The 144179-nt window shown below is 42.7% G+C and overlaps 3 protein-coding genes and 1 pseudogene across 4 annotated transcripts in view; 3 read left to right on the top strand and 1 right to left on the bottom strand.

Annotated features, from left to right (window-relative positions):
• The window catches only part of LOC311149056 (semaphorin-6B-like), a gene marked incomplete at its 5' end in the record, with an annotated part of 73869 nt that extends 67315 nt beyond the window's left edge, over positions 1-6554 (top strand). The window contains one exon of the mRNA XM_084186158.1: positions 5209-6554. Within this exon, the coding sequence (XP_084042284.1) occupies positions 5209-6089 (881 nt within the window). The 3' untranslated portion in view covers positions 6090-6554. The remainder of the gene's footprint in view (positions 1-5208) is intronic.
• Positions 6555-12706: 6152 nt separating this feature from the next.
• Positions 12707-14223, bottom strand: LOC311149110 (G-protein coupled receptor 55-like; annotated as a pseudogene). The gene is made up of 2 exons: positions 14155-14223; positions 12707-13738 (listed from the first exon to the last, which is right to left on the bottom strand). The product of its transcript is annotated as a G-protein coupled receptor 55-like (transcript).
• Positions 14224-80492: 66269 nt separating this feature from the next.
• On the top strand, positions 80493-110872 carry LOC311149073 (nuclear receptor ROR-beta-like). The gene is made up of 10 exons (XM_084186178.1): positions 80493-80820; positions 99836-99921; positions 101983-102124; positions 102444-102866; positions 102982-103103; positions 103241-103373; positions 106501-106608; positions 106822-106932; positions 107059-107171; positions 107309-110872. The coding sequence occupies exons 1-10, from the start codon at positions 80814-80816 to the stop codon at positions 107468-107470; spliced, it is 1407 nt and encodes a 468-aa protein (XP_084042304.1). The 5' UTR covers positions 80493-80813; the 3' UTR covers positions 107471-110872.
• A 3526-nt stretch (positions 110873-114398) lies between these two features.
• LOC311149001 (endophilin-A2-like) lies at positions 114399-143839 on the top strand. Its single transcript, XM_084186060.1, has 9 exons — positions 114399-114619; positions 123938-124006; positions 126710-126782; positions 126992-127135; positions 127251-127384; positions 127546-127704; positions 132071-132174; positions 132634-132770; positions 141371-143839. Exons 1-9 carry the CDS (start codon positions 114575-114577, stop codon positions 141562-141564), a joined length of 1059 nt encoding a protein of 352 aa, XP_084042186.1. The 5' UTR covers positions 114399-114574; the 3' UTR covers positions 141565-143839.
• Positions 143840-144179: the final 340 nt, after the last annotated feature.

The following is a 144179-nucleotide window of genomic DNA, read 5'->3' as shown; positions in this document are numbered from 1 at the left end:
TTCCAGAGTTATGTAAAAGATACTGCCAGTGAATCCAAGTTGAATATTGGCCCGAAAAGGGAAAATAAATAGTGCATGAATCAGGGATATGTTTAGGCTGGCCGAGTGGCGATGCCAACAATGTGTTTATCTCTGCCTAAGGAGAGAGAGAGAGAGAGAGAGAGAGAGAGAGAGAGAGAGAGAGAGAGAGAGAGAGAGAGAGAGAGAGAGAGAGAGAGAGAGAGAGAGAGAGAGAGAGAGAGAGAGAGAGAGAGAGAGAGAGAGAGAGAGAGAGAGAGAGAGAGAGAGAGAGAGAGAGAGAGAGAGAGAGAGAGAGAGAGAGCCAATGAGCAAATGCCAGATTCAATATAAATATCACAGAATATGGGTGTTTAGCCGAATACACAAGCACAATGGGAGGGACTGTGTTTAACCAGCAGAACGATGAGCTCCCTATGTGGCAGATAGAGGGAAGGAAAGAGGGAAGAAAAAGGAGGGGAAATCAGTCACGCTAATATGAAACCAAAAACCCATACATGCACAATTACTATTTAGTATTTAGAATTTATTAGGATCCCCAGTAGCTGTTGCCAAGGCAGCAGCTACTCTTCCTGGGGTCCAAACAGGAATAAAACAATTACATCACAACAAAACAATAGCCTACATCATAAATAAAACAATACATCATACAAGACATTGTTACATTATTACTCTATTATTACAAATGTACAATATACAATTTACAATACTACAATAATACAATCTATATTGTGGATTTTAGTTTTTTAGTTTAGTTTATTAATTAGACCATTTAAAAAAACAAGCACACATAAAACTTACATGCACATGAGTAAAATCATCGAGGATATCACACAATAAAGTCTGGGACGTATTTCCATTGTGGTCCTCTTGAAACAAGATGGCTAGGCAAGATCCAACACGGTTGAACACAGTATGACAGCGAGATAATAACACATAAAAACAAAGAAGAAGAACATCTATCTCATCATTGCAGTTACATCGTAGGGTACATTCATATGGGCACAGAATACATCAAACAGTTTTTTACTTTCTTTTTAAAGCTGCCTAGAGAGGACGTCTTTTTCTATGGGCAGAGGCAACTGATTCCACTCTGAGGCTCCAGTATACAAGACAGTACCTTTCCCAGCATTACTCCTGAACCTGTATAAGCACATATTAGCAACACCTGATCTGGTGCTGTGATTGTGTGCATAATATGGGGAAAGTAATCAGTTAGATATCTGGGCGCAGAACCATAAATACTCCTGTAAAGCAAACCCAGTCTAATCTGGGACACCCTAGCCTCAACAGGCAGCCAGTTGAGTTCCTGAAAGCAGCTCCTGCCTATGTGATTACGTGGATTCACCTTCAATATTACCCTGATCAGCTTATTCTGGGCTATCTGGAGCTTCCCCTTCATAAGCTTAGATAAGCCCCCAAACCAGGAAGTACTAGCGTAGTCAAGAATTTGGCATTGAATGAGGGCAGTGGCTAACACTCTCATGGAGTCCTTATCAAGCAGCTTGGACGTTCTAGCCAAAAACTTAGTCCTGGCATTAACCTTCCCTGGCACTTTAGTGGCCATGCTCACACCTCCCAAGCTTCCATCAAGGATGCATCCCAGGTAGCTAACAGAGGTTTTAGTAGTTACCACCTCACCCCCTAACTCCACTCTGATTTCAGAGGACCTACACAATTTACAGTGCCTTGCAAAATTATTTTTCCTATTTTGTTGCATTATAACCTGTAATTTAAATAGTTTTTTATTTGGATTTCATGTAATGGACATACACAAAATAGTCCAAATTGGTGAAGTCAAATGAAAAAAATAACTTGTTTCAAAAAATGCAAAAAAAATAAATAATGGAAAAGTGGTGCGTGCATACAGTTGAAGTCGGAAGTTTACATACACTTAGGTTGGAGTCATTAAAACTCGTTTTTCAACCAGTCCGCAAATTTGTTGTTAACCAACTATAGTTTTGGCAAGTCGGTTAGGACATCTACTTTGTGCATGACACAAGTAATTTTTCCAACAATTATTTACAGACAGATAATTTCACTTATAATTCACTGTATCCCAATTCCAGTGGGTCAGAAGTTTACATACACTAAGTTGACTGTGCCTTTAAACAGCTTGACAATTCCAGAAAATGATGTAATGGCTTTAGAAGCTTCTGATAGGCTAATTGACATAATTTGAGTCAATTGGAGGTGTACCTGTAGATGTATTTCAAGGCCTACCATCAAACTCCGTGCCTCTTTGCTTGACATCATGGGAAAATCAAAAGAAATCAGCCAAGAACTCAGAAAGAAATTGTAGACCTCCACAAGTCTGGTTCATCCTTGGGAGCAATTTCCAAACGCCTGAAGGTACCACGTTCATCTGTACAAACAATAGTACGCAAGTATAAACACCATGGGACCACGCAACCATCATACCGCTCAGGAAGGAGACGCGTTCTGTCTCCTAGAGATGAACGTACTTTGGTGCGAAAGTGCAAATCAATCCCAGAACAACAGCAAAGCACCTTGTGAAGATGCTGGAGGAAGCAGGTACAAAAGTATCTATATCCACAGTAAAACGAGTCCTATATCGACATAACCTGAAAGGCCGCTCAGCAAGGAAGAAGGCACTGCTCTAAAACCGCCATAAAAAGGCCAGACTACGGTTTGCAACTGCACATGGGGACAAAGATTGTACTTTTTGGAGAAATGTCCTCTGGTCTGATGAAACAAAAATAGAACTGTTTGGCCGTAATGACCATTGTTATGTTTGGAGGAAAAACGGGGTAGCTTTCAAGCCGAAGAACACCATCCCAACTGTGAAGCACGAGGGTGGCAGCATCATGCTGTGAGGGTGCTTTTCTGCAGGAGGGACTGGTGCATTTCACAAAATAGATGGTATCATGAGGAAGGAAAATTATGTGGATATATTGAAGCAACATCTCAAGACATCAGTCAGGAAGTTAAAGCTTGGTCACAAATGGTCTTCCAAATGGACAATGACCCCAAGCATACTTCCAAAGTAGTGGCAAATGGCTTAAGGTCAACAAAGTCAAGGTATTGGAGTGGCCATCACAAAGCCCTGACCTCAATCCTATAGAAAATCTGTGGGCAGAACTGAAAAAGCGTGTGCGAGCAAGGAGGCCTACAAACCTGACTCAGTTACACCAGCTCTGTCAGGAGGAAGGGGCCAAAATTCACCCAACTTATTGTGGGAAGCTTGTGGAAGGCTATCCAAAACGTTTGACCCAAGTTAAACAATTTAAAGCCAATGCTACCAAATACTAATTGAGTGTATGTAAACTTCTGACCCACTGGGAATGTGATGAAATAAATAAAAGCTGAAATAAATCATTCTCTCTACTATTATTGTGACATTTCACATTCTTAAAATAAAGTGGTGATCCTAACTGACCTAATGTTAGTAAGCTCTGTGCTAAGTATGCTCTCCAACATAGTTTTACTTTTGTGAGACACCAGAAGTGTATAGTCATCTGCATAAAGACAGCAAGAACAAGCATCTTTCATATCGTTTATATACAGAAAAAACAGTAGAGGCCCAAGCACACTCCCCTGTGTGTCCAATCTATGTCCAATCTATAGTTGAAGATGCCAGAGACACACAGCACATCATTCACTCACTGTAACTATGCTACCCAGCCATCCTCCATGTAACACCAGGCTCTATTGGATAAGTGATAAAACACAAATTAGAGTAGAAAAGGACATTGATTGACCAAGATGGCAACTTGATTAGCACTAAATCCTTTTCACTGTGGCCTGTCGAGGTTCCCCTTCTATTACTGTGGTGTTTAATTCCCCGGCCTCGTGTCAATGCATGAATAATACTCTGTCTTGCCAAGCCCCAAAACCCACTCATTAACTACTAGCTAGTTTATTCTACCTGCTCCTAATTCTTGCCATTTGTCTCCATTAAAATAACAGTATGTTAGTTTAAAGCAGACCGCTGCTCCTTGCATTTTGGAATGTTCTTTCTCTCTTTTCTTTGCGGGGTGAATAAGTGGCTACCAACATCCATTAATGACATCCATCTATTTCCTGTGGGGCCCGCTTTTATTTCTCTGGTCCTCTCTCCTCTCCCAGACACACGCATCACCATCCCTTTGCTTTTGGAGTAATTTAAGAAACAAACATTTACTATGTTTGTCTGGGGCCTCAGTAGTCTGCTGTAGGCCTCTTTCCCTTCCTCTCTCTCTCTCTCTCTCTCTCTCTCTCTCTCTCTCTCTCTCTCTCTCTCTCTCTCTCTCTCTCTCTCTCTCTCTCTCTCTCTCTCTCTCTCTCTCTCTCTCTCTCTCTCTCTCTCTCTCTCTCTCTCTCTCTCTCTCTCTCTCTCTCTCTCTCTCTCCATCTTTCACTCTTTCTCTATTTTTTCCCCATTCTTCCTCTGGCTGGGAGGAAGCTCTTTGTTTTCTATTGGTATTGTGCCTGGTACTGCGAAGAACAAGTTTTCTCCTGACATTTTCTTAATTGATCCATGGCAGCAGCTTTGTGCTCTCCTGTTTTTCACTGCTTTAATAATTCATATATTCCATTCTCCAGAGGAGCTTCTATCATGTTCTTTGGGGGAAAATAAACATATTGTCTTATGCCTCTTTTCAGATGTGCTGTCAGTTATTGTAAACATTGTGAATAATTTCTCATACCATTAGAAGAAAATAACTTTGTGAAGTTCATGTGTAAATACAGTAAGGAACTTAAAGCAATTATTCACTATTAAGTCCAGAGTGTACAGACATTATTCCGCTGCAAAGTTAATGTTCCGCAACGCTTCGGGGTTGGGAGATATTCTCAATCAGGAAGACAGTTATTACAGCCATTAAAATAACCATCCACTTTAGGTAATGAACACAATTAGCCGTTACACCAATAGCATACCTTCACAGGAGAGCATTCCTCCCCACCCACTGAGGCACAGAGAAATAGGCCACTTTGTCAAGCTGTAAACTCCCACATGTTTACTAAGGCCAGGGCTGAGATGCTTTGTCTACTGACTTTAGAACACTAATGAAGGCTAAAAACAGAAATGTATTGTTTTATAATGTATGTATGTATTTTTCTCTTCAACATCCATTGTCCTCCAAGAGTATCTGAACAGTCTTTCACATATCCACTGTATCCACTGACTTACTGACATCCTTTTCTGTGTCTCTGTTTGTCTGTCTGTCTTTCTCTGTGTGTCTGTAGGTCTTCTTCAGGAGTCTTTCATTGACGAACCAGACGGTCTGGTATCCGTGAACCTGCTGGTCGTGTCTGCAGTCTCAGCCTTCACCACGGGGGCGGTGCTGTCGGGCCTGGCTGTCTGCTGGATCATGAGTCATCGCCACCGCCACCGCACGCGAGGGGCAGGAGCCAATAGGAGTCGTAAAGGGGACAAGGAGCAGAACATGCTGGGTCAGGGGCGGAGCGGCTCGGTGATGAGTGTGACCCGTACCAGTGGCAGCGAGAGGCCCCGGTCACATTCCCAGGCAGACAACCCGTTCGTAATGCCCAATGGCTGGCCTAAAGGTGAGATGGACCCAGGCCTACCTACTCCAGAACAGACCCCCCTGCAGCAGAAACGGCCTCCACCCAGCATGAGGCTCCCAGACGGAGACTGGGACCAGAGCCAGACCTTCCTCACCTCAGTGGGCATGCCCTGCCCAGCCAACTCAGTCATCTACCTGAGCTCCAAGTTCCTGCAGGAGAGAGGGGGCAGGCACGAGGACCCAGGGAACGTGGGGCCCCCCAACATGGAGCGAACACGTTACCTGGTCCTGGCCAGCCACCGGGAGCCCCACGGGGGACAACCCAGGACCACCCTGAGGAACTCTGCAGGCGAGTACAACTACCCAGCCACGCCGCAGGACTCCCCAGACCGCAGGAGAGTGGTCTCAGCCCCCAGCACCCAGATGGACTTTGGGGAGCCCCCCCGCTGGACCCATGAGGGGCTCAACTATAACAGCAACAACGGAGCGCCCTACCCCTCCCAGCACCCGGGCCTGATCCGGGCCAACCACCACGGCCTGTCCGACTTCAGTCACCTGATGGGAAAGAGCGTGGGCGAGCGTACCCCTAGTGGCCAGTGAGGAGAAGAGTGCCATGAACCCCCCTCTCTGAAACCCATTTCCCCTCAGCAACTGGAATACCCCTCAGACTCTCCCATCCCAAATCCAGCCCTGTCTGTCCTCTCTCACTGTCATTCAATGTTCTGACAACCCCTGGCGCGGAGCCTGACTAACTGACTGACTGACTGAAGAGACTGGGACACCAGAAGCCAGCAGTTTAGAGAGAGAAAGAAAGAGAGAGAGTTAAAGAGAGGAGGTTATTCTACACATGGCTACAGCTCTGCTCTCGCCCTGAGAGGTGCACCCCACTGCTCCGTAAGTGGTTTAACCCGTGGAGCTGGGACTGGACACAATGAGACCAACCTCAAGGACTGGTAAGGGGTGCAAGGGAAGGGACATTTTGTGAAAAAGGAATTTAAAAAACTGAGAACCACTTCACTGATAATTTAGCATTCAGCTCCAGTTGTAAAAGGTCTCCTTCTACTATCTTGTGCTCTGCAAGTCATTCTTTGTGTGTGACATTTTTATTTCTGCTTTGCTTTTGTGCCAGCATCCAGCAGACAACCATGTGCTTGTCCTTGGTTTTCAGGCCAACTCTATCACTCAGCTCTATCACTCAGCTTGTGTTTGGCAGGTATTAGCAATGCCAGAGAACACTGAATCATGCATTAAAGGAGAGGCTTCCTGTCTTAATGTCAGTATACAACACACTGGATCTTCTTATAGGAATAAGCTTGGTAATGATGTCAACGATTCTTCCCATTGTGTTAACAATCATGGAAAAAACACATTTTTAGTGTTTCTAAAGCTCTATTAAGTGTTTATAAATCAGACCATGCAATGATTACATCCCCACCCGAGTCTTGAGCCCAGAACTAGCAACGACCACTGGACTTGAACATGTCAAGGTGGAGGGGGCAAAAACCAGGAGGGAGGAGATAAGAAGATGGTACCTTTCCATTTAAAAAAAAATGCTGTGTTTCCTTGGAGAAGTGGAGGGACCAAGGAAAGAGGGCAGAACTCCCCCTCCCTCCCTCCTTATCTGTCTCCCTCTCCCTGGGTCTGTGTGACCTGACCTGATGCCTGGGCTGCCCAACCTAGCAGAGAGGAGAGCACACAGCCCATGTAGGGGAATGTGAGCATGGCTGTGGGAGCTAGCAGGTCCTCTACCCTGCCACTGGGGAGCTCCATTCAGGCTCCTCTCCCTGACACTGAGCCTCTTTGTGCCCTGGAGCAGGAGGAGACGGCTACAACAAATAGCCGTTAAGAGTCAGTGCAGGCGGGACAAACCCAGCGACCTAGCCCAGTGGAATATCAATGAGGAAAGCAGCGCCCCCCTTCCCGTCCCTCCGGCCCCCTCACAGACACTGGCACCGTTTGGGACTGGGGTAGGGTGGTGGGCCAAGGATGGGTCGATAGGGCTGGGACCAGGCAGGGTGGTGGGCCCACGGATGGGTCCGTAGGGCTGGGGCAGGGACCAGGTAGGGTGGTGGGCCCACGGATGGGTCCATAGGGCTGGGGCTGGGACCAGGTACGGTGGTGGGCCCACGGATGGGTCCATAGGGCTGGGGCTGGGACCAGGTAGGGTGGTGGGCCCACGGATGGGTCCATAGGGCTGGGGCTGGCATCATTCAGACTGCTATCACTATATCCCTGCCTTTCAGCGTCTCCACACAAGGGACACTGGCTAAACAATGTAAAGTGGGACTGTTTGGGCGTGAATTGTCTCTCTCCACTCTCTCTCTCTCTGTTTGATGTTCTCCTTTTGTCCGCGCCTCTTCTCTCTCCCTTGCCTGTCGATCCGGTGGCTGGTGTTTGTTAATCTGGGTCATGACTTGTGTGTGTGGATAATTCTCTCTTTCAGGGTCAGGATGGAGACTGCAGTGGAAGTCGTGTTAGTCTCTGGTTATCCCACTAGATATCTGGTCCAGCAGCCATTATCTGAGTGATTTCTGCCGCAATCCCCAAACATTTATAAATCGGTGTTAACTGCATCCTCGCACTGGGCGCCAGGCGGCAACACGCATGGGAGCGCATAGACTGACTTTATTAGTGGGTCTGTGGGCTGGGAGGAGCAGAGGAGTAGAGCTGGAGAGAGATGTACTGAGGCTAGAGGGGCATAGGAGGAGCAGAGGCTGGGCTGAGCTTTGTATGACTGGCAGAGAGTGGGGACAGAGGAACACAACAGCACCAGTGCACACATGTAGATATGTGCAGGGCTTAAATACCGAGCTATGCTGACCTGCAGGGCTGCTCTAAAACAGGGGGAGCAGATGGAGAGGAAACCTGGCCTGTATAGAGCCAGCTGTGTGGTGGGCTGAGGAGAGGAGCCAGGCTGGGCGGTGGGTTTGTTTGTCTTAATGTGAAGGGCTAACCCATTGAGGTAGAATACTAAAAGAGATGAATGGAGTGTAAGCACATTATCTAGCTGGGTAGAAGTGCCAACACATGGCTGGGTCCATGGAAACAACTCAACATCTGAACGAGTGTGTGTGTGTGTGTGTGTGCATGTGTGTTTGAGTGTGTGCGTGCGCGTGCGCGTGCGCGTGTGTGTGCGTGCGTGTGTGTCTGTGTGTCGGTGCGTGTGTGCTTGAGTGCGTGGGTGTTTGTGTATTTGTATTACAGTAGTAATGAGTGTTGCCATGAATGAGTAATGTAGTGGGCTGGGGAGATGGGGGGGGGGGATATTTCATTAGCACAGTGCAGACATTCTTTACATATTCCATACTATAGTAAACAACCCCCCCCCCCCCCCCCCGCCGATCTCCATTGTAGCCCTGAGAGGAGTCTTGGTTGAGAATATGGGGCCTTGAAGCAGTTTTGACCCCCTGGTGCCCCCTCTCCTCTCTGTCACCCAGCCAGTGGCATCTCCTAAGTGCAGTGTGTGATTGAGGCCTGCTCTGCCTGCCCAGCCAGCCATGCTCCAACTCCCTCTCTTACACTGTTTCACTAAACATGCTTGATTAGGCAAAGTACATCCCATCCCCTAATGGCGTGATGAGCCTCTGAGACGATTACTACAGACACATCGAGAGGGAGACAAGCACCCACTCTCCTCGACAGAAACCACCCCTGCATACACACACACACACACACTCACATTCTCACTAGCACACACACACACACACACACAGTTACACATGCACTCATACACACACTGCACCCTAACCAAATTCAGGATGTAATTGAATTACGATCCACTGACATCCCCAGGCCAGGGAGGAGGGAGGCCAGACTTGTGACTCAGACCCAGAGATGTGCTCTTTGGAAGAGCCACACATGATAATATAATTATCTTAGTCCCCCATGACTAGTGATCCCCTTTATACAACGCTTCAGGCTTGCACACAGACAGACACACACATATACACACGTGTTTCACACACACAATCAGCCTCTTCTTCTCTACCCCATGATGTAGAACCATGCTGTGTCCCTCTGCTGTTTAGCTGCTACAATCAAACAGAGGCAGTTTTAAATGTGTCAACACCAGAATGAGAAATCTGGGTAATTTACTGTGAAGCGCTCAAAAATCTTTGCTCTCTGAAAATCAGACTTCAAATGTTTTAACCGTTTTTTCATACATTAGCAATCCTCTGATGCAGTAAATTGTTTTCTTTGGCAGCCATTACTTTCTGCTGGGAGATTTTTGTTTGGGTCTGTTTGATATGTAGCTCACACAGTGTCACTCTCCTCTCCCCCTCACACACAGTCCCCCCACCCACCCCACATGACCCGATCTGTGTGTATAAATATCATGGACTGTGTGTGTGTGCCTGAGGCCATGCCATTGTCTGTTGTTGGCTTGTTTTCCTCTGTAACCTAGTGATTTAGCTAATGGCCCCCGGCCAGAAACTGCCATGTCGGGATGGGACGCCCTAGAAAGACCCAAACCAAATAAGGAGACCTGTAACCCAGTCTGCTGAGGAATAAACACAGGCAGCAGACATTTTACTCATCCAGCGAAACACATCGAAGGATAAGCACAAAAAACGTTTGCATTTTTGTAAAGTTCTAGAGAACATTCTATTTAGTCCGCACTGATCATTCTTGTCATGTTTTCATTCTTTTTAGATTTTTTTGTTTCTATGGTAATATTGGTTTGTGTTTTTGGGGATTTGTTGTATTGGATTTTGATTTGCTCTTTGGTGTGTGAGTTTGATGATGATGGTGATGATGATGAGGAGGAGGAGGAGGAGGAGGAGGAGGAGGAGGAGGAGGAGGAAGAAGAAGATGAGGAGGAGGATGATGATGATGAGGATAATGAGGATTCTGTACTGTGAACAGCATCTCAGTATTTGCTCCCACTCTGATGCCTGAGTCGTGTCTGAGAGGAGGAGAAGAGGAGAAGAGGAGAGGAGATAGCGATACAGACTGGCGATCATGACAAAGATAACTTTCCCACTTTTCCTCCAGATTCGAGTCTCCTGCTACTGTGATGGACTCCTGCAGTCCTGTGGCTCTCACCAGAGGCTGTCTGTCTCTGTCTGTGACCAGGGACACTGTCATGAAAAAACACCACGTGTCCCTGTGTGTACATCATCTCCATGCTTAAATGTAATTTAAGTGCAGTAGCTGCATGACACAGCCTCTGTGTGTACAGATGTAGAGACGTGTAAATTTGTACAGTACATGCAAGTGTGTGTGCTTGTGTCCACAAATGTCCATCAGACAAACACATGCATGCACCCTCAAGCAACTGCACAAGACACACACACACACACCCTGTCACTTAGCATGGAGACTTTGCTCTCTGTCAACTTTCTTATTCTAATAAACCACTCAGACATTGACCATCTACCTGTGACAGTTTTTGCTCTGGTTAATTAGTTTTTCTTCACCTCCTAAGGGGATAACAGTATTTATATAGACAGTATATAATTAATTACTAGTCTATGCTTCAACTTTATTTGTAAGATACACATTTAATACTTTGCTATCAATTGAGTGTCAAATGCGTTAGTATACTCCCGAGTGGCGCAGTGGTCTAAGGCACTGCATCGCAGTGCCAGCTGTGCCACTAGATATCCTTGTTCGAATCCAGGCTCTGTCGTAGCCGGCCGCGACCGGGAGACCCATGGGGCGGCGCACAATTGGCCCAGCGTCGTCCAGGGTAGGGGAGGGAATGGCCGGCAGGGATGTAGCTCAGTTGGTAGAGCATGGTGTTTGCAACGCCAGATTTGTGGGTTCGATTCCCACGGGGGGGCCAGTATGAAAAATAATGTATGCAACTGTAAGTTGCTCTGGATAAGAGCGTCTGCTAAATGACTAAAATGTACACTTCTGTTTAGCCATGGCGTAGTTAGAAAATACCACCACTGTCCAACAGAGAGTGCTGTTTCTCCATCAACGGCCTGTGACAACGGCCTGTGACATAAAATAAGGCCTGAACCATGGCTCTCCCTCTGCCATGGCAGTCCAGTGCAGTCCTCCACTTTGCCATAATGAGTAATACCGCATTTGACTATTGTGAGCATTAACCATCCAAAAGAATGAATAATAGAAATGAACTCAAATAGTCTTGTCTCTCTCGCTCTCTCTCTCGTTCTCTCTCTGGGGAGTGTATGAGGCAGCAACACAACTGTTGACAGGTAAAGGGGTTGTGAGGCCTGTCAGTGCTTGATGGGTCCTCATCACCGGCAGTGAAGTGCTGGAGGCCTGCAGCCCTCCCTAACTCAGCCACCACATCCCTTACTGGCCGTCACCTGTTTTCATAAATCTCAGAATCAATCAGCCGAGCCAGGGGCACATTCATGTGATGAATCTGATTCATGAATGGATTGGACCAATGCCAGCCCAGCAGACACTGTCGGGTTGACCTACATCTAAGCTCACTGCAGGCTAACACACTCTCACAGCCCTGTTATGTGTATTCAGATTCCAGCCACATCTTGTCTTTTTGCATTAATTACAGGGCTGAATTGTGTAAACATCATGAATATAATATAAGACACAGGGTGTAATTTGAGGGCCCTCTAGCCTACATATTCATCAGGTACCTCAGACAGAGAGAAGGAGAAGGTAATTCTGTTTAATGCTCTATCTGTTTGCTTTCAGGCACCAACACAGACACGGGGGCTGCCTACGCAGCACACGAACATACAGATCACACACACTCACACACAAACAGGCACAGAGGGCGCAAAGGACTGTAGAATTACACAATCAATATCAGTATGGACATTGATCAGGTCTCTATTTAACGACCACAGTGGTCTCCTGGGACAGAGACCATCCATATAACATTACTCTCTACGATGTTACCGTATATGATTACTATAATGGGGTATTTCTATTCTGACTTATATTGTCTAAAATATATATTTTTAGATGCCTTTTCAATATCAATTTTTGAATATAAACTATGTCAATGTTGATTATTCAATATAAACCATGTCAATATCAATCATCCAATAATGGAAATGTACTGTATTTTAGCATAAATGTGATGACCAGCCTGAACACATGGGGGAGACATTAGCCTGCCAAAAGGTTAGGTCCAGAAAAGCAGCACAGTTTTCAACATTTTATGCTACCCTTCAGTTGTTAGAAAGAGACAACACCAGACACCTAGATAGTAGGAAAATATGTATATCATTTATATATCTGTATAACCATCAGAATTATTTTATGATACTTCAAGTGACAGCATTCACAAGGCGAAAACAGAATATGGAGTAGCTGAAAATTCCTCTCCATTCATACCTATACAGTTCTAGAGAGAAAAATTCTCTCTGAAGAGTCTTCTTGGTTCTCTCTTTTCGTTAACCTCCCTGGAATCAGTTCCTTCCGGAACTCCTTCACTAAGAAGAAATATCCAATAGCATCTAAACAGCAGTTTGTTGTGGCAATCCCTTCTGAGATTTGATAGAAGTTATGCATCAAATTATACTGTTGGCAGTCAAGAGGGTCTTTGGAAGCAACATAGAATTTCATGAAAAATGCAATATGGATAGGAGTGTAACAGATTAAAAAGACTACCATATTGGCTGATATTATTCTAATACTTTTCCTCTTGTGCTCATATGACTGCATGTCCTTGTAGGTCAGCAGAGTGCAGATCGTCTGACATGAACAAAGCAGCATTGTGAGAAGAGGAACCACATATCCCAATATCTCCAGAGTCACAATGAAGCCCAGTGGAAATGGATGTGAGTCTCTCTCAAAGCAGGCCAGTCTGTGTTCAGGCCTATTGGGCTCCCTGAATATCACACATAGGAACACAATAGTCACCCATATCATCACACACACTACAACAGCCACTTGTTTTTTGGAGCACATTCTCCCCGAGTGGAAGGGAAACTGAATGGCAATGAATCTCTGGACACTTATAGCTGTAACAGTGAAGATACTAGCGTACATGTTGGTGAAGTGGATCAGAACCAGAACAGCACAGAAGCCTGGAGAGTCCAGGGTGAAGAAGGTGTGGTAGATCCTGAAGGGCAGGAAGGTGATGAGGGCACAGTCGGCCACGGCCAGGTTGAACATGTAGACGTGTGTGTCTGTCCAGCTGGCTCTCATACGATAGAACATCCTCAGTGCAGAGAGGTTCAGGACCAGACCCAGAACAAACACAGGGCTGTACACAACCATCTGGAACAGCCTTACCTCCTCTGTCATGCTGGTGTTACAGAGGTGTGGTCCGTGTGAATGATTGGACATCATTCTCACTAAGATGGAGAGTATGAACATTATTATGATGTTAGTACTGATTAAATCTAAAATGAGGAACATTACATTCTTATGAAGTTGGTAATGTCTTATTATTTTAATAGTGTATTACTAAAAGTAAATCTACTAAAAGTTACAATCAAAATCAGTTAGTCAATTGCTGTTTTAGGGTTCAGAGGCTAAGGTTTGTATAGTGACATACACCATCATTGTAACACTTTAAACTTTTTTATTAATTTATTTATTTTCACCTTTATTTAACCAGGTAAGCCAGTTGAGAACAAGTTCTCATTTACAACTACGACCTGGCCAAGATAAAGCAAAGCAGTCTGTATGGGAAGTGGTCTGTTAATTCCACGTTAACTGAACACACATCGTTATTTCTGTTGGTTCTGACTGTTTATAAATGTCTTACCTTAAAATGAGAGGAGCTCTGACAAAGGCAGTCTTTTAATGTGATTGCCACCCACCAAGCCTGCAGAAGTTTTTCACCTTTAAATGAAGTCCCCACTTTTACCTTCTACTTCTTGAAGCTGTGTGAGAAGCTTGAAGTTTGATCTTGACAACAGAAAAAGGAAGCTGCCTTTAATAGACTGCGGTCTATTTGCATTTCAAAGTGTAGAACTGCGTAGGCATACCATCACCAGAGAGTAACAATTTGACACAAAGACATTCAAGTGTAAAAACATTTCAACAATAAAGAGAGAGCAGGAAAATAATCCTGCAGCAACAGGAAATGGGAATTATTTTGTGGATTATAATTAATGAATATTTTTGTCGGGTTTTGTAGGGGTTGATACATTAGTAAGGGCAAATCAAGTCTGACATTATAAAGTGGAAATTACAGAAATGTTAGAAGCCTTTTTAAACTTTGAATACATAACGTTTGCATTTCCTGCTGTGTAGGACATTTCCTGCAATAACATAGTGATCAAATTAAGATCCTGCATTTGTATATGCTACGTTGTGCACGTACATGTCTATTTGCACGTTCTAAAACCACATACAGTGCCTTCAGAAAGTACTCACATCCCTTGATTTTTTCACATTTTGTTGCGTTACAGCCTGAATTTTAAATTGATTAAATTGAGATTTTGTGTCACTGGCCCTCACACAACACCCCATAATGTCAAAGTGGAATTATGTTTTTAGAAATGTTTACAAATTAATAAAAATGAAAAGCTGAAATGTCTTGTGTCAATAAGTATTCAACCCCTTTGTTATGGCAAGCCTAAATAAGTTCAGGAGAAAAAATGTGCTTAAGAAGTCACATATGTTGCATGGACTCACTCTGTGTGCAATAATAGTGTTTAACATGATTTTTGAATGACTACCTCATCTCTGTACCCCACACATACAAATATTTGTAAGGGCCCTCAGTCGAGCAGTGAATTTCAAACACAGATTCAACCACAAAGACCAGGGTTTTCCAATGCCTCGAAAAGAAGGGCACCTATTGGTAGATGGGTAAAAAAAAAAGCAGACATTGAATATCCCTTTGAACATGGTGAAGTTATTCATTACACTTTAGATGGTGTATCAATACACCCAGTTACTACAAAGATACAGGCGTCCTTCCTAACTCAGTTGCCGGAGAGGAAGGCAACCGCTCAGGGATTTCACCATGAGGCCAATGGTAACTTTAAAATAAATACAAAGTTTAATGGCTATGATAGGAGAAAACTGAGGATGGATCAACAACATTGTAGTTACAGTATGCCACAATACTAATCTAAATGACAGAGTGAAAAGAAGGAAGCCTGTACAGAGTAAAAATATTCCAAAACATCCATCCTGTTTGCAATAAGGCACTAAAGTAAAACTGTAAAACAATGTGGCAAAGAAATATACTTTATGTCCTGAATACAAAGCTTTATGTTTGGGGCAAATCCAACTAAAAACATCACTGAGTACCACTCATATATTCATATTTTCAAGAATGGTGGTGGCTGCATCATGTTATGGGTATGCCTGTCATCGGCAAGGACTACAGAGGTTTTAGGATAAATATAAACAGAACAGAGATAATCACAGGTAAAATCCTAGAGGAAAACCTGGTTGTCTGCTTTCCAAATTCACCTTTCAGCAGAACAATAACCTAAAACACAAAATATACACTGGAGTTGTTTACCAAGACGACATTGAATGTTCCTGAGTGGCTTAGTTACAGTTTTGACATAAATCCACTTGAAAATGTATGGGAAGACTTGAAAATGGCTGTCTAGCAATGATCATGTCACGGTTCAGACAGACGACCAGAGGACCACAATTGCGTCACACCAGAAAGTTTATTAAACTTAAGGGAAAAGGGAAGTAGGGAGTGAATGAAGGCTCCAGGGGTAACAGGGATCCCGTCCAATGTGCTGGGTCTGTGCCCCCCCCAGTGGCAGCGATGCGTCCTATGAAGCCGGTGGTGGGTGGTCCAGAAGTCCTGGGGGGGGGAGACACAGACACAACAGGGCGGAATGAAACAAGGCAGCAGTACAGTTCAAGGGAAATCCAAAATACGTAGTAGCAAGGCAGAAGGCTGGTCAGAGTTACCGGGATTGAAGAGTAGTCAGGAGTCGTAATGGCAGAAGCAGGTCTGGATCTCCTGAGGCAGAAGAGTATCCAAAAAACAGGCAGGTCCGGGGTCACAAAACCAGGGTGAGCCAGAAGCGCGAGCAAACAGGTTCCGGGTGTGAGCTTTGCAGACGATCTGACACCGGAGAGCTGAAAGACAGGGCCTTAAATACTGGGAGAGGTAGTGGGTAATGCAGCGCAGCTGGCAGAGTAATTAGAGCAGAGCAGAGCAGGGACAGGTGGAGCTAGTTAGGCTGAGTAGAGAGAGTGGTGAGCAGAGTGGAAGAAAATTAAGGTGGTAACCCGGTGGAGTGAGAGGCCCATGACAGAACCCCCCCCCCAAGGGACGGCCCCAGAAGTCCCAAGAGCAACACCACGCCGGGCGGGAGGAGGGGAGCCGGAGGAGGGCTAGAACTCCTCCGAACGGTCCGAGTGAACGTCCTCATCCTCGGAGGAAGCCGGAGGGCCGTGGTCGGGAGATGGGACAGGTCCCGAGACAGGATCAGGCACAGGACAGGAAGCCGAGCGGGCAGGACGGTTAGGGACCCCTCTGGGGCGGCCCCTACGGATTGCAGGTTGATCAGGATGCCGTTGGTGGAAAGCGGTGATGAGAGTCCTATCCACAATCCGACTAGCTGGCACCCAGGTCCTTTCCTCAGGTCCATAGCCCTCCCAGTCAATGAGGTACTGGAGACCCCTACCCCTCCGTCTGGACCGAAGCAGGCGGCGGACGGTGTAAACCAGACCACCATCGACGAGCCGTGGAGGAGGAGGACCAGGCGCAGCAGGGACCAGCGGACTCTCATGGATGGGCTTAATCTTAGACACATGGAAAGTGGGGTGCACCCTCAGGGAATTAGGCAGTTGGAGCCGGACAGCAGTTGGGCTAATCACTCTTATGATAGGGAATGGGCCAATGAACCGAGGTGCCAGCTTCTGCGACTCCACCCTGAGTGGCAGGTTCTTCGATGACAACCACACCCTTTGACCAACATGGTAGGTGGGAGCAGGAATTCTCCGACGGTTGGCCCCGGTAGTGTAGCTGGCAACGGATCTGAGGAGTGTGGCTCGGGCTTGTGACCAGGTGCGGCGACATCGACGGGCAAAAGCAAGTGCAGATGGGCAAGTAACCTCCTCTTCCTGGCTGGCAAATAGAGGAGGCTGGTATCCATAAACACATTGGAAAGGGGACATACCGATGGCAGAGCAGGTCAGAGAATTGTGTGCGTACTCCACCCATGTCAATTGCTGCGACCAGGAGTGGGGGTTGCGTGAAGTCATGCATCGCAGTGCCTTCTCGAGCTCCTGATTAGCCCGCTCTGACTGCCCATTGGATTGGGGATGGAATCCGGAAGTCAGACTGACTGTGGCTCCCAGCAGGTGACAGAACTCCTTCCAAAAAGCGGAGGAGAATTGTGGACCACGGTCAGAAACTACATCCTTTGGCAGTCCGTGGATCCGGAAGACGTGTTCCAGGACCACCTGGGCGGTCTCCTTGGCGGTTGGGAGCTTGGGGAGGGGAATGAAGTGTGCCATCTTGCTGAAACGGTCAACGATGGTGAGAATGACGGTCATGCCACTTGAAGGGGGCAGCCCCGTGACAAAGTCAAGGGCGATGTGAGACCAGGGACGTCTGGGCACAGGCAGGGGCTGCAGCAATCCGGCTGGGGGCTGGCAGGACGACTTGTGTTGGTTGCAGATGGGGCAGGCTTGGACGAATTCCCGTACATCCTTCCTCAGAGAGGGCCACCAGAACCTCTGGGCGAGCAGGTTGTAAGTGCGGGTGGAGCCAGGGTGACAAGCTAGGCGGGAGTCATGTCCCCACTGAACGACCTGGGACCTCAGGTCTTCGGGGACAAAAAGGCGGTCAGCTGGGCAAGTGCTGGGACCTGGCTGGTTACGGAGAGCCTCCAGCACCTGTTCCTCAACAGCCCAGGTCAGAGCTGCAACGATGCAGGGACTTGGCAGAATCGACACAGGGTCCTTGGAGGGGGTGTCATCCTTCTGGAATTGACGGGAGAGGGCGTCTGGCTTGGTGTTGCGTGATCCAGGCCGGTATGACAGAGTGAAATTAAACCTGGTGAAGAACAGGGCCCAGCGGGACTGCCTGGAGTTCAACCGTTTGGCCGTGCGGATGTACTCCAAGTTCTTATGATCGGTCCAAACGAGAAATGGAATGGTGGACCCCTCCAGCCAGTGACGCCACTCCTCCAAGGCAAGCTTCACAGCCAGCAGCTCACGGTTCCCTATGTCGTAATTGCACTCAGAGGGGGACAACCGACGTGAGAAAAAGGCACAGGGATGGAGCTTCCTATCCTCCGCAGCCCACTGAGAAATCACAGCACCAACTCCCACATCCGAGGCGTCCACCTCCACTATGAATTGCCGGTCCACATCAGGCATCTGGAGGATGGGAGCGGAGGTGAACCTCACCTTGAGGGTACTGAAGGCTTTGTCGGCTGCTGGGGTCCAGGTGAAGGGTTGCTTGGTGCTGGTTAGAGCAGTGAGAGGGGCAGCAACGGTACTGTAGTTCCGGATAAACTTCCTATAGAAGTTAGCAAACCCCAGAAACTGTTGCAGCTTCTTTCTGTTCTCCGGAACTGGCCATGAAGTGACTGCTGAGACTTTGGCAGGATCCATTTGGATACTTCCCTCTGCCACTATGTACCCCAGGAAGGCCACTGTCTTGACGTGAAACTCACATTTCTCTGCCTTGGCGTAGAGGGAATTCTCCAGAAGACGATGAAGGACTTGCTGGACATGGCGGGTGTGTTCAGACAGGTTTCTGGAGTAGATTAAGATGTCATCCAGGTAAACGAAGACAAACTTGTTTAACATGTCCCGCAGTACATCATTCACTAGAGCCTGGAACACAGCAGGAGCATTGGTGAGGCCAAAAGGCATAACCAGATACTCGTAGTGGCCTGTTGGTGTATTGAATGCGGTTTTCCATTCATCTCCCTCCCGGATCCGCACTAGGTGGTAAGCGTTTCTGAGATCCAACTTGGTAAAAACAGTGGCTCCCTGGAGCAACTCAAAAGCAGAGGTGAGCAGAGGCAGAGGGTAACGGTTTTTCACTGTGATGTCGTTGAGTCCCCTGTAGTCGATGCAGGGGCGAAGAGATCCGTCCTTCTTCCCCACAAAGAAGAAGCCAGCACCAGCAGGAGATGAAGATGAACGGATTAATCCTGCGGACAGAGAGCCATTGATGTAGTCCTCCATGGACTTTCTTTCAGGAGCAGACAACGAATAAAGACGACCCTTTGGAGGAGCTGTTCCAGGGAGGAGGTCGATGGCACAGTCGTACGGTCGGTGAGGGGGCAGAGATGTGGCTCTTGCTTTGTTAAACACCTCTCTGAGACCATGGTAGCATTCTGGGACATTGGAGAGGTCAGGAGCGGAGTTAGTAGGTACTGGCCGAGGGGGTAGTGCGGCAGCAAGCAGGCAGGTTCGGTGGCAGTCCTCTCCCCACTCCCTGATCACCCCGGTCACCCAGTCGAGCTGAGGGTTGTGCCGGCGGAGCCATGGGTAACCCAGGATGAGGGGTTGGCCTGGAGAGGGGAGCAGGTGAAACTGGATAGTTTCTTGATGGTTTCCGGACAGACCCATCGAGACCGGGGCCGTGACATGAGTGACCGATCCGAGTAAGTGTCCGTCCAGTGCCCGGGCAGGAATAGGAGGTGTCAAACGGAGGTTCTCCAGTCCCAGTTGGCGTGCCAGCTTGATGTCCATTATGTTGGCTTCGGCGCCAGAATCCACCAGAGCAGCCAGGGTGTGAGTTGAGTCAGAAAGGCGGAGGTGAACTTGCAGCAGGGGTTTGCGGTCGGAGGACTGGATGGTCATTGAACTCAACCGGACTCCCCCTATGCCCGGTGAGCTTCGGCCCTTTAAAGGGCAGGTTACCACACGATGTCCATCACCTCCACAATAGAGGCAGAGGTTTGAGGTGAAGCGGCGCTGGCGCTCTGCAGGAGTGAGAGAGGCTCGCCCAATCTCCATAGGCTCAGACTGATCAAGCTGACCTGGGTGAGTGGCAGTAGATGACAGGAGCCCAGTCGGATCTCTCCGAATGCCGGTAGTAGGTGGACCTTGGCGCCCCCTCTCACGACGACGGGTCTGTATCCTTCTGTCGATCCTGACAGTCAGTGCGATGGCTTCATCAAGAGTGGAAGGCAGTTCATGGGAGACCAACTCGTCCTTGATATAGTCAGCCAAACTATGGAAGAACGCGTCCACCAACGATGGTGTGTTCCAAGAACTTCGTCTAGCCAGGGTTCGGAAGTCGATGGAATGGTCTGCGACTGTACGTCTGCCTTGTCGAATACTGAACAGTTCACGAGACGCCTCTGCGGTGGGTGAATCCAGGTCAAACACCTTCAGCATCTCCTCAGCAAACAGGTCGAAGGTTGCACATGCGGGGGTTTGACGTTCGAACTCTGCTGTTCCCCAGAGTCGAGCTCGGCCCGTCAGGTGAGTGATGGCATACCCAACTTTAGCCCCCTCCGTGGCGAAGGTCCTTGGCTGCAAGGAGAACTGAAGTCGGCAGCTAGTCAGGAATGGCCGGACCTGGGTTGAATCGCCGTTGAACCGCTCGGGGTTTCCAATCTTGGGTTCCGGAGCAGCGGCTGCAATGACCGGGGCAGGTAACTCGGGGGCAGGGCTGGTGGGCAGACTGGCTGGGGTAAGGTTGGTGAGGAGTTGAATGATCATGGCGAGTTGTTGTTGCTGCTGCTGGAACTGCTGCTCATGCTCATCGGTTTCCATGTCGGGGAAAGTGTGCGCTGAGTCCATAATGGTCAGATCGTACTGTCACGGTTCAGACAGACGACCAGAGGACCACAATTGCGTCACACCAGAAAGTTTATTAAACTTAAGGGAAAAGGGAAGTAGGGAGTGAATGAAGGCTCCAGGGGTAACAGGGATCCCGTCCAATGTGCTGGGTCTGTGCCCCCCCCAGTGGCAGCGATGCGTCCTATGAAGCCGGTGGTGGGTGGTCCAGAAGTCCTGGGGGGGGGAGACACAGACACAACAGGGCGGAATGAAACAAGGCAGCAGTACAGTTCAAGGGAAATCCAAAATACGTAGTAGCAAGGCAGAAGGCTGGTCAGAGTTACCGGGATTGAAGAGTAGTCAGGAGTCGTAATGGCAGAAGCAGGTCTGGATCTCCTGAGGCAGAAGAGTATCCAAAAAACAGGCAGGTCCGGGGTCACAAAACCAGGGTGAGCCAGAAGCGCGAGCAAACAGGTTCCGGGTGTGAGCTTTGCAGACGATCTGACACCGGAGAGCTGAAAGACAGGGCCTTAAATACTGGGAGAGGTAGTGGGTAATGCAGCGCAGCTGGCAGAGTAATTAGAGCAGAGCAGAGCAGGGACAGGTGGAGCTAGTTAGGCTGAGTAGAGAGAGTGGTGAGCAGAGTGGAAGAAAATTAAGGTGGTAACCCGGTGGAGTGAGAGGCCCATGACAGATCAACAACCAACTTGACAGAGCTTGACATTTTTTTTAAAGAACAATGTGCAAATATTGTACAATCCAGATGTGCAAAGCTCTTAGAGACTTAACCAGAAAGACTCACAGCTGTAATCGCTGCCAAAGGTGATTCTAACATGTATTGACTCAGGGGATGGTTGCCGTTTTATTGCCTCTTAACCAACCGTGTTATTTTGTTTGTAACTTATTTTGTACATAATGTTGCTGCTACCGTCTCTTATGACCGAAAAGAGCTTCTGGATATCAGAACAGCGATTACTCACCTTGAACTGGATGAATCATTTTTCTTTAATGAGTCGGACGCGAGGGATTTGCTCCAGACACCCGACAGGGCCCTCATCCCCGTCATTTGCAGTAGAAAGAGACTGAGATATCGCGGAAGAAGATCGGGATGCCTGGTAAGGAGCCGGCTACGACTGGCTAATTTGCCTTTGCCATCGGTACTATTGGCCAACGTACAATCACTTGATAATAAAGTGGACGAACTACAAGCGCGTATATCCTACCAACGGGACATTAAAAACTGTAATATCTTATGTTTCACCGAGTCGTGGCTGACCGATGACATGAAAAACATACAGCTGGCGGGTTATACACTGTATCGGCAGGATAGAACAGCAGCCTCTGGTAAGACAAGGGGTGATGGTCTATGTATATTTGTAAACAACAGCTGGTGCAAGATATCTACAGTGAGGGAAAAAAGTATTTGATCCCCTGCTGATTTTCTACTTTTGCCCACTGACAAAGACATGATCAGTCTATAATTCTAATGGTAGGTTTATTTGAACAGTTAGAGACAGAATAACAACAACAAAATCCAGAAAAATGCATGTCAAAAATGTTATAAATTGATTTGCATTTTAATGAGGGAAATAAGTATTTCACCCCTCTGCAAAACATGACTTAGTACTTGGTGGCAAAACGCTTGTTGGCAATCACAGAGGCCACCAGGTTTGCACACATCTCAGGAGGGGTTTTGTCCCACTCCTCTTTGCAGATCTTCTCCAAGTCATTAAGGTTTCGAGGCTGACGTTTGGCATCTCGAACCTTCAGCTCCCTCCACAGATTTTCTATGGGATTAAGGTCTGGAGACTGGCTAGGCCACTCCAGGACCTTAATGTGCTTCTTCTTGAGCCACTCATTTGTTGCCTTGGCCGTGTGTTTTGGGTCATTGTCATGCTGGAATATCCATCCACGACCCATTTTCAATGCCCTGGCTGAGGGAAGGAGGTTCTCACCCAAGATTTGACGGTACATGGCTCCGTCCATCGTCCCTTTGATGAGGTGAAGTTGTCCTGTCTCCTTAGCAGAAAAACACCCCCTAGGCATAATGTTTCCACCTCCATGTTTGACGGTGGGGATGGTGTTCTTGGGGTCATAGGCAGCATTCCTCCTCCTCCAAACACGGCGAGTTGAGTTGATGCCAAAGAGCTCGATTTTGGTCTCATCTGACCACAACACTTTCACCCAGTTCTCCTCTGAATCATTCAGATGTTCATTGGCAAACTTCAGACGACCCTGTATATGTGCTTTCTTGAGCAGGGGGACCTTGCGGGCGCTGCAGGATTTCAGTCCTTCACGGCGTAGTGTGTTACCAATTGTTTTCTTGGTGACTATGGTCCCAGCTGCCTTGAGATCATTGACAAGATCCTCCCGTGTAGTTCTGGGCTGATTCCTCACCGTTCTCATGATCATTGCAACTCCACGAGGTGAGATTTTGCATGGCGCCCCAGGCCGAGGGAGATTGACAGTTCTTTTGTGTTTCTTCCATTTGCGAATAATCGCACCAACTGTTGTCACCTTCTCACCAAGCTGCTTGGCGATGGTCTTGAAGCCCATTCCAGCCTTGTGTAGGTCTACAATCTTGTCCCTGACATCCTTGGAGAGCTCTTTGGTCTTGGCCATGGTGGAGAGTTTGAAATCTGATTGATTGATTGCTTCTGTGGACAGGTGTCTTTTATATAGGTAACAAGCTGAGATTAGGAGCACTCCCTTTAAGAGTGTGCTCCTAATCTCAGCTCGTTACCTGTATAAAAGACACCTGGGAGCCAGAAATCTTTCTGATTGAGAGGGGGTCAAATACTTATTTCCGTCATTAAAATGCAAATCAATTTATAACATTTTTGACATGCGTTTTTCTGGATTTTGTTGTTGTTATTCTGTCTCTCACTGTTCAAATAAACCTACCATTAAAATTATAGACTGATCTTCTTTGTCAGTGGGCAAACGTACAAAATCAGCAGGGATCACATACTTTTTTCCCTCACTGTAAGGAAGTCTCAAAGGTTTTGCTTGCCTGAGGTAGAGTATCTCATCATAAACTGTAGACCACACTATCTACCAAGAGAGTTTTCATCTATATTCTTTGTAGCTGTCTATTTACCACCACAAACCGATGCTGGCACTAAGACTGCACTCAATGAGCTGTATACGGCCATAAGCAAACAGGAAAACGGCTATCCAGAGGCGGCGCTCCTAGTGGCCGGGGACTTTAAAGCAGGGAAACTTAAATCCATTTTACCTAATTTCTACCAGCATGTTAAATATGTAACCAGATGGAAAAAAACTCTAGACCACCTTTACTCCACACACAGAGACGCGTACAAAGCTCTCCCTCGCCCTCCATTTGGCAAATCTGACCATAATTATATCCTCCTGAATCCTGCTTACAAGCAAAAACTAAAGCAGGAAGCACCAGTGACTCGGTCAAAAAAAAAGTGGTCAGATGAAGCAGATGCTAAGCTACAGGACTGTTTTGCTAGCACAGACTGGAATATGTTCCGGAATTCTTCCGATGGCATTGAGGAGTACACCACATCAGTCACTGGCTTCATCAATAAGTGCATCGATGACGTCGTCCCCACAGTGACTGTACGTACATAACCCAACCAGAAGCCATGGATTACAGGCAACATCCGCACTGAGCTAAAGGGTAGAGCTGCCGCTTTCAAGGAGCGGGACTCTAACCCGGAAGCTTATAAGAAATCCTGCTATGCCCTCTGACGAACCATCAAACAGGCAAAGCGTCAATACAGGACTAAGATCGAATCATACTACACCGGCTACGATGCTCGTCAGATGTGGTCCTCTGTAGCTCAATTGGTAGAGCATGGCGCTTGTAACGCCAGGGTAGTGGGTTCGATCCCCGGGACCACCCATACGTAAAAATTTATGCGCACCTGACTGTAAGTCGCTTTGGATAATTCCAACTACACTACACACACAGAATGACTCACTCAATCACAACAGAGTTAATTAAAGAGCAGTGCTGTTGAGGCTGCTGTAAATGTATGTGTGTCAAGGCTTGCTGAATAGCACTGAGTGCGATGGTGTTGTAACCTAATGATGGTTAGAGTAATTGAAAAGCAATCCCCTCTGATTCATCAGGGATCATGAGATGTGGTGCACCTCGGTTTCCACATAGGATGCAGGAAAGAACATTCAGAGGACAAAGAGCTTAAAGAGGGAAAAAACTGTTGTGGGAAACACAAACACACTTTCTCAGAACTCAATCTCCCATTGATCGGTATTATATTGAGTGTTTGCTGTTGTAAAGCATCCTTTCATTGAGAAAAATAAATCCAGACTTTCTGACAATTATATTAAATCAAGATCAAGTTTTAACTGGCGATAGCAGATACCCGCATAGCGGATGTTTAGGTGGCGACAGAGGTGGAACTGTGTTGGAGCCGTCAAATTGGTGAGCAGCTGCTCTTGCATCATTGAGGGGATTTGCGCCGGGTGAAAATTAATTGCATTTGTTTTGGAAGTGGGCTACCTCTCAGGAGTGAGTCAGGTGCTCCATTCAAACAAAAGTGATGTAATTAAAAACAAGTGGAGTAGGCCTAATGAGTAGGTTTCTGTGTTTTCACATGCAAAAGTGATTGCTTTTGATTTTTAAAAAAAGCTTTGTCTGCCTTCCCAATGAAAACCAGTTTGAAAATGCAAACATATAGTATATTTTTTGGAAAGAGATGTTGTATGTTTATGAACGATGCACAATGCTGCCATGTTGACAACCTGACCGAGCAGTGCAGATTACTTTTCATTTGAGAAGGTTGCTCCTCCCTCACCGCTTTTGCCATTCACGGGCCTATGCATAATCGAATCTGCCCATTGTCAGGAAGCCACACCCGCCCCACTCAGGTTCAGCCTGGTCTCGTAGGCTAGATGTAAAATAGTAAATGTAAATCCGGCACACCCAAATTAGTATGGACAGCTTTGGCATTTTAGCTAATTAGCAACTTTGCAGCTACATACTATTTTTTTGCTACTTTGCAACTGCTTAGCATGTTAGTTAATCCTTCCTCTAACCCTAACCTTAACCCTTTAACCTAACTCCTGAAACCTTATCTTAACCTTAACCTTAGCCTTAACCTTAACCCCTAACCCCTAGCCTAGCTAATGTTAGCCACCTAGCTAATGTTAGTATTAGCCTCCTAGCTAACGTTAGTGTTAGCCACCTTGCTAACGTTAGCATTAGCCACCTAGCTAACGTTAGGCACAACAAATTGGAATTCGTAACATATCATTCGTTTTCCAAATTCGTAACATATTGTATGAATTGCAATTCGTAACATATTGTACAAATTGCTATTCGTAACATATCATATGAATTGTAATTCTGAATATATAATACGAAATGGATGATGGACATCCACAAATGAATACATACCATACGAAACGTAACATATACTAATTGGAGTGTCCCGGATTTACTTTTACGATGTTGTGTCTACCCCTGAGTCCAGGTTGTCGGGTTAGAAGTTCAGAACAAGAAAGTGTAGTCTATATAGAAATAATTACGCTCAATTAGAAAAATTATTCAACTAAATAATGAGAATTTCTATGATCCTATTCGAGGTGTAGATTACATGTCACATCCATAATCTATTTTCCATAAAATAAATGTTTGAATTTTCTAACTATACTGAACAAAAATATAAACGCAACATGCAACAATTTCAAAGATTTTACTGAGTTACAGTTCATAGAAGGAAATCAGTCAATTGAAATAAATAAATGAGGCCCTAATCTATGGGTTTCACATGACTGGGCAGGGGTGCAGCTATGGGTGGGCCTTGGAGGGCATAGGCCCACCCACTTGGAAGCCAGGCCACCCACTGGGGAGCCAGGCCCTGCCAATCAGAATTAGTTTTTTTTCCCACAAAAGGGCTTTATAACAGACAGAAATACTCACTAATTTGTGCACAAAATTTGAGATAAATAAGCTTTCTGTGCATATGTAACATTTCTGGGATTTTTCTTTCAGCTCATGAAACATGAGACCAACACTTGTTGCGTTTATATTTTTGTTCAGTGTAGGTTTCATTGGGAAGGAAGATAGTGTTTTTATCAAAAGCAATCACTTTTGCATGGGAAAACACAGAATCCTATTAATTACTACTCGTGCTTAATTACATCACTTTTGTTTTGAGCCGACTTCGCCTTCGGACAGAGCAGGCACCTGGCTCATGCCTGGAAGGCAGCCCTGTTCCAAATTGAATGCAATCAACTTTCAGATGGTGCAAAACATGCCTACAAAGGCGCCCGGGGGAGATTAATCTAACCCCCTCAATGGCAATGTCCGTTTTACATATAATGCCGGGAGCCACTTATGGATTTGACAGCTCTAATGCAGTTCCACCTCTGACACCGCCAAACACGGCAAAACAACCGCTATGCGGATGTTGGCTAAAGCGGATCTGATTGAATCGAGACACCTTTGAACTCTTAAATACGGATAGTCACTCTAGCGTCGCCCTCATGTCGGTGCTAGCGAGCTAGCAAGCAGGCTAGGTAGTGCTAGGTATCAACAGTCAATCCAGTAGGGTCTGGAAACTATAGTGAGCTTCGATTGGTCAATAGCAACACGATGTCGCGGAGTACGCAATAAAAGTTCAGCTTTCCCCAACTTTGGTCCCGCCCTGTTCACATTTTACATTACATTTTAGTCATTTAGCAGACGCTCTTATCCAGAGCGACTTACAGTTAGTTAGTGCATACATTATTTTTTATTTCTTTCATACCCCCTGTGGGGGACCCACAACCCTGGCGTTGCAAACGCCATGCTCTATCAACTGAGCTACATCCCTGCCGGCCATTCCCTCCCCTACCCTGGACGACGCTGGGCCAATTGCGCGCCGCCCCATGGGTCTCCCGGTCGCGGCCGGCTACGACAGAGCCTGGATTCGAACCAGGATCTCTAGTGGCACAGCTAGCACTGCGATGCAGTGCCTTAGACCACTGTGCCACTCGGGAGTTCACGCTCCCTCGCGCATGCTCGCATCACCCAACGGTCCCCCGCCCACTTTGTTTCCCTTCATTGAAAATTAATGGGGCTCCGTTGTTTCATTGCGCTCAACGTGCAAGATGGATTTCGGCCATTACACAAGAGATCCATATATATGTTGGGGGCGATGAAACAATGGAAGCCCACTCATTTTCAATGAAGGAAGCAAAGTGGGCGAGGAACTGTTGAGTGATGTGATCATGGGCGAGGGAAGTGAACAGGTCGGGAAATAAGCTGAACTTGATTTAAATACTCTGTGGCATTGCTTTGTGATTTACCAATCGAAGCTCACTATAGCTTCCAGACCCTACTGGATTGACTGTTGATACCTAGCAGTACCTAGCATGTTTGCTAGCTTGCTAGCACTCACATGAAGGCCAAATTAGCGTGGCTATCAGTGTAGTGGATCACTAGATAGTAAATAGGACAGGAAACTGGGTTTGGAGACTGGGTTTTGGCTTCTTGTTGACATTTACTGTGATGTGGTGATACAAGAAACCCCAGCGAGAATAGGGAATGTGTTCTCCTACCAGTGCTCCACTTGGACAGATAACACTGCAACAACCCACAACCACAGCCCTGTCCTGTCTCACTGACAAGCACTTCGCATGATCACTGTCCATATATTGTTGAACAGATGAGCAACTCTCTAAGACAACTGCTGGAAGTTTAACCAAAAGTCAAGGTTAGTTGCTGCTGCTGAAATTGGGATTCACATTCACAGAAAATTGATAGAAGTTGGAATCAAAGGTCTTAGGTCATGTAGTTCAGTCAGTATTCACAAGATCATCCTTGGCTAACATTTTAAATTGAATTCAATTATAATGTTTTCAAAGAACTATTGAGCAAATCTTTATAACGGGTCTTCAAACATTTGGCTGTCATTCAAAAACACTGTGTACTCTAAATACCATGCATTGAGTCTGGGCTGTGGAGAGACACATCATCAATGATTGAAGAGCCCCGGTGGAGAGTCAGCAGAACGGGATGGCAGCCAGCCAGCCAGCAGGTTCATACTCCCCTCTTGTTGAGGTGTGCAAGCCTTGGCTCTCCTCCAAGGTAGTTTTATGAGCTGGTCTGTAGCACTGTTCAGTGTTAGCTGTCGTTTCATTAAAAGCTACTCTCAAGGTCAGGTTACCACAGGTTACCCTTCCATTTATTCCATTCCAGCCATTACAATAAGTCTATCCTCCTATAGCTCCTCCCACCAGCATGCTAGCAGATATCCATAGACTTCCAGTCATTGCGCTAACGCTAGTTAGCATTGGCTCGCAAAACTACCTCTAAAGCCTTGTTCACACTGCAGGCCATAATGCTCAAATGAGTTTTGTTTTTCAAATCCGTTTTGGACTACTGGCGGTCCAAACAGTAAGTGACCAAATCGGATTTGTGTGTGTTCAGACAGCAGTCATTTGCTGACAAGGCTATGCTAGTTGTCATAATAACGACGGGTGTGTGCAGTGGTGTAGGCTGATTGGTGGTGCTTGTGCTTCCTATCACTCAGAAGTTATGTAGTAAGCTATGGTGACAATAATGCCTGCCATGGACGTTTCCCAGTTGCTTTGAATGTTCAGAATCATAAAGTAAGAACACTTTTATAGCCTCAAAGGATAACATGATCCAACTTTCAAAACAAATCATTTTTGGCTAGCCACAGCAGTCAACTAGCTAGCTAGATAGCTGTTTAGCTTTCTAGCACATTCACTAATTTGTTTGGAAACAATTAACAAGCTAGTTAGCTACCACATGTTCTTGTCAAACTGTCAACAGAGTAGCTAGCAAGCAACAACATATGCTGAAAAACAGTCTAAAAACCACTCAAGGGCAAATAAATCAGATTTGACCGTTCAGACACAAGTCACATGGCCAGGAATCAGATTTGTAGTGGACTTCAAACCAGCTACGAAGGTGGTTTGAAATGTGACTTGAAATATCTGATTCCCTGTGCTTTTTGAATGTTCAGACTGCAGGAAAAATAACTGATTGGAATCAGATATGCAAATAAATAGGATTTGAGTCACTTCAAACTGCCAATGTGAACAAGGCTTAACTTCCTTCATACTGGACACAGAGACATAAAAAGTGTATCCACAAGTTCATCTGACTCTGGGGAAGTAGATAAAGGGCATCATTGCCAATATCCCGAAGTATCCCTTTAAAGAAGCTTCTATTGATACACACTTCGAAGACCATGTAAAGATAAAGAAAATATGTTTTATTGTCACATACACCAGATAGGTGCAGTGAAATGTGTTGTTCTACAGGGTCAGCCATAGTAGTACAGCACGCCTGAAGCAAATTAGGGTTAAGTGCCTTGCTCAAGGGCACATCAACAAATGTTTCACCTTGTCAGCACAGGTATTCAAACCAGCAACCTTTCAATTACTGGCCCAATGCTCTAACCGCTAGGCTACCTGCTGCCTGACCTGTCAGTCTGGGAGGGAACTGGTGCCATTTTCCCCCACTAGCGAGTGTGTATGAGAGTAAGTGAGAAAAACTGTTGAAACACTCCCAATCATCCAAAACAAGTGGAACTCAATACTGTGAAACAATTTGCATTTATTTTATGAAATTGACTTTGAAAGGATAGGCATGAAGAGATTCCTCTTGTCAAATTACTCGTTCTTCGTCTTGTTGGAGGTGCGTTTGAATGGGTTCCTTCGGCCTTTGGTCATGGCTGAGAAGACCCTGACAATGAGGGAGAGTTTTTTGGGCTTCTCCTCCGACTGAGAGATGGAGGGAGAAACATCTCCAACTGAAGACAGCACCATGAGGCTCAATGTGGGGGACTAAAGACATGAGAGAGGGGGTGGTGGGAGGATAGAGGAGAAGGTGACGGGGTAACTTCATGAGAGAGATGTATTCATTCATTACGCTATGTTGTAGTTTTAAGGTCTAATAGCTGTGCTATTTACATGTTCCACACACAAAACTACAACTCTAGCTACAGTAGAGCTCTGAAATATCCTTACCTTGGCAATGTCCACCAACAGAGGAAATCACAGTCTGTTCCTGGACTGACTGGCAGTCCTGCTTGTGTCCTCTTTTGTAACGCTAGCAGATGAAAGTGAAAGGAAATTACAAAGATAATATGTAAATGAACTGAAAGCTACAGAGGATTGTAGCTGGCTCTATAGTCACTCCTATCTGTCATATCTTTAATCTGAGCCTAGAGGAAAGTCTTTGTCCTCAGGCCTGGAGGGAAGCCAAAGTCATTCCGCTACCCAAGAGTGGTAAAGCGGCCTTTACTGGTTCTAACAGCAGACCTATCAGCTTGCTGCCAGCTCTTAGCAAACTGTTGGAAAAAATTGTGTTTGACCAAATAAAGTGCTATTTCTCTGTAAACAAATTAACAACAGACTTTCAGCATGCTTATAGAGAAGGGCACTCAACATGTACTGCACTGACACAAATGTCTGATAATTCGGGGAAAGGAATTGATAATAAGAAGATTGTGGGAGCTGTACTATCAGATTTCAATGCAACCTATGATATTATTGACCATAACCTGTTGTTGAGAAAACGTATGTGTCACGATCGTCGTTAAGAGAGGAGGACCAAGGCGCAGCATGATGAACGAACATGTTTATTTATCATTAGCGATAAACACGGACAGTAAACAAAAACAACAAACGACTCGTAACATCCTAGGTAACATAGACCAACACGGAACAAGAACCCACAAACACAAAGGGAAAAACAGACAGTTTAAATATGGCTCCCAATCAGAGACAACCAGCCAAAAGCTGACACTCGTTGCCTCTGATTGGGAGTCACTCAGGCCAACATAGAAATAAACAAACTAGAACTCCCAACATAGAAATACACCACATAGAAAGAACACACCCTGGCTCAACATATAGAGTCCCAGAGCCAGGGTGTTACAGTATGTGTTATGGCTTTTCAACCTCTGCCATATCGTGGATTCAGAGCTACAGTATTTATCTAATAGAAATCAGAGAGTTTTCTTTAATGGAAGCTTCTCTAATGTCAAACATGTAAAGTGTGGTGTACGGCACCTCTCTAGGCCCTCTACTCTTTTCTAATTTTAACAATGCCACTGGCATTAAACAAAGCATGTGTGTCCATGTATGCTGATGATTCAACCATATACACATCAGCAACCACAGCTAATGAAGTCACTGAAACCCTTAACAAAGAGTTGCAGTCTGTTTTGGAATGGGTGGCCAGTAATAAATTGGTCCTGAGCATCTCTAAAACTAAGAGTATTGTATTTGGTACAAATCATTCCCTAAATTCTAGACCTCAGCTGAATCTGGTAATGAATGGTGTGTCTGTTGAACAAGTTGAGGAGACTAAATTAGTTGGCGTTACCTTAGATTGTAAACTGTCATGGTCAAAACATATAGATTTAATGGTTGTAAAGCTGGGGAGAGGTCTGTCCGTAATAAAGAGATGCTCTGCTTTTTTGACACCACACTCCACAAAGCAAGTCCTGCAGGCTCTGGTTTTATCTTATCTTGATTACTGTCCAGTCATATGGTCAAGTGCTGCAAAGAAAGACCTGGTTAAGCTGCAATTGGCCCAGAACATAACGGCACATCTTGCTCTTCATTATAATCAGAGGGCTAATATTAATACTATGCATGCCAGTCTCTCTTGGCTGAGAGTTGAGGAAAGACTGACTGCATCACTTCGTGTTTTTATAAGAAACATTAATGTGTTGGAAATTCCAAATTGTTTAGATAGTTAACTTACACATAGCACTGACACACACACTTACCCCACCAGACATACCACCAGGGGTCTTTTCACAGTCCTCAGGTCCAGAACAAATTCAAGGAAACGTACAGTATTATACAGAGCCATGAGTGCATGGAACTCCCTTCCATCTTATATAGTGCAAGTGAACAGCAAACCTGGTTTCAAAAAACAAATAAAGCAACACCTCACGGCCTCTCCCCCATGTGACCTACTTGTTGTGTGTATGTACTGACATGTATGTGTAACTGATAGATGCACACACACATACACACTACATGTTCATGTTTTTGAATGTATGGAAATTGTAAAGTATTTTGTCTGCAATGTATTTTTCGTTAGGTGTCGGACCCCAGTAAGACTAGCTGTTGCCATTGACGTCGGCTAATGGGGATCCTAATAAATCAAATAAAAAATTCCTCTGAACCCCAAAGCAACAATTTGTTGTTGAATAACAGATACATCTCATGTATTTGTCTCATCCATACTCACATCAATAACACCAATATCATGAATAACAACATCAATATCACCCCCTAATTGGAACAAAAATACAACAAATCTGTCTGCTGTACCTTGAAGTTGATTGTAGTGGGTGATTTGTACGGAGTCAGTCGCAGGAGGTGTGAATCACAGAATAATGGTTTATTCGGCAAATACAGCAGTTCGCAGCAATGCGTAAAACAACTACAGTGTGACTTAACGGCGTACTGGGAAAAACAAAACACACGGGTGAATATCCTGGCGATAAGGTACATAATGCTCCACCGAGCTATCGACACCTCCACATGGAAACAATCACACACAAAGACATTGGGGGCAGAGGGAATACTTATACAGGGACTGATGAGGGGATATGAACCAGGTGTGTGTGAAAAACAAGACAAAACAAATGGAATGATGAGAAGAGGAGTGGCAGTGGCTAGAAGGCCGGTGACGATGAACGCCGAAGCCTGCCCGAACAAGGAGAGGAGGCAGCTTCGGAAGAAATCGTGACAGTACCCCCTCCTTGACGTGCAGCTCCAGCAGCATGCCGACACCGGCCTCGGGGACGGCCAGGAGGACGCGGAGCAGGGCGATCCGGATGGCGACGGTGGAAATCCTGCAACAGGGAGGGATCGAGGACATCCTTCACCGGGACCCAGCACCGCTTCTCCGGACCGTACCCCTCCTGTCCAGGGGAGATGGAGGAACCTCCCGCACCTCAGACTCCTGGAGCGGACCAGCCACCACCAGCCTGAGGAGAGATACGTGAAATGAGGGGTTAATACGGTAATCAGGAGGGAGCAGCAACCTATACGTAACCTCGTTAACTCTCCTCAGGACTTCGAACGGCCCCACAAACCACGGGCTCAGCTTCCGGCAGGGCAGGCGGAGGGGCAGGTTCCGGGTCGAAAGCCAGACCCGATCACCCAGTACAAAGACCGGGGCCTCACTGCGGTGGCGGTCAGCGTTGGCCTTCTGGCGACGCACGGCACGCTGGAGGTGGACCTGGGCGGCATTCCAGGTCTCCTCCGCACGCTGAAACCAGTCGTCCACCACAGGAGCTTCGGTCTGGCTCTGATGCCACAGTGCCAGGACCGGCTGATACCCTAAAACACATCGAAATGGTGACAAGTTAGTGGAGGAGTGGCAGAGAGAGTTCTGGGCATATTCGGCCCATGGCAAGAACACCGACCACTCCCCTGGCCGGTCCTGGAAGTAGGACCGCAGGAACCTACCCACATCCTGATTCACCCGTTCCACCTGCCCTTTAGATTCGGGGTGAAACCCAGAGGTCAGGCTGACCGAGACCCCCGGACGTTCCATGAATGCCTTCCAGACCCTGGACATAAACTGGGGACCCCGGTCAGACACTATGTCCTCTGGCACCCTGTAGTGCCGGAAGACGTGAGTAAACAGGGCTTCTGCAGTTTGCAGGGCCGTGGGGAGACCGGGCAGAGGAAGGAGGCGACAGGCTTTAGAGAAGCGGTCCACAACGACCAGGATTGTGGTGTTACCCTGAGAGAGGGGAAGATCAGTTAGGAAATCAATGGATAAGTGGGACCATGGCCGTTGTGGAACTGGTAAGGGATGTAACTGGAAGGTGCCTAGGTGCCTTACTCTGGGCACACTCCGAGCAGGAGGAGACATACACCCTCACGTCCTTAGCCAAGGTAGGCCACCAGTACTTCCTGGTCAGGCAGCGCACTGTACGGCCAATGCCTGGGTGACCAGAGGAGGGGGACGTGTGTGCCCAATAGATAAGATGATCACGGACACTTGATGGCACGTAACGCAGCCCAGCTGGGCACTGAGGTGGAGATGGTTCTGTGCGTAACGCCCACTCTATGTCCGAATCCACCGCCCATACCACCGGCGCCACAATGCAGGAGGACGGGAGTATGGGGGTGTTGTCAATGGGCCTCTCCTCTGGGTCGTACAGCCGTGACAGTTCGTCTGCCTTCACATTCTTAGTGCCTGGTATATAGGGCAGCGTGAAATCAAACCGGGTGAAGCACAAGGCCCACCTGGCCTGGCGAGGGTTCAGCCTCCTCGCTGTCTGGATGTCCTCCAGGTTACGGAGGTCAGTCCAGACTAGGAAAGGGTGTTTCGCCCCCTCGAGCCAGTGCCTCCACGCTGTCAGGGCTCTGAAAAATACAGTGTAATCAGGGAAGTCGACGTGGATGGTGAAATGCGCAGCAGAGGGCTCTGAGAGAGTGTGGGTTTGCGCTACCTGGGGTGACGCGAGAGTGCCCTGCCTGCCGCCTCCAGAACCAGAAGAACTCTGACGACATAGTTCAGCAGAATGTCCTCTCTTGCCACAAGAGTGACACTGGATCTGTCGTCCTCCATTTTCCTGGATCGATGCACCACCCAGCTCCATCGGAATGTGATCCGGATTGAAGGGGGGTGAAACGGGCAGGCCCCTTCCAGGACGTCCTCTCGAAGCCAGCAGGTTTTTTTAGTTGGTGTCCACTAGTTGGTTGAAGGTCAACGTGGTATCCCGGCAGGCTAGCTCCCTTCGGACGTCCTCAGGCAGGCTACATCGGAAGTGGTCGATGAGAGCCCGCTCGTTCCACCCGGACCAAGCCGCTAGAGTTCTAAACTCCAGGGCAAAGTCTTGCGCGGTCCTCGTCCCCTGCCTCAGATGGACCAGACGCTCGCCCGCCTCTTTTCCTTCGGGGGATGATCGAAGACTGCCCGGAAGAGGCGAGTGAACTCACCGTAGTTGTCCAACGCGTCTCCTCCTTCACTTCAGACCGCGTTGGCCCACTCCAATACTTTTTCCGAGAGGCAGGAGACGAGGGCGGACACCTTCTCCCGATCCGAGGGAGCAGGGCTGATGGTGTTGAAATAGAGGTCCAGCTGCAGGAGGAAACCCTGTCAGCGTGCCGCTGTCCCCTCTTATTCACTCGGTCGAGATAGGTGAATACCTCTGGGTGCTGGTGTGTGGGTGGCTGGATCCGGTCGCTCAGCTGGTTCTGCAGGGTTGGGTCCTCTCCTCTCCAGACGCTGGACGACCTGGAGAACCCGATCCATCGCTTCACCCAAGCTGGCTAACATGTTGGAATGCTCCCGGACCCGCTCAAAGACTCCAGGCATACTCCCAGCTGCTGCTGACTCCATGCTGTTGGGTGTGTGATTCTATAGTGGGTGATTTGGACTGAGTCAGGCGCAGGAGGTGTGAATCACAGAATAATGGTTTATTTGGCCAAAACAACTACAGTGTGACTTAACGGCGTACTGGGAAAAACAAAACACACGGGTGAATATCCCGGCGATAAGGTACATAATGCTCCACCGAGCTATCGACACCTCCACATGGAAACAATCACACACAAAGACATTGGGGGCAGAGGGAATACTTATACAGGGACTGATGAGAGGATATGGACCAGGTGTGTGTGAAAAACAAGACAAAACAAATGGAATGATGAGAAGAGGAGCGGCAGTGGCTAGAAGGCCCGTGACGACGAACGCCGAAACCTGCCCGAAGAAGGAGAGGAGGCAGCTTCGGAGGAAGTCGTGACATTGATCCTAATTTTGGTAATTGGAAAACAAAGGAAGCTCTCTCGTTTCTGCTGAGCCTCAGTCCAGGTGGCTACGGGAGGCTGGTCTACTGGGTCAGTTGCAGAAGAACTCGAGGCGTCAATGTATCCCTGCATTTGCTGCTGAGTCAGGGATTTTACCAGAACTCTGTCGAAAGCAGGGTCCTGGGCAGCCATGGCTGCTTGGATGGCGTTACAAGATCCAAATTCTTCCAGTAGGTCTTTATTTACCGCCCTGAACACCCTGTGGATACTCAGGTCCTGGGGATATGCCTGAGTCATGGAGCAGCTGGACGCAGAGCAGAACTCAGACAGGACTTGTCTAATGAGCTGCTGAGATGTACAGTGAGGGAAAAAAGTATTTGATCCCCTGCTGATTTTGTACGTTTGCCCACTGACAAAGACATGATCAGTCTATAATTTTAATGGTAGGTTTATTTGAACAGTGAGAGACAGAATAACAACAAAAAAATCCCGACAAACGCATGTCAAAAATGTTATAAATTGATTTGCATTTTAATGAGGGAAATAAGTATTTCACCCCTCTGCAAAACATGACTTAGTACTTGGTAGCAAAACCCTTGTTGGCAATCAGAGGTCAGACGTTTCTTGTAGTTGACCACCAGGTTTGCACACATCTCAGGAGGGATTTTGTCCCACTCCTCTGCAGATCTTCTTCAAGTCATTATGGTTTTGAGCCTGACGTTTGGCAACTCGAACCTTCAGCTCCCTCCATAGATATTCTATAGGATTAAGGTCTGGAGACTGGCTAGGCCACTCCATGACCTTAATGTGCTTCTTCTTGAGCCATTCCTTTGTTGCCTTGGCCGTGTGTTTTGGGTCATTGTCATGCTGGAATACCCATCCACAACCCATTTTCAATGCCCTGGCTGAAGGAAGGAGGTTCTCACCCAAGGTTTGACGGTACATGGCCCCGTCCATCGTCCCTTTGATGCAGTGAAGTTGTCCTGTCTCCTTAGCAGAAAAACACCCCCAAGGCATAATGTTTCCACCTCCATGTTTGACGGTGGGGATGGTGTTCTTGGGGTCATAGGCAGCATCCCTCCTCCTCCAAACACGGCGAGTTGAGTTGATGCCAAAGAGCTCGATTTTGGTCTCATCTGACCACAACACTTTCAACCAGTTCTCCTCTGAATCATTCAGATGTTCATTGGCAAACTTCAGACGGGCCTGTATATGTGCTTTCTTGAGCAGAGGGACCTTGCGGGCGCTGCAGGATTTCAGTCCTTCACGGCGTAATGTGTTACCAATTGTTTTCTTGGTGACTATGGTCCCAGCTGCCTTGAGATCATTGACAAGATCCTCCCGTGTAGTTCTGGGCTGATTCCTCACCGTTCTCATGATCATTGCAACTCCACGAGGTGAGATTTTGCATGGAGCTCCAGGCCGAGGGAGATTGACAGTTATTTTGTGTTTCTTCCATTTGCGAATAATTGCACCAACTGTTGTCACCTTCTCACCAAGCTGCTTGGCGATGGTCTCGTAGCCCATTCCAGCCTTGTGTAGGTCTACAATCTTGTCCCTGACATCCTTGGAGAGCTCTTTGGTCTTGGCCATGGTGGAGAGTTTGGAATCTGATTGGATTGCTTCTGTGGACAGGTGTCTTTTATACAGGTAACAAACTGAGATTAGGAGCACTCCCTTTAAGAGTGTGCTCCTAATCTCAGCTCGTTACCTGTATAAAAGACACCTGGGAGCCAGAAATCTTTCTGATTGAGAGGGGGTCAAATACTTATTTCCCTAATTAAAATGCAAATAAATGTATAACATTTTTGACATGCGTTTTTCTGTATTTTTGTTGTTGTTATTCTATCTCTCACTGTTCAAATAAACCTACCATTAAAATTATAGACTGATCATTTCTTTGTCAGTGGGCAAACGTACAAAATCAGCAGGGGATCAAATACTTTTTTCAAAACACTGTATATATACATATCCTTTAAAAAAATATATTTCCCTTATTACTTTCCAACCCCACCACCCCTTCCCTAATTGGAGTAAACTAGTGAACAACAATGCTTAGGCCTCTACTTCCAATTTATACATACTATATACAGTGGGGAAAAAAAGTATTTAGTCAGCCACCAATTGTGCAAGTTCTCCCACTTAAAAAGATGAGAGAGGCCTGTAATTTTCATCATAGGTACACGTCAACTATGACGGACAAATTGAGAATTTTTTTTCCAGAAAATCACATTGTAGGATTTTTTATGAATTTATTTGCAAATTATGGTGGAAAATAAGTATTTGGTCACCTACAAACAAGCAAGATTTCTGGCTCTCACAGACCTGTAACTTCTTCTTTAAGAGGCTCCTCTGTCCTCCACTCGTTACCTGTATTAATGGCACCTGTTTGAACTTGTTATCAGTATAAAAGACACCTGTCCACAACCTCAAACAGTCACACTCCAAACTCCACTATGGCCAAGACCAAAGAGCTGTCAAAGGACACCAGAAACAAAATTGTAGACCTGCACCAGGCTGGGAAGACTGAATCTGCAATAGGTAAGCAGCTTGGTTTGAAGAAATCAACTGTGGGAGCAATTATTAGGAAATGGAAGACATACAAGACCACTAATAATCTCCCTCGATCTGGGGCTCCACGCAAGATCTCACCCCGTGGGGTCAAAATGATCACAAGAACGGTGAGCAAAAATCCCAGAACCACACGGGGGGACCTAGTGAATGACCTGCAGAGAGCTGGGACAAAAGTAACAAAGCCTACCATCAGGAACACACTACGCCGCCAGGGACTCAAATCCTGCAGTGCAGATGTGTCCCCCTGCTTAAGCCAGTACATGTCCAGGCCGTCTGCATTTGGATGATCCAGAAGAGGATTGGGAGAATGTCATATGGTCAGATGAAACCAAAATAGAACTTTTTGGTAAAAACTCAACTCGTCGTGTTTGGAGGACAAAGAATGCTGAGTTGCATCCAAAGAACACCATACCTACTGTGAAGCATGGGGGTGGAAACATCATGCTTTGGGGTTGTTTTTCTGCAAAGGGACCAGGACGACTGATCCGTGTAAAGGAAAGAATGAATGGGGCCATGTATCGTGAGATTTTGAGTGAAAACCTCCTTCCATCAGCAAGGGCATTGAAGATGAAACGTGGCTGGTTCTTTCAGCATGACAATGATCCCAAACACACCGCCCGGGCAACGAAGGAGTGGCTTCGTAAGAAGCATTTCAAGGTCCTGGAGTGGCCTAGCCAGTCTCCAGATCTCAACCCCATAGAAAATCTTTGGAGGGAGTTGAAAGTCCGTGTTTCCCAGCGACAGCCCCAAAACATCACTGCTCTAGAGGAGATCTGCATGGAGGAATGGGCCAAAATACCAGCAACAGTGTGTGAAAACCTTGTGAAGACTTACAGAAAACATTTGACCTGTGTCATTGCCAACAAAGGGTATATAACAAAGTATTGAGAAACTTTTGTTATTGACCAAATACTTATTTTCCACCATAATTTGCAAATAAATTCATTAAAAATCCTACAATGTGATTTTCTGGAAAGAAAATTCTTATTTTGTCTGTCATAGTTGATGTGTACCTATGATGAAAATTACAGGTCTCTCTCATCTTTTTAAGTGGGAGAACTTGCACAATTGGTGGCTGACTAAATACTTTTTTCCCCACTGTACATTTGATGGACACAGTCAATTTTACAATAATTCTATTTTGTTTTTACTCCTGAACTTCCTCTACCCTCAACCTCTCCGATCATTTTCATGATGTCCATCCGGTCTGCTTCTATATGACATATCTTTCTAACTGTGCTCTTTCACAAAAGATCTCAACCTATAACCTATTATGGACACAGTATGCTTTGCATTAGTTATCGTGTTGTTATTAGTTGTTGTTAGTTGTTATTAGTCCCATCCTTCAACTCCATTCAACACCACCCATCTATCTCTTAACACCATCCATATTGGATTTCTATTTGCCATATATTTTTCAACTGTACTAGGATGTTTTACAAAAGTTCTGAACCTTCTATTCTCATTGTTTCTACAGATTGTAAATAGAAAATAAACATGTTTGCTAAAAGTATTATTATATTATTGATTGATTGACTACAACTTTTCAGATCACCCAGTAGGGCTATCTGCAGGGTTAGCTCCAGGTAAATATTGCAATCCCTTAGCCATTCCTGGATCTGTGACCAAAAACAAGCTACAAATGGACAGTACCAAAACAAATGATCTAATTATTCTGTCTCTTCGCAGCAAAATCTGCAGAGCTGGGATGATTGTATCCCCCATATAAATAACATTCTATTGGTAGCAAGAATTTTGTATAATAATTTAAATTGAAAAATTCGAAGTTTTGAATCCGACGTCGTTTGCGTATCAGTTCAGCTGTTGTTTGTGTGATACTGTATTACAGGCTCTATCTCTACAGAAACTACTGATGATCTGTTGATGATCATGTCCCTCATCAAGAGACTGGTGTGGTATACAGTTTCTAACTGCTGATGATCTGTTGATGATCATGTCCCTCATCAAGACACGGGTGTGGTATACAGCAGAGATGTAAAGTACTTAAGTAAAAATACTTTAAAGTGCTATTTTTGACAACTTTTACTTTTACTCCGCTACATTCCTAAAGAAAATAATGTACTTTTTACTCCATACAAATTCCTGACACCCAAAAGTACTCGTTACATTTTGAATGATTAGCAGGACAGGAAAACTGTCAAATTCATGTACTTATCAAGATAACATCCCTGGTCATCCCTACTGCCTCTGATCTGGTGGACTCACTAAACACAAATTTAATTATGTCTGAGTGTTGGAGTGTGCCCATGGCTATCAGTAAATTAAAAAACAAGAAAATTGTGCGTTTGCTTAATATAAGGAATTTGAAATTCACTTTTACTTGAGTCATTTTCTGCTAAGGTATCTTTACTTTTACTCAAGTATGACAAATACCACCACTGGTATACAGGCTCTAACTACTGATGATCTGTTGATGATCATGTCCCTCATCGAGAGACTGGTGTGGTATACAGGCTCTAACTACTGATGATCTGTTGATGATCATGTCCCTCATCAAGAGACTACCGTAAGATCTGAGAGAGGAGAGCTATCCTGCCCTGCCATCTCTGGGTGGAGAGCCTCCATTAGGGTGTCCGTGATTGACGTCATGTTCTTTCTCTTATCATTGATGGATGTTTCTGGAATGATATAGTCCCTGGTGTCAAACATAGAACTCCTTACGATGGGAAACGTCACATCAGGCACCTCGTCGGGGATGGGAGTGCCAGGGAGGTTGATCTCTATCTCCGTCTCTGACCTATGACCCTTTAAAGATCTGGACAAGCAACTATAACCCCTTGAAGATGTGGACAATGATGATTGGGTCCTGGGTGTCTCTTGACAGACTTGTTAACTGTCACCCTCACTTCGCTCTTCCTCCTTCAACATCATTCCCACCATGTCGTTAATCTGAAGGAGCTCCCTGGGTGTCTTCATCATCCATTCTCTGGATAGTGACAAGGAATTTTATAAGAGTCTCTTTGGAAGAGGCCTTTGAAGCATTTGCTGTTTGTTCAGGACCTGATGGCTTCAGCCCTGTGAGGAAATCTTTAAGTTTATTCTGCACATTGGTGCAGATGGTCTTAGCCGTTGACCAAAGCTTTTCCTCTGATATTCTCACAGTCAATCCCCATGATGCCACTGTTGAGGTCTCTGAAACTCCCTCACTGTTTTCTAGTAGTACAGACTCTATCCATAGTCTCCACAATGGCATTAAGGACCACATTGGTCAAAGGGTCCATTAGGGGCTTAATCATGTTTACTCACTCCCTTGGCTCAATCTGTCCATCAAAGCCATCCATTAGTGTCTGTAGCTGGACCGAGGCCAGGCGCACCATCTTACTGCCTGCTGCTAATCCACAAGCATTCTCACCATCCAACATTATGAGGGAGCATCTCCCTGAGCTGGCCTGCATTGCCACAGAGCCCAGAGTTGAGCTGGTTGACCAACTCCCCCCACCATAGCACAGGTGAACAGTGAGAAGCTGGCAGAGGCAGGATTTAAGCGATCCACACCTAGGAACAGTAGGAGGTTTTCCTCCGTTATACCAAAGAGATCCTTCAGAGGATCCGTGACCTGGGTCTCTCCTTCTGGAGGACGCTCTGCACGGAGTCTGGGATCTTGGACATGAACACACAAACATCATTTATACAGATGTGTGACTGAGTATTGAACCTGGGTCATCTGTGAGACTGAAGACCAAAATGAGCACACTGATGGTTTATCATACCAGTGTAGTTCACCAAACAACCTCCACTACATCCAGTGCATTCAGAAAGTATTCAGACCCCTTGACTTTTTCCACATTTTGTTACGTTACAGTGTTATTCTAAAATTGATTGTTTTTCCCCCCTCATCAATCTACACACGATATCCCATAATGACCAAGCAAAAACCGTTTTTTAGAAATTTCTGCAAATGTATATTTAAAAAAAAACGGAAATATTACATTTACATAAGTATTCAAACCCTTTACTCAGTACTCTGTTGAATCACCTTTGGCAGCGATTACAGCCTCGAGTCTTCATGGGTATGACGCTACAAGCTTGGCACACCTGTCTTTGGGAAGTTTCCCCCATTCTTCTCTGCAGATCCTCTCAAGCTCTGTCAGGTTGGATGGGGAGCGTCGCTGCACAGCTATTTTCAGGTCTCTCCAGAGATGTTTGATTGGGTTCAAGTCCGTGCTTTGGCTGGACCACTCAAGGACATTCATAGACTTGTCCCGAAGCCACTCCTGCGTTGTCTTGGCTGTGTGCTTAGGTTCGTAGTCCTGGAAGGTGAACCTTAGCCCCAGTCTGAGCGCTCTGGAGAAGGTTTTCATCAAGGATCTCTCTGTACTTTGCTCCGTTCATCTTACCCTCGATCCTGACTAGTCTCCCAGTCCCTGCCGCTGAAAAACATCCCCACAGCATGATGCTGCCACCACCATGCTTCACCGTAGGGATGGTGCCAGGTTTCCTCCAGATGTTAGACTCCTCAGGAAGTTGAGTAGGACTGGAGCACAGCCTTTCTCTATGTTGAGAGAGGGCATTATAGTCCTCTGAGCCTCCTTCTCCAGCTGCTCGATGATAGACCTCCGGTCAACGAAGCCACACCTGGGTACCTGAGAGGACTCTGGGGAACCACAAAGAGAAATATAAAGTTGAATCTTAACTAATGTGACTTCTTGGTGTGACTTCCACCATATTGCTTTCACTTATCCAATCGTCTCTGATCAGTGCTGATGAAGGGAAGGAGACAAAGACATTGAGATTCACCCATAATTATCCTATTTTTACCTACTGTGCATTTCAACACAACCTGCACCCAACATAAAACAACCATCTGACCTGTGTTGTCCTGCTCCACTGAAGTCTTCTTGGCTCAGCCACTGGTCTTCCTTTTGGCCTACAAGACAACAGATTACAGGTCTCATAGCAGATCTAAGGTCAGTTTAGTGAAGGTACTGTAGACTTATCCTAGATATGTGTCTAAGGGGGCAGGCAGACAATGTGTCAAGTATAATTGAAGAATTCTGTTCCAAAACGCTATATCCACCAATTTTTCACAATTGTGTTTTTTCATCTGAAAAGATTGCTTATGGCTACCTTCGTGTGTGTGTGTAAAATATTACTGTTCTCAGATTTTTATTAATAGATTTTAGATGTGTATTAAAATGGGTTTTGTTGCAAAACGCTATATATCCGTTGTTTCGCTGGAATGGAATGTTTCTACCCTGTATATTTGACTGTGATATATGGTTGCCTCATCTAGCTATTTTAAGATGAATGGACTAACTGTAAGTCTCTCTGGATAAGAGCATCTGCTAAATGACAAAAATGTCAAATGTAAATATTTTACATACCGATCTCATACTACTGTATTGATTCATTTTTTTAAACATTATTTAATATTGATGTCACAAATGTATCATTTGTACAGTTCTTGATTAAAAATGTAGTTATTTATCACATTTGACAGAGTACAACCTAGCAGTACCACTTATTTATTTGAGAGTGAGGCAGATGTATATCAATCAAATGTATTTATAAAACCCTTTTTACATCAGCAGATGTCACAAAGTGCTTATAAAGAAACCCAGCCTAAACAGCAAGCAATGCAGATGTAGAAGCATGGTGGCTATGAAAAACTCCCTAGAAAGGCAGGGACTTAGGAAGAAACCTAGAGAGGAACCAGGCTCTGAGGGGTGGCCAGTCCTCTTCTGGCTGTGCCGGGTGGAGATTATAAGAGTACATGGCCATTAAGGCCAGATTGTTCTTCAAGATGTTCAAATGTTCATAGATGACCAGCAGGGTCAAATAATAATCACAGTGGTTGAGGAGGATGCAACAGGTCAGCACCTCAGGAGTAAATGTCAGTTGGTTTTTCATAGCCGAGCATTCAGAAGTCGCGATAGCAGGTGCGGTAGAGAGAGAGAGAGGGAGCGTTTGAATAGTTGGATGGAAAACCTTTATTTGACAAATTCTAATTGTTATTACTTTATTCTATAGTTTGCGTGACACCAGTGATGTATGCGAATAGTTGGTGAATTCTAGAACAATAATTTATTTTCGTTACGTGAACCAGGGGATGCAAGGAGCTTTGGCTATTATGCTGAGGGAATAGCACCAATTTATAGTGGGTTCTAGATTTGTTGAATAAACAAACTTATATGTTAAACTAGAGTAATGCAATAGGCTACAATTATAACATTATCAGAAAAAGGCACTATACGCTCATCTGTGGTCCTCTGTAGCTCAGTTGGTGGAGCGCGGCGCTTGTGGCGCCAGGGTGGTGGGTTCGATCCCTGGGACCACCCATATACAAAAATTTGTGCACGCGTGACTGTAAGTCGCTTTGGATAGAAGCGTCTTCTAAATGGCATATTATTATGCCATTTAGCAGATCATCACATTAGTAAACTATTTTAGTAGAAGGGCCGCGGCTTTTGTGGAGCGACGGGTAACGGTGTTTCGAGGGTGACTGTTGTCGATGTGTGCAGAGGGTCCCTGGTTCAAGCCCAGGTAGGGGTGAGGAGAGGGACGGAAGCAACACTGTTACATTGATGCTGTTGACCCAGATGACTGGTTGCTGCGGAAAAGGAGGAGGTCAAAAGGGGGGTGAGTGTAACCGCTATGAAATGGCTAGCTAGTTAGCGGTGCGCACTAGTAGCATTTCAATCGGTGACGTCACTCGCTCTGAGACCTTGAAGTATTTGTTTGCCTTGCTCTGCTAGGGCCACAGGCATGTGGGAAAGTACAACAAACGAAGCAAGGGATAGAATATTTGAGTTTTCGAGGTAACGAAGCATGTTGGGGGTGATGGAGTGGTAGCAGTGCGGCTAAGGAAAAGCCTAGGGGTTTAAGTCTTATGGGATTTTATTTTGTTTTATGTGCGCTGAATTGTGGAATTCACCGGAGAAGGGAGCAGTCACAAGTGATGTTCTTGAGGGTTGTCTGAAAGGAGGGATCTGGAGATGTGGCAAGAGAGTAAGAATTTTGAATTTAGATTGTGTGGACTGATTAAGAGGTATCAAAATGAAAACTAACTAAATGTGTACTTTTTCTTCCAGGAAAAAGGGGGGAGTGATTATTTTTTCTTTGAAATATTTTCTGAGACTATAAATAAGGCCTGGCCATTTTTTGTTTGTTTATTGTTTTACTATATGGTGTTCGAATAACCACAAATAAACTACTTAGTATGAAATGTTAGCTGTATAGGATTTTGAAGTGAAATATCTTAAAGGGGCATACACATGTAATTTGGGTTTTTATTTACTGAGGGATAAGTAAATATTTGTGATTTATTTAGAAAAGAGCTGTACTAAGGACTTACTGTACACTCGGAATACAACATTTATTAAATGTCTTGATGGTTGTTAAGAGTAGTATACTATTGGATGAAACAATTCATTGAATGATTTCAATGACCTCTGAAATCTGTCCTGGCTTTATAGTGTGACCTGATCACCCGCACTGTAAATTCTAGAGGCATGCTGAATTAGGGGGTTAGATATAATAAGGAATTGTAAAATAAGTATATAATTTGGAAAAAATCCTATATATAAATTAGTCCAAACAGGACAAGGATGAAGTGAGAGAGTTCGTCCTGAAGAAGGGGTATTCCTTGAATAGTGATATGGGATACAGTTCAGTAAAGATATGCTCAAGGGTTGTCATTTTAAGTTTAGTTATTATTTTTGGTTTGATAGGCAATATTGTTGTTGTTTTGTTTTTTGAACACATGAATCACGATGTGATGCATGTGTCCAAGGGGGGAAGTTGGGCTTACAGAGGTTTTAATGTTTTATAATGGTTTTATGGGGAAATATGCAAGGTGTATTAAGGATATGAGCAGTAGTAATAATGTGTTATGGGTTAGGTTAAATCTTTTTTGTTTTTGTGATAGGAGGCATGGTGTAGAGGGGGTCTGTCTATGAGATAAGTGGACTACAACAAGCTGGAAGCAGGTGTGCTTTTTTAATCTCAAGGCTTCCCTTCGACGGATGAGAGGACATGAGTAGCATACTGTGTCTCACCTAACCTAACAATGCTCTTAAGATTTTATTTTCATGGGTGAAGATAACTCTGCCCAACTACGTAGGAGAGTCTGAGCATTCTCTGCGCCCTGGAGACTATGTGATGGCAAAAGACTACAGAAGAAAGAGCTGGAAAGACCCTATGTGGAGGGGCCTGTACCAGGTGTTGTTGGCTACCTTAATGATGGTAAAAGTGGTGGAGACAGATACTTAGATCCATGTTTCCCACTATAGGAGTGTTCCAACCTCAGCAATTGGGTAGCATTTTTGTCTTTTGTGTGTGTCTGTGTTTGTGTCTTTGCAGCAGTAACTCTGAGCTTCCCTATGGGTAGGCTGATTGAAGGACAATCTTCGCAGACCGATGTCGATAGATTGAGAGGGACTCTGGCTGATCCGGAGACCCTAGTGATGGAAGAAGGTTAAAAGCTAAAGTGATCATACATCGTCGTCCAGGTTACACCAACAGCGGTACGGATAGAGGGGAGCGCGATCAGGTATCATCTAAACCATTGTACCAGAGTGAGGGAACTGATGACTAAGAGACCATCAAGACTTTCAAGACCTCCAAGACGCACCAGAAATCCTCATCATTGATTTCTCTGTACTTGACTAGTTCCCTGAGAATAAGGGGAATGGGGTACTGATAATAGTAGAGAGCAGAAGAACAAGACATAGACAGGATTATAATGTATATTCTTGCACAGGCAGGAACCATAACTAAAATGCAGGAAGGGATCACTATTAAAATACAAGGGTTAAAATATTATTGGTGTGTGAGGAACCAGCACAAAGATTATGGGGAAGTCACATGGGGTAGTGTGACCTTAAGATAATGAAAAAAAGAGACAGGTGAATCATAGACATAAGAACAGTCCAAGACTTAGATAAACCATTTGATGTAGTATTTAGTGTTAGATTTCCAGGGGGAAGTGTTATTGGAGTAGTTATTCCTCGGGAAAGTGCAATGAACCCTGTACATGTTAGAGCCATACCAAATACAGAAGAAAGGGAATTGAAGGAGCCGTAAAACAATGATTGGTATAGATGAGTACAATATATTGCATTAAACATTTAATTAAATAAAATAGTCTAATATGCACCACATCTCCGTTTTAAATAGTTAACAGTAGTTCAACATCTTCACAGTTACTAGGACTGTGTGCTAGGATTCAATCACAACTTTTGTAATATTTAGGAAATTCTAACTATAAACAATTTTATGATCAACCAGGATGAGGAGAGAAGTGTAAGCAATTGTTAGAATAGGAACAAAGAAAAGGGAAACACCAGAGTAATGTCAAATAGATTATGAGCAAAAATATAGGAATGTTAATGTAAAACAATTGGGTTATATAGTTTGGGAGAATTCAAGGGAGAATGTGAAAATAGGGGGTGTTTAAACAGATAGCCTTTGGAATACAGGGACCCCTCAAAGAAAAATCTATCAGGCATTAGATAGAAATGGGTATTAAGAATGAGTGATGAAACATAATGATTTGTCATGTAGACAATGTTAATAGGGATGTTTTGGATTGGAAATTAACTCAACTAAACTGTTATGATCTGTCCTTTCCTGAGGTTACTGCGGATGGTGTCGTAATGCATAGCAGAAATAATTCGGTCCAGAACGGTGTAAACCTCAATAAAAACCAAAAACCCTCTACCCGGCTGAAGAGGAACAACAAAGGCGGTGAAGACGTTCCTGTCCGACACCACCACTGCCAGGAGACCTGAATCCAGCATCAAATCAAAGCAATCAATTGCCTTCTCTTTTGTGCCTTTTCTCTCAAGAATGTGACAGGAGTTCATGTGGAGTGAGCAGGAGGAGAGAGGTCTATGCAAATGCAACGTTCTTCATAGTTTGGGTATACTGGTTTGCAAATGGACAAAACAGAATGAAGACGCCAGAATATTGAGTGCCGGTAGAGGAAGGGACTGTTAGTTGAGGTAGTATGTTGATTAAGGAGGTATTATACACTACTAAATGTATAGTAATTTGGACTAGGAATGCATTAAGATACTGATCTGTTGTAATTCTCGTTATGAGGAAGTTAATGCTAGAATTATTATAATATAAATATACATTCCGCCAGTGTCAATATGTGCCAAGGTGAGAGTTTTAACTTTGAATGATGGAACAAAGGTGACTAACTAAGAATTGTCATTCTAAAGTTGTTTTGGGTAATTAATTTGAATATTATTATAAATTATAAGTGGACTGATTGATCTGAATAAGTTATTAATATTAATGCTTAGTGATGTTGACATTGCAATTAATGGATTAGATATTGATATTGATTATTTTGATTGTTATAATACTTGTGATATGGGTGAAAAAGGTTATGTAAGCTAAAGATATTGACACCATTCTTAACATGTCCTAGATATTATTGTTAAGACAAAGTTGCATATGTTGATGTGATAGGATACTAACACATATATGGGAAATGCTATAACTAAACAAAAGTGGGGAGCAATGTTTATAAAGAAATACTCCCAGTTCAGGGAGCTCCAGGACAGTAGGTAAATTAATATGGGAAATTTTGGGAATTTGGGAATCCTGAATGTTTGTATGAAGTTGTTCCTGGGGGTGGATGGGCCTGACATGGTTACAAAGCCTAATAGAAAAACTTGGAGGTTAATTTAGAGGAAAACCTTCCAAACTTGTATCCAATACCTGACTGGGCTCTGGGTCCTCATCAGGATGGGTCAAACAATGAGGAATATATATTGGTTTAAATATATGCATATGAAAAGTAACCACATATGGCAAGGCTAAGAATAAGTAAATGCACATGCTTACATTCATTTTAAAATTAATCTTTGTATTTTTGGGACATTGTTGGAATGTCCCAAAGGGGGGATTATATGGTAATATTTTATGTATAATTAAGGAAAATGTTGGGAAATGTCAAAGATAAAATATAGTAAACATGATTGACATTTTATAAATCCAGATGCATGTCTAAATAAGGAATATAGCCAATACAGTGTGTAAACATGCTTTAATGAATGTATGTATATTATTTTTAAAAGTGTCTGAGCCATGCCACCAATATAATGAGATAAGGGAAAGAGGAAAAGCGCCCATGGCCGTTTGGAGTAAACAACATGTGTTATTGGACTTTGAAAGATAAGAGTGGTGTGGCAGTTAAAGATGTTAATCAATGATCTTAAGGGGAGTAGCTTTGTAAGCTATGTATACATGACTGTGCATTTGTGTGTGTATAAAATAGATCTCTAAGCCAAAGAGAGACAGCCGTTCCATGGAGTGGCTCGGCTTTGTTACGCAAATAATAAAGTATAATTTCTGGATTCACAAGCTCCAGTCTCTTGAGAGATATTTTTGAGTTGACTACTTTTGAGTCAAATATTTATACGACAGAACGTGTGGTGTACTGTCCCTTCGTGCCACCAGGGTGGCACTGTCGCTGTCGTCCTCCGCTCTCTCGGACGGCGGCTCCACCCAGCTTCATCAGCTTGGGATCCGAATCGGCCGGGGTGGGAACGGGCAGACCCCTTCCAGGACGTCCTCTGGCTGCCAGCAGGTTGTCCAAACGGATAGCCATGTCCACCAGTTGCGTGAAGGACAACATGGTGTCCCGGCAGGCTAGCTCGCATCGGAAGTCCTCCCGCAGATGGCACCGGAAATGGTCGATCAAGGCCCAGTCGTTCCACCCGGACCCCGCTGCAAGAGTCTGAAACTCCAAAGCGAAGTCCTGCGCGGTCCTCGTCTCCTGCCTCAGGTGAACCAGAAGCTCGCCCGCCTCTCGACCTTCGGGCGGGTGATCGAAGACAGTCCGAAAGAGGCGAGCGAACTCCCCGTAGTTCTCCAACGCGGATCCTCCTTTGTTCCAAACCGCGTTGGCCCACTCCAGGGCTTTCCCCGAGAGGCAGGAAACGAGGACAGACACCTTCTCCCGCTCCGATGGGGCCGGCCTGATGCTGGAGAAGTAGAGCTCCAGTTGGAGGAGGAATCCTTGGCAGAGCGCCACTGTCCCGTCATACTCCCGTGGTCGGGATATCTGGATCCCTCCGGGTGCTGGGGTGTGGGTGGCTGGATCCGGTTGGCCAGCTGGTTTCGACAGATCGGGTCCTCTCCTCTCCAGGCGTTGGACGACCTGAAGAACCCGATCCATCGCTTCCCCCTAGCCGGTCCAGCATCGTGGAATGCTCCTTGACCCGTGCCACGACTCCAGGCATGCGCTCCTCTCCCGCTGACTCCATGAAGGGTGGGTGATTCTGTGATTAGTGTAATTAGAAGGAGTCAGGCGCAGGAGGGTAAATCACCGAATACAGAGTTTATTCCGTCAAACACAGTTGCGCTGGATAGCGACAACAAAATACAGGCACAGGGGAACAATCTACCCCGGCAATACAAGGTACGGGTAGCTCCAACAAAATACACTCAACTCACATAAAACAATCACCCACAAGGACAAGGGGGCAGATGGAACACTTATACACAGACTAATGAGGGGATATGAACCAGGTGTGTGTAATTGACAAGACAAGACAAATGGAATGATGAGATATGGAGCGGCAGTGGCTAGTAAGCCGGTGACGACGAACGCCGAAGCCTGCCTGAGGGGAGGCAGCCTCGGCGGAAGTCGTGACAGTTATCTCATTGGTAAGCACAGCTACCCAGAAGCACTTGGCCAATTAGTGAAGTATTGTGTCATTGATCCCCATGTTACTTCTAATCATCCGGACCACCATTGACTGCATAAGGCACAGGCTGACTGACCTAGTAACAGGTGTTTTGTATAAGACAGTACAGAGGAGATGGTGACTTGCCATTAGCATGTCCATTTACACAGACATATACAGTTTTTCTGAATTGCTAAAACACTAAACCCCATTCTCTGAACCAAATGCTCAGTGGCCTAAACCCATTTGTCGAATCAATCACTATTTTTGCAAAACACATTCTCACTCACTAAAACACATTTCGCACTGTGATGCACTTGTGCTACAAAATGGTAAACACAGGCGGCAAAAGTTAAACACAACTACAACACAGTTGTCATCATTTACACACAACGACTCCAAATTGTTCACACTTGTTTCTAATGATGTGATCAAACCAATTGTACAGAATATAAGACAGTTCAGAGTGCACAGGTGGCACAGGTGCATTGAATGTTGATACCAACAATGGATGGAAACAATCTGAGAGGCAGAGGAGTAAGAATACGTGTAAGAGGGTGGTGAACGAGGAGGAAGAGTACGAGGACGAGGAAGAGCAAGACCAAGAACAGTAATTTCAGAAGAAATTCGAGCAACTGTGATAGACCATGTTGTTTTTCATGGAATGACAATGAGGGAAGCAGGACAAAGAGTACAACCCAATTTGAGCAGATTCTCTGTGGCCACCATAATCAGGACATTCAGAGAAGAGAACAGGTAATTGTTTCTTTTTATTTTGATTGAAAGTTTACTGTATACATTTGATTCAGTACATCACTTTGTCAATAGAAAGGGGACTGGGATTTTTTTATTTTTTATATATTTTACGTATAGAAGTAATTTTAAAGTAAAAAAAACGTTTGTAAGTGCATTTTCCCTTTTGTAGAATTGCAAGACTACCACATGAGGGTGGTAGGATAAAGTAATCCTTCTATCCCCCCTTACCCCACCCCCCAAAAAAAAAAAAAAACATATTGTAAAGTGGTTATCCCACTGGCTATAAGGTGAATGCACCAATTTGTAAGTCGCTCTGGATAAGAGTGTCTGCTAAATGACGTAAATGTATATTTTTTTTAACAGTTTTTTTGGATTGCTTACACACTAAAATTAAAAGTAGTACACTATTAGCAAAACCTTACACTCAAGAAGCAAAACATCAGCCCATATTTGCACAACTATAAGCACATTGTCAACCTTACACTTGTTGCAAAACTCTACACACAGTGATTTGCAAAACACTAAACACACTTAACATACATTACACACAAAAATCTATCATGAAGTCACGTCCTTGCAATACCAAAGCACTGACTGTCAAATTACCACACCGTCCAACCAATTGGTTCAACACAGTCATCAGGTGTGCAAACACTCGTTTGCTTAATTGTAGACACACCAATCAGGTGTATAAGCACTATAAAAAGCAGCAGGTGAGTTCATCGGTCTTCAAGCACAATGGAAAGAGTCAGAGAAAGAGTAAGACGAGGAGGAGGAGGAGGACGACGACGACGAGGAGAACGAGGAGGAGGACGAGGAGAACGAGGAGAACGAGGAGGACGAGGAGGACGAGGAGAACGAGGAGGAGGACGAGGAGAACGAGGAGGACGAGGAGGACGAGGAGAACGAGGAGGAGGACGAGGAGAACGAGGAGAACGAGGAGGACGAGGAGAACGAGGAGGACGAGGAGGAGAACGAGGAGGAGGAGGAGGAGGAGGAGGAAGGGGAGGAAGAGGAAGAGGAAGAGGAAGACAAGAAGGTGCTCAAAGAGGACCGAATCTGACAAATGAGATCCGCGCAACACTGGTTGACCACATTGTCAACCACGGCCTGACGCTGAGGGAGGCTGGACTGCGAGTACAGCCAAATCTAAGCCGATATACAGTGGCAAGTGTGATGAGAACATTTCGACTGGAAAATAGGTATTGTAAAAATATCATCATACCAAAAACATCTGCACGGTTTCAGTAACTGCTTACAGTACTATATTATATGCACTATCAGCACTTCTGTTACCTTTTCCTGTGAAATTACTGTACTATTGTATACTGTTTTTTTTTCTACATAGGATTGAGGGTCAGGGACGACAAGGGGGAAGGCCTCCTATGTTCACAGAACAGCAAGAGAGGGAGATAGTAAACATGGTTTTGGCCAACAATGCTATAACACTCAAGCAGCTCCAAGCTAACATTGTCAATAACCACGCCATTTTCAACGATATCCATCAGGTCTCAACATCAACACTGGCACGCATCCTAAAAAAAAAACATATTCAAATGAAGCAAATTTATCGAGTGCCTTTCGAGCGCAATTCCGAAAGGGTGAAACGACTGCGGCATGATTATGCAGAGGTATGTATTCACTTTAGCAGTGTGATCTTGCATACTGTCTCATAATCTTTTACTGTACTGTAATATGTATACTAGATCTACACTGAACTACACAATTTTGCCTGACACTGTTTTTCAGAGAGTTTTACGAATGGATGGAGAGGAGATCCAGCATGAGTTCATTTACGTAGATGAGGCTGGGTTCAACCTGACGAGAACACGAAGGAGGGGAAGAAACATCATTGGCCACAGGGCTATAGTCAATGTCCCAGGGCAACGTGGGGGTAATATAACACTCTGTGCAGCCATTACACAGAATGGGGTCCTCCACCGCCATGCCCATATGGGCCCTTACAACACAGCACTCATACTTACATTCTTGGACCAATTGCACAACATAACAGCAGCAAATCAAATCGATCATATGCAATACATTGTTGTCTGGGACAATGTGTCTTTCCACCGCTCTGCTCTGGTTCAGAACTGGTTTCAGCAACATCCACATTTCACCGTCCTATATCTTCCACCATACTCTCCATTCCTCAACCCTATAGAAGAGTTTTTCTCGGCATGGCGGTGGAAGGTATATGATCTCCGTCTCCAGGCTGAGGTACCCCTCATCCAAGCCATGGAGGAGGCCTGTGACCAGATGGAGGTAGCAGCAATGCAAGGATGGATTCGTCATTCAAGACGTTTCTTTCCAAGGTGTCTTGCTAATGACAACATTGCCTGCGATGTTGATGAAATTCTCTGGCCAGATCCAGCTAGGCGAAGAGACAATGTCTAGTTATTTTTTTTAATTTTTTTTGAACTTACAATACGTAAAGTGACGTTTGATTACAGTATTATGAATCTCCATGTCAACATTTTGGGCGTGTTGAGAAATAAATGAGTTTCTTCAGTCTGCAACATTGGTCTTGTGTAGTGTTTGGTGAATTTACATTATATTTGTACTTTGTTGAGAGTAGCCTACTCTAATCATAGGGAAGTAGAAGTGCTAAAAGTGTTTTAGGTTTATCACAGCAGAGTGTAACTCGTGCAAACAGAGTATAGTAATGTGAAACGTGTGTGTTTCATATGGTAACAAAGTGTGGTTTTTAAAAAGAAGTGTATAGTTTTTACAAGAGTGTTTAATTTTGCAAAGGATCTGTAGTGTTTTGCTAATTGGGTGTGTGGTTGTGCTAATTGTGTGTAGTGTTTTGAAAACACGGGCCCTGTTTTGAAAATCGTGCTTAAGCAATAAAAAAAAACTGTAAATGGAAGGCCTGCTATGTTCTCCAAACAGCAAGAGGCTCTCATTGTTGATATGGTCCTTCAAAACAATGCCATCCGACTGCGTGAAATACAGCAAAGAGTTGTTGAACATAATGTAAACTTTGAAGGAATCAACAGTGTCAGCCTTTCTACCATTGACCGTGTTCTCCAGCGCAACAGGGTACGCATGAAGCAAGTGTACAGAGTACCCTTTGAGCGCAACTCAGAAAGGGTCAAAGATCTACGATTTCAGTATGTGCAAGTAAGTGTACACTCAGACACTTTCAGCGCTGATGCTTACAGTACAATGCTATGCTGCTAGCCTACTGTTACTGTAATCTGCACTATATTGTAGTGCACGTAAATCAGGAGTGCATACAAATGCACTATTGCAGAAGTCTGTCTTTCTGTATCACTTACTAAACTACTTATTTATCTATTTTTATATATAGAGAGTGTTTGAATTGGATTCCATGGAAAGGCCCCATGAATAAATTTTTGGAGATGAAGCAGGGTTCAATCTGGCGAAGAGGAGAAGGAGAGGCAGGAACATAATTGGCCAACGTGCCATTGTGGAAGTCCCTGGCCAGCGTGGTGGCAATGTCACCCTTTGTGCAGCCATAAGTAATCGTGGGGTTCTCCAACGTCATGCAACCCTGGGGCCATATAACACTGAACATCTTCTTACATTTCTGGGTGGTCTTCGGGATGTTTTGTTTGAGCGTGAGCAGCAGGATCATCAGCAGGCAGTGCATCCTGTCTATGTCGTGGTTTGGGATAATGTCAGCTTTCACCGTGGTGTCCGGATACGCGAGTGGTTCAACATCAACCAGCGATTCATAAATGTTTGCCTTCCACCATACAGCCCTTTCCTCAACCCAATAGAATCGTTTTTCTCTGCGTGGTGGTGGAAGGTCTATGACCGAAACCCATATACCAGGGAAAATCTCTTACAGGCAATGGAATTGGCCTGTGGTGACATAGGTGTGGAGTGTGGTCAAGGCTGGATACGGCACACCAGAGGGTTTTTCCCCCGTTGCCTGGCAAGGGACAACGTTGCCTGTGATGTGGACGAAGTCCTCTGGCCGGAACCAGCACAAAGACGTGATGCTGAGGCAGAATGAATCTCTCATTGAGTTTGATTTCGCAGTTGCACAACATTTTTGAGTGTACTGTAATGTGCTTTTCATTTAGAGTTGTCTTTGTTCTTTGGGCTTTTGCAGTTGGACTACTGTATTTTTATGCAAGTGCTGAATATACAGACATTCAATACTGTATTACTTGCAGTACTTACAGTATACAATATATTCACTGTACTAAGTTGTGATTACTATACTTTTTGTTTTAATTGCAAAATGCGTTTACTATATACCATTTTTTTTTATCTGTAACTACATGCCCTGGACACTGTGTTCTCAAATTTTTTGATGTAGTGTCTAATGAACGCTCTGTAGTGTTTATATATTGACTGGCTGTGTGTATGATCTGAAAGCATTGTTTGATTTTGAGCACAGATTAAATGGTTTTGAGGCGATTGTTTGATTTTGCCAGAAGAGTCAGGGGTTTTGTGAATGTAGTTTGAAGATTTGGTATTGTGTTTAAAGTTTTGAGAAAATGGGTGAAGTTTTCAAGAAATGTGTCTTATCAATCGAGAAAAACTGTAATAAGAAGAGGTCAGAGAGAGAGAAGGGGGGAGAGAGAGAAAGAGGGGGAGGGAGGGAGAATGGGAGAGGATGGGGAAGAAGAGTGAGTGTGAGAGAAAGAGAGCGGTATAAAGAGAGGGAGAAAAGCGAGTGGATACCCTGTTGCTCTGAAGACGATACTGAGAGACGATGACTTCAAATCAAATCAAATCTTATTTGCCACATGCGCCGAATACAACAGGTGTAGACATTACCGTGAAATGCTTACTTACAGCCCTTAACCAACAATGCATTTATTTCTTAATAAAATTTTTAAATAAAACAACAACAACAAAAAAGTGTTGAGAAAAAAAGAGTAATACAGGAAGTTTGAGTGTAGGGCTGTGACGGGGTCCTCTGTTTTATCTCATGTAAATCAATTATTACCTTCTTTCATCTGTTTATCCCCCCGTTGTTGCACTCTTTATAAGAAACTCACTCTGATGCCTTTTTCACTTGTCTGAAACTGTTCTATGGGAACATACAGTGGGGGAAAAAAGTATTTAGTCAGCCACCAATTGTGCAAGTTCTCCCACTTAAAAAGATGAGAGAGGCCTGTAATTTTCATCATAGGTACACGTCAACTATGACAGACAAAATGAGGAAAAAAAATCCAGAAAATCACATTGTAGGATTTTTTATGAATTTATTTGCAAATTTTGGTGGAAAATAAGTATTTGGTCACCTACAAACAAGCAAGATTTCTGGCTCTCACAGACCTGTAACTTCTTATTTAAGAGGCTCCTCTGTCCTCCACTCGTTACCTGTATTAATGGCACCTGTTTGAACTTGTTATCAGTATAAAAGACACCTGTCCACAACCTCAAACAGTCACACTCCAAACTCCACTATGGCCAAGACCAAAGAGCTGTCAAAGGACACCAGAAACAAAATTGTAGACCTGCACCAGGCTGGGAAGACTGAATCTGCAATAGGTAAGCAGCTTGGTTTGAAGAAATCAACTGTGGGAGCAATTATTAGGAAATGGAAGACATACAAGACCACTGATAATCTCCCTCTATCTGTGGCTCCATGCAAGATCTCACCCCGTGGGGTCAAAATGATCACAAGAATGGTGAGCAAAAATCCCAGAACCACACGGGGGGACCTAGTGAATGACCTGCAGAGAGCTGGGACCAAAGTAACAAAGCCTACCATCAGTAACACACTACGCCGCTATGGACTCAAATCCTGCAGTGCCAGACGTGTCCCCCTGCTTAAGCCAGTACATGTCCAGGCCCGTCTGAAGTTTGCTAGAGTGCATTTGGATGATCCAGAAGAGGATTGGGAGAATGTCATATGGTCAAATGAAACCAAAATATAACTTTTTGGTAAAAACTCAACTCGTCGTGTTTGGAGGACAAAGAATGCTGAGTTGCATCCAAAGAACACCATACCTACTGTGAAGCATGGGGGTGGAAACATCATGCTTTGGGGCTGTTTTTCTGCAAAGGGACCAGGACGACTGATCCGTGTAGAGGAAAGAATGAATGGGGCCATGTATCGTGAGATTTTGAGTGAAAACCTCCTTCCATCAGCAAGGGCATTGAAGATGAAACGTGGCTGGGTCTTTCAGCATGACAATGATCCCAAATACACCGCCCGGGCAACGAAGGAGTGGCTTCGTAAGAAGCATTTCAAGGTCCTGGAGTGGCCTAGCCAGTCTCCAGATCTCAACCCCATAGAAAATCGTTGGAGGGAGTTGAAAGTCCGTGTTGCCCAGCGACAGCCCCAAAACATCACTGCTCTAGAGGAGATCTTGATGGAGGAATGGGCCAAAATACCAGCAACAGTGTGTGAAAACCTTGTGAAGACTTACAGAAAACGTTTGACCTGTGTCATTGCCAACAAAGGGTATATAACAAAGTATTGAGAAACTTTTGTTATTGACCAAATACTTATTTTCCACCATAATTTGCAAATAAATTCATTAAAAATCCTACAATTAGATTTTCTGGATTTTTTTACCTCATTTTGTCTGTCATAGTTGACGTGTACCTATGATGAAAAGTACAGGCCTCTCTCATCTTTTTAAGTGGGAGAACTTGCACAATTGGTGGCTGACTAAATACTTTTTTCCCCCACTGTAGAGTACATTTTGTTTCCTGTGTTTGGGGTTTGTGTGTGCGTAGGTTCATGATTTTCTCACCTCTTTGAGCAGATGAAGCCGTTGAGGTTTGCCCTTTCACACCCCCTCACCTCTTCCATTGAAGATGAATGACATACAGTTGTCTCACACGATTTTTACAGTCAACGCTGCATTCATTCAGTCACAGACAGTAAAACTGATCACATGGTCTGATCACAAGATTCCTAATAATCACAAGGCTTAACAGACACAAAAGTGCAGCCTTTACTGTCTTGTGTGTTCTCATTGCTCAGTGCCAGCCTGTCAGGACTGTGCTATATTTCACATAATATTGAATATACAGTGGGGGAAACAAGTATTTAGTCAGCCACCAATTGTGCAAGTTCTCCCACTTAAAAAGATGAGAGAGGCCTGTAATTTTCATCATAGGTACACGTCAACTATGACAGACAAAATGAGGAAAAAAATCCAGAAAATCACATTGTAGGATTTTTTATGAATTTATTTGCAAATTATGGTGGAAAATAAGTATTTGGTCAATAACAAAAGTTTCTCAATACTTTGTTATATACCCTTTGTTGGCAATGACACAGGTCAAACGTTTTCTGTAAGTCTTCACAAGGTTTTCACACACTGTTGCTGGTATTTTGGCCCATTCCTCCATGCAGATCTCCTCTAGAGCAGTGATGTTTTGGGGCTGTCGCTGGGCAACACAGACTTTCAACTCCCTCCAAAGATCTTCTATGGGGTTGAGATCTGGAGACTGGCTAGGCCACTCCAGGACCTTGAAATGCTTCTTACGAAGCCACTCCTTCGTTGCCCGGGCGGTGTGTTTGGGATCATTGTCATGCTGAAAGACCCAGCCACGTTTCATCTTCAATGCCCTTGCTGATGGAAGGAGGTTTTCACTCAAAATCTCACGATACATGGCCCCATTCATTCTTTCCTTTACACGGATCAGTTGTCCTGGTCCCTTTGCAGAAAAACAGCCCCAAAGCATGATGTTTCCACCCCCATGCTTCACAGTAGGTATGGTGTTCTTTGGATGCAACTCAGCATTCTTCGTCCTCCAAACACGACGAGTTGAGTTTTTACCAAAAAGTTCTATTTTGGTTTCATCTGACATTCTCCCAATCCTCTTCTGGATCATCCAAATGCACTCTAGCAAACTTCAGACGGGCCTGGACATGTACTGGCTTAAGCAGGGGGACACGTCTGGCACTGCAGGATTAGAGTCCCTGGCGGCGTAGTGTGTTACTGATGGTAGGCTTTGTTACTTTGGTCCCAGCTCTCTGCAGGTCATTCACTAGGTCCCCCCGTGTGGTTCTGGGATTTTTGCTCACCGTTCTTGTGATCATTTTGACCCCACGGGGTGAGATCTTGCGTGAAGCCCCAGATCGAGGGAGATTATCAGTGGTCTTGTATGTCTTCCATTTCCTAATAATTGCTCCCACAGTTGATTTCTTCAAACCAAGCTGCTTACCTATTGCAGATTCAGTCTTCCCAGCCTGGTGCAGGTCTACAATTTTGTTTCTGGTGTCCTTTGACAGCTCTTTGGTCTTGGCCATAGTGGAGTTTGGAGTGTGACTGTTTGAGGTTGTGGACAGGTGTCTTTTATACTGATAACAAGTTCAAACAGGTGCCATTAATACAGGTAACGAGTGGAGGACAGAGGAGCCTCTTAAAGAAGAAGTTACAGGTCTGTGAGAGCAAGAAATTTTGCTTGTTTGTAGGTGACCAAATACTTATTTTCCACCATAATTTGCAAATAAATTCATTAAAAATCCTACAATGTGATTTTCTGGAAATTCTTTTCTCAATTTGTCTGTCATAGTTGACGTGTACCTATGATGAAAATTACAGGCCTCTCTCATCTTTTTAAGTGGGAGAACTTGCACAATTGGTGGCTGACTAAATACTTTTTCCCCCCACTGTAATCTGTTTTATGACATACATTGTAGAGGAACTAAGAGGGAATGAGAGTGCATGGGATTATTTTAGGACCTCAGGATGATCCAGAGGCCTTGACAAATAAGGAAATCCTCATCCTGGTTATCCGAGCCATTCTCTGACAACACCAATGTATTATTCAGAGCTTCTGGCAAGGCGTGTGTCGAGCCACACTAATGAATCTATTGTTTATTTAGACGCTGTTGCGTATGCGGGAATTCTACACTAACAATGTAAATAATGCTTACATCCGCTAGAAGCTCAATGCACCAGTGCTTTGGAAAATGTCCCTATGTCCCTTGACTACACAACAGTGTAAACGACACGGGGGGACATTTTCCAGGTCCCCTGGACAAAAGTTATTTTAGGCTTAGTTAGGTTAGGTTTAGAGTTCGAATTAGAATTAGGGTTAGGGGTTAGGGTTAGGATTAAGGTTAGGGTTAGGGTTAGGGAAAATAGGATTTTTAATGGAAATACATTTTAGGTCCCCACAAGGATAGTAAAACATATGTGTGTGTGTGTGTGTGTGTGTGTGTGCACATCCCCCTTCCAGTCTCCAAAGTGCCGTTTTGGTTGGTGGTATAATTTCCCCATTTTATTTTTGTCATTGTTGTTTGGAACCCACTGCCCGCAAGTCGTTGTCAAATTCGCCACCCCCCTCCCCGTCCACTGGTTGCGCCTGTTGATTTGCCCTGTACGGAGCTCATGCGCGCCCGGTTGCGCCTTTTTCCCAGTCTGCCCTGTACAGAGATTGCACACGCCTGTATCCAAATATGCATGGCTTGAGAGATGCGGTCACCGGCCTCTCCCGAGTTCGTATGGGAGTTGCAGCGATGGGACAAGACTGTAAATATCAATTGGATATCACGACATTGAGGAGAAAAAGGGGTAAAAAAGCAAACAACCCGCATAGATAACAAGCTAAGACTACCTAGCTAGCTCACAAGACTAGCCAAGTTAGCTGCGTTGTTCCTTGCATGAAATTGGCTATGGTCTTGGGAGCGACATGCAGCCTGGGAGATGGTGCTGCCTGTCAGACGTCATTCAGGGTTTAAATGCCCCATGAGCACATTGCGATCAATACCACAGGGCTCCTTGATGAGGTAGTTATCGTGCATCTGAACAAATTAATTGATGATGTGTGGTACTTTTGACTATCTCGGGATCTCGAGTGTAGTGATAACAAGAAAATGATCTCTTGAGCTCGACAAAACAACTTTTGATATGTAGTGATCATGAGAGAAATAAGTCGTGATCTCAACATAACAAGTTTCTTTTTATTATTGTCCTCTCTGGACTTCCGTAATAAAGATATAGAGAGGTAAATCACAATCAGTAAAATACATTGAGCTAGCTAACTAGCAGATTTACATCAATCATCAACATCAATGATCAGCTGATACCCCTCCCTCTTTTCCCCATGTCAGTCATGTCTTTAGGAGGCACTGTAACTAGCATGCTTACGATTTGTGATGATGAGTGTGTTGTTGCAGAAATAAATAGACATATGCTCAAAAAATTTAACTTTTTTATTACAGAGGCATTTGGTATGTTATGAATTTCGAGATATGAAATATGAGATATCAATGTAAAAAAAGAAATCAAGCAGGGGGAGCCCTTTTTTTTTTTTTTGAGCACCTGCCCCCTGAAAGGTCTTTGCATGGCTCTGTGTGTGTGTGTGTGTGTGTGTGTGTGTGTGTGTGTGTGTGTGTGTGTGTGTGTGTGTGTGTGTGTGTGTCTGTGTGTCTGTGTGTCTGTGTGTCTGTGTGTGTGTGCACGTGCGTGTGTGGGATGGTGCAGCAGTGTGGTAAGTTTCCTCTCATTGTGTTGCAAGTAGGTCAGAGCAGAGCTCCCCCTCCCTCCCTCTTCCTGTCCCCTTTCTCTCCTGTATGATGTGTGAGACCATACTTCCACTCCATTTCACACTTTTCCACTGAGTTTGGGAAGCAGGACATGGTGTCACCTGAAGTGCACCAGCACATGTCTCCTATACCTCTCACAGCAAACCCCATTACACACACTTTAAACATGCAGACCTATTTACTGAAGCAAATAGTGGTGGTTAACATGCTAAATCAACCTCTCAGTACAGTACATGAATTTCCATCTGGTAAAGTTTGTCTAAGTCTACAATCTGTTTCAAATTACTGGGAGTCTGTGTTTTTTCCTGTCAGACATGCTGTGTATACATTCTTGAGGGAAATGACATTGTAATTATTGCCTGAACAATTGTGCTGACTGGTGATTCTGAAATTATTTCAAAAATTTGAGTTGACATTAACAAATGAGCTCTTGACCCCAAAACCCCAAACAGACGCTTGAGTTTCTGCTTTGAAAAAAAGAGTGCAAATCAAAGCAAAAACACAATTTAACCGCTGGCTCCCACAGAATGTTTGTTACATAATTAGACACATTTTTTATCCTGCCTAGAGACCAGTTAAATCAAGCCAGTAGAGTACATTAAGTCACTATATTATGAATATTCTATAGCTTTAATGGTCTCATTTGAATCATGAGTCTCATATCATATGGTCTCATTTTATGTCTCATAGTGTGTCTGCACAGACAGGCTGCTGGGGAGGACTGGACTAGTTAAATGTCTAATTACCGGAAAGTGCATGACAAGACTCACCACCAGGGGTCTTTGTTTCCCCATTTTTCATTGGTTATCAAAACACTCCACCATATGATTCTAATAAAACTAGAGAAAAAAGACTGAACATAAACAGAGCTAAGCAGCACTTTGTAGGAGCCAGAGAGGCAAGATGGGTTGAAACAGCTTACTGAAAATACTGTGAAGTCTACGACAATCCTTGAGCCACAGAGTATGATAGAAGTGGAGACAGCAACTAAGAAACAGAACAATTATAATAAAAATAGGAAGTGTGTATGGAGTTAGAAAACTAAACTATAAATCAGGCTAGACATTTTACAGTGATATGACATTGCTGCATTCAAATAGGCTCACTTGACAGGACAACTTTGTTGTTTGGGTACCACATTGTAATACAGGGATAGAGAGGATTTGAATAGCCAGGTAAACACATAAACTGATAGAGTAATTTGATTGCTACAGTAATTGTCACCAAGGGCCGATATGGAGGTCAGTAAACAGAAAGTAGTAAGTAGAGACCATATGGCTGCTTTATGAGGAGAGAGGGAGAGGGAGAGCGATGGGCAGCTGAACAAAATGGAGGACAGTAATTGAGAATGATAAGGGATGACAAGAGAGGTGGAGGGAAAGGGAGACCAGATCAATAGATGGACAGAGTTTGTTTCACCCCATGGTGCCTGGAGGCATCAGGAGAGTGGAAGGAGCTGGGTAGGAGGGATAGAAGAACTAGGCCACCAGGCCAGAGAAGGCACAGGATAGCAAAATGTTGGGACAAAGGGGGAGGAAAAGAGGAGGGGGCACTGTGATATGAAAGTAAAAAATCCACATCTCTTTTTTCTCTCTCTTAAACCCCTTTGCCCATTGGCTCTCCTCAGTTTCCCTTTTAATCTCTGCCTCTATGTATGCCTATCTCTCATTTCCATCCTTAGATTTAAAAAAATGTGCCATGTCTATGTATGTGAGTGCATTTGTGGGTGTTTGCGTGTGTGTGTTTGTGAGAGTGTGTGAGCGCGTGTGCATTTGTATATGCGAGCATGTAACAGCAAGCCACTAGGCTGACTAACATTGACAACTGAGAGATTGCTATTGTTTTTAGTGTCTCAACGAAGGTGTGTCAGTGTGTTAATGTGAATATGTGTTGGTCTGTGTATGTTCCATAATGAGTATGGTTGTCATCTTGGTAAGTAGGTCAGCCGTACATGTCATTTCATGCTGATTCATCTGAGATAAACAAATCCCTGTCACCATGGCAGCGCCCCCGCTGCCCACCCTGGTCATGGATGGATCAGGACAAGCCGCCATTTAACAACAACAAAAACTGAAGAAAGTGCTGTGAAATCATACAGTGGTCTGCTCTTTGTGATTTGTACCGTACAACAAAATCCAATGTACATAGACTGACCAGGTGAATCCAGGTGAAAGCTACGATCCTTTATTGATGTCACCTGTTAAATCCACTTCAATCAGTGCAGATGAAGGAGAGGAGACAGGTTAAAGAAGGATTTTTAAGACTTGAGACAATTGAGACATGGATTGTGTATGTCTGCCATTCAGAAGGTGAATGGGCAAGACAAAAGATTTAAGTGCCTTTGAACGGGGTATGATAGTAGGTGCCAGGCGCACCAGTTTGAGTGTGTCAAGAATTGCAACGCTGCTAGGTTTTTCATGTTCAACAGTTTCCCGTGTGTATCAAGAATGGTTCACCACGCAAAGGACATCCAGCCAACTTGACACAACTGTGGGAAGCATTGGAGTCAACATGGCCCAGTATCCCTGTGGAACACATTCAACACCTTGTAGTCCATGCCCCGACGAATTGAGGCTGTTCTGAGGGCAAAAGGGGGTGCAACTTAATATTAGGACGGTGTTCCTAATATTTTGTACACTCAGTGGATATTTAAATGTATAATAATTTTTTTAACATCAGTTTTTTCATCCAGTTGTCAGGTTTTTGGTGCAATATTCATGTTCATTGTATGGTTGAGCCAGTGTGCCTGTGTGTTAATGCTGTGAGCCAATAGCAAGCGTGTGCTTTGCTCTTTGTCAGTCAGTGTAGTTATTGTTCTCAGCTGTAGTTGGCAGAGAGGAAGATAAATGGCATTCCATACAAGACTCCAGGATTAGACCTGGTAAGCCTAGTGTGTATCGGGGGAACGGCCTCACCAGTACTTCTGTACAATGCTGTTTCAATAATACTGTACAGGAACTATAGGGCTACAAAGACAGCGAGAATTAAGTCAGAACACACTAAAGAAAAATTTAAGGAATTTCAAACAGTCTTTTTGTGAGAAGGACAAAAAACAATAACGGTACTACATTACTTCAGCCTTCCACTTTTGGAACATTTACTTACACACAGCACACGGGTGTTCCCTTTCTCTACCCAGAAAGCGGCTGAGCAGCATGCTTGTATTCCACCCTATTTGCTCTAAACACCCAAAGAATGAAATCTAATCTGTTCTGAGGAGAGGAGAACAAACATGGCCGTCTCAAATAGACGACCTTCAAGCCAGATGATTCTTTACTGCCAGGCCACAGGGCAGCCGATGTCATGGAAGCCTGCTGGAAAGAGGAGATCTCCCATCAGTATCATCTTCAGAGCAACAGGCTGTCGACTCGGTTCTCCCTCCCTCTCTCTCTCTCTTTCTCCACAGTAGTCTATTGAAGGACCAACTCCCTTGCCCCCTGCATGACCTCTGACCCCTGCAATGGCTGACATATTTCCTGGTATTTGACCATTCCATTCTACCCCTTGAACTTGATCTCCTCACTGACTTCTCCTATCTGGTTGTTGACAGAGTGGATGTCTCTGTAACTTGTTGGATGTTAGGCAATGTTATCCCTTGAGGGAACCCAGAGGTAGGAGTAAGGAGAATAACTGCCAATGTAAAGGACGTCACGCTGCTTGCTTAGTGAGTACCACTTCCTCCTGATTAGCTGATATTGAGGCTCACACCCAGGACCTCTGGCTTGCTAACACACGTGACCGCCCTCCTGAAGCATATTACCAGTCGGCGCCACGCAAAAAGCTAGCTATTCGCTGGCGCAAGTGGGGACACTTTAGAGGTAAGCTTCACACATCCCCATGTGCTACACCAAGAAGGACTTAAACATACAATGGAAGTTGTGTGTCCAATATCTCAATGAAATGCTATATCAATACTGTAGGTTGATAGCTCATCATTTGTTTATTAATGACGTGGCCATTATATAGCACTGTAAAGAAAGAAAATAAGAAATAAAGGAAATGGTTAGTCAATTCAAATCAAAATCAAATCAAATTTTATTGGATGCATACACATGTTTAGCAGATGTTATTGCGGGTGTAGCGAAATGCTTGTGTTCCTAGCTCCAACAGTGCAGCAATATCTAACAAAACGCAACAATGCACGCATATGTAAAAGTAAAAGAACAGAATTAAGAAATATTGAAATACTAGGACGAGCATTGTCGGAATATAAATCTATAAATACACATATATATATATATATATATATATATATATATATATATATATATATATATATATATATATATACGCTACCAGTCAAAAGTTTGGACACACCTACTCATTCAAGGGTTTTTCTTTATTTTTACTATTTTCTACATTGTAGAATAATAGTGAAGACATCAAAATTGTGAAATAACACATATGGAATCATGTACTAACCCAAAAAATGTTAAACAAATCAAAATATATTTGAGATTTTAGATTCTTCAAAGTAGCCACCATTTACCTTGATGACAGCTTTGCACACTCTTGGCATTCTCTCAACCAGATTCACCTGGAATGCTTTTCCAACAGTCTTGAAGGAGTTTCCACATATGCTGAGCACTTGTTGGCTGCTTTTCCTTCACTCTGCGGTCCAACTCATCCCAAACCATCTCAATTGGGTTGAGGTCAGGTGATTGTGGAGGCCAGGTCATCTGATGCAGCACTCCATCACTCTCCTTCTTGGTCAAATAGCCCTTTCACAGCCTGGAGGTGTGTTGGGTCATTGTCCTGCTGAAAAACACAATGATAGTCCCACTAAGCGCAAACCAGATGGGATGGCGTAGCGCTGCAGAATGCTGTGGTAGCCATGCTGGTTAAGTGTGACTTGAATTCTAAATAAATCACAGACAGTGTCACCAGCAAAGCACCCCCACACCATCACACTTCCTCCTCCATGCTTCACGGTGGGAACCACACAGGCGTTCACCTACTCTGCGCCTCACAAAGACACAGCAGTTGTAACAAAAAATCTCAAATTTGGACTCATCAGACCAAAGGACAGATTTCCACCGGTCTAATGTCATTTGCTCGTGTTTCTTGGCCCAAGCAAGTCTCTTTTTCTTATTGGTGTCCTTTAGTAGTGGTTTCTTTGCAGCAATTCGACCATGAAGGCCTGATTCACGCAGTCTCCTCTGAACAGTTGATGTTGAGGTGTGTCTGTTACTTGAACTCTGTGAAGTATTTATTTGGGCTGCAATCTGAGGTGCAGTTAACTCTAATGAACTTATCCTCTGCAGCAGAGGTAACTCTGGGTCTTCCTTTCCTGTGGCGGTCCTCATGAGAGCCAGTTTCATCATAGCGCTTGATGATTTTTGCGACTGCACTTGAAGAAACTTTCAAAGTTCTTGAAATGTTCCATACTGACTGACCTTCATGTCTTAAAGTAATGATGGACTGTCGTTTCTCTTTGCTTATTTGAGCTGTTCTTGCCATAAAAAGGACGGTCTTTTACCAAATAGGGCTATCTTTTGTATACCACCCCTACCTTGTCACAACACAACTGATTGGCTCAAACGCATTGAGAAGGAAAGAAATTCCACAAATTAATTTTTAACAAAGCACACCTGTTAATTGAAATGCATTCCAGTTGACTACTTCATGAAGCTGGTTGAGAGAATGCCAAGCGTGTGGAAAGCTGTCATCAAGGCAAAGGGTGGCTACTTTGAAGAATCTAAAATATATTTTGATTTGTTTAACACTTTTTTGGTTACTACATGATTCCATATGTGTTATTTCATAGTTTTGATGTCTTCACTATTATTCTACAATGAGGAAAATAGTAAAAATAAAGAAAAACCCTGGAATGAGTAGGTGTGTCCAAACTTTTGACTGGTACTGTACATGTATATATATATATATATGAATGTGATGGGATGTATAGACATTAAGGACAGTATGTGCATAGAATATGTAGTATATCTGAAGAATACATGAATAGAATAGTATATGTACAGCAATAGTTGAATAGGATGGCCTTGACTAGAATACAGTATATACATATGAAATGGGTAAAACAGTATGTAAACATTATTAAAGTGACCAGTATTCCATTGTTAAAGTGACCAGTGTTCCATTATTAAAATGTACATAGGGCAGCAGCCTCTAAGGTGCAGGGATGAGTAACTGGGTGGTAGCCAGCTAGTGACAGTGACTATGTTCAGGGCAGGGTACTGGGTGGAGGCCGGCTAGTGATGGCTATTTAACAGTCTGATGGCCTTTTGATAGAAGCTGTTTTTCAGTCTCTCTGTCCCAGCTTTGATGCACCTGTACTGACCTCGCCTTCTGGATGATAGACTAGTTCTCCATTACTTCACCCATTTCAACCAACCAATAATGGAAATGTACCACCAATCTCATCACCAATTTAGGAAATTGAAGAATTCACAGACCCTCAAAGGATTTGTGTTTTTCATTCTGTATCTTTCCTATTACTAATTGGCTCTTTTTTAGGTTATTCTCATAGCAAACAGTAAGTCCCATGTATAGTAATTGTCCGTTTTGATGTTGATCAAGATGGAGCAGAAACAGACTGACACAGCCTGCCACACAAATTAGCCTGGTCCCCCATGTGGGCGAGCAGCTGCTTTCCATCCCAATATGACTGTGCCAGACGAGATCATCAAGATAAAAACCACATGGATTGTTTTGACAAGGATAAAACACATATTGATCTCAGGATAACTCGTTGCTGATATCTCGGACACTGACAGCTTTTAGCAAGATGGATGGATATCGGGTTTCAATCAGTCTGAAAGCTTCAGGATGTTTATGGCTGATTGTTACTCATCGTCTGTGACGTCCAACATTTTCTCTTCTGGCCATGGAAGAGGCAGGCTGTGGCAAAAACATGTCACTTCTGAGATAAACCTGCTCCTAGCCAGACGAACAGCTCACCCCTCCTGTTTGGAAGAGATTAATACAAACTGCCAAAACATGCACCACCCCAATCTCATTCCTCTCTCTAAGACGACCCACAAACCCTTTGGCTGTGGAGGAGTGACGTGGCCTGGCCAGTGAGGTGCTCCGAAAGGCTGTGCTGGAGTTTGGCCCACTGACCTATTGGTGTGAATGAGAGCGGGATCTTAACATAATCCTGTGCTTTATCCACTGTGGGGTGTCGGGGAGCACTCTAGTCCCCCTACAAACTAATTTCATCCTCTGTGCTCTGTTGAAGCACGCATCTAACCTTTTGCACTTCATATATGTTGGATTTCCACTGTTTTCCCCTTTGTATTACAATCACTCTCTCATGCTGCAATATCCTCTCCCACTCATTTCTCTCTTTCTCTCCCTCTACCCCTCTTTCTCTATGTTGTAATCTCTCTCGCTCTCTTTTTTCTCTATGTGCTGTAATCTCTTTCCTTCTTTTTTATCTCTCTCTCCCTCTATCCCTCTTACCCTCTCTCTATGCTGTAATCTTTCTCCCTCTCTTTTTTCTCTGTGCTGTAATCTCATCCCTCTTTTTCTCTCTCTCTATCCCTCTATCTACGCTGTAATAATCTGGAGAGCTTTGGCCTACGTGCCTGTGTGTTGTTAAACTCCTCCCTCCTCTCTCCCGCTCTATTTTAGGCATCACCATGGTTACATAAGATTCAGGGTCAAGGGGTCAATGACGTCGCCTGTGAATGCAGGATAGAGACTGTGTCTGTGGCTGCCTGCAGTGGAAAGAGAGGCAAGAGTCTAAGAATACGAAACCGAGGAAGCAGGATGAAGAGGAAGAAACATTTAGACAGGAAGGAAAACATAAACAGACAAGAAAAATAGGAGGAAGTAGAGGTTTAGAAAGAGGAGAATGAAGAAATTCCTGCAGTGCTTTTGTTTTCACAACTGTGTTTGCAAACGTTGCAAAGGAAGCACTCTATGCTAATAAAAAATAAAAATAAAAAAGTGTATATTTTCTTTTTTCTTAGTGCTTTTATCCTGCAAACAGGCTGCTTTAGGCCTACTGGGAGGGTGTAATAGTGAGAGATATTGAGATACAGAACACAATATGGGTGGATATGTGCATGTTTGTGCATCCTCGTGTACAATGCTGATCTGCTCCAATATGTATTATTTTGTTAATATTTTCTGTTAATAGTTCACTAAAGTTTATTGCAACGTACTCGTCTTCTTTCCATGTTTGTATAGGTAAATGGAAAAAAGTGTCCAATTGTCATACTTGAGTTAAAAGTAAAATAAAGATACCTTAATAGAAAATGTAAGTAAAAGTATAAATCATTTCAAATCCCTTATATTAAGCAAACCAGATGGCACCATTTTCATGTTTTTTAAATTACGGATAGCCAGGGGCACACTCCAACATTTAGACATAATTTACAAACGAAGCATGTGTGTTTAATGAGTCTGCCAGATCCGAGGCAGTAGGGATGTCCAGGGATGTTCTGTTGATAAGTGCGTGAATTGGATCATTTTCCTGTGCTGCTAAGCATTTAAAATGTAACGAGTACTTTTGGGTGTCAGGGAAAATGTATGGAGTAAAAAGTGCAATATTTTCTTTAGGAATGTAGTGAAGTAAAAGCAAAAGTTGTCAAAAATATAAATAGTAAAGTAAAGTACAGATACCAAAAAGTACTTAAGTAGTACTTTAAAGTATTTTTATTTAAGTACTTCACACAACTGGGTTAATGCAGATATTGAAAAGGAGCGGATGCAATGCAACTCAATAGGTCCTTGTAAAAGTGTAAAAGGAAATGCTTTGTGGCATTTCGCGAAGGCTCTATGTTATACTGATCTCACTATATGTTTTTGGGGTGTAGATATGGTTAGAGCCATTGGACGTCTTTCAGCAATGTTCCTACTCGATAAGGCTCTGCCGAAAGTGGTGTAGGGATCCTTAACCACCAACTATTTTGTCCACTTACTGGTACTGCACGTCTCCTGGAAAGACATGGTTGTGGTGTTAGCATTTAACACTTTTTTAGGAAGGGACGTAGGGCAACACACCTTTGTTGGTAAAGGTATCAACCGAATGGGACCGGCTAGCGTATTGTTTAGGGACAAAGAGGGGACATTTGGACCTGCTTTTGAGAGGAAGGATTAGTCAACAAAGGGAATGGGCTGGGGGGACTAAAAAAGGTGTGAAAAGTCTTAGGAAGGTATGAATTGTTCTGTATGGGAGAATGAGGAAAAATGCCACCTCAATCGCTCTCATACACAACAATACATTTACTGTCTAAGCACAACCCAAAAAAAACTTCCTCATCTCAAATTACTGTCTGTAAACCAACTAACCAACCACAGATGATTTATACACATTCATTATTGCTACCAACAAACAAACAGAGAGTGAGTTAGCTATACTATATTTACATTTTAGTCATTTAGCAGACGCTCTTATCCAGAATGACTTACAGTTAGTGAGTGCATTCATTTTCATACTGGCCCCCCGTGGGAAACGAACCCACAACCCTGGCGTTGCAAGCACCATGCTCTGCCAACTGAGCTACATGGGGCCTACTATATATATACAAAAGTCTGTGGACACCCCTTCAAATGAGTGGATTCACCTATTTCAGCCACACCTATTGCTGACAGGTGTATAAAAATCAAATCAAATTTTATTTGCCACATGCGCCGAATACAACAAGTGTAGACATTACTGTGAAATGCTTACTTACAGCCCTTAACCAACAATGCATTTATTTTTTTATAAAAACGTAAAATAAAACAACAACAACAAAAAAGTGTTGAGAAAAAAAGAGCAGAAGTAAAATAAAATAACAGTAGGGAGGCTATATACAGGGGGGTACCGGTGCAGAGTCAATGTGTGGGGGCACCGGCTAGTTGAGGTAGTTGAGGTAATATGTACATGTGGGTAGAGTTAAAGTGACTATGCATAAATAATTAACAGAGTAGCAGCAGCGTAAAAAGATGGGGTGGGGGGGCAGTGCAAATAGTCTGGGTAGCCATGATTAGCTGTTCAGGAGTCTTATGGCTTGTGGGTAGAAGCTGTTGAGAAGCCTTTTGGACCTAGACCGCTTGCCGTGCGGTAGCAGAGAGAACAGTCTATGACTAGGGTGGCTGGAGTCTTTCACAATTTTGAGGGCCTTCTTCTGACACCGCCTGGTATAGAGGTCCTGGATGGCAGGAAGCTTGGCCGAGCAGTTGCCATACCAAGCGGTGATGCAACCAGTCAGGATGCTCTCGATGGTGCAGCTGTATAACTTTTTGAGGATCTGAGGACCCATGCCAAATCTTTTCAGTCTCCTGAGGTGGAATAGGCTTTGTCGTGCCCGCTTCACGACTGTCTTGGTGTGTTTGGACCATGATAGTTCGCTGGTGATGTTGACACCAAGGAACTTGAAGCTCTCAACCTGTTCCACTACAGCCCCGTCGATGAGAATGGGGGCATGCTCAGTCCTCTTTTTTTTTTTCCTGTAGTCCACAATCATCTCCTTTGTCTTGGTCACGTTGAGGGAGAGGTTGTTATCCTGGCACCACACGACCATGTCTCTGATCTCCTCCCTATAGGCTGTCTCATCGTTGGCGGTGATCAGGCCACTGTTGTGTCGTCGGCAAACTTAATGATGGTGTTGGAGTCGTGCCTGGCCATGCAGTCATGGGTGAACAGGGAGTACAGGAGGGGACTGAGCACGCACCCCTGAGGGGCCCCCGTGTTGAGGATCAGCGTGGCAGATGTGTTGTTACCTAACCTTACCACCTGGGGGCGGCCCATCAGGAAGTCCAGGATCTAGTTGCAGAGGGAGGTGTTTAGTCCCAGGGTCCTTAGCTTAGTGATGAGCTTTGAGGGCACTATGGTGTTGAACGCTGAGCTGTAGTCAATGAATAGCATTCTCACGTAGGTGTTCCTCTTGTCCAGGTGGGAAAGGGCAGTGTGGAGTGCAATAGAGATTGCATCATCTGTGGATCTGTTGGGGTGGTATGCAAATTGGAGTGGGTCTAGGGTTTCTGGGATAATGGTGTTGATGTGAGCGATGACCAGCCTTTCAAAGCACTTCATGGCTACAGACGTCAGTGCTACGGGTCGGTAGTCATTTAGGCAGGTTATCTTAGTGTCCTTGGGCACAGGGACTATTGTGATCTGCTTGAAACATGTTGGTATTACAAACTCAGTCAGGGACATGTTGAAAATGTCAGTGAAGACACTTGCCAGTTGGTCAGCACATGCTCAGAGTACACGTCCTGGTAATCCGTCTGGCCCTGCGGGCTTGTGAATGTTGACCTGCTTAAAAGTCTTACTCACATCGGCAACGGAGAGCGTGATCACATAGTCATCCGGAACAGCTGGTGCTCTCATGCATGCTTCAGTGTTGCTTGCCTCGAAGCGAGCATAGAAGTGGTTTAGCTCGTCTGGTAGGCTTATGTCACTGGGCAGCTCGTGGCTGTGCTTCCCTTTGTAGTCTGTAATAGTTTTCAAGCCCTGCCACATCCGACGAGCGTCAGAGCCGTTGTAGTACGATTCAATCTTAGTCCTGTATTGACTCTTTGCCTTTTTGATGGTTCGTCGGAGGGCATAGCAGGATTTCTTATAAGCTTCCGGGTTAGAGTCCCGCTCCTTGAAAGTGGCAGCTCTACCCTTTAGCTCAGTACGGATGTTGCCTGTAATCCATGGCTTCTGGTTGGGGTATGTACGTACGGTCACTGTGGGGACGACGTCATCGATGCACTTATTGATGAAGCCAGTGACTGATGTGGTGTACTCCTCAAAGCTATCTGAAGAATCCCGGAACATGTTCCAGTCTGTGCTAGCAAAACAGTCCTGTAGCTTACCATCTGCGTCATCTGACCACTTCCTTATTAACCAAGTCACTGGTGCTACCTGCTTTAGTTTTTGCTTATAAGCAGAAATCAGGAGGATAGAGTTATGGTCAGATTTGCCAAATGGAGGGTGAGGGAGAGCTTTGTATGCGTCTCTGTGTGTGGAGTAAAGGTGGTCTAGAGTTTTTTTCCCTCTGGTTGCACATTTAACATGCTGGTAGAAATTAGGTAGAACGGATTTAAGTTTCCCTGCTTTAAAGTCCCCGGCCACTAGGAGCGCTGCCTCTGGATGAGCGTTTTCCTGTTTACTTATGGCCTTATACAGCTCATTGAATGCAATCTTAATGCCAGCATTGGTTTGTGGTGGTAAATAGACAGCTATGAAAAATATAGATGAAAACTCTCTTGGTAAATAGTGTGGTCTACAGCTTATCATAAGATACTCTACCTCATGCGAGCAAAACCTCGAGACTTCCTTAGTATTTGATTTTGTGCACCAGCTGTTTACAAATATACACAGAGAGCCACCCCTTACCGGAGTCAGACGTTCTATCCTGCCGATGTAGCGTATATCCCGTCAGCTGTATGTTGTCCATGTTGTCGTTCAGCCACGACTTGGTGAAACATAAGATATTACAGTTTTTAATGTCCCGTTGGTAGGATAACCTTAATCGTAGGTCATCTAATTTATTTTCAAATGATTGAACATTGGCTAATAGGATTGATGGAAGAGGCAGTTTACCCGCTCGCTGTCGGATCCTTTCAAGGCACCCCGACCTACGTCCACGATATCTCCGTCTCTTTCTCCTGCGAATGATGGGGATTTGGGCCTTGTCGGGTGTCTGTAGGATATCCTTCGCGTCCGACTCATTGAAGAAAAAATCTTTGTCCAATAGGAGGTGAGTAATCGCTGTCCTGATATCCAGAAGCTCTTTTTGGTTATAAGAGACGATGGCAGAAACATTATGTACAGAATAAATTACAAATAACGCGAAAATACACACACAATAGTACAATTGGTTAGAGGGCTGTAAAACGGCAGCCATCCTCTCTGGTGCCATCTACGACTTCCGAGCACACAGCCATGCATCCTCCTTAGACAAACATTGGAAGTAGAATGGCCCGTACTGAAGAGCTCAGTGACTTTCAACGTGGCACCGTCATAGGATGACATCTTTCCAACAAGTCAGTTCGTCAAATGTCTGCCCTGCTAAAGCTGCTCCGGTCAACTGTAAGTGGTGTTACTGTGAAGTGGAAACGTCTAGGAGCAACAACGGCTCAGCCTTTAAGTGGTAGGCCACACAAGCTCACAGAAAGGGACCACCTAGTGCTGAAGCGCGTAGCACAGAAAAATCGTCTGTCCTCAGTTGCAACATTCACTACCGAGTTCCAAACTGTCTCTGGAAGCAACATCAGCACAAGAACTGTTAGTCGGGAGCTTTGTGAAATGGGTTCCATGACCGAGCAGCCGCACACAAGCCTAAGATCACCATGTGCAATGCCAAGCGTCAGCTGGAGTGGTGTAAAGCTCGCCGCCAGTTCAGCCTGTTAATTCCTCTGATAATCTTTGGTCACCGCATCATTCTTGATAGCCGCAAGCCACTGGCAAAATCGAGGTGAATCTCTGGTAGGTAGAACGGTGAAAGATAACTAATTTTGCGCTTTTTTGTCATTGGCGCAGCCAGGCACATAACACCACACAGGCATGATGACAAACATTCGTGAAAAACAAACGTTTAAAAAAAAAAAGACTGTGTTTTGGTCATTCAAAGTAAAAAAAACACCATTATTCCAGTTTGTGGGCACACCCCCACAACCTATCTGGCGGTATCAGCATTCACTATGATTGCCGGACTTTGTGGTTCACTATGAGCAGACGAATACACATATAAATTTTGCGCAGTTTCAGTGCTTTCAGAATGTATTCATAACCCTTGACTTATTCCACATTTTGTTGTGTTACAGCCTGAATTCAAAATGGATTCTCTCTCTCTCCTTCTCTCCCTCCCACCCCGGAGGACCAGAGCCCTAGGACCATGCCTCAGGACTACCTGGCCTGATGACTCCTTGCTGTCCCCAGTCCACCTGGTTGTGCTGCTGCTCCAGTTTCCACTCTTCTGCCTGCGGCTATGGAACCCTGACCTGTTCACCGGACGTGTTACCTTGTCCCAGACCTGCTGTTTTCAACTCTGTCTCTCTCTACCGCACCTGCTATTTCAACCTCTAAATGCCCGGCTATGAAAAGCCAAGTGACATTTACTCCTGTACTGACCTGTTGCAACCTCTACAACCACTGTGATTATTATTTGACCCTGCTGGTCATCTATGAACGTTTGAACGTCTTGGAGAAAAATCTGTCCTTAATGGCCATGTACTATTATAATCTCCACCCGGCATAGCCAGAAGGGGACTGGCCACCCCTCAGAGCCTGGTTCCTCTCTAGGTTTCTTCCTAGGTTTCTGCCTTTCTAGGGAGTTTTTTCTAGCCACCGTGCTTCTACATCTGCATTGCTTGCTGATTGGGGTTTTAGGCTGGGTTTCTGTATAGCACTTTGTGACATCTGCTGATGTAAAAAGGGCTTTATAAATTAAATGTGATTCATTGATTGATTGATTCAATACATTTTTGTCTCACCCATCTACCCATAATGACAAAGTGAAAACATGTTTTTAGAAATGTTTGCTAATGTATTGAAAATGAAATATATAAATATCTCATGTACATAAGTATTCTCACCCATGAGTCAATACAGAATCACCTTTGACAGAGATGTGAGTCTTTCTGGGTAAGTCTCTAAGAGCTTTGTACACCTGGATTTTAAAATATTTGCACATTATTCTTTAAAAATTATTCAAGTTCTGTGAAGTTGGTTGTTGGTCATTGCTAGACAGCCATTTTCAAGTCTTGCTGTCACGACTTCCGCGAAAGCTGCCTCCTCTCCTTGTTCGGGCAGGCTTCGGCGTTCCGTCGTCACCGGCCTTCTAGCCACTGCCGCATCACATCTCATCATTCCATTTGTTTTGTCTTGTCTATTACACACACCTGGTTCATATCCCCTCATTAGTACGTGTATAAGTGTTCCCTCTGCCCCCTTGTCCTTGTGGGTGATTGTTTAATGTGAGGAGAGTGTAGCTCGGTTGAGCTACGTGTATTTTGTATTGCCGGGGTATATTTTCCCTGTGTGCCTGTTTTGTTCCAGTGCGCCTGTGTTGTGCACTGGACTGTTTGACGCTATCCTGCGTAACTCTGTATTCCGGAATAAACTCTGTATTCTGTGATTTACCCTCCTGCGTCTGACTCCTTCAAATCACCCATCACACTTGCCAAAGATTTTCATGCCGATTTAAGTCAAAACTATAACTAGTCCACTAAAGGACATTCAATGTTGTCTCGGTAAGCAACTCCAGCGTATATTTGGCCTTGTGTTTTAAGTTATTGTCCTGCTGAAAGGTGAATTTGTCTCCCAGTGTCTGTTGGAAAGCAGACTGAACCAGGTTTTCCTCTAGGATCATGCCTGTGCTTAGCTCTATTCCATTTATTTTATCCAAAAAAACTAATAAATACTTGCCGATGACAAGCATACCCATAACATGACGCAGTCAACACCATGCTTGAAAATATGAAGAGTGGTACTCTTTGTATTCAGGAAATAAAGTTAATTTCTTTGCCACATTTTTTGCAGTTTTACTTTGGTGTCTTGTTGCAAACATGATGCATGTTTTGGAATATTTGTATTCTGTACAGGCTTCCTTCTTTTCACTCTGTCATTTAGGTTAGTTTTGTGGAGTAACTACAATGTTGTTGATCCATCCTCAGTTTTCTCCTATCACAGCCATTGAACTCTTTAACTGTTTTAAAGTCACCATAGACCTCATGGTGAAATCTCTGAGTGGTTTCCTTCCTCTCCGGCAGCTGAGTTAGGAAGGACGCCTGTATCCTAGTAGTTACTGGGTGTATTGATAAACCATCCAAAGTGTAATTAATAACTTAATCATGCTCAAAGGGATATACAATGTATGCTTTTTTACCCATCTACCAATAGGTGCCCTTTTTTTGCAAGGCATTGGAAAACCTCCCTGGTCTTTGTGGTTGAATCTGTGTTTGAAATTCACTGCTCGACTGAGGGTCCTTACAGATAACTGTATGTGTGAGGTACAGAGATTAGGTAGTTATTCAAAAACATGTTAAACACTATTATTGCACAAAGTGAGTCCATGCAACTTATTATGTGACTTGTTAAGTTACTCCTGAAATTATTTAGGCTTGCCATAACAAAGGGGTTGAAAACCGATTTACTCAAGACATTAAGCTTTTCATTTTTTATTAATTTGTACAAATTTCTAAAAACATAATTCCACTTTTCTATTATGGAGTATTGTGTGTAGGCCAGTGACACTAAATCTCAATTTAATACATTTTAAATTCAGGCTGTAATACAACAAAATGTGGAAAAAGTCAAGGGGTGCGAATACTTTTCTGAAAGCACTGTAATTTGATATCTGAAGTAAAGTATTTATCGTTCCCTATTGTTATTTAAAATTGAGTGTACAAAATAAAAAGCTGCATATTTTTACTCCATAATCCTCTAAAGAGCATCTGTGCGCAAACCATGAACGCATAAACTTGCAGTCTAATCTAATACGAATAATAAGGGATAATCTAATTGAACATTACATAACAACGTTGTCATACAATCTCATAAGCAAGATATGTATTCAATTTCCAGCAATAATGTGTTCTACATGTTGTAATATTTGTTTCATGCATATAAATCATATTTAATATAAAGGTTCATAGCCTATATATTTTCTCTCCAAGACATGTTGTTTTGTATCTGAGAGGGCCATTGGACTATATTCATTTATATACTTTGCAGTTAATAACGTTGTAACTACAATAGTGTGTCCAAAATATTCAACCTTCTCCGTATTTCTTGACGTGTTCCATGATGGATGCATAATGCTGCTTTATAATTCATAGTTTTTACACTCATAGGTTCTCAATAAAGAAAAATGTAGTCGATAAATTAATTAATTAAAGTCTGATAATAAAAATACAAAAAACTAGATGCAATAGGATAAGTTTGATATTAGATAGGTTTGATTTGTGAATACAGAACTATCAATGTACATATAGCCTACGTATATAAAGTGCTTATTATTTGATAACAAAATAGCCTTGTAGTGGGAGAAGAGAAAAAAGCAAAACGCACAATCAGAGCACTTCTGTGCTTAGGTCTATTTGAGACAACCTACTTTTTACACATGTCTGAATCATAGCATGTATTAATATTTTAATGAGGAAAAGAAAACCCTAGTAGGAAAACTTCCCACGATGCTGGTCCTGTCACTCACACCCACACTTTCCCACGCACGCGAGAGCCCGATCCTCCTTAAGCGCGCGGAAGGGGGCGCGCGCCGTTCTCCTTACCAAGCGGCAGGCCAAGTAGAGGGAGATCATGTGAGAGTCCACGCGCCGAAAGAAGGTTACAGCAACGAGCGATAAGAGACAGTGAGCACTAGTACAGGAACGAGGTGGGAAGACCAGGAGTTGGCCACAATATTTTATTGCGAACAGTCCACGCTGAATCACAGGAAGAATACTTGTGCTACACGGAGTAAATACGTTAACAATCTTAACCTATTCGTTTGATATTTTGTTTGTTTCACAGACCAGCTATTAGAAAACATATTAGGATTTGTTGTTTTTACTTTCAACAGCTCCTTTTCGGAGCGAAAAGGCGTATATCGTCTTTATATTCCTCCGTTTTATTTTGCGACTCAAATATAATACAGCAAGAATATGAGAGGTACGTTTACATGTATTCTAATCATTAAAAACATTTATAGCATATATGTTTATGTCTGTGTTTTGCTCATTAAAGTGACAGTTTTGTATGGGAATAATGTAAACTGTGATAGACACATTACTTTGAAATAGCCTACTGAACTGTCAGACCTGAAGTGCATTTGTTGAAACTGGGTGCGCTTGGGAATGAACGACGACGCAGATCTCATATAAGCTTAAACGGACTGTTTGGCCATGAGATATGACATGTTTTAAGACAAATAATCAAGTAGCCAACTCTATGTGCTCCGTCAGGATATTTTACAAAGTTAATTTAGAAAAAGAAAACCACTGCACTTTTAAATCTGCACTTTTAAAAAGTACATCAAATTCAAGTAAAAATGTCCCATAGGCTATAGCTTAGTCTGCAGATAAACTTAGATGGTGATTTGTTTGTCTTTGCCAGCGATTGGCAGCAAGCTTTTTTGGTTATGTAAGAAAAGGGAGGGGGGAGAGTGATTGAAATGGCTTTCCAAAGACTCATGAAAAACATTACATAATCGTGTAATCTATTTGTTATTAGGCCTACAGATTCTGTTTGTTCAGCTTTGTTTGTCATTCTGAATGTAGGTAGGTTTTATTTTCATTAGTACTGTTGGCCATAATGAACTTGATCATATAACATATATTTATTAATATTATATAAAAATACCACAATATTTTAATTTTTTCCCCAACTCCTCAAAACTTGAGAGTGCTGATTTCGTGTCAGTCCTACTGGTGGTGCGTGAGCGTGTATTTGATATCGCGTGTTGAGCCATGTTGTTGTTGTTTTCTGCATCCCGGCATGGCAGACTGTGTGAGGTAGAATCCGCTGTTCCATTGACCTAGTTCTGTCATTGAGGATTACACAGCGTTCAGAGAGGGGTGGAGGATGGGTGGGTGGCATGGCTTCTGAGGGTTATCGTCATTTCTAAGGCAAACTATTAGCATTAGCCTATCATTACTTAAATCTGAAGACATTTTCAGTGACTACTAGGGGATGGCAGAGCAGAGGTTTCATGGCATGTGCAAACCCATGCGGGTTGTCTGTCAACAACAGAGCCTTTACTGGTGTACAAGTAAACTCCTTTACCTACAAGGCATATTCAAAGTTTATTATAGGCCACTTATTATTTGGTAGGCAATTCTTTGTATCATATGGCAAATAATAGATTTACAAAAGCCAAAAAACCACATTTTAGACCACACTTTATCAGACAGTTTTTTTCTGCAGATAATTGTGAATATCTTTTATCCAAAATATTCATCCGAATTTTACATATCTTAACATTTAGTATGCGAAAAGAATGTAGCCGTATAGCACTTGGAGCCAGATCATGTGTCCAAGAGGCCCAGGGGCCATGTTGTGCAGGATGCACTTTCTATGCTGAGTCGCAGCAGGATATGGGGACCAACAACCAGTAGCCTACATTCACCTCTCAGCAGGACACCTTAAGCCCTCACTCAGTTTCCATTGTGAGCTTAGCTACTTGATTACATTAACCAGAATCTATGTCACACATTTGTTTTCAACTACTGCTTGCATCAATATATAGTAGAATCGATTATATAAATCCTGGCTCGCATTCTCTCCGGTAATCCACACCTCTGTAACTATGGATGGACCCTCAGGTGCCAATGGCAGGGCTGCTGTAAACTCAATGGCTTTAGCCATTGTAGCAATGACTTTTATGAAGTGCACTTCTCCTAAAACGTGAGAAGAGAACTCTGTCTGCCACACTGTCTGAAGTGCTACAGCCATGTTGAGTATAGTTTTAGCAAGGGATCAAAGACAAAGTAGAGCAGTGACGGCAGCTCTCTGCTCCCAAGGGCACTGTTGATCAAGCTCAAAGTCACTATCTGTCAGGAGATGTTCACAGTGGGGCGACAGTATGTGTTAAGGTGCCTCTCTCTGACAACTAACTGCTAACTTTCCACTCCCAGGAGCTTTAACCCTGCCTAGGCTGGATTGGCATCATCCTTTGATTCCCTATACAGTATGAAAAAACTCTGGGCCCCAGATAAAGCCTACAGGCTATAATGAAAAACTGCTGTCCCAAAGCACAGTCTGACTATTTGTCTGGGAGCAGAGCCAAATAGACATGGAGTTATATATGTTGTGTGGAACTGTGGTTGTAGCACAGCCCTAAATGTGTTCCAGTGGTGGGGATGACCACACCATACTATATGGTTCATTTCAGAATTTATATACAGTGGGGAAAAAAAGTATTTAGTCAGCCACCAATTGTGCAAGTTCTCCCACTTAAAAAGATGAGAGAGGCCTGTAATTTTCATCATAGGTACACGTCAACTATGACAGACAAAATGAGAATTTTTTTTCCAGAAAATCACATTGTAGGATTTTTAATGAATTTATTTGCAAATTATGGTGGAAAATAAGTATTTGGTCAATAACAAAAGTTTCTCAATACTTTGTTATATACCCTTTGTTGGCAATGACACAGGTCAAACGTTTTCTGTAAGTCTTCACAAGGTTTTCACACACTGTTGCTGGTATTTTGGCCCATTCCTCCATGCAGATCTCCTCTAGAGCAGTGACGTTTTTGGGCTGTCGCTGGGCAACACAGACTTTCAACTCCCTCCAAAGATTTTCTATGGGGTTGAGATCTAGAGACTGGCTAGACCTTGAAATGCTTCTTACGAAGCCACTCCTTCGTTGCCTGGGCGGTGTGTTTGGGATCATTGTCATGCTGAAAGACCCAGCCACGTTTCATCTTCAATGCCCTTGCTGATGGAAAGAGGTTTTCACTCAAAATCTCACGATACATGGCCCCATTCATTCTTTCCTTTACACAGATCAGTCGTCCTGGTCCCTTTGCAGAAAAACAGCCCCAAAGCATGATGTTTCCACCTCCATGCTTCACAGTAGGTATGGTGTTCTTTGGATGCAACTCAGCATTCTTTGTCCTCCAAACACGACGAGTTGAGTTTTTACCAAAAAGTTATATTTTGGTTTCATCTGACCATATGACATTCTCCCAATCCTCTTCTGGATCATCCAAATGCACTCTAGCAAACTTCAGACGGGCCTGGACATGTACTGGCTTAAGCAGGGGGACACGTCTGGCACTGCAGGATTTGAGTCCCTGGCGGCGTAGTGTGTTACTGATGGTAGGCTTTGTTACTTTGGTCCCAGCTCTCTGCAGGTCATTCACTAGGTCCCCCCGTGTGGTTCTGGGATTTTTGCTCACCGTTCTTGTGATCATTTTGACCCCACGGGGTGAGATCTTGCGTGGAGCCCCAGATCGAGGGAGATTATCAGTGGTCTTGTATGTCTTCCATTTCCTAATAATTGCTCCCACAGTTGATTTCTTCAAACCAAGCTGCTTACCTATTGCAGATTCAGTCTTCCCAGCCTGGTGCAGGTCTACAATTTTGTTTCTGGTGTCCTTTGACAGCTCTTTGGTCTTGGCCATAGTGGAGTTTGGAGTGTGACTGTTTGAGGTTGTGCACAGGTGTCTTTTATACTGATAACAAGTTCAAACAGGTGCCATTAATACAGGTAATGAGTGGAGGACAGAGGAGCCTCTTAAAGAAGAAGTTACAGGTCTGTGAGAGCCAGAAATCTTGCTTGTTTGTGGGTGACCAAATACTTATTTTCCACCATAATTTTCAAATAAATTCATAAAAAAATCCTACAATGTGATTTTCTGGATTTCTTTTCTCAATTTGTCTGTCACTATATGGCAGTGGAGTAAAATACATAAAGCGCAAAAGAGAAATGGATGTTTCTTACGCCAAAAATAAAGCCACAAACCACACCCATAAAACAAGAATAAATGCTGAAATTCAATGCAAAACTGTCAAAGCATCGACTGTAAATGAAAAAATGAAAAAATAAGGTTTAAGTATTGGGAAACAAACAAACAGTACAATATTTATTAGTAACACAGTAACACGGATTGTTACCTAATGTAGGCTAGATCATCAGTCACCATCATTGGCACCATACACTCCTGCCTTAGGGCCTCTAAGTCCACTCTCAGTGCACTCCTTTTACTCCTACAGAGGAATTACTCACTCCTGTGCATATTTAAAGAGTGGGGCTCTGTATCAGTCATACCCTCTCACAGAGTACTTTGTGTCTGTAGGTCACACTGAAGTGGAGAGAGAGAGGGAGAAGTTATCACTATCCACACAACTGTTTAGAAAACAGGTGCTAGCTAGGTACTGTAGTTGAAGGCCCCATCAGCAGCCCAGCCTAGAGATAGGGTTATGTTTTATGAACTAAATGTCCCCTTAACCCTGCAATAAAGCTCTAGGACAAGAGCACCTCACACAAGGTGTTCCATATTATATATACCTTAAAGCACCCTTATTGCATATGCAATGTAGGTTAAACGCTCTGGCTGTAGCGTTTGTGCTAAAGTATATCGCTATGCGGTACTGCTTCGAGGTTAAACATATAGTATGTCAAGTAAATACAAAGTAGAAGGTAAATAGGACCTTCAGACTCCCTGTGAGATGTTTGGTTAGGTAAGATAAGAGAGAAAATAATCTGTGACTGCAGGCTTTACTGCTGGGACAAGCAAACAGACTGACTTCTTCCAGTGTCTGCCTGCCTGCTGAAAATATTTGCCTGTGTGTGCGTGTATGCTACCTGCCCCTCCCCCCCTGAAGCATAGCTGTAGCCTACTGACGTTACAAGCATGATTCAGAAGATAGGGAGAGAGATTTGTAATTAGAGAATAATGGATTAACTTTTTCAATGCTAGTTAGGGATACTATAGTTACCACATTTCACATTAGATTTATTAACTACAACAAGAATTGTTTATTCTGGTGCCACTGTGCACACACAAGGTTGTTAGCTAGCTAGCTTCTCTGGTCCAAAGTTAAGCCAACTCTGTAGTTAAAAGACATTAAAAGTTCCTCCATAGAAGCCGCTCCTCCGTAGGTATAATTCTGTGGGCCTAATTCAAATAACCATATATCTACTGTAAAATTTGGTGGTGGATCTTTCAGTTGAAAATCCTTGCCAGTAGGCTACCTGCCCCTCCCGCTCCCCTACTGTCTTGGGTGGCTATGTGTTATGTACTGCATTCAGCCAAACAGGTTGCACCAGTCTGTTGTTTATCCCTGCTGTACACAACGTCCAGAAGAATCTAGCCACCATAGCATGGGGGTGGAAAATTGAGTTTTACAGCCCCACATTAAATCGAGTTAAGTAGGAAATCGAAGCCTGCAACAAGTATGGCGAACTGCTAACTTACTTTTGTGAATGTGAAGAAATGAAAGCAGTGCATTCTCTTCTGTCCTATCGGAGGAATTTAGAACTTGATCATGCTGCTTGCTGTCACGTCAGGTTACCATGACAATGGTCACAACAACAGGGTCAAAGTTGAATGTCTCTTGCTCAAGTTGTGAGTTGCCAATTTAAGGCCAGGCACCACACCTTAATAGGGTATTTTTACAATCAACTTTCATCAGACTTTTCTAATACTTTTTTGTAATAACATGTTCTAGAAATGTGTAATACAAATATGCTAATTAGGCAATAACTCATTAAATATGTGCATATTTGCATATCACACAAATATATTTGGGTGAACACTGGATGAAGTCAGCCTAAAGTTTCATTTTGTTAAGACACTCCAGGACCTGAGTTGTCCAGAGCAGATTTGGATAAATACATTTTTCATCTTTCTATCTGTAAAATACTGAAGACATGTACATAAAATGTATTTTTTGTGCATTTTTCCAAAGAAAATGTTATCTAGAATAAAAAATGTACAACATATCAACAATTCTCTCTGAGCAAGTCTGGATAATATATCTAAGGATAACCACACAAAAGCTGGTGAATGCAAATGCTTTTGACGCTTAGAAAAATGAGTTTGCATGTAGGAAGAGTCTGACTTTTGGGAAATACCAGTTAAAGACAAGTACACTGTATTTAGACTACCAAATGCCTATTTAGACCCAATCGTCATCTCCTCAAAGTAAGTTACTTAATATAGTCCAATTTGTAACATTCTCTATGAAATGGGCATTTAAATTATGTGTAATTTAATGTAGTGAGCTTGCAGTTATTGATGTATGTCCATTTTAAAGTGGTTAAAATTAATTAAAATGTTGATGACAGTTGTATGATAAACTAAATAAACTAAATATAGATTTTAATCAAGTTTTTGATATTTTTATGTTTACTTTTTGAAAATACTGATATTAATGGACGAAGATAGCAACAAATCTCAAAATGCATAGGTAGATGATAAAAATGTCATTTCAGCCTGTGGTGCCTGGCCTTAAGCAATGGCTATATGGAAGGTGAATGGCCTGTTTGTAAGGGGGTCATATAAACATTGCCCTTTTTTTATTTACAGGCAACATATCGTAAATCCTATGTGAAAGAAGTATGACAGTACCACTAACTGCTTCACTGCGCTAAAACTCTAATCATTTCCCACCTACAATCACAATTGTCTGCATATTATAGCATGAAAATTGTCTGCACTTTTTGAAGCAGTGTGAATTTGCTAGCTAGTATTGTACATTATTATCACCAGTGGCGTGTCCTGAACATTTTGAATGGGGTGGCCAAGGTGGGGCACAGACCCAGTTTAGGGGGATTTTTTCAATAGGTGGATTTTTTCAATATAATAATTGCACGTGCACAACATTATTTTATAGGCTTAATAGTTAAGACATTTAATTTAACTTAAAAAATGTATGACCTTTTAATGTGTCATGAACACAACCAGTCATAATGTTTTCATCTGATTGTCAAACAAATCACTTAAAAAAGTAGGTTATGTAGGTTACCTGCGCACGTTCGTCTACTCCAAAATAAGTCCAGCACCTGCCATTTGAATGGAAAGGGACATCTATTACAACCACCATAAGTGTAATTGTGTTCAGCCTAGTTCAGGTTTCAAGTTTTATTAGTCGTATGTACGGGATACACATGCTATACACCCTCCACATAAATGCTTACTTGCAGGTTCCTTCTCGACAATGCAGCACCAATAACAAATAATCAAATATAAGAATATGAACAGAAAGTAAATGGCTCAGTAGAATAGAATAAACATTTTTGCATAAGTATAATACAGAAAGGCACAATTTATAGTCCAATATTTACAGGTGTTTTGGGAACGTGTTTAAATTGTGCAGTGTTTAGCTATCATAATTTTTCTACAAGGTGATGTGTATTGTGGTGTTATTTTATGTATCATGAAGGTAAGTGTAGGGAAAGGTCAAAGGTAAAATAATAATATTAGTAATAAGCATGGATCTGTTGTAAAATTGAAAATCTATATGCCTTGGAGTGTTTATGGATTGAGAGCCAGTTGAATTCAGAGCAGAGATAATTATGTGTTTTTCATGAAAACTTCTGCAGCTGGTTTAGGAATGTGAATGACGTGATGGCTGTGGAGATAGAAGTAACAATGGAGCTAGTGTTTGCGTTTCTTTATGTTTATGACCTTATGACCTGACACATGGCCACATGCATATCATCTCAGGGGCTGAGAGGATGATGAATGATAAATGTTTTATAATGTATTATGAAATGATAATGGTGAAACAGAATGAACATGTTTGATATTTTATAATCCAGATATATGTTTAAATAATGAATATAGACATTAAGGATATGATGTGTTATTTTACAGGGGTTTTTAAACTGAGGCCATGGGGTTGTTCTAGACATCTGGTTTGCATTTACATTAGTTTTTTAAGAAGGGGCTTTTGAGAAGGGGCCTAGGCACGCAGCCAATAGAATGATCGAATGAGAGGGTGGTACGAACTAAAAAAAAGTTAGGAATGTTTGTACATGTGGCTATAAAATTGAGCTCTTGGCGAAAAAGGGACAGTCTTTGTCTCTTTGGAGAAAGGCTCGGCTTTGTTTTTTAAATAAAGTCTAAATTCTTAAATTCACAGGCTCTGATGTCTTGAGAGATATTTTTGAGTTAATTATCTAGTAAAATGTTTCTACAACATAATTGGCGACCACGAAGGGACTTGATAGGGATCAGTGACGGTATGTATTTGCAGTTGTGAAACGGCTTGGACGGACCATACAAACAAAAGCGGCTGCTTTTAAAAAGGTAAGAAGTTCTTACTAAAATAGTATAAAGTTTGTGTGGTCCGATCCGGGGCTCGGCAACATCTAAAGAAATACCAAGTAGGTCTCTCCAAATTTAAGAACCAGAAAGTTAGACACTAGGAGCTTTTGAATTTAAGAATACATGTTGCTGTTGTTTGTCTGAACCGTCTGTTCAATTGATTTGATTCATTTGATTCAGTTGATTCATCTTGCTGATTGCTCTGTCTGGGTCATTTGGACATGGGTGGTTGTACGGCTGGTTGAGCGATCAGACAATAACAGGTTAAGTCCTGCAGATACCGCTTTAGACGTTAATCGTCTTGAGGACTGCATAGGTAGGCAGAAATCCTGGGGTAATACCGCTTCTTTTTCTGTGTTGAGGAAGTGTAACAGAAAAATTAGGGCAGAATTGACAGGTCGCTTAGCAAAGCGTAGTATAAATAGAAATCTTGTGGATACCGCTTTGGAGGGCTATAATTAGCATTCCATTGGCCTGAACAGACAAGATTACTTACGGATACCGCTCTGATGATAAATTCTTTGTTAGAGGTCTGTACGGGTAAGTAGTGAATCATCCTGTGTTGTGATGATGTCAATATTATGTAGGGTCTATCAGGAAAAAAAGTTAGGTCATCCTGAGTAGGTGAACGGGTTAAATAGCTACAAGGGCTTCCAAATTTTGATAAAGTGTTATATATAGAGTAGGTCTGCTCATCTCGTATGGTGAATCGGTTGCTTGTGCGGCTGTGAGTCATTCAACTGTCTGATTCATTTGGGCACAAGTGGCTGCTCATCTGTGTGAGTGAGAATGTAATCTTAAATCCTGCAAGTAGATAGCCTTTCTGTAAGGAAGGGAAATCTATTTGAGGTTGGTTGAAGCTTCTGTCTGATGGAGAAAGGGTGTGCCCAATCACTTAGGAAAGAGAAGAATAAATGGTGCGTGGATATTCATTGACCAACTGAGTGTAGAAAATTCACGTTACCAGGAGGGGTAGAATAAATCCTGTTGGAGGAACAGGTCACGTTTATTGGTGTGGTCATATGACGTCTATGCATTGTATTTTGATACATCTGTTAGAGTATGTTTCGGACGATATATTTAGAAACGTTAGAGGTAATGCAGTATTATGATAAATTGACTACGTAAAATAATAAAATTATAGGTGTTGACTTGTTCAAAAACGTAGGTGGATGTGGAAATGGGAGAGAGTACATAGGACATGTGGTAGAATTAAGCATAATAATAAACGATCTATTATTTCAGAAGCAGATATATAATTCATTTGGTTAGGTTGTTAGATCTGTTTCCAAATCAATGAATGTGGGGTTTGACTTGTTGACTGCTAAGTTGATTACGTTGAGCGTGTGAGAACTGTGTCCTACAGAACTATTTTCTGATAAAGTGTGGTATGTTCCAGATACTAATACTACTGACTATTATCATTGGAATAAAAGAGGATTAACTTGTCATTTCGATAAAGCATGGATTCTGCATCGCTGAACAGAGTCTAGGTTTTCTAAGTATAGTTTAGCTATAGTTGGGGGGTGTTTAGATTGAAGGAACAGTCAGGATAAGATTGGAAGATCTAGTAGCCTGCGTCTTTTCAGACTGAAGGACTCACTTATTCAACGGGAAAGGAGGAGTGTCTATAGTCTAAATCAGAAAGGACAGTTACATTTGAATAGCGGACTGGCAATTTGGATAAGAGATTTGGCCATAATTTGAATTGTTTAGGTAGACTGGAATGAAAGTAAGGTATTTTAATAATATTAATAGACATATATTATTGGTTATTGTTGGGATGTGAATAGATTTTACTAAAAGCATGAATTAGTTTCCGGTAAAAAGAGAGTCATACTTGTTTGACTGTATTGAGCTGAAATAGTTATTTAAAGAAATTTTGAATAGTTGGATGGAAAACATCTATTTGACAAAATTCTAATTGTTATTATTTTATTCTATGGTTTGCGTCACCAGTGGTGTATGCGAATATTTGGTGAATTGTAGAATCATAATGTATGTTCATTACGTGAACTAGGGGATGCAAAGAGCTTTGGTTATTATGCTGAGTGAATAAGCACCCATTTATAGTGGGTTCTAGATTTGTTGACTGAACAAACGTATATTTTAAACAAAAGTAATGCAATAGGCTACAATTATAACATTATCAGAAAAGGGCGCTATACGCTCATCTGTGGCTTGTGTAGCTCAGTTGGTAGAGCACGGTGCTTACAACGCCAGGGTTGGGTGTTCGATTCCCAAGGGGGGCTAGTATAAGTAAAGGAATGTATGAGCTCACGAAGTGAGTGTTGTTTGGAAAAAGAGCATCTGCTAAAATGTTAACGGGTATGGAGAGGAGACTACGTGGTAATAATTTTTAGTCATTGAATGAGGTTTTGCTAGATTAAACGAGTGACAATGGTGGAATATGTCTATAAATCAATTGGATTGTGATAAATGGATGATTTCAATATATGAGGTAAACTATAGCAAGTGTTTGGTGTTACTTGTAGCTTACATAGCAAGGATAGTTAATTCATTCTGTAATGGCGGAGTGATGGTTTAATTATGTGGCTATGATTTTAGTTGATTACAGGAGAAATAGGATATAGGTTACGACGCATGGAGAAGTGAATGTCTTGTTACTATGGCAATTTAGGATGGTTAATGTTGTTAAGTGGGGTTTTTAAACCCTATGATAGAGGTAAATGCAGAATGCTGTTTGAAAGTGGTTTTATTTCGTCTGCTAGGAAAAATTGAAGAATTTCCAATTTTTTCTCTGTGGATGTTAAACTTGCTGAAACGTGAGAGCGCTATAATGGACGTTATGGGTATGTTAGGTGTACGGGGATCGCGTGGTTTGTGGGAGGTTGTTGAATGTTATTGGCAGGAGATTGCTAGCTAGTTAGAGGTGAAAGCTAGTGTGGTTTTCGTTGGGTGATGTCATTTGCTCTATGAACTGGAAGTAGATGCTTTGTGTGGCACTGGTGGAGCGACGGGTAATGGTACTTTTATGGTGAAAGTTGTCAATGTGTGCAGAGGGTCCCTGGTTCGAATCCAGTAGGGGACAGAAAGCAAATCTTTTACATTGATGTTATTGATGTGGATTACTGGTTTCATTGATAACATTATAGGGAAGATGTCCTACCAATCTATGTCGAATAGGATAACATAGTAATTGAAATAGCATATTGGTGAATTGGATGTTTTATTGGTTTATATTTAGGAGAATGAGAATATGTTATTAGGTAGTATTGCTTTGTGGAGACGATTAACTAATGAAGAACATGTCTCGGTAGTTAAATAAGGAACGATATTTGATAATTGATCATTTTATTATGACATTATATTGTTTGTTTAAACAGCAGTGAGTTATGATGATGTTTTATTACTTCAGATAACGATGAATTGTTTATAGTACGTTGAACCTTGGGAGGTAGTTGTTGCTGTTGACTTGATGGATTAAGTAGACATCTTTTTATGGGTTTTGGATTATGAAACAATAAGTTTATATTTGGGGGAAAAAAAAAGAAAACATCGATGCAACAGTTTGCGACGTTTAAATTACTAAAAAGGGGTTATAGGTTTATGATGTTTTGTGTGTAATTACTATCTTTGGATTGATGATTATATGTTAACGACATGTATACTTTCTCTTCCAGGAACATGGGGAATTCTTTATTGGGAGGTTAGAAAAGTATGTAGGCTAGGGTGGAACTAGTTAGTAAAATTAAGTAGTTTTATTTTTAGGTTGTCATAGGGAGCTACAAAAATAAATAAGGCCTGGCCATTTTTGTTTGGTTATTGTTTTACTATATGGTGTTCAAATAACCACAAACAAACTACTTAGTATGAAATGTTAGTTGTATAGGATTTTTATTTCTATTTGGGGTTTTTTGACAGGATGGAAGTGAAATATCTTAAAGGGGCATACACATGTAAGGGGGTTATTTACTGAGGGATAAGTAAATATGTATGATTTATTTTGAAAAGAGCTGTACTAAGGAATTACAACATTTATGAAAACTATTGATGGTTGTTAGGAGTAGTATACTATAGGATGAAACAATTCATTGAATGATTTCAATGACCTCTGAAATCTGTCCTGGCTTTATAGTGTGATCTGATCACCCGCACTATGAATTCTAGAGGCATGCTGAATTAAGGGGTTGGATAAAATAAGGATAATTGTGAAGAAGTTTACAAATTGGAAAAATCCTATATATAAATGAGTCTAAACAGGACAAGGATGTAGTGAGAGAGTTAGTCCTGAATGAGAAGTATTCATTGAATAGTGTTATGGAATACAGTTAAGTAAAGATATGCTCAAGGGTTGTCATTTTAAGGTTAGTTATTATTTTAGGTTTGATAGGCAATATTGTTTTGTTTTGTTTTTGTACACATAAATCACGATGTGATGTATGTGTCCAAGGGGGGAAGTTGGGATTACAGAGGTTTTAATGGTTTATTATGGTTTTGTGGGGAAATATGCAAGGTGTATTAAGGATGTGAAAGTAGTAATAATGTGTTATGGGTTAGGTTAAATAATTTTTGTTTTTGTGATAGGAGGCATGGTGTAGAGGTGGTCTGTCTATGAGATACATGGACTACAACAAGCTGGAAGCAGGTGTGCTTCATAATCTCAAGGCTTCTCTTGACGGATGAGAGGACATGAGTAGCATACTGTGTCTCACCTAACCTAACAATGTTCTTAAGATTTTCTTTTCATGGGTGAAGATAGCTATGTCCAACTGAGTAGGATAATCTGAGTATTTTCTGTGCCCTGGAGACTATGTGATGGCAAAAGACTATAGTACCAGGTGTTGTTGGCTACCTTAATGATGGTAAAACTGGTGGAGACAGATACTAAGATTAATGTTTTCCACTATAGGAGTGTTCCAACCTCAGCCATTGGGTAGTATTGTAGTTTTTTGTGTGTGTCTGTGCTTGTGTTTTTGCAGCAGTAACTCTGAGTTTCCTTATGAGAAGGCTGATAGAAGGACACTTTTCACAGACCGATGTCGATAGATTGAGAGGGACTTTGGCTGATCCGGAGATCCTAGTGATGGGGGAAGGTTAACAACAGAAGTGACCTACATATTGTTGTCCAGGTTATACCAACGATGGTACGGATAGAGGGGAGTATTGGGTATCATCTTAACCATTGTACCAGAGTGAGGGAACTGATGATTGAGAGATTCCAGATCTCCAAGACGCACCAGATATCCTTATCATTGATTTCTATGTACTTGACTAGTTACCTGATAATAAGGGGAATGGAGTACTGATAATAATAATAAAGAGCAGAAGAACAAGACATAGAAGGGATATAGAAAGGAGTAGAATGTAGATTCTTGCACAGGCAGGAACCATAACTAAAAATACAGGAAGGGATCACTATTAAAATACTAGGGTTAAATAGTATTGGTGTGTGAGAAACCAGCACAAAGAGTATGGGGAAGTCACATGGGGTAGTGTGACCTTAAGATAATGAAAGAAAGAGACAGGTGAATCATAGACATAAGGAGAACAGTCCAAGACTTAGATAAACAATTTGATGTAGTATTTGGTGTTAGATTTCCAGGGGAAAGTGTTATTAGAAGAGAGAAGTATAAGCAAGTGTTAGAATAGGAACAAGGAAAGGGAAACTTAATGTCAAATAGAGTATGAGAAAAATATAGGAATGTTACAATAAAACAATTGGGTTATATAATTTGGGAAGAATTCAAGGGAGAATGTGAAACATAATGATTTGTCATGTAGATGATGTTACTAGGGATGTTTTGGATTGGAAATTAACTCAACTGAACTGTTATGATCTGTCCTTTCCTGAGGTTACAACGGATGGTGTCGTAATGCATTGCAGAGATCAATTGGCTCAGAACGGTGTAAACCTCAATAAAAACCAAAAATCCTCTACTTGGCTGAAGAGGAAACAACAAAGGCGTTGAAGATGTTCCTGTTCGACCCACTTCTGCATCAAATCAAAGCAATATACTGGGTTGCACATGGACAAAACAGGATGATGGTGGAGGTGTGGTGGTTCAGGTGTGACATTGGAATTGGGACATTGCTATTGGAAATTCAAGATGAACTATGAACAACATAATGAAGAATAATGAAGACGCCAGAAGATTGAGTGCCGGTAGAGGAAGGAGTGTTAGTTGAGGTAGTATGTTGATTAAGGAGGTATTATACACTACTAAATTTATAGTAATTTGGACAATGCATTAGGGTACTGATCTGATGTAATTCTTGTTATGAGGAAGTTAATGCTAGAATTATTATAATATAAATATACATTCAGCCAGTATGGATATGTGCCAAGGTGAGAGTTTTAACTTTGAATGATGGAACAAAGGTGACTAATTAAGAATTGTCATTCTAAAGTTGTTTTGGGTAATTCATTTGATTATGATTATAAAATATAAGTGGACTGACTGATCTGAATAACTTATAATATTAATGCTTAGTGATGTTGACATGGCAATTAATTAATTAAGATATGGATATTGATTATTTTGATTGTTATAATACTTGTGATATGAGTGATTAATCTTTGTATTGATGGGACAATATTATAATGTCCCAAAGGGGGGATATGTGGTGTTATTTTATGTATCATGAAGGTAAGTGTAGGGAAAGGTCAAAGGTAAAATAATAATATTAGTAATAAGCATGGATCTGTTGTAAAATTGAAAATCTATATGCCTTGGAGTGTTTATGGATTGAGAGCCAGTTGAATTCAGAGCAGAGATAATTATGTGTTTTTCATGAAAACTTCTGCAGCTGGTTTAGGAATGTGAATGACGTGATGGCTGTGGAGATAGAAGTAACAATGGAGCTAGTGTTTGCGTTTCTTTATGTTTATGACCTTATGACCTGACACATGGCCACATGCATATCATCTCAGGGGCTGAGAGGATGATGAATGATAAATGTTTTATAATGTATTATGAAATGATAATGGTGAAACAGAATGAACATGTTTGATATTTTATAATCCAGATATATGTTTAAATAATGAATATAGACATTAAGGATATGATGTGTTATTTTACAGGGGTTTTTAAACTGAGGCCATGGGGTTGTTCTAGACATCTGGTTTGCATTTACATTAGTTTTTTAAGAAGGGGCTTTTGAGAAGGGGCCTAGGCACGCAGCCAATAGAATGATCGAATGAGAGGGTGGTACGAACTAAAAAAAAGTTAGGAATGTTTGTACATGTGGCTATAAAATTGAGCTCTTGGCGAAAAAGGGACAGTCTTTGTCTCTTTGGAGAAAGGCTCGGCTTTGTTTTTTAAATAAAGTCTAAATTCTTAAATTCACAGGCTCTGATGTCTTGAGAGATATTTTTGAGTTAATTATCTAGTAAAATGTTTCTACAACAGTATTCATGGGTACCAAGGGAAGCCAGGCTTCCCCCAAAATGTTAACAATAAAAAAATAAACAAACGTATAAAATATTTCAAATTTGTGTCTATCTGTGCTTCATAATTTCTCTTCAATTTGCAAGACGCTGAATCTATTTGACCAGAGAAAACATCAGAGCGAGGCAAACAGCGCCCCTCTGTCTTAGTATCAGAGCGGTTTCGCTCGCTCTGATTCTTTCTCCGGTGAGATTGATGAGTCTTGCTGTCGGTGCACGTCTTGCTCAAAATTATCAATATATTCAGAGACAACCTATCAGATTTCAGAATTTGGACACACCACTGAGTATCGCCTTGCTTGGTTTGAACTAGATTATACATGAAGAGTTATTTGATAATAATTTATTCAACAACAATTTCACAACACTCCTCTCCCACTTAGTAAAAGGCTATTGCAACATCAGTACCCTCCCGTAATATGAATTATTTTTTAACTGGTTCCTCTATATGTATCCTATATCATCTTATCTTACTCATATTGGCTACACTTTATTTTACTGCCCACTAATTACCTTGTATTTACCATGGTGCAACGGTTATTACATAGTTATTACTTTTTGGTTTCTTTGAGATAAGTCTTCTTAGAGAGAGTGCATTTATGAGAGTAAAAGACCTTTGCTTAAACTTGTTGGCAGAGCATGACTTCAGGTCAAACGTCCCTGACCCACTGACCAAACCAGAAAAGGAAGGCCCACGAGAACTCATCATTCTTGAAACAATGTCCAGGAACTTTGCTGACATTCTGCACTGCCCCATAGTGCTACATACTGTATGGTGCTGTGTGTACTTTACATGCCATATACTTTCACGTGATTAAAATGTCCTGAAATGAATTAGTCATCCATTTGAGTTGTGTGAAAAGGGTTCAGGTTTTGAAGCCATGACCCATTATGTAACTATGACTTGTCTAGACAGCCCATAACACTCCTGTACGACTCTGTGGTCATGCTAGGGGTAGAACTAGTTCTATGAACTGCTCTGAGACAGCTGAAAATGCACTCAAATACTTGACATGCTTCCCCAAGTTGAGCACCAGTGTAAGTTACAATCAGGGCCCCTTCAGAATATACTGCAGATATGTTTAAAATACTCTCGCACTCCCTGGTGTTACATAAGTGGAAAATGGATGTCGATACACCTGTATTTACTCTACAGTTTCTAAAGTGCTCATCAATCTTTCACTAATCAAACATAGACTGTTTTCTTAAGCCTGTGAACATTTCCATTCCCCTGTCAGTGATTGAATCAGGTTTGGTTCCACCTTAAAACAGGAAAGAAAGAAATCAGATTACTTGCGAGGCTGCCAACCAAAGTGCCTCCCCCTTGCTGAATTGGAAAGTGTGTCAGTAGAACAGCTCCTCCTCTCTCATAGCCTGACTGTTCCACGCAGCTAAGCAGCATGTCAGTTAACATATCAGCGACAAAGCTATGCTCCCGGCAACCAATGGGAGCGATAGGGGAGGGGAGGGAAGGGGTAGGCTCGTCACGGCGTTGCTAGGGTCACCTCCCCTGAATGAGTGTGTTTGTGGAACTCGGCCAGACAGCAGTTATATAACAGGGAGAGGGTGGGGGCCAGGGGCACTAGATGGGGTAGCGAGAGAGTGCAGCGAGAGAGAGGTTTTTTTCCACTGCCTTTATTTATTTATTTCCCTATTTACTTTTTGTAGGTCAGTAGGAATTATATCCTGGGAAACCACTCAAATATCTCACTCACATTATGCAAAGACTCCCACTCACAAAGCAGTAGTTGTTGAGCATTCTTCCTTCCTATCTATGAAGCTGAGATTTCCACTTTATAGTTGGGTCATTTGCTTTGCTCCCCATGTGTGACGCACTTACTATATCTAGCCACAAGCTCACTCGGGTGATTGGTTGGACGTGAGTTGTTTTCTGATGAGCTGGTAAAGGGCAGTTAATCCAGTTGCTGCTTGCAAAGTAAATGTTACCTAAAGTCTTGCGTAACTGTAATACAAAATAGTTTAGAAAAAAATCTTTTAACACAGCCAGCAGTCAAAGCGAACACAGAAAAACAACCAATTGTTTTTTGAGAGTAGCCATTTTATCTTGTGTAGTGGAGGAGGCTCTCCTGAAGCGGGGGCTTTTGTTAACCTCCTAACATTTAATTCACCCTGGAGGAGGAACAGTGAAACTTTATAACCCCAGGCCCAGTAAATGCAATTGACCTGCTACTCTGGTATAATGAAAAGAGCAGCCTGTTCCAGGGAGAGAGGGCTCAGGGCTGTGCACACACTGTTACACACACTGTTAAACTTTCTGTTTATATGAATAAATTATATATTCGTATCGCCAGTATGGATATTTTTTCTTCTGCAAAATGCTGCAAATTGGCTTTTGGCTCTGATAGTCCCAGTCGGTATTAGATAAAATGTCTCGGCCCCGCACGTCTGTGGGGAAAACAACCTGTGGTTACCTAGCTTACCCCATTGGCTCACAGCAAAACCTTTACCTTTTTAAAATGCAATTTTCTTGTTGTCTGCTTATTTTAGTCAATTACAAAACTACATTTAAGAAAAGTACAACATGTCTAAAGATTGCCTGCTTCTGCCCAAGCGTTCTCACTACTTAGAAAAACATTATATTGTTGGGCTTCCCCCATGCCCCTTTTCATGACGGTGCTAGCAGCCACGTGAGTGAGTGAGCTTTAGCTAGCTACCGACCGGAACATTAAGCTAGCCAAGACCAACAACACAAACAACAGACTATACAGCTACAAGTAGTGAGTGGAGATACAAACAGACTATACTAAACAATGTCTTACCTGTGATGAAATGTTTTCCACAGGCATAGCTACGTGTAGCCTACTTGGGCACAGGTTCCCCACATTTCCCACTCTCCCACGACGAATAGCCTGAAGCCACAGGGCTCTTCTCGCAGGCTCTATTTCCCTATGTGGGAGCATTGCGAACCGTAGGTCGGGATTTTTTAGCTGGTTACATGTACATGAAACAACACAGCAGTTTTTTGACATGTTTTGTCATTTCTGTATCATAAAAGATGTTACGATGAAGTTGCCACTTTTACAATGGAGGTCAATGGTAAAGAATGTTTATTTTCCCCAATTTGTGTGGTCAAGGGGAATTCCTTCTTATGACGTGAATATCGACTCGGAGTATAGTGTTTCTGTTGAGTTCAAAATCAGGGCAGTTGGGAGTAAAGATTGAACAGATGTTTCTATCCCTTCTTATTTGATAGGGAAGGTATATCTCCACCTGTCCTGCACTTTCTCTAACAGTTCTGGCACAGTTCCTAAGGACCATATCATATAGAGATCAAAACCCAACCCAAGACACCATCAAATTATATTTTATTATCTAGTCTAGTGAGTCTTAAATCACAATCAGGGCTTTCAGTCTGAACACTGCTATTGAACAACTTTTATAAAGCACCACTCAATAATCCACATCCACCTAACATGTTCAAATGTGTTAAGTTTGCAATGTACTAAATGTTCCTCCTCTCTCTCTACTTCCAGCACAAATTGAAGTAATACCCTGCAAGATCTGCGGGGACAAGTCATCAGGGATCCACTATGGCGTAATCACCTGCGAAGGCTGCAAGGTGAGCAACCTCAATCTCAGAGATATAATTACTCCAAGTGTTCTATTTTAGTTCTGCATACTGTCATCCCTCAAGAATACCCACAGCAAATTAAATCAATTTAGACTATTTATATATTGTATGCCCTTGCCCAGTGCCCATCCCTCCCTGCACCTGTATTCATGGTCAAATAGGTCAAGCTTACAGTGGGGAGAACAAGTATTTGATACACTGCCGATTTTGCAGGTTTTCCTACTTACAAAGCATGTAGAGGTCCGTAATTTTTATCATAGGTACACTTCAACTGTGAGAGACGGAATCTAAAACAAAAATCCAGAAAATCACATTGTATGATTTTTAAGTAATTAATTTGCATTTTATTGCATGACATAAGTATTTGATCACCTACCAACCAGTAAGAATTCCGGCTCTCACAGACCTGTTAGTTTTTCTTTAAGAAGCCCTCCTGTTCTCCACTCATTACCTGTATTAACTGCACCTGTTTGTACTCGTTACTTGTATAAAAGACACCTGTCCACACACTCAATCAAACAGACTCCAACCTCTCCACAATGGCCAAGACCAGAGAGCTGTGTAAGGACATCAGGGATAAAATTGTAGACCTGCACAAGGCTGGGATGGGCTACAGGACAATAGGCAAGCAGCTTGGTGAGAAGGCAACAACTGTTGGCGCAATTATTAGAAAATGGAAGAAGTTCAAGATGACGGTCAATCACCCTCGGTCTGGGGCTCCATGCAAGATCTCACCTCGTGGGGCATCAATGATCATGAGGAAGGTGAGGGATCAGCCCAGAACTACACGGCAGGACCTGGTCAATGACCTGAAGAGAGCTGGGACCACAGTCTCAAAGAAAACCATTAGTAACACACTACGCCATCATAGATTAAAATCCTGCAGCGCACGCAATGTCCCCCTGCTCAAGCCAGCGCATGTCCAGGCCCGTCTGAAGTTTGCCAATGACCATCTGGATGATCCAGAGGAGGAATGGGAGAAGGTCATGTGGTCTGATGAGACAAAAATAGAGCTTTTTGGTCTAAACTCCACTCGCCGTGTTTGGAGGAAGAAGAAGGATGAGTACAACCCCAAGAACACCATCCCAACCGTGAAGCATGGAGGTGGAAACATCATTCTTTGGGGATGCTTTTCTGCAAAGGCGACAGGACGACTGCACCGTATTGAGGGGAGGATGGATGGGGCCATGTATCGCGAGATCTTGGCCAACAACCTCCTTCCCTCAGTAAGAGCATTGAAGATGGGTCGTGGCTGGGTCTTCCAGCATGACAACGACCCGAAACACACAGCCAGGGCAACTAAGGAGTGGCTCCGTAAGAAGCATCTCAAGGTCCTGGAGTGGCCTAGCCAGTCTCCAGACCTGAACCCAATAGAAAATCTTTGGAGGGAGCTGAAAGTCCGGATTGCCCAGCGACAGCCCCGAAACCTGAAGGATCTGGAGAAGGTCTGTATGGAGGAGTGGGCCAAAATCCCTGCTGCAGTGTGTGCAAACCTGGTCAAGACCTACAGGAAACGTATGATCTCTGTAATTGCAAACTAAGGTTTCTGTACCAAATATTAAGTTCTGCTTTTCTGATGTATCAAATACTTTTGTCATGCAATAAAATGCAAATTAATTACTTAAAAATCACACAATGTGATTTTCTGGATTTTTGTTTTAGATTCCGTCTCTCACAGTTGAAGTGTACCTATGATAAAAATTACAGACCTCTACATTCTTTGTAAGTAGGAAAACCTGCAAAATCAGCAGTGTATCAAATACTTGTTCTCCCCACTGTATGTGTCCTGTTTCACACTTGTACAAGTGTGTAACCTGTACAAGTGTGTGGTGTGAAATGGAAATGTGTTTTTTGCATATCCCACTCCCCCTGAGAGTGGGATCACGGCCAGGGATCAGCCATTATTGACGGCGATCGACAGATCGACAGATTTTTCACCTAGTCGGCTCGGGGATTCGAACTAGCAACCTATCGGTTACTGGCCAAACGCTCTAACCGCTAGGTTTCCTGCCTCCCTGATGGTGTTTGTGCTTGTGTGTGTGTTTGCAGGGCTTCTTCCGACGCAGCCAGCAGAACAATGCTATATACTCCTGTTCACGGCAGAGGAACTGTCTGATTGACCGCACCAATCGGAATCGCTGCCAACACTGCCGGCTGCAGAAGTGCCTGGCCCTAGGCATGAGCCGTGATGGTGAGTGTGAAACACACACACACACACACAGCAAGGTCAGTCCAGAGGGGACCACTGTCTGTCTGTCTCTTCACCAGACGCTAGGGCTCTCTGGGTCTTATTGAAAGGCCAAATGTGGAGTTGTGTTACACTGTGTAAAATCACTGCTGGAATCATGCCTGAGAGACAGCAGTGATGCAATGAAGTTAAATGATCAGTGGATTTTCTTCTATATTTGGAATTGTTCAAGTTCTATATTAGCTCCATATGGACTTACTGTATGAGCTCATAATTCATTCCCTGGTTATTGACTGACTCTTTATCTCCTTTCCTGGTACAGCTGTGAAGTTTGGCCGCATGTCCAAAAAGCAGAGAGACAGCCTGTATGCTGAGGTCCAGAAGCACCAGGCGTCCCAGGAGTTAACTGCCGCCCGCGAGGAGGGAGGCGAGGTCGGAGGTCATGGCCGGGCAGACAGCAGAGGCTCCAGTGCCGCCCTCAGCGACCTTGATGACATCACCCTGCCGGATGGCCTGCTGTGTGACCTGCCCCTGACACCAGAGGGCGCCGAAAGAGAGTACTGCAATCTGGAAATGATGGGGGGCAGCAGCTCCTCCTCTCAAAGCTCGCCCGAACAGAATGGACTGGACTTCGGAGACAGCAACCACCACATCAAGCATGAGTACCAGCTGCTGCACGAGTCCGGCCTGTTTACACACGCGCTGCTCAACCCTCTACCCGAGGGGTTCTCCATGCTCGAGATTGGTAAGTGGAACTGTCACTCTATCACCATCTGCTGTATGTCACTATAACTAACACTATATCATTTTTCATTGAGTGTGGTTGAAAGCTAACCCATACTTGTCTTGTCCATTTCCAGAGCGTATAACTGCTAGTGTGGTAAAGTCTCACATAGAGACCAGTCAGTACGGCAGTGAGGAGCTGAAGAGGCTCGTCTGGTCCCTGTACACCCCTGAGGAGACACGCAGCTTCCAGAGCAAGGTTAATATCAACGTCCTGTACCAAGATTAACTCAGTGACCTAGTACTCTGTGACCTGTGACCTAGTTACTCTTACACCACTATGTGCTATTCCCAATGTCATATCTATCATGGGCATCCCTTTGTTCTCTCTTTCAGTCTGCGGAGGTCATGTGGCAGCAGTGTGCCATCCACCTCACCAATGCCATCCAGTACGTGGTGGAGTTTGCCAAGCGCATCACTGGATTCCTGGATCTCTGTCAGAACGACCAGGTCATTCTTCTCAAAGCAGGTCAGTACCTATTGTTAGGACATAAGATGAGTGCATTTCACAACTCTATTCCATGGCCTCATATAACAGCGTTCTCTGACCTCAAAGCATACAGTGGGGTCTGAAATTATTCACACCCTTGATTAAGATGAGCAAAAATGACTGTATAAAATAAATCATTAAAATACTGAGCTATGTTGTATGCAAAAAAAAAGGGAAATTATATTATTTAATGTTAAAATAATTGCGCAGAGAAAGAGCTTTTGTTTAACAAGTAATACTTTTTTTTCTTAAAAAGGTAGGTGTCAACATTATTGACACCCCTGTTTTTAATACCTTTCAATAACTCACGACACTGAGCCTTTTTCTAAAATGTTTTAGGAGTTGGAGAACGCATTGGGAGGGATCTTAAACAATTTCTCCATACAGAATCCTTTCAGATCCTTGATATCCTTTGTCTGCGCTTATGGACTGCTCTCTTCAATTCAAACCACAGTTGCCATTGCAACGTTTAGATTTTGTGTACAATTAACAATTTCTTTGTGGATTTTGATGTGTGTGAAATGGTTAATTGGCCACAAAATCAACATTTTGCAATGGCCAGCTTAGTCTCCAGACTTTAAACCAATTGAAAACCTGTGGTTTGAATTGAAGAGAGCAGTCCATAAGCGCAGACAAAGGATATCAAGGATCTGGAAGAATTCTGTATGGAGGAATGGTCTAAGATCCCTTCCAATGCGATCTCCAACTCATAAAACATTATGGAAAAAGGCTCAGGGCTGTTATCCTCGCAAGGTGAGGTATTGAAAGGTATTGAAATCAGGGATGTCAATCATTCTGACCTTTACCTTTTTGAGAAAATAATGATTACTTGTTTAACAAAATCTCTTTCTCTGAGCAATTATATTAGTATAAAATAATATAATTTCCTCATGTGAATAATTTCGGACCCCACTGTAGTTCCTGTTCACACAACCTGAGCATGTATGCATTTACTGCATTTACATGTTTCAGTACTACAACATTAATACACAATAGTATATTTGACAAACACGCATGTCTACAGCTAGACAAACAAACTTCGCCACTTAGGACTACATTTTAGAATATACATACAATTTAACCGAATTTGTGAACACAAATACAGTGGGGGAAAAAAGTATTTAGTCAGCCACCAATTGTGCAAGTTCTCCCACTTAAAAAGATCAGAGAGGCCTGTAATTTTCATCATAGGTACACGTCAACTATGACAGACAAAATGAGGAAAAAAAATCCAGAAAATCACATTGTAGGATTTTTAATGAATTTATTTGCAAATTATGGTGGAAAATAAGTATTTGGTCAATAACAAAAGTTTCTCAATACTTTGTTATATACCCTTTGTTGGCAATGACACAGGTCAAACGTTTTCTGTAAGTCTTCACAAGGTTTTCACACACTGTTGCTGGTATTTTGGCCCATTCCTCCATGCAGATCTCCTCTAGAGCAGTGATGTTTTGGGGCTGTCGCTGGGCAACACGGACTTTCAACTCCCTCCAAAGATTTTCTATGGGGTTGAGATCTGGAGACTGGCCAGGCCACTCCAGGACCTTGAAATGCTTCTTACGAAGCCACTCCTTCGTTGCCCGGGCGGTGTGTTTGGGATCATTGTCATGCTGAAAGACCCAGCCACGTTTCATCTTCAATGCCCTTGCTGATGGAAGGAGGTTTTCACTCAAAATCTCACGATACATGGCCCCATTCATTCTTTCCTTTACACGGATCAGTCATCCTGGTCCCTTTGCAGAAAAACAGCCCCAAAGCTTGATGTTTCAACCCCCATGCTTCACAGTAGGTATGGTGTTCTTTGGATGCAACTCAGCATTCTTTGTCCTCCAAACACGACGAGTTGAGTTTTTACCAAAAAGTTCTATTTTGGTTTCATCTGACCATATGACATTCTCCCAATCCTCTTCTGGATCATCCAAATGCACTCTAGCAAACTTCAGATGGGCCTGGGGACACGTCTGGCACTGCAGGATTGCACTGCGGCGTAGTGTGTTACTGATGGTAGGCTTTGTTACTTTGGTCCCAGCTCTCTGCAGGTCATTCACAAGGTCCCCCGTGTGGTTCTGGGATTTTTGCTCACCGTTCTTGTGATCATTTTGACCCCACGGGGTGAGATCTTGCGTGGAGCCCCAGATCGAGGGAGATTATCAGTGGTCTTGTATGTCTTCCATTTCCTAATAATTGCTCCCACAGTTGACCAAGCTGCTTACCTATTGCAGATTCAGTCTTCCCAGCCTGGTGCAGGTCTACAATTTTGTTTCTGGTGTCCTTTGACAGCTCTTTGGTCTTGGCCATAGTGGAGTTTGGAGTGTGACTGTTTGAGGTTGTGGACAGGTGTCTTTTATACTGATAACAAGTTCAAACAGGTGCCATTAATACAGGTAACGAGTGGAGGACAGAGGAGCCTCTTAAAGAAGAAGTTACAGGTCTGTGAGAGCCAGAAATCTTGCTTGTTTGTGGGTGACCAAATACTTATTTTCCACCATAATTTGCAAATAAAATCATTAAAAATCCTACAATGTGATGTTCTGGAATTTTTTTTCTCAATTTGTCTGTCATAGTTGACGTGTACCTATTATGAAAATTACAGGCCTCTCTCATCTTTTTAAGTGGGAGAACTTACACAATTAGTGGCTGACTAAATACTTTTTTTCCCCACTGTATACTGTATTTGTCACATTTTGCATATAGGGTCACTACATTTTGCATATACCTTGAGGTTGCTACATACATTATCAACATATCATGCAAAGGCCACATTCTGTTTCCAACGATGTTGAAGAACAAAGTTATTATTCTAATGATGGATCTTCTTTTTTTCTTCTCGCCTACCTTTCCTTTTATGTGCTGTTTGTTCATCATCTTTGTTTGAATTGTAACAAATCGTATTGTAAAAATGATTTTATTCATAATTTATTGAAACACATTTGATGTTGTGATATGAAATGGATGTATTCTATTGACTGACAACATGGAATTTGTTTTTTATTTCATGTTGTTTGTGTGTTCATGTTGGAGCATCCTTTGTCCCCGTTTTCTCCCTTTCCCTCTTCCTCTCCCCCTCTCATTCTTTATGATATCTTTATGGTCTCCTCTTAAGGATGTCTGGATGTGCTTCTGATTCGCATGTGTCGCGCCTACAATCCCATCAACAACACTATTCTGTTTGATAGCAAGTTTGCCAGCGCACAGACCTTCAAAGCTCTTGGTGAGTCCCCTCTTTATGAAACCAAATCATTATTATTCCATCAGAATATATTCACACACACAAAATATATATATATACATAAATATATTCACACACCCACATAGTCGAAAAATTCTAGGTCAACCTTTTTTTAGCTTTATTATTTTTCCAAAGTGAACCAAGTCAGGCGTTTCTGTTTTGATAACACCTGTTTTTCCCCCTGCTTCCTCGAAGGTTGTGATGACCTTGTGGGTGCTGTGTTTGACCTGGCCAAGAGCCTGAGTCGTATGCAGCTCTCTGAAGAGGAGATGGCTCTGTTCAGTGCTTCTGTTCTCCTGTCACCAGGTAATCCTCTGACACTGTCTCCCCTTGACTGGTGTGATGTCCCAGCTCTAAAACAGACACTAAGTCATATGTGAGAAGGAAAACCAGCAGAGACTGACTGTGGTTGTCGCTCTCTTTTTCCTCCAGACCGACCATGGTTGACAGACAGCCAACAGGTGCAGAAGCTTCAAGAGAAAGTGTATCTGGCTCTGCAACATTGTCTACACAGAGGTGGCTCATCAAAGGAGAAACTGGCAAAGGTACACATTGGCAGATGATGATATATTCCTTTATTCCTAAGATTGGCGTTTGTTAATGGATTTGGGGTGAAATGTGAAAAACACAAATTTTCTGTCTCGCTTTTTCCTTTCTCTCGATCTCTTCTTCTACCTCTAAGATGGTGTCCAAGCTTCCCATGATGAAGTCCATCTGCAATCTCCACATTGACAAGCTCGAGTTTTTCCGCCTGCTCCACCCGGAGACTGCATACAATTTCCCCCCTCTGTACCGTGAGGTGTTCAGCAGTGAAATCACCTTCCCAGACTCCACAATGGACTAAAAATCTGTTTAGATATGAAAGTGATTCATATAGAGACAAAAATATGTAGGGAACGAGAGGTAGGGAGAAGAATGTGGCAACAGCGAAGCAACCAGCAGCTCTGTGACAACCCTGCACGCTACACTTTAGGACACACTACTCTCACCTCAGACCTCCAACCTATGGAGTTGCTTGGACTGTAAGCCAGTCCAGGCTACGAAATTCAACACTAGGTGCATGCTGCCTATTTTGGGGGGAGTAAAATGGTTCTGAGAATGTATTTTCGCAATCTCAGATGGTTTTTCTAAGAGAGCTTGAGATCTCCCTTAAGCTGAAGTCCTCTGTAAAACGAGTTTGACTTCATTTCCAGTTCTCAGTGCAAGTCCTTGTAAGATAATCTTGAATGTACCCCACAGACATGCAGCACAGAGAAAGGCTTGAGACTGAATGTACTATACTATCCTTCCCCATTGGAGGAGTTGCTGTGTAGATGTTTATTTTTTATCTTATTGCAGTTCTACAGCTAAATTTTAGTTTCTTATTTGGTAGTGCCCATACTTTGCAGATTTGTATCCTATGAACAAACTGTTTAAAAGGACCAAGATCAAATGGATAAGCGCCACGTTTTTTTTTTTGCATGCAAGACATGGACAAAGAGACCCAAGGCAACTATTACCATGCATGCAGACTTGCACACACAGCACTAAGACAAAGCACTTATGCTGACCTATACATGTATTTTTACAGGCACACATTCAGACACTGATATTTTTGAGCTCTTGATATTTTTTTGATGCAATCAAAGACCTCAGTCCCACTACATTTTCCTCTTACAAATGCCACTTAGAGAGAGCAAGAGAGAAGAATCAAATAAGTATTTTTAAAGTATTTTTAAATGTTCTTTATCTATACACTTATATTTTAAAAAATTAATAAAAATAAAATGTGACAGGGATAAATATATATATATATTGAGAGAGAGGGAGCGGGGAGATGTATAGTAAGATACAATTATTCAGGTTGGATTGTAAAAGAGAATGCGTTATCAATGACCTGGTTAAATAAAGGCAAATAAATACATAGATTTGCCAGGACAGCATCTTTCAAAGTATTTCTGGTCATATTCCGGGGTACTGGGATGGAAAATGATTAGATGAATAGCACTTACCGACAAAGAGCCCTCCCTCACCCAATCTGGACCCTTTTCTCGTGCTACCAAGAATCTCAGGGTTCCAACCCAAAGACTGATGATTGTCCTGCTGAAACTGACAGAAGTGGGACATCCTCCCGCCTCAGACAGGCAGGACAGAAGCAACTGAGGGAGAGAGTTCCCCGGGAGATGAAGGATCTTTCCCACCCCTCAAGCTAGGGGTCTGTAGGTCCAGTACAATACTTTGTTGAGGAGGGAAAGGAAGCAGATGATAAGAAGAAAACAAATAGGTGGCGAAAACACTTTCCAGTGCTCCCACCTGGGCACCAACAACAATGAGGGGCATTTAGGGTTTGACCTTTGACCAGTATGGGGAAGGTGGGGGGGGGGGTTCAGGCAGTCTACTGTTTCAGACTGAACTGAAAGTGTGATGATTTGTTAATGATGCCTTCTCTCCCTAACCCTCCCCCGTCTACCTCACCCTCTCCCAAACACTTATGGCACAACGAAGGGTTAACAGAGCCATCAGCTACCCCCCAGAGTTAGGGATTTCAACATTTAGATTATAGAGTATTTGAGATTTCATAATTTACAATGCAATTTGAAGGACGATGATATACGTACAAAAATATGTATTTTATGTTTATATATTTTTCCACGCTGTTTATTTGAGAGCATTAAATCTGCCCCTCTGTCTTCAACGAGAGTGCAGCCTTTTATTAATCTCTACCAGGAAGTCAAAGTTAGATCAACATCTCTTTTTAGGGAGAGGGACTTTGGGTGTGGCAGGATATTTATTTTTAACTATTCTTAAAGGGGCTTTTTGGATTTAAAAAAAACTCTCAACACCCTCAGTACAAAGCTTGTACATAGACAATCTTCTGTGTGAACAGTTTGGTAAGAGCATATTCAGGGGCGCAACTTTCACTGGAGCCGGGGGGGGGGGGGGGGGGGGGCATTTTTGTCCCCCCCAGTTTTATCATTGGAATGTGATAGAAAAAACAGTGTGTTTTAGGACCATGTGGACGACCTCCGAGCGGTCGCATAGGCTGTTTGGAGTGTTTATCCAACTGTATACAAATTTGACAAAATAATAATAAGTATGTCCCCCCCACTTCTAAAACCAAAGTTGCGGCCCTGTTTGTATTACTTTTACCACAAGAAGAGACAATCACTAATGGGCCTTGAGTATTTTCTGTCCAATTATATTTAAATAATCATATGTTTCACTTTGCAATGCTGGAACAGTGTGTTTCTTCATACTGTATATAAATGTATATGTAGTTGGTATTTAGGGGGATATACTTTTCTGGGAGCTTACAACCGTATCATATTGGGATTGGCAATGTCTTTCCCGATTTCAGTTAGGAAGGCCTAAACAGCCCTGGTTAGATGTCTCAGTAGACTTCATAAGCACCCCAACCTGAGACCCCTTAAAAGTACAGCACAAGAGGTTTCAAGTTCTCTCAACATAACAACACCCAACTTTTACACAGAACTAGTATAACTGACTTGAGTGTATGGTTTGTAAGGCAGAGGCGATTGTATTAAGTGAAATGCTTTGTAAGCGTTTAGAACTTAGATGGTTATGTATTTGCACACCTAAAACTGCTTTTTCCGTCTTTGAAGGCCATTCGCAAGGTGTGCAGTTACATTTCCACTCAGTCACTCAGGGAGATAGCTGGACTCTCTGTTCTACAGTGTTTTCGTCAGTTAGCCTAGTCCGACACCTTGCGTTGAATAGAAGACCTTAAAACCTTGATCACTGTGTACATGTTCTTGTTGAACACAGAAGTATCAAAGGTTTGACCCCAGTCTAATATCAATATTATTACAGGACTTTTGAGCCTGAATTGTAGGATAAATAGAATCTAAAATGTAATTACATTTAAAGATGGATTTGAATGTATATATCCTGTGTTGGTTTTGTTGTGATCTTTTGTTTCTTCATTTCTATCCTTATCTGTCATATTCTTTCTCATCAGTTTACTGTCCTCCTTTTTGTCTTGGAGAGTTGTTATTCTATTTTTTTAAGAGTGTTTTAATAATATCTCCCTAAAGGTTCCTCTCTTTTCATGATCCTTCTATTTATCATGTTTTCATTCTATTTTAAGATTATTATTGAAATCAATATAGATTTTAAGAATATATTATTTAGGATATATTATGAATATGAAGCCTAAGAGTTTTTTTTTAACACATTTAAGAGTTCTTGTTGTAGCTACAATGGGGATACAATATGTGGATTTAAGAATGTAATAAAAGTATTTTTATAATAAGTTGATGTTGTTTGTGTGCTTACTCATGTACAGTAATTACACTTCCTAACCCTTGGAATTAGATGAGCCACACCTGTTTATTCGTTTTACACATAGTAATATCAATCATATGGAATAAAGATAGGTCATTTGTTAAATATTTAACAAAAGATATGCAGTTAAGTAACATCTGTCGACAATATAGAACAAGGCAAAACATGTACATCTTATCCAATGACAAGCTATGATAAATCACAGTGGTGCAAATTGTGAAACACTGCTAAGCTGAAGATAAGTCCAAGAGCCTTAGCAGGGTTCCTGGCTAAAACATTTTTTTTACATCAGGTACAGTATAGAACAATTACAGCACATGACCGTGTCCAGCTGCAATTTCACTTTCAGGTGCAAATTTATCAAGCTTGCAGTCCAATAAAGTTGAGTGCCTCAGGGCTCTCTTGACACCAATCAAGTATTTCCGAAAACCCTGTTTCTACAGTATGGTCCTATTTTCATACAGTAGCCTATGGTATTATTGCAACGCAAACAAATATTAAAGATCTCCAGAGAATAGAATCATCTTATCTCAAACTATGGCATACATACAGTGAGGGAAAAAGGTATTTGATCCCCTGCTGATTTTGTACGTTTGCCCACTGACAAAGAAATTAATCAGTCTATAATTTTAATGGTAGGTTTATTTGAACAGTGAGAGACAGAATAACAACAAAAAAATCCAGAAAAATGCATGTCAAAAATGTTATAAATTGATTTGCATTTTAATGAGGGAAATAAGTATTTGACCCCCTCTCAATCAGAAAGATTTCTGGCTCCCAGGTGTCTTTTATACAGGTAACGAGCTGAGATTAGGAGCACACTCTTAAAGGGAGTGCTCCTAATCTCAGCTTGTTACCTGTATAAAAGACACCTGTCCACAGAAGCAATCAATCAGATTCCAAACTCTCCACCATGTCCAAGACCAAAGAGCTCTCCAAGGATGTCAGGGACAAGATTGTAGACCTACACAAGGCTGGAATGGGCTACAAGACCATCGCCAAGCAGCTTGGTGAGAAGGTGACAACAGTTGGTGCGATTATTCGCAAATGGAAGAAACACAAAATAACTGTCAATCTCCCTCGGCCTGGGACTCCATGCAAGATCTCACCTCGTGGAGTTGCAATGATCATGAGAACGGTGAGGAATCAGCCCAGAACTACACGGGAGGATCTTGTCAATGATCTCAAGGCAGCTGGGACCATAGTCACCAAGAAAACAATTGGTAACACACTACGCCGTGAAGGACTGAAATCCTGCAGCGCCCGCAAGGTCCCCCTGCTCAAGAAAGCACATATACAGGCCTGTCTGAAGTTTGCCAATGAACATCTGAATGATTCAGAGGAGAACTGGGTGAAATCGAGCTCTTTGGCATCAACTCAACTCGCCGTGTTTGGAGGAGGAGGAATGCTGCCTATGACCCCAAGAACACCATCCCTACCGTCAAACATGGAGGTGGAAACATTATGCTTTGGGGGTGTTTTTCTGCTAAGGGGACAGGACAACTTCACCACATCAAAGGGACGATGGACGGCGCCATGTACCGTCAAATCTTGGGTGAGAACCTCCTTCCTTCAGCCAGGGCATTGAAAATGGGTTGTGGATGGGTATTCCAGCATGACAATGACCCAAAACACAAGGCCAAGGCAACAAAGGAGTGGCTCAAGAAGAAGCACATTAAGGTCCTGGAGTGGCCTAGCCAGTCTCCAGACCTTAATCCCATAGAAAATCTGTGGAGGGAGCTGAAGGTTTGAGTTGCCAAACATCATGCTCGAAACCTTAATGACTTGGAGAAGATCTGCAAAGAGGAGTGGGACAAAATCCCTCCTGAGATGTGTGCAAACCTGGTGGGCAGCTACAAGAGTCATGTTTTGCAGAGGGGTCAAATACTTATTTCCCTCATTAAAATGCAAATCAATTTCTAACAATTTTGACATGCGTTTTTCTGGATTGTCAGTGGGTAAACGTACAAAATCAGCAGGGGATCAAATACTTTTTTCCCTCACTGTAGGCCTGCCAGTCTATAGTTTAAACTTTAAGGTATAGAGCCTGTAACTCTTTGCTCCCAGCTAAGTCCATTAATAAATCAACATGACTTGTGGGCCTCAATGGAGCGCAATCCCACTTCTGACACCAATGTGGCAAATTCAGGAGTAGCCCCAACGGTGTTCGACCCAGCTACCTTCCAACATTAAATTAATTAGCTCTTTGAGATACAAGTATTTTTACAAGATTGTTAGCTAGTGTTGCTGCGCTGATGCTGTGGTCTTCATGAAAGTTACAGTAAGCATGATCATGCAAATGAATAAAGCCATACATATAGCATGAGCAGTGTTGGGGAAGCTAGTCTGAAAATATAGTTTACCAAGCTACAAATTACTTTACACTGGAACAAGTTATGCTACACTAAATCTACCCTTAAGAAAAATATAGTTTACTTAACTAAAGCTACTTTGAAAAAGTAGTTCACTACATCTAAACTACTTAGTGATAAATTGTTATTATTAAATCTGAAATGTCATAGACTACAAATTGCAAGAACAGTTCACTCTGGAGTCAGATGTTAATAGAATGTGTAATTTAGTCTATCAAGTGAGAATTGGTTCTTGCCAATTTCACCCATAATTTATTTTCTTTTGCCAAAAAAGTAGTGTGTAGTTTCAGTTGTTATAGCTACACCACTACATGACAAAAAGTAATTAACTACTGAAAGCATTACCAAGATTTGAATTTAGTTCAACTATACCACCAAGCTACTGCAACATGCAGTTTAAATACTAGTTAGACTACATGTAGTTCACAACTCCCCAACACTGAGCATGTGTGAGTTTGAAGTGGTTTTCAACCAAAGTACTTGAGACTGAAATAGACACGTCTAGAAAACTATTGAAGAACACTTCTGCCACCATGTGGAAAAAAAGTGAACATAGACCATATTGGCCTGTTCCTCTTCTGTGCGATAGTGGGCGCTGCGCGCTTGCTTATGGAGAGACAATTTTGAATGTGCAGCGAGCGCAATGATTTTTTGGAATTTGGGTGCGCGAGACTTGACAGAAGAGTTACAGGGAGTGTTAAGTGGTGATGTACCATCATTTCAGGTTGTGGGCATGAGGTAGGAATTAATATATTTAAACAGTGGAGTAGGGTGGTGTTAATTATTACTAATATTTTAGAATTTTTGAGTGTAGTGTTAGATGGTAGGGTGTATCTGTATTTTATTTTTCAAGCAAAAATATAAGGGAGTTGTACTCCAGTCTAGTAGGTGGCGGTAATGCAACAAATTGGATGCCAACCGCCGTTAAACCTCATCGAAAAAGAATAAGATTTTTTGGAGGCGTAGAGTAAACGGTTTGGTGCAGCTAAAAGTGTACACTGTGGATATACTCATACCTAGTTCTAGAGTCTTTCAAGACCTATATGCACTTTATAGAGATCTGCGCGCTTGTTCAACCGCATTTTTAGTAACGCTCGTGAACCGCAGGACATCCTCGTAGACGTGGTCGGTCAGCAATCAGTTGGCGTGTACTGTAAAGGAGAACGACTTCTAAATCGCAATCATATGACCACGGCGTACTACTAGTTTAGCTAGCAATAGTTCTTGTCTTAAATTTAATCCTACTACGGCAAAAGTGAAAGACAGTCCGGCTCCAATTTGGACGGTCCAAGATGTCTGTAGCGGGCTTCAAGAAGCAGTTTTATAAAGCCAGCCAGGTTAGCGAACAACTTTCCTCCCCTCCGAATACAGATTTGTTTCAATAAGTATTAGCTAGCTAATATTAGTAATGTTAGATAGCAAACGAGTTAAAAAATAAATCATTATCTGAGATTGCTAGGTAACTAGCTTGCATTAACTTTTATGAAGTTTTAGCTTGCTAGCTACTGGCTAGGCTACTTTTGTAGTAACTTTAGCTAGCTATACATTTTTTTATTGTTACATGTTTTTGTATGTTATTTAGCTAGTTGGCAGTCTTTATAATTATTTCATGCGTTAACATTAGCAAACTAACGTTAAAACGTGACAAAAACCTTCAAAAGAATGCCATGATAAACTTGACAGCTAGCCAGCCAGCTAGCTAACGTTAGCTAGCTAGATACTTTTTATGTACTTAGCTAGAATCTCAAGAAAAACACTTCGCAGGTAGTTAGCTATCCTAGTACACAGCTACCTAGATAACGGTACTAGTATAGATAGTGCATGTGTCATGTCTGTCAACTGTCACTTAACAGGTAAGCTGAGGGTGTACACACCTTCAGGTAACACATTCCAATGTGCTAACTGTTCCTAGGCTATCTAGCTATGCCCTGGGGATATCAGGGGCAACATATGTGTTGCTGGTGGTTTTGTTAGTTACCTTGTAGAACAGGGGTTCCCGAACTTTTTCACTCAGGCACCCCTTCTAGTATTGGGGTTTTAATTTCGAAAATCAAATTTCAGAGTGCCAATATCTTGTTGGTTATGTAGACGGAAGATGGATGATTTAGATTTGTTTTCCTCTGTTGGAGCCCTGTCTGATCTCAGTTCTGGTGGTTATTAAGACTTTTTTTTATTTTTTATTTTTATTTAACCTTTATTTTATCAGGGAGTCATACTGAGACCAAGGTCTCTCTTACAGATGAGCCCTGAATTACATAAATTACAGAAAATACACACATCAAAATAAAAATACAAAATGCAAGCAGAAAGAAAAACAGTCGTAAAAAACAGACATTCATCAGTAAAAAGGTCCTCCATCAGCGTTCTGAATTGGCCTAGAGGCACCAAAACATCACATTTCAGAACATTTTGAAGATTGTTCCACAAATAAGATGCAAAAAAACTAAAAGCTGATTGAAATAACTCAGTAGAGACCAAAGGAATTTCCAGTGTTAGCCATCCCTGAGACCAGGTGTTGTAACTCGTATGTCTAAAGTTTAGTAATGATGTTCGGTACAGTGGGCTTTATAATTGAAACATAGCAATGTATCATCCTACTTTTGAGTCAGTCTCTTCTTGTCCCTGCTGATCTCAGCAGGAAAGACATATGCTTTCTACCCCAACATCCTTTTAGGAGCGGGCTTAGATCCCCGTTGGGGAGAAAAAAAGAGAGGGATATGAAGAGAAAGAGGGAAAGAGTCAATCCATTGAGAAGACAGACCGTGAAAGAGGAAATGGAGGGCCAAAACTGCAGTGTATATGTGTGTACTGTATTTTTGTGTGTGTTTGCATGCATGTGTGTACTGTATATTTGTGTGTGTTTGCGTGCATGTGTTACAGGGGGCTAGGAGAGAAACTATGCGCCTTCTCCCTGATTGGACTGCAATGCAGTTGCAGTTTCTTGCCAAACTTCATAGGAGTCAATCATGCCTGACGCCAACAAGAAATATGACACTCCCCTGCAAGGCATAAAATAACATGCTTATTGAGAGCATGCAGTGGTTTTGTCACTAGCAATGATGGCATGTGATTGGAAATAGGCCTACTTGTAGGAATTGGTTTCGTATGTTTTCTGCAGCACTGTTTTTTCTGTTCTTATGGAATGCAGGAAGTTGGCTTTAGAAATGTAATATAGCTGCAGCACCCCATAGCACACGCCCATGTTTTTTTTGGACTTACTATCCCCCTTACTTTTCACCACATTTCACAAAGCTGTCAAACATGGCCTACACATTATTCAACTTGTTGTGTGTACACACGTACCAAGTGTCATAAATAATACTTAATCTGACTCGATATCTGAATTAAATGCCTTTCAAAATCCTGCAGCAGCACTAGCATACTTTGCAACACGTACAGGGAAGTTGGTGGGAATGTTAAAGGAAATGGTGGGTCAGAGTGGAGTCTGCAGATGGCTGATCATATTCACTCACAGAGGGAGCGGTCAGCTGAAGGATCATATGCTGCTCAAAAGGTTAAGTTAACATGTACAGTGGCATTGGCCCTGTCGCTTATAGGCTAGTTACATTTACCCTTTACAGACAGACTTTACTGTATGTTCCACATTCATGCCAGGATAAGCCTTTTAAATATCCTGTGCACATGCCAGCAAGTGTGGGAGTAGACGTGGGTGGACGTTTATTTTAATAAATCCATTAACTATATACCATCGCAAAGAAATCCAATATTAAATCATTTCAGGCAGGTCCTAAGAAGCATAAGACTAATAAAATGTATTTTCAAAAGAATAGAATGATATATTTTGAGTTGAATTATGTTACTGGTCTGTGCAGCCTGTATGGCTGCGCCATGCACATGAAGTCAATAATTTTGTTAATTAAACAGACGACACACTTAGGCTACCCTGATCAAAGTCAACACACATATATTATAGGCTAAGAATATAATAATATGCCATTTAGCAGACGCTTTTATCCAAAGCGATTTACAGTCATGCGTGCATACATTTTTGTGTATGGGTGGTCCCGGGGATCGAACCCACTACCTTGGCGTTACAAGCGCCGTGCTCTACCAGTTGAGCTACAGAGGACCACAATATAACAGAATAAAATGAACAAGTATTTTTCCCCCCAAAACATGCGTCACAGCAACGTGTGGAACCGCTGTCATATATAAATAAATAAAAAAGTTATATTTTGATACAGCCAAAGGCAAGCCCATGCTTTTTAAAATCCAAATTTCATCTTTCCTACCTTTGTTTGGGAGCAGGCATAGGGTCTTACTTTCAGTGTGTCTTCATGATACCAGTGGTGGAAAAAGTACCCAATTGTCATACTTGCGTAAAAGTAAAGATACCTTAATAGAAAATGGCTCAAATGAAAGTCACCCAGTAAAATACTACTTGAGTAAAAGTCTAAAAAAGTATTTGGTTTTAAATATACTTAAGTATCAAAAGTAAATGTATAAATCATTTCACATTCCTTATATTCAGCAAACTGACAGCAAGGGGCACACTCCAACACTCAGACATAATTTACAAACTAAGCGTTTGTGTTTAGTGAGTCCGCCAGATCAGAGGCAGTGGGGATGACCAGGGATGTTCTCTTGATAAGTGTGTGAATTTGACCATTTCCCTGTCCTGTTAAGCATTCGAAACGTAACAAGTACATTTGGGTGTCAGGGAAAATCAATGGAGTAAAAAGTACATTATTTTCTTTAGGAATGTAGTAGAGTAAAAGTTGTCAAAAATATAAATAGTAAAGTACAGATACCCCCCAAAAACTACTTAAGTACTTTAAAGTATTTTTGCTTAAGTACTTTACACCACTGCATGATACCGATAGAAAATAATAGCAATCTATATTTTCAAAAGCATGTGAGTCTCGTGTTCATATTTCACAACCTCCACAGGCTTTTGGAGTTGCCTTTACGTGATCGAGCATAAATAATAGGCCTACACTTGATTTACTTGATACTAAATGTTTCTGATCAGTGATAGATGATCAAACGAATAGATGAGCTTTGCCATCTCCACATTTGCCCAGCCAGAGAATTAACCAAATATTCAGATGGAGATTCAGTGAAACAAAATCACATTGATTAAGACAAGTCACAGGCTTTTGGTCAGGAGTAAGCCTAGGCTACTAAGTGACTGCAAGTGAAGAGCAAAATAATCCACTTGTTAAGCTACGTAAACATGCAGGCAAAATGTTCTGATCAGTGCTAATAAATGAGCCAACTAGACAAGATGACCATGAGCAGCACTCACTAACATTTCCACAGCCTAATTGTGGCCTAGCAAATATCAGAACGGAGATTCAGTGAAAAGAAAAATCTGACATTGATTTATCTAGATGAGTCCCTATGCTTGTTTCAAAGCAGTGTGAAATGGTGCTGAAATAGTTGAACACTATTTTGCTTCAAATGTAGGCCTACTATAACAATTGGATGACTTTGGGAGGTTCAGTAAGCAACAATTTGATTCCTTCAATTGCATTAGCTACTTTATTCCAATATTTTAATCATTCAGTGGTATTCAACCCCACAGTAATTATTTATGGACCCATCCAGTTTTGGTTAAGAAAACAGTGCATGGGGTGGGCTATGTGAAGAGATGGGTGAATTGACATGTCTTGCAAAGTTTAGAACTGCCAGGATGATAGTAGTAACGGGCGCTGCCTAGCAACCATCAAGAGTTTGAGAGCGTAGTGTGTGCCAGTGCTGCCTCAGCATTGCCGCTGCAGTTCATACTAAGCCGTAGGCAAAACTTTACCCCAGTCATGACTAGGTCGGTTGTCGGAAATAAAAGTAGAGGCTTTGTCGCCGGCAAAAAACCTTCATGTATAAAGAAAAGTCTGCAAAAAGTTTGCGTGATACTAAAGTTGGCGCAGAAATGTCTTGGTTTGAAAGGTGTATTACACACAGAGCACTAACTAATCAATTGTATATTTGGGATGCAAATTTCGGAACATTTTGCTGCCAACTAACCGACCCTAATTAACCGGTCAACAAACGGTCACGTTTTTTCCCAACAGTAAAATTACGTGACCAACAGAAAATGCTATGCATGCATACAAGGAAGGGACATTTTACATTAAGAGCTTAATGGAAACATGCAACAATAGGAAGCCTATCATCTTACATTCAAAAGGCTATAGCCTATTATGGAACATGCAACTCCTGTAATGAAGCAGCTAATATACTGAACAAAAATATAAACGCAACATGTAAAGTGTTGGTCCCATGTTTCATGAGATGAAATAAAAGAACCCAGAAATGTTCCATACGCACAAAAAGCTTATTTCTCTCAAATGTTGTGCACAAATTTGTTTACATCCCTGTTAGTGAGCATTTCTCCTTTGCCAAGATAATCCATCTGATATTTGTCAAGCTGATGTTGCAGTGCTTTCATTGTCTGGCATTCCTCAAACTGATATAACTCAGTTAAAGGGATAGTTCGGGGTTTTGGCAATAAAGCCCTTGATCTACTTCCCCAGAGTCAGATCGGGGCGGCAGGTAGCTTAGTGGTTAAGAGCGTTGTGCCAGTAACCGAAAGGTCGCTGGTTCTAATCCCCGAGCCGACTAGGTGAAAAATCTGTCTGTGCCCTTGAGCAAGGCACTTAACCCTAATTGCTCCTGTAAGTCGCTCTGGATAAGAGCGTCTGCTAAATGACAAAAAAAATAAAAAATGTAAATCAACTCGTGGATGCCATTTTTATGTCTCTGCATCCAGTATTGAAGAACTAGCTGTTCCCAAGGACTTCCAGTCATTGCGCTAATGCTAGTTAGCAATTGCTGTATTGGTAGTTAGCGACTTCCTTCAAACTGAACGCAGGCACATAAAAATGGTATCCACAAGTTCTTCTGACTCTGGGGAAGTAGATAAAGGACTTCATAGCCACAATCTGTAACTATCCCTTTAAGAGTAAGTAAGCCTATATATTTTTATTTATTTTACTTTTATTTATTTTACCTTTATTTAACTAGGCAAGTCAGTTAAGAACAAATTCTTATTTTCAATGACGGCCTACCCCGGCCATACCCAGACGACGCCAATTATGCGCTGCCGCATGGAACTCCCAATCACGGCCGGATTGTGATACAGCCTGGAATCGAACCAGGGTCTGAGATGCAGTGCCTTAGACCGCTGCGCCACTCGGGAGCGGTAATATGTTTACTATATGAAGTATACAAGCCTATGCGCCACACCACAAATACCTTTCCGCTGTAGGCGTTGAGGACTTCACACTATAAATGGCACAGGCACAGCCATGTCTCCCAAATAATCCATTCTCTGTAGGATGCTGTATTTCTCAATTCTCACATGTTGCATAATCTCAGAGACTACATCAAGATGTATAGGCCTATCATGACATTGTATGTTCATTTGGCCAGCAGTGTTCCCTAGTTCTCCATAGCCAAAGTTGTCCCCTTAGGGTATTTTGGTCCAGTGTGAGGCTGATGATCAGTGTGTGATTCCTTTAGGTGTCAGTTCAGTTATGAGATGTTTTTCTATAATGTTGTGTAAAAGGAAAGCCTGGCAGCGGTTGGCCCATTGTTAAGGAGGCAGCTGACTCACTATCACGCCGTCTCTCTCCCAATAAGATTACAATCACACCATTATCTGTGTAAAAGAGATGCTATTTTCAGGCGTCAGTGTTGTGCTCTCCTCCCTCTTAATCTAGCTAGCAGTAGCAGCCAAGTATGTGGCCTTGTGTGTCTGCCTCACGGCATAGCTGAAATGACTACATTTCTCTTTGTTTAGAGTTATCAGAAACAGAACTTAATATTTTTAGGAAGAGATTTATTAGGCCTAGTTACTTTCAAGACGCTCTCAGTGGGTGTTTGTTTAATATAGTTTTTGTTTTTACTGCTGTAGGCCTATTTCTTCAAAGATCACCTTTGTTTTTTAGGTCTGTGAAAGGCTAACACAGCCACTATCCATAATGTTTTGCCACAGTAGCAGTTTTGTGGTTAGAAAGACTCGAAGAGCTGAACACTCCCACCTGTTGATGTAAAGTAAAAATGTGTTTTTATGGGCTAAGACACTGATTCTATTAGCTCCAGCACGGTCACTGGGGCTGCTGCTCTTTGTCCCCGCTCTGATTCCTCTAAATGAGTCACTTTCCCCTCTCCTACATCCCTCAGTCAGTGAACTTTCTACCCCAGATGCTGTGTGGATTCAGGTTATCCATTCTCTGGTTTACAGATTAGGTGTGGGATCAGTAGCAGCATGCACATTAAGTCATCACTTTATTTGCTGGGTGTCCATTTCTACCATCAGATCTGACACTCAGTGTAAAAGCAGTGTACAAGTCTGGAGCAACAATTGGTACTATGAAGTGCATATTTTCTGAACCACCATACAAAGCTTTGTTCACTCAGTGGTTTGCATTGGGCAAAGAATGTAACAATCATGTCCTCCCCCTGAAGTAGATAGGCATAAGTCATTGTGGACTGTTTCAGTAAACCCAAATGCCACATGATCATCATGTCACAGAACCGAAAATATGATAAATAAGTTTGCTCTCACCAAGCTCACTTTCTGTGACTGTATTGAATGTTAGAGCAGCCCTACATAGGCTGAGGTGTGTCTGTCTTTACTCATGACCTCAGTCCTTCAGGGCATCCTGTTTACCTCATATACCACAGTTAAAGCTGCAATATGTAACTTTTTGGGGGTGACACAACCAAATTCACATAGAAATGTAAGTTATATATCTGTCATTCTCATTGAAAGCAAGTCTAAGAAGCAGTAGATTTGTTCAATGTGCGCTATTTCTATGCTTCCTGGTCTTAAGTTTAGTTTTTGCGTCTTTTACGTTTGGCTTTGTACACCAGCTTCAAACAGCTGAAAAAACAATATTTTTGGTTATGGAAAATATATTTCACAGCGGTTTAGATGGTACAATGATTCTCTACACTATACTTGCTTGTTTTGTGTCACAAATTGAAATTAGGCAAACTGTTAGAATTTTCGCAACCAGGAAATGGCGGAGCAATTTCTGCATAGTGCATCTTTAATTACTGTAATCTAAAAGTAGGCTAACTGCTGCACCCACCAAGTGCCTATAGGCTTACTAGTTTGTTACATTTGCAAAAGGAAAGGCTTTCAATGATTATCTCTCTCCCAGGGCTGAGAGAGGTGGAAATGCATAGCCTAAACATCTCATCTTGTAAGAGTGAAGCCCCTCGGGGACCAGTACGAAAATGTATACACTCACTACTGTAATTCGCATCTGCTAAATTACATAAATGTAAATGGCTGGTCATGTATTGGCCTCAGAGAGGGCAGGAGTAGTGGGTAGATGTTGTGCCTTGTCACTGGAATTTTCTGCTGCAGAACCATCCCTTTGTCCCCACATGCAGTTGTTTTTCTCCTGGTCATAACTGAGTAAGCTAGTCCTTCCTAACATGTTTAGGACTGACATGGCAGAAGGGAGAGAAAATGTATGCTACTTGTATGCCAAATAATTACCGGTAGCCTATGGGGAACAAAAAAGCATACAAACTCTTGGCATATGATGTTCCACAGAACGTTTTTAAACAGGGATGGCTGACTACAGTACGTGACCTAAAACCTGTTGAATATGTACTAAGTTTCCTCTTGAAAGGGTGCCTAATATGCTTTAAATTAGCATAGTGGTTTACGGCACTTCAGAAACATTGGGTATTGTCATTGTTCAAATAAACATTTCCAGAAAGAGGTAGAATCATGACATCCAATTTCCCTGTATGTTTTGATATAGATTCATATGAAATCATATCAAGAGAAGGAACAAGTGACTGTGTAACTGTGATGTCATGGTCGTCATATGGTACTTGCAACAGGTTGAAGCTGAAAATGATTTGTTGTAGTTGATGACTTGACTTTACCACATACTGTATTGTAGTCAGATCCAGTAGTTGAGAGAAGACAAGCTCTATTGTACATTTTATGAGGGAGGAAGCAAAACTGAGCGAGAGAAGAGCGGTGGGGGAGGGTGAATTTGTTTTACACGTGTCCAGTGTTAAAAGTGTAGGCATATAAAGCAGTCTTTTTCCACAAGGTGGAAGAAAGAGATAGAGGGAGCTAGGGTAAACGTGTAGGCTACATTTACTGCTGGATGGCCTGACCTGCACACATACATGTTGGCATGAAGTTACAACATGTTGGCATGAATGTGACAAAGGTCCTGTAGCATGTGTTTAAAGTTATGAGATGATTCACTACTATACAGTACATGGTCATTATAAAAATAGGCCTAAAAGAAACTGTACAGGATTCCAGCATCTGGTCCTTCTCCTGCATCTACAGAATTCCACTTCAGAATCTGTACATGGTTGATGGAGGCACCAATGGTCTACAGTGTCTACAATGGTCTTTGTTTCTACCCAGGGGTGTATCCGTGTGTGAGAGAATGAAGAACTTGTTATCTACAGGGTTGTGTTTGATGGTGTCAGTCAGATCAGATTGAAGTCAGTTAAGATTAAACTGTTTTGTCCGCTATTAGAACCTAGATTCTTGTGAATGGCGGAACTGGCAAGTTGTATTTTCTTTCTATATGAGAAGTAAGTAAACTATCATATGTGTTGAGGAATCTTTCTGATCCACTTTTATGAACAGCACATGTATTGTGTAATAATTACCCTTTTCTCTCCCACTCTCTGTGCAGATGGTCAGTGAGAAGGTTGGCGGTGCAGAGGGAACGAAACTGGATGAAGACTTCAAAGATTTGGAAAGGGTATAATGTCTCTGACTGTACATTTAAAGACCAGTACCTGAAGTAGGCTAGTTACTAGTTAGTTAGAATTCAATATATTAGGCCTATCCAGAGCCATATATATAAAGAGTTGGGCCATTGCGGTTTCTGTCTGAATGTTCAGAGAACGGCACTTTCTCCTCCATAGCCGTTAAGTGATAATTGACGCTTCAGCGCTATGCTGTTTATTTCTGATAGTTTTCAAAACCTATGAAGATGTCCTGTCAAAGCAGATATGCAATTTGTTGACACCACAACACAGTACAGACTGTTCTGATTTGCTTGTTTACAGAGGGTCCTTTCATAGGGAATTGTCTGAGTCGTTCTCGTGTTGTTACATCACCAACATTTGGAGAATAAAGCTGCTGACATGGCATCCGCAACTCTAGGGTCATATACATAACATTGGCAGTAGAATGGCCCGTACTGAAGAGCTCAGTGACTTTCAACATGGCACGGTCATAGGATGCCACCTTTCCAACAAGTCAGTTCGTCAAATGTCTGTCCTACTAGAGCTGCCCCGGTCAACTGTAAGTGCTGTTATTGTGAAGTGAAAACGTCTAGGAGCAACAACGGCTCAGCCACGAAGTGGTAGGCCACACAAACTCACAGAATGGGACCGGCGAGTGCTGAAGCGCATGGTGCATAAAAATCATCTGTCCTCGGTTGCAACACTCACTACCGAGTTCCAAAGTGCCGCCATTGGACTCTGGAGCAGTGGAAACGCGTTCTCTGGAGTGATGAATCACACTTCATCATCTGGCAGTCCGACGGATGAATCTGGGTTTGGCGGATGCCAGGGGAACGCTACCTGCCCCAATGCATAGTGCCAACTGTAAAGTTTGGTGGAGGAGGAATAATGGTCTGGGGCTATTTTTCATGGTTCTGGCTAGGCCCCTTAGTTCCAGTGAAGGGAAATCTTAAAGCTACAGCATACAATGACATTCTAGATGATTCTGTGCTTCCAACTTTGTGGCAACAGTTTGGGGAAGGCCCTTTCCTGTTTCAGCATGACAATGCCCCTGTGCATAAAGCGAGGTCCATACAGAAATGGTTTGTCGAGATCGGTGTGGAAGAACTTGACTGGCCTGCACAGAGCCCTGACCTCAACCCAATCAAACACCTTTTGGATGAATTGGAACGGCGACTGCGAGCCTAATCGACCAACATCAGTGCCCGACTTCACTAATGCTCTTGTGGCTGAATGGAAGCAAGTCCCTGCAGCAATGTTCCAACATCTAGTGGAAAGCCTTCCCAGAAGAGTGGAGGCTGTTATTGCAGCAAAGAGGGGACCAACTCCATATTAATGCCCATGGTTTTGGAATGAGATGTTTGACGAGCAGGTGTCCACATACTTTTGGTCATGTAGTGTATGTAAATTGACTCTAGGCTAATCCATTAGCCAAATCTATTTACAGGTGTACAGAATGGCATCAGGACATAGGACATAGGCTAATATGTTAACACAGTGTTTCCCAAACTCGGTCCTCGGGAACCCAAGGGGTGGTTTTTGCCCTCGCACTGTACAGCTGATTCAAATAATCAACTAATCATCAAGCTTTGATGTGTCAGTCAGCTGTGTAGCGTTAGGGCAAAAACCAAAACGTGCACCGCTTGGGGTCCCGAGGACCGAGTTTGGGAAATGCTGCGTTAACACCAGACACACATGACATGGCACAGAAACACATATAGCTGAACACAACAGTGCATTAATAGAATAACAGTATAACATAATGCAGTGGTGATAATACAGCCACATTCACAAAACCTTACTAGAACATGGGTTAGATTCTAGACAACCATGCACTAGAAGGTGTTACATCATGTGTAGCTGTAGACTGAAGTGCAGGCAACTCTTAGTGAGCAGACTCAGTTTGCATGCTGTATACAGTATGTCAGTATAGTATTCATGTGGTAGCCCTGTGTATAGATACATGTTATACATAGAGAGAGTGGTAGATTGGCAGAGCACCTGCCTTTGCTGCTCCAGCCAACTGTCATGGAGAGCTCCAGCAATCAACAGCCAAAGCCTTCACTTACACACCTTCAGTGAATTAACATAATTGGTTGTTTCACAAAGTAATTTTCATTTAACAGTACAATATAGTAGTGACAATTTTTAATTACCTTTTTCATAGCCTATTTGGAAACTATTCTCATCACAAAGAAAGGATTTGGAAGATGGGGAAGACGTGTCGTGTCCAAAATCTGGCTTGCCTACTACTTACTTATACTGAATACTGTGTGCTAATTGTACTACATACTATTTAGAACATACTATATAGTAAAAACATATGTAGTGATCAACAAATATCCACATACTACTCAAACATACTGAGAAGGCTTCATCTAATGTGCAATCGCACTTCTTCCCTGCCATTCGTTACTTTTTGTAGAGCACGTGCGCTTCCCATATTCAGATGATCAGCTATTGTCAAACACGTGAAAGACGATTATTTTCCTTAATAGTGTGCAGCGAATTCTACTAGATGAAAAGCCTAAATTAGTATCCTTGCGTTTTAAAGCATACTCAATTTGCGAAATTTCACATACTATAAAACATTCTTTTTTCACATACCAAAAATGCCTACTATTTAGAACGCAAGTACGGGTGTTCGGACACAGCCATGGTGTTTCATATTTCCTTGTGGTTGTAAGTGACGTCCCCTCCCCTGTGTTTTGTAGAAAGTAGATGTGACCAGCAAAGCTGTGGTGGAGGTAATCTCCAAAACATCTGAGTACCTACAGCCCAACCCAGGTGAGACTACACACCAGGAAGAGACTGCATTAGTGTCTTATTTAGAACTCCAATTGAAATTAATATTAATTGTGTTATGGTGTAAAATGCCTTTTGTGTTAAATCACAGATATAGGACTTGTGTTCAAGCTATAAGTACCACCTCTACATCCGACTATTCCTCCATCAATCATTTTCTCTGTGTCCCTCTCCTCCATTCCCTCTCTCAGCGTCGCGGGCGAAGCTGTCTATGTTGAACACCATGTCTAAGATCAGAGGCCAGGTGAAGAACCCAGGCTATCCCCAGGCTGAGGGCCTGCTAGGAGAGTGTATGGTCAAGTACGGCCGGGACCTAGGGGAGGAAACCAACTTCGGTACGTTGTGTGTGGTGTGTCTCTGTCTGTCTGTCTGCAGCGATGGCACCAGTTATGTGGAGTGTTGTTTTTAATTCGTACATGTGACTAAGCTTCTGCTCTTGCTCTGTGTCAGGTGGGGCTCTAGTAGATGCAGGGGAGACCATGAAGAGGCTGGCGGAGGTGAAGGACTCTCTAGACATAGACGTTAAACAGAACTTCATTGATCCATTACAAAACCTGTGTGACAAGGACCTCAGAGAGATACAGGTACTGTATCACATTACACACTTGTCCATCTGCTGCAGAAACTCAACATCTTTGTCATCTCTAGAATTTACATCCCCCATCCCGCTCCTCATCTACCCATCTCTTCTCCCCTCCTCCTCTCCCCCCTCCTCTCCATCTCATCCTCTCCTCCCGTCCCCCAGCACCATCTGAAGAAGCTGGAGGGAAGGCGTCTGGACTATGACTATAAGAAGAAGCGCCAAGGGAAGATCCCAGACGAGGAGCTGAGACAGGCCCTGGAGAAGTTCCACGAGTCTAAAGAGGTGGCCGAGACCAGCATGTACAACATACTGGAGACTGACGTGAGTAGTACCTGTCTGTGGGTGGGGGTGTGGTCCTGTCCCCTGATAACATTCATAATGTCAATGGGAACACCCAGCTTATCATCAACCTTCATGTTTATGGTTTCATTATCAGTATTGTTGCTCTGGGAAAGAGACCAGGGCAATCAGTGCCACCTCAAGGTAATTTGTTCAGTAAACTTGGCTGGTTAAATCTACACTTCTCCACCATTACAAGAGTGTCACCTGCAGCATGAACCAACTTAGGTCAACATGAAATATCATCCTATGTACAATCTTAATCAGCTGAGCAGCTCCATAGCCTATGTTTACTATGGTTAGCCTGCCCTCCCTTGAGGATGTATGTAAATACAGTACTGCTTTCACTCACACCATTAAACAGATTATATATTAACCACAATGTGATACTGGGTATTCAGGTGAATGCCACTGTTACTCTTGTGTATCAAGGTAACCATGGGTTTGGTCCTTGTGCATGCTCGTATCTCGGTTTGTGTTCGAGTGTGTACTAGGGATGTGGCAAATGGGGGAAAAAATCGTAAAGTTTTAATCTTTACATATAGCCTACTAAATAATATATGTATGACATTTTTATTTATTTAGAATGGACCATTATCATGCACCTATCTCGAAACAGGGGCAGGGGAAAAAATACATGTAATATATGCACTTAAATAGCGAATGGAGGACCGCTTTTTCCGTGGTTCATTTTCATGCCAGCCAGGTATGCTATACTCCTGTTGTAAAGAGAAGCAATGTGTTTAATATTAGGAAAGTTGAGAAATAAATATAGTAGGCCTAGCCTATAGAAAGCTGATGTGATCCTCCTCTTTTTAAGAGGCCATCACTCTGTTTTCTCACGCAATTGCATAGCCTATAGAAATGTTGCACAACATGAGCTCATGGGCTCTCATTAAGTGTTTGATTAGATTTAGTCCCCTGTAGCTCAGTTGGTAGAGCATGCCACTTGCAACGCCAGGGTTGTGGGTTTGTTTCCCACGGGGGGCCAGTATGAAAATGTATGCCTCACTAACTGTAAGTCGCTCTGGATAAGAGCATCTGCTAAATGACTAAAATGTAACATTTTCGATTACATTTGCATTGATGTCAGTGATTAGAGGGACAATAGAGTGCTGAGTACCAGGCAGTTAGCACGTTTGATAGGCAACTAATGACCATCAGCAGCATCAGAGCTTGGAGAAGGCTAATTACCGTGACTAAATGGTCACGTGGAATTTGACTGCCTTCATGACACCCGGTGTGGCGGTAATACGGTCACTGCAACAGCCCTAGTCAAGACTCAGTATTTTTGGAACGGAGGAGACTGATTAGTTGCCGTACTTCCGAGAACATAAAAAAAAAAGCGTATTTCATAGCGAGCTAGCAAGGGACAGAGAGAGAGGGGTGGGGCATAGTATAGGCAAGTTGGCCTACAGGCAGACAGTCAGAACCGTGCATTAGGCCTTTCTATCGGCAATCAAAAGCTGGATCTCGCAATGGAATGCTGGATCTTGCAATTTCTTGACTTGCAATGTCTCACAACTTCAGTAAAGCAGGGCCTATCATCAATGGATAGGCTAGGATATTGAGATGAGAAAAACTTCGCTCTCACACAGTCACACACAGTATCTGCGCATGTACAACGGTTCACTTAACGCTATTCACAGCGTGTTAGCTAGGGCACCAAAACAGTGGCGAAGTTGAGCCTCACGCTTAAACACTCTTAAAGTGGAACTGACATTGTTTTAGTAACATGAAATCTGTTGATATACACCCCCAGGAAGAATCACACTTTCTTTCTTTTTTTTGGACAAACAAGCACTTAGATATGGTCATTTTCACGTTTTCAGAAATTATGTTTGGGAATGTAGGGAATGTTTGGGAATGACGTATACTAAGGCATTGGTGAAAATTCTATAGAAATATATAGTGGCAAAGCGGCCGTGCTTTTGGACAATTAATAGATACTGCAGTCTCGTCCAGGACCGGAGTTTACGCAGAGCGGTGCGCCATAGCCAATCAGAGCTACGGTATGCCTTTATGCAAATATGCCATTTGCCCCACTGGCTTGCCATCATTCATTCACTTTGAACTGGACTGTGTGTTTACAGGCAGGAGCAACAGCGCGACTTTAGATAATTAGAACGTATTCGCCAAAAGCCACAAAATACACCTGAATGGATTTCTGCAAATATGTAAATACCACGGGAGTCCTCTTACATTTGAGAACTTTAGTCGTATTGATCAAACAACCATGAAAAGGTAGGCTATCTCTCCCTCAGTTATGCACATCAGCAACAACAAGATCAACAACTAATGCTAGTCAGAGCGAGATGAGCTCAAATCTAACAAGGGAACATTAGATAAACTCTCAAACTTTGCACTGATAAAAGATGTGGAATAGTAGCCTGCTCATCCTTCTGCAGCTTGCCTGCCAATGCATGCTTGTCCCAAACCACGTTTTGACAACTGAATGGGAACTTGCCTGTCCGCCCATTTGATCAATACCAAATACATTTGATTGACAACCTAAGGGTGCGTTCATAAATTGCCTCCAGTATGTCAGAGTGAGTAAATTCAGAGCTTTGTCAGATTGTCTGTTCGTAAATTCAGAGCATTTCGCTCTCCTAGCATTCAGAGCGTACACTGCACGATTGACACTGGACGCTCTGGCCGAGGAGTAGGGTTGATCCGTGTGTTCCTCACAACGGCAGTCAAGCACCCAAGCTAACTGGCTAAAGTAGTCTAGCTTGCTGGCTACTTCCAGACACAAATGAGGGAAGTCCTAACTCTGACCATTTTACTCACCTTAGCAGAGCTGGTTAGGCTGTTTACGTGTTATCTAGAGCGTTTGTGACTAACTTTTTTTGGCTACGTTTACTGACACCGGTCATATTCAGCGGGTGTTGCGCGTTGATAAATTCATCAGTTATTCTGCGTACTGGCACACTCAGACGAGAGTGCTCTGAAATTGGAGTAGATAGCCAGAGTGAATTTATGAACACAAGAGATATGCTAACTGGATAAGTTGTTCGAGTTCAGCATAGCTAGCAAAGCGATTCACATTTTTTGCTAGCTAACCAAATGACACCTGCATCTCTAGCAGTACATCCAGAATGGAGGCAGCAAACAATGTACCAGGCCAGCTGTGATTTACAACCTGATAACAATATTTTTTGAACTACCAAGAAATGTATTGTTGAATTATATTAATCATGCATTGAACAGCATCCATCTATTCTGCCAACAATGCTTTACTGTATAAATATAACCTATTTCTAAAGACCTCTTTCATAAAGTTGGTTTTGTAGCACAACTGGAATTTGAGATTTTTGACTGATATTATGATTGTCTGTTTGTTTCATATCTGCAAAGTAGTTAAAACGCTGTCAGTTCCACTTTAAGGCACCAGCATGCTTCCCAACCGGAACGGTTGTGCAACATTTTGTCAAGGGTTTTATTCAGCTGTTCGTGCACACTATATGTTTTCTTGAGGCAAGCCGAAGTCGATAGTCGGAGTCTACGGCCCTTCGTCGGTGATTGATCAACAGTAGCGATTCTTCAATTAAGTGTTTGTCATTCAACGAGAGACGAATCGTTTTCATGCACATTTTTTTACTTGAGAAATACTGAACCAAACATCTTAGTTAGATGTAAAATTGCCTGACTAAGATGTCCTCAGCAAAAACGTCAAATTAAATGACAGATTCTTGAGTTATCATAGTCCCCTGTAGCTCAGTTGGTAGAGCATGGCGCTTGCAACGCCAGGGTTGTGGGTTCGTTTCCCACGGGGGGCCAGTATGAAAATGTATGCACTCACTAACTGTATGTCGCTCTGGATAAGAGCATCTGCTAAATGATGTAAATGTAATTAATTCTGACTATTTTGTGGAAGTGTATACTGGCTACAGCGTCTCAAGATGGACAAACAGTACTATTGCCATTTATATATTTTTCAAGCAAAGGTCTTTTTAAGGGAGCATGCGAACACACTCGTTCGATTCGCCTAGCCGACTCGGCTATGCGCCAGCCAAACCGAAACATGCACAAGGCTTTAGTTGTTTGGGAAATTGACCCACTATGCTGTTTACTTTATGCATCGACGATATCGCTGTCTACCTTTAAATTACACAACTTTCCCCAGGCCTTTATAACCTATCATCTAGTTATAACACTGAAAATAATATGTTTTGTGATAACTGCACTGTGATTTTAATTTAGTGAAAGATAAAACGAGAAAAAAATAACATTGATCTTCGGTTAGGTATTTTTCTTAACGTTAAGGATCCCAATTTCGTTTAAACGTTCACACCCCTAGTGTGTACAGTAAGTAACCATATCCTGCTCTTTGTGTGTCTCTGTGCAGATAGAGCAGGTGAGCCAGCTGTCGTCTCTAGTGGAGTCCCAGCTGCAGTACCACAGACAGGCCACACAGATCCTGGACGAGCTCTCAGACAAACTCAGGGACAGGTAGGTACACACGTGTCTCTACTTCCACTGCCCATCATTCCTGTACAGTCACTTCAAGCTTATGTGTGCGGTGTCATGATACAGATACTGTAGGCCCACTCACTAATCCCAGCCCCGTGCCGAGCCCCGTGCCCTGCCCAGCCCAGCCCCCTCATACTGCCTAGTCTAGTCACAACAGCCCATCGCCATAATCTGTGTCAATGTGTTCTTCTGTGGATCTGCATGGTCTCATCCAAGGCCCTTAATCACAGACACACTGGTTGACCCAGGGGTTTAACTGTTAGCTGTAAAATATATCAGGAGCGTCAAGATAGCCATTCCCTTAGTTTCTTTTAGAATATTGTTATTATGAATGATGTATATTTGAGTACCCTTTCTAATATTGATTCTACTGATAACGGAGATGAACTGTAGTCAGTGGATCTGCCAGGCGGCTTGAACTATCTTTCTTCTCTTCAGGATGAACGAGGCCCAGAACCGTCCACGTCGCGAGTACACGCCTAAGCCCAAACCCATCTTTGACTTTGACAGCGACAACCAATCAACCAATGGTGGCTATACAACTGCAGTTGGCCCACCACCCTTCCGCAACTCTGGTAAGACAGTTGCACATGCTACCTACTGTGTATATCAGCTCATCGAAAAGGAATTTCTTTCAAATATTTCACTACTGCAGATTTTGAGATTCGCTCCCATACTTTGGAGGGTGGTATGAACGTGTGTGTCTGTCATAGGATGAGTTGGTTGTCAGTGTGTGTGTGCGCGTGCGTGTGTATGTGTGAGCATGCACGTGTGAGTGAGAGAGGGGGAATGAACAGGAGGGGGTGCAGGCAGCTGTCAGCTGGTTGCCCTCTTCTCCTGTTGACCTTGTTCCTCTCTTCCTGTGACGTCATCAGAGTCACCCTTCCTCCACGCCAGATTGTCATTCCGGAAAACCAGACGTGAGTCAGACAGTGAGAGTGTGTTTGTTGGTCAGAGAGATGGCAGCCGAGCTACTTTTGTGAAATGGTAGATGCAATCCTATCAGTGAACTACATGTGTCAAATCAAAAAGCTCTAGAATGTAAGTTCTGTGATTGAAATAATCCATTACTTTGTACACAAGATATTTGAGAAACAGGTAATTTTATGAACTCATTCATTTGATTGGGTTCTTCATTGGGTTTGGTTGTTTCTCTGGTTGAAATGTTTACCAGCTATTTTTAGATACAAAGCCTAGAGCTTTTTGATTGACAGTTTAATGACCTGCACTGAATGCGGTGGCACTGACTGCCTCTGAAATGGCTCACACACAAACACATGCTGGTGTACCACCTCAGGCCATAGTCCTGTCACTACAGCCATTGGACTGAACCCACTTTCAGTTCAATCATTAAAAGTCCTGTATAGAAAGCTGGTGTAACTAACCTTATTCAGGTCTCCACTAGATTCACCATCATCAACCAGGTGAATAAATGGGTTGAATAATGATATAGTAGTGATATCAGGCCAAGTACAGTGGGGAAAAAAAGTATTTAGTCAGCCACCAATTGTGCAAGTTCTCCCACTTAAAAAGATGAGAGAGGCCTGTAATTTTCATCATAGGTACACGTCAACTATGACAGACAAATTGAGAAATAAAAATCCTGAAAATCACATTGTAGGATTTTTAATGAATTTATTTGCAAATTGTGGTGGAAAATAAGTATTTGGTCACCTACAAACAAGCAAGATTTCTGGCTCTCACAGACCTGTAACTTCTTCTTTAAGAGGCTCCTCTGTCCTCCACTCGTTACCTGTATTAATGGCACCTGTTTGAACTTGTTATCAGTATAAAAGACACCTGTCCACAACCTCAAACAGTCACACTCCAAACTCCACTATGGCCAAGACCAAAGAGCTGACAAAGGACACCAGAAACAAAATCGTAGACCTGCACCAGGCTGGGAAGACTGCATCTGCAATAGGTAAGCAGCTTGGTTTGAAGAAATCAACTGTGGAAGCAATTATTAGGAAATGGAAGACATACAAGACCACTGATAATCTCCCTCGATCTGGGGCTCCACGCAAGATCTCACCCCGTGGGGTCAAAATGATCACAAGAATGGTGAGCAAAAATCCCTGAACCACACGGGGGGACCTAGTGAATGACCTGCAGAGAGCTGGGACCAAAGTAACAAAGCCTACCATCAGTAACACACTACGCCGCCAGGGACTCAAATCCTGCAGTGCAGACGTGTCCCCCTGCTTAAGCCAGTACATGTCCAGGCCCGTCTGAAGTTTGCTAGAGTGCATTTGGATGATCCAGAAGAGGATTGGGAGAATGTCATATGTCATATGGTCAGATGAAACCAAAATAGAACTTGTCGTGTTTGGAGGACAAAGAATGCTGAGTTGCATCCAAAGAACACCATACCTACTGTGAAGCATGGGGGTGGAAACATCATGCTTTGGGGCTGTTTTTCTGCAAAGGGACCAGGACGACTGATCCGTGTAAAGGAAAGAATGAATGGGGCCATGTATCATGTGATTTTGAGTGAAAACCTCCTTCCATCAGCAAGGGCATTGAAGATGAAACGTGGCTGGGTCTTTCAGCATGACAATGATCCCAAACACACCGCCCGGGCAACGAAGGAGTGGCTTTGTAAGAAGCATTTCAAGGTCCTGGAGTGGCCTAGCCAGTCTCCAGATCTCAACACCATAGAAAATCTTTGGAGGGAGTTGAAAGTCCGTGTTGCCCAGCGACAGCCCCAAAACATCACTGCTCTAGAGGAGATCTGCATGGAGGAATGGGCCAAAATACCAGCAACAGTGTGTGAAAACCTTGTGAAGACTTACAGAAAACGTTTGACCTGTGTCATTGCCAACAAAGGGTATATAACAAAGTATTGAGAAACTTTTGTTATTGACCAAATACTTATTTTCCACCATAATTTGCAAATAAATTCATAAAAAATCCTACAATGTGATTTTCTGGATTTTTTTACCTCATTTTGTCTGTCATAGTTGACGTGTACCTATGATGAAAATTACAGGCCTCTCTCATCTTTTTAAGTGGGAGAACTTGCACAATTGGTGGCTGACTAAATACTTTTTTTCCCCACTGTATGTCCAAATAGTAACAACAACAACAAAATCTATACGTATTGACTCAAGACATTTCAGCTTTTACTTTTTAATTGATTTGTAAACATTTCGAAAAACAATTCCACTTTGACATTGTATGCAGTGACAAAAAAATCAACATTTAGATTTTAGACTTCATTTTCCACATTTTGTTGTGTTACAGCCTGAATTTAAAATGTATTGCATTTAGATTTTTTTGTCACTGTTCTACATACAATAACCCATAATGTCAAAGTGGAATTGTGTTTTTCGACATTTTTACAAATCAATTAAAAGCTGAAATGTCTTGAGTCAATACGTATTCAACCCCTTTGTTATGGCAAGCCTAAATAAGTTCAGGTGTAAAAATTTGCTTAACAAGTCACAAGTTGCATGGACTCACTCTGTTTGCAATGATAGTGTTAAACATAATTTTTTTATGACTACCTCATCTCTGTACCCCACACATACAATTATCTGCAAGGTCCCTCAGTCGAACAGTGAATTTCAAACACAGATTCAACCACAAAGACCAGGGAGGTTTTCCAATGCCTCGCAAAGAAGGGCACGTATTGGTAGATGGATCAACATTGTAGTTACTCCACAATACTAACCTAATTGACAAAGTGAAAAGAAGGAAGCCTGTACAGAATAGAAAATATTTCTAAATATGCATCCTGTTTGCAACAAGGCACTAAAGTAATACTGCAAAAAATGTGGCAAAGCAATTAACTTTTTGTCCTGAATACAAAGTGTTATGTTTGGGGCAAATCCAATGCAACAAATTACTGAGTACCACTCTCCATATTTTCAAGCATGGTGGTGGCTGCATCATGTTATGGGTATGCTTGTAATCGTTAAGGACTGGGGAGTTTTTCAGGATAAAAAATAAACGTAATGGAGCTAAGCACATTTGCAAAAATGTCTAAAAACATGTTTTCACTTTGCCATTATCGGTATTGTGTGTAGATGGGGGGGGGGGGGGGAATTTAACTATGAAATAACACTTATGGAATCATGTAGTAACCCAAAGAGTGTTAAACAAATGAAAATATATTTTATATTTGAGATTCTTCAAATAGCCATCCTTTGCCTTTATGACAGCTTTGCACACTCTTGGCATTATCTCAACCAACTTCATGAGGTAGTCACCTGGAATGCATTTCAATTAACAGGTGTGCCTTGTTAAAAGTTAATTTGTGGAATTTCTTTCCTTCTTAATGCGTGTGAGCCAATCAGTTGTGTTGTGACAAGGTAGGGTGGGTATACAGAAGATAGCCCTATTTGGTAAAAGACCAAGTCCATATTATGGCAAGAACAGCGCAAATAAGCAAAGAGAAACGACAGTCCATCATTACTTTAAGACATGAAGGTCCGTCAATACGGAACATTTCAAGAACTTTGAAAGTTTCTTCAAGTGCAGTCGCAAAAACCATCAAGCGCTATGATGAAACTGGCTCTCATGAAGACCACCACAGGAATGGAAGACCCAGAGTTACCTCTGCTGCAGAGGATAAGTTCATTAGAGTTACCAGCCTCTGAAATTTCTGCCCAAATAAATGCTTCACAGAGTTCAAGTAACAGACACATCTCAACATCAACTGTTCAGAGGGGACTTTGTGAATCAGGCCTTCGTAGTCGAATTGCGGCAAAGAAACCACTACTAAAGGACACCAATAATAAGAAGAGACCTGCTTGGGCCAAGAAACACAAGCAATGGACATCAGACTGGTGGAAATTTGTCCTTTGGTCTGGAGTCCAAATTTGAGATTTTTGGTTCAAACCGCCATGTCTTTGTGAGACGCGGTGTGGGTGAACGGATGATCTCCGCATGTGTAGTTCCCACCGTAAAGCATGGAGGAGGAGGTGTTATGGTGTGGGGGTGCTTTGCTGGTGACACTGTCTGATTTATGTAGAATTCAAGGCACACTTAACCAGCATGGCTACTGCAGCATTCTGCAGCAATATGCCACCCCAGCTGGTTTGGGCTTAGTGGGACTATCATTTGTTTTTCAACAGGACAATGACCCAACACACCTCCAGGCTGTATAAGGGCTATTTGACCAAGAAGGAGAGTGATGGAGTGCTGCATCAGATGACCTGGCCTCCACAATCCCCCGACCTCAACCTAATTGAGATGGTTTGGGATGAGTCAGAGTGAAGGAAAATCAGCCAACAAGTGCTCAGCATATGTTGGAACTCCTTCAAGCCTGTTGGAAAAGCATTCCAGGTGATTTCTGGTTGAGAGAATGCCAAGAGTGTGCAAAGCTGTCATCAAGGCAAATGGTGGCTATTTGAAGAATCTCAACTATAAAATATATTTTGATTTGTTTAACACTTTTTTGGTTACTACATGATTCCATATGTGTTATTTCATAGTTTTGATGTCTTCACTATTATTCTACAATGTAAAAAATAAAGAAAAACCCTTGAATGAGTAAGTACAGTGTTTTCGGGAAGTATTCAGACCCCTTCACTCTTTCCACATTTTGTTACGTTACAGCCTTATTCTAAAATTGATTAAATTGTTTTTTTCCCCTCATCAATCTACACACAATACCCCATAATGACAAAGCAAAAACTGGTTTTCGGAAATGTTTGCAAGTGTATACAAACCCCCCACCCGGAAATATCACATTTAAAAGTTTTCAGACCCTTTAACTCAATACTTTGTTGAAGCACCTTTGGCAGCAATTACAGCCTCAAGTCTTCTTGGGTATGACGCTACAAGCTTGGCACACCTGGATTTGGGAAGTTACTCCCATTCTTCTCTGCAGATCCTCTCAAGCTCTGTCAGGTTCGATGGGGAGCGTTTCTGCACAGCTATTTTCAGGTCTCTCCAGAGATGTTCAAACGGGTTCAAGTCCAGGCTCTGGCTGGGCCACTCAAGTACATTCAGAGACTTGTCCCGAAGCCACTCATGTGTTGTCTTGGCTGTGTGCTTAGGGTCGTAGTCCTGTTGGAAGGTGAACCTTCGCCCCCAGTCTGAGGTCCTGAGCGCTCTTGAGCAGGTTTTCATCAAGGATCTCTCTGTAATTTGCTCCGTTCATCTTTGCCTTGATCTTGACTTGTCTCCCAGTCCCTGCCGCTGAAAAACATCCCAACAGCATGATGCTGCCACCACCATGCTTCACCGTAGGGATGGTGCCAGGTTTCCTCCAGAATTGATGCTTGGCATACAGGCCAAAGAGTTCAATCTTGGTTTCATCAGACCAGAGAATCTCTTTTCTCATGGTCTAAGAGTTGCCTTTTGGCAAACTCCAAGCGGGCTTTCATGTGCCTTTTACTGAGGAGTGGCTTCCGTCTGGCCTCTCCTACCATAAAGGCCTAATTGGTGGAGAGCTGCAGAGATTGTTGTGCTTCTGGAAGGTTATCCCATCTCCACAGAGGGACTCTAGAGCTCTGTTAGTGACCATCAGGTTCTTAGTCACCTCCCTGACCAAGGCCCTTCTCCCCCGATTGCTCAGTTTGGCCGGGCGGCCAGCTCTAGGAAGAGTCTTGGTGGTTCCAAACTTCTTCCATTTAAGAATGACGGAGGCCACTGTGATCTTGGTGACCTTCGATGTTGCAGAATTGTTTTGGTACCCTTCCCCAGATCTGTGCCTGGACACAATCCTGTCTCGGAGCTCTACTGACAATTCCTTCGACCTCATGGCTTGGTTTTTGCCATGACATGCACTGTCAACTGTGGGACCTTATATAGACAGGTGTGTGCCTTTTTCAAATAATGTCCAATCAATTGAATTTACCCCAGGTGGACTCCAATCAAGTAGTAGAAACATCTCAAGGATGATCAATGGAAACAGGATGCACCTGAGCTCAATTTCGAGTCTCATAGCAAAGGGTCTGAATACTTTTATGTAAATAAGGTATTTGTTTTATTTTTAATACATTTGCTAAGATTTCTAAAAACCTGTTTTTGCTTTGTCATTATGGGGTATTGTGTGTAGATTGCTGAGGAAATTGTTTTATTTAATCCATTTTAGAATAAGGCTCTAATGTAAAAAAAAAATGGAAAAAGTCAAGGGGTCTGAATACTTTCCGAAGGCACTGTATGTACCCATAAAACATTGTGATATACGATGCAATCAATCAATCAATCACATTTATTTATAAATCCCTTTTTACATCAGCAGATGTCACAAAGTGCTATACAGAAACCCATCCTAAAACCCCAATCAGCAAGCAATGCAGATGTAGAAGCACGGTGGCTAGGAAAAACTCCCTAGAAAGGCAGAAACCTAGAGAGGAACCAGGCTCTGAGGGGTCCCCTTCTGGCTGTGCTGGGTGGAGATTATAACAGTAGATGGCCATTAAGGACAGATTTTTCTCCAAGATGTTCAAACGTTCAAGATGACCAGCAGGGTCAAATAATAATCACAGTGGTTGTAGAGGTACTGACCTGTTGCAACATCAGGAGTAAATGTCACTTGGCTTTTCATAGCCGGGCATTTAGAGGTTGAAATAGCAGGTGCGGTAGAGAGAGACAGGGTTGAAAACAGCAAGTCTGGGACAAGATAGCACGTCCGGTGAACAGGTCAGGGTTCCATAGCCGCAGGCAAAAGAGTTGAAACTATCGCCCCTATTGTCCACCATCCACTCACCCCCCGCTAAGTGCAGGAAATGGCTAATCTTTTCTGATATTACTTTCTGGTGGAGGAACGGGTTTGCCTGTCTGTGTCTGTCTGTGTGATGGAGCAGTGACTGTCTGATGAGGAACGGGCTGTCTTACCATAGTGATCTAGTTTGTAGGCCTACGTCATGAGCTGGATAGAAGCAATCTACCGTCTTCAGAACTGGATAATAATAGCTTTATTTGCCTCGTGAAATAATAGAACAATAAATAATATTGTTTGTTAGATCTCTCATAAAGCTGTGATGGAGAATAGCCTAGGCTTAGGCTATAAACTTTCATTATTGTTATTTTTGAAAGCCACAACAACTTTAGGACAACACCTTCGTAGGCTAGAATATTTGGGAAATAAGCGACTGTTCATAACTAAAAAAAAATTGTTTTAAAGTTTTTTTGATAGGCCTAGTAGGAGGATAGGTTATTGGCCATTTGGTTTTCAACCTCGCATGGAGGAATTTTCCTAGCCCGCATGGATTATTTATTTCTTAATAAGCTTAAACTGTCATTAGATTTTTCTATAGGCTAATGAAATTGTTTCTCTCATTATTAGTCCTCTGGCTACCTTACCGTTTTTAGGCTATTCAAATAACTTTTTTGAGATGTAACTCTGTTACATTCATTGTTTGATCGAGAGAAATCCATGCATAAAACAACGAAGCGTAACCTTGAGCCATATTCATAGCCTATCGAATGGAGAGAGAAAGGAATATAGGCTACGTTTTTTTTAAACAGCTAGACATAATATAGTTCTTTTTTTTTAAGTGTGTCTTGCCTAATGCCCATGCATCCGACAGAGAGCGAGAAACATTATTTTCTGACTGGACATTTTGCCCTGCTTTGGTGGAATTCTCCACTCTGTCTGGCCTACAGTCCTCTCTTGTGTTCTGTAGGCTATATAACATGTTGATTGAAGTAGGCTATAGCAAATAGGAATAGGCTAATTACTCGGAATGTCACTTGTGTCCTGCCCTGCTGTGCGCTGCGAGACTATACTGCGTGGCGCCAGTCAAGTTCAAATAGGCTAAACCATCGTCTGTCACAACACAATGTCGTCACCATTGACGATGGCTATCAATCATCGTCGATAGACGATGCTATCGTAATATCGCCCAACCCTACTGTAGTCCCTAACCCTTGCAGGCCCCAGCTCAGAACAACACGGGACTGTATGGGGGGCCAGGTCATCTTTCTAGCACTCAGTCACTTCTCACACTAACACTGTCTGATTCTGCAGTGTGTTTAATATCACAGCCCAGCCACACCTACTAATACTTAAACTACAGTGTGACCCATAAGCTAACAAACAGGGTGCGGTGTGAAAACCTAAAACCACAATCATGGTCTGACGCTCCAGCTCTTAGCCAGCAGAAGGAGGGTGGGACGGATGGACAGCGAGAGTGATGGGACTAGTCTATCACTGTCTGGTATGATGTACACTTTTTCAACCTTCTCTCTCCTTTCTCCTCTTTCTGTTGTTCAGTTTCAGAACAGCCGTGCTGTAAGGCCCTGTATGACTTTGACCCGGAGAACGAGGGAGAGCTGGGCTTCAAGGAGGGCGACATCATCACCCTGACCAATCAGATTGACGAGAACTGGTACGAAGGCATGCTGCACGGCCAATCAGGATTTTTCCCTCTCAACTACGTGGAGATCGTTGTCCCGCTGACACACTAAAGAGTGCTGTAGAGAGTACATAAGAGAGGGAGCGAAAGAGGGAGATGTAGAGATCAAGGGAACGAGAGAGGGAATGGAAGTGAGAGAGGGAATGAGGAGCCAGTTGAATCTGTGGGACAGATCCTAGAGGCTTCGTCCTCATCTTCACCATCATCGCCATCATCACAGACGTACCTGTACTCTTTGGCACTTTGTCATCTTCACATTTGAAGGAGGAAAATTGGAAGATGGTGGCTTCTCACATTCCAGTTCTGAGAAAAAGAGATTTGAATATGATCCCCCTGCCCTACAAGCAAAAACGGAAGACTGACATTCGGACACAGACATGAAGAACCGGACTCAACCAGTCAACCACAGATATCTCTATAGAAAAGAGAATTTCACATGAAATGTATCAAAATTGAAATGGTCACAATTTATTATTTAATGTAAAGTTACGTACCTGTAAGCAGCAGAAAACATTTACATCTGCAGTTTAGCTGGTTCTGACTGTAAAGCTGTACCACTTGTAAAGCCTTGTATTTTTTTCATTTTCGTAGTTTCATAACAAAACAGAAAATATATTTCACACATCCCACGTTTCTGTAAGTCCCACATTTTAGTATGGACTCTGCTGAATACTCGCCTTATTTACAAGGCAAGTATGTCAGACTGCAACTGCACAGCCTTTCAAATAGTGGATTTTGACTGGACTACGTCTCTGGAAGCCCCCTGCTGGCCAGGCTAACACAACCATCCTCCTCAGTAAACAACTACAGTAATGCCTTGTAGTAAGGATCCATTTACAGTCAGTAGATTTACAACACTATGTACATCCTGGATGCCTGAGCCACATGAGAGCATGAAGGGCCTCAGACATTGTTTTGTTTTGCTACGGTCTGCATTTGATTTGTTTTGGTTTCAGCCTCGTTTATTGTTTTTTAATGTACAGCTAAACTGTTAGATTGCACCTTGGACCTCCAATGAGATTGTTGATGTATGTGTGAGGGACTGTGTAAGTAATGTGTAGTTGTAGGCCTCTACTGAAAAGGTGTTCAAGCCCAGACAGTCAGAGACTGAAGCGTGGAGAAAACTAGACCCAAAATCAAACACTAACATGTATAAGAAAACATTTTCCCCAGGGGCTACTGGACATTTTGTGACGTTAGCAACATTCGAGGCCTGTGTGTTTTTCTGTCTGTCCATCTGTTCAATAGAGGAAACACAGCCAAAAATGCAAAATAAAATAAGAGTACATGGTGTGTAAACCATGATGTGATATGGTGAGGTGGGGTTTTTAGGTGTGTCATCATAGTCATAGTGCCTGTCTGTTCAGCTTGCCCCAGTACCTCCATAGACAACAACGCTGCTGGCGGTGTCTCCGTCTGTCTCCCACATAGTGCACATAAACGTTGGGACTCTTTTCAGATGCGTGTGTGTATGAGACTGTGAACTTCTTTAGGATCAGTAAATCCCATTCATTCACGTCTGTATTGAGTATTATTTAATTATTCGTTGGTTATCATACTCCTCCCCGGGTCTCGTAGTAGGAGGGGTTGGGTGTGTGCTGCTGGACAGGACTGCGTAGGGCATCAAATATAGTAAATACTGAATGAGGAAAAGACCGGGAAACTGAATAATAATATATAGTTCTTATTTTATTTGTGATGATGGTTCTGTTAGTATGCATCTTGGTAGCAGGGGCTTTTCCTATCAGAGCTTAGAGACCCTCCACGATTGATAGTTGTGGAGACGATATGATTGAGTCACATGCTGCAGTGCACTCTTTCATTCACATATTTCCAGGCTACTTTCATTGGTCATGAGTTTTAGCTACTCTTCTCTCTTCCAGCCTGCTCCCTCCATCCACCACTCTGCTATGTCTCTCACAACACCTTCTCTCTGGTGTTAGTGCTCTCCCATACGTTTACAGGCCTGGGTTCCATTCATTTCAATGACAGAGTGCAATGGTGGACTGATACAGAGCAACCTGGTGCTGACTGGCTCACACACCAATAAGAGTCCCAAACAAACACATGTAATAATTTCTAGTTAGGGGTGCTTCAGTGCCTTTGGGAAAGAAATGAGGGAAAGACTAATACAACCAACCAAAATAACCAAGCTACTTACTATGGTCATGAATTTCTGTACTAATGGTTCTGTTCATTTTCAGCCTTGGCACTTTGCTGTGTACAGACGTTTGTGCATGTGTACACTTGCTTTTGTGACACACTACACTTTTTAAAAAGGGTTATTTCTGTCTAATCCGTTGGAGAACCGAAATTATCATTTGAACTAAAAAAGATAATTCTGGCACTCAATAGTATTACTTTTTTACATACCTTTACCTTTTTTTTTTTTTTTTTTACATTAATCTTTGCATGTAGGTCTATCCAATAACTTGTAAATGTATGTATTTTAGTTTTCTTTTTACTTTTGGTATGTCATTTTAGTATGGTATGTCAAGTTTAACTGCAATATCTTGTCATGTATTATAAAAATATTTGTACCTGCTTTCTCGTTTCCCCCATTCTCCTGTCTTTGAGTAAATAAATAGAGAGGAAAAAAGCAATTTGCACTGTGTACAGACTGTTTTTGAAAATAATGTTTTGATCATAAATGTAAATAAACTATTA

This window comes from Coregonus lavaretus (genome assembly GCF_964263955.1).
Source record: "Coregonus lavaretus genome assembly, chromosome: 21".
Taxonomy (NCBI): domain Eukaryota; kingdom Metazoa; phylum Chordata; class Actinopteri; order Salmoniformes; family Salmonidae; genus Coregonus; species Coregonus lavaretus.
Note: the sequence above shows the minus strand (reverse complement) of the source record. Positions and strands in the feature narration are given on the sequence as shown.

What these genes read in the sequence shown, in the direction of transcription:
- LOC311149073 (XM_084186178.1), top strand. An exon ending in TCACCTGCGAAGGCTGCAAG is followed by an intron (nt 99,922 to 101,982) that starts GTGAGCAACCTC and finishes GTGTGTTTGCAG; the next exon opens with GGCTTCTTCCGACGCAGCCA. An exon ending in CACGCAGCTTCCAGAGCAAG is followed by an intron (nt 103,104 to 103,240) that starts GTTAATATCAAC and finishes TCTCTCTTTCAG; the next exon opens with TCTGCGGAGGTCATGTGGCA.
- LOC311149001 (XM_084186060.1), top strand. Translation starts at nt 114,575, where the DNA reads ATGTCTGTAGCGGGCTTCAAGAAGCAGTTTTATAAAGCCAGCCAG. An exon ending in AGTTTTATAAAGCCAGCCAG is followed by an intron (nt 114,620 to 123,937) that starts GTTAGCGAACAA and finishes CTCTCTGTGCAG; the next exon opens with ATGGTCAGTGAGAAGGTTGG. An exon ending in AGGACCTCAGAGAGATACAG is followed by an intron (nt 127,385 to 127,545) that starts GTACTGTATCAC and finishes CCCGTCCCCCAG; the next exon opens with CACCATCTGAAGAAGCTGGA.